Raw genomic sequence first — 141,025 nt, 5'->3', positions numbered from 1 at the left:
AGTTAGATGGTGGTTTGAGGTTGGGGGCGCCCGCTCTCGCGCCTCCGGCGTCTGAGCCCGCCGGAAAAGTTGCTCTGCCGCTCCCAGGCCCTCGGCACCGACCCCCTGATGGCAACCGCCGAGGGGCGGGCGTCTCTGGGGCGAGGCGCTGGTCAGTGCGGTCCCGGTCGGGCCAGGGTCGGAGGTCACCGCCGGGGGGCATCCAGGTGCGAGGGCCCCCGTCCGGGCTGGAAAGGAAACGTCCTGGCGGGAGCGGCGGAAGGCCCCAGACCCCCGTGCTGCTCTCGAGTGCTTTCCCCCCGCCTGTGCTTCTCAGTTAATTAGTGGGTAAGGGTCTGGACGGCGAACCAGCTGCGTGGGAGGGGTTCTCCCTTTTCCTGCCAGTCAGACAGAAAGCCCTACCTGGCAGCCTGGCATTCCTCCGGGCGTGCCTGGCGGCGGGGCTGATGTGATGACAGGTGCGGGCAACTGTGGCCAAAGCCTTCTTTCTCCCTGTCCCAGAAGATCACCAGTGAAGCAGTCAGGCCTGAAGAGGGGGGAATCTTGCGAGCCCTTGACGGAGCCACCGGCCTTTTGGCTCCTGCGGGCCACCGGGGCCCACCTGGGCGCAGAGTCCTCTGCCCCAGGAGCCTCTTCCTCAACCTTACAGCTAACAGCTGTTTTTTCCTTCTGGGCGAATTCTCACTTTATGGCTGTCTGGTCAGTCAGCGGTCGGGGTGGTGGAGTTTAGTGTTATGCTGCATAAGTTTCTGTAATCATTGCTGATGAAATTTTTTGGTGATCCACTCTTCCTGTTCCTTGTTTTCTTTTTTCTTTTTCTTTTCTTTTTGTCTTTCTTTCCTTTTTAAAAACTTGCTTTAGAGGGAAAACAGTCGGGAAAACAGGGTTTTTTGGTTTTGGTTTTGTTTTGTTTTTAGCAGGTGGTTAGAAATGAAGAAAGGTTAAACTAGAACTTGAAAGCACTTGACTAAAAATCATTCTTTCCTGTATTTTATGTTGGTTTTCATTGACTTTCTTTTCTCCTTGCCTCCCTCCTTTACTTCCTTCCTTAATTTCCATGACCTGCCTTGATTTTTAATTTTGATGAAGGAAAATTAATCTATTTTTTCTTTTGTTGCTTGTGTTTTTGGTGTCAAATCTAAGAAACCGTTGTCAAATCCAAGGTCATGAAGATTTATACCTATATTTTCTTCCAAAATTGTTATAGTCTTAGCTTTTACATTTCATTCTTTGATCCATTTTAAGTCCATTTTTGTATATGGTGTGAGGTTGGGAATCCAACTTCATCCTTTTGCATGTGGATATCCAGTTCCCCCAGCACCATTTGTTGGAAAGACTATTATTTCCCCTTTTGAATGGTCTTGGAACCACTGTTGGAAATTAATTGACCATGAATGTGAGGGCTTATTTCTGGCCTCTCAGTTCTACTCCATTGATTTGTATGTCTGTCCTCAGGCTAGTATCATGCTACCTTGATTATTAGAGCTATGTAGTTTAAAAAAATTTTTTTTTTTTTGAGTTGGAGTCTCACTCTGTCGTCCAGACTGGAGTGCAGTGGCCGCTCCCGGCCACCGCAGCCTCGACCTGCTGGGCTCCAGCGATCCTTCCACCTCAGCCTTCAGAGTAGCTGGAATTACAGGCACGCGCTACCACGCCTGGCTAATTTTTTGATTTATTGTAGAGATGAGGTCTCGCCTGCCCAGCAGGCAATCCACTCACTTCAGCCTCCCAAAGGCGCGGGATTACAGGCTGAACCACCGAGCCCGGCTTAAGGTTTTAAAATCAGCTTATGTGAGTCCTCCAACTTTGTTCTTTTCCAGGATTGCTTTGGTGATTCAGGTTCCTTGAATTTCTATGTGAAATTTAAGGTCAGCTCAATTTCTGTTGCCTATGTTCTAGAATAGATGTAAGGGTTTTATTTATTTTTTATTTTTTTGAGTTGGAGTCTCACTTTGTTGCCCAGACTGGACTGCAGTGGGTGCTCCTGGCCACTGCAGCCTCGACCTGCTGGGCTCCGGCGATCCTTCCACCTCAGCCTTCCAAGCAGCTGGAACTACAGGCGCGTGCTACCATGCCCGGCTAATTTTTTGATTTATTGTAGAGATGTGGTCCCGCCAAGTTGCCCAGGTGGGTCTCAAACCCGCGGGCTCAGGCAATCCACTCACCTCGGCCTCCCAAAGCGCATGATTACAGGCTGAGCCACCGAGCCCGGCAGATGTAAGGGTTTTAAAGTAGGCAGTAGTCTCTAGGAGCCAAACTCTTGAGTTTTCTCTGCCAAACTTGCTTTTTCCTTAGTCTTCTCCATCTCAGTGAACAATAACCTCACCCTTCCAGGTGCTCAGACTAAACACCCTGGGGTCACCTTTGATTTTCCATGTCTCATGCCCCACATCAAATCTCTCAGCAAATCTCATTTATTCTACTTTGATAATATATATAGGCCAATAACTACCTCTCACTACTTCTGCTGCTTCCACTAAATTCCTATCATCTCTGTCACCCGGGTTACTGCAAAAGCCTCTTACAGGGTTTCGGGCTCCTTCCTTCACCACTCTATTCTCAACACAACAGCCAGAGTCCGTTATGTTACTCTGCTTAAAACTCTCCAGTAGCTTTTTATCTCAATAGAAAAAACAAAGTCCTCATCATGGCCTATGAAGCCCTTGCAGGGTATGTGGCTTCATCCGCTTTCATTTTTCCCCTTTGCTTATTCTGTTCCAGCCATACCTCAGGACCTTTGCCCTTGCTGTTTCCTCTGCCTGGAATGCTCTTCCCTTCAAATGTCTGTGTGGCTTTCTCACTCATTTCATTTAGGCCAAAAGTCATTTTTCTAGAGAGGCCTTATTTGGCCACCCCCTCTAAAATACAATTCCCTACCCCTCCCATCATTTTCTGCTCCCTTACCTTGCCTTGTTTTTTATTAGAATATTTATAACACTAACTGTTATCTCACACACACATGTACATACACAATATTTGTCTCCCACTGGTAGAATACAAGCTCCTTGAAGGCCAGGAATTTGTCTTGTTCACTGTGGTATTCATAGCATATAGAATAGTTTCTGGCACGTATTAAGTACTGGGAAAAATGTGTATTTAATGAATGGAAAGGGAATGGAAAGACAATAGGGATTACTCTGCCTTTCTGTCTTTTTCTTTTTTCTTTTTTTTTTTTGAGATGGGGCTGTTACTCTGTCACCTAGGCTGGAGTGCAGGGCCAGATCCCAGCTCTTTGCAGCCTTGACCAACTGGGCTTATGCGATCCTCCCACCTCATCCTCCCCAGTAGCTGGGGCTCTAGGCATTTGCCAGCCTGCCTGGCTAATTTTTTTTTATTTTTGGTAGAAATGAGGTCTCACTGTGTTGCCCAGGCTAGTCTTGAACTCCTGGGCTCAAGTGATTCTCCTGTGTCTGGCCGCCTTCCCATTTTTTCTAAGAGAAGCAATGTCCATCTGTATAACATCTCCTAAGTCTTTCGTCTTCTATCCTTCTATTTTCCCCAAGACCACAGCCTTATCTTTCTTAAAAACGGAATGATTAAAAAAGTAGAAAGGTGAGGGCGTTTGGTCCTTTCAACGGTGATGGAAGAGCCCTGTACTCTGTAGTCTGGGCAGACTGGATAGGACCATTCCGTGCCTGTCTCCAGTGCTGTGGCCTCTTTTGCTGATCTAGGGAGAGTGAAATTTCCTGGGAATTTAAGGAAATGGAAATTCATTTCTTGATGAATATTTTGCACTGTGGGGAATTAATCTTTCTCTAGCGTGTGATAGAAATTACCAACTCTGAGACTAATTTTGGCATTTAATTACATAACTACTTTAGACTGTCAACTGTTTCTCTGTGCGTTGGACTTAGTTCCATGACTAGATTGCATTATCCTAGAGGTGGAACATGACTCCAGTTTATTTTTGAGTCTTATTTTGCAAGATGTCTTAGACAAAATAAATACTGAATAAACATTGCTGAATGTACAATTTAGTTAATGGATAAACCTGGGTTTATTTTCATAATTGCAAATGTCTAGTCCGTGCATTTAATTTTTCTAGACAATAGCTGTTAAGTATCTTGTATAATCCACTTTGTCTTAGTGCTGCTGTAGCATAGTATTGGCTACAGTCGAATGGGGTTTCCTGCTGAACGAGGAATTGTGAGAATTTTCAGTGAGAGTTGAATTAATTTGGCTTAGAGAGTATGGTCATTAAATTTCTATGTTATTTTAATATTGAATTCACCTTCCATTGTTATTTAAACTTGTCTTGGAATGTGTCCTATCTATATTTTCACTGCAAAATATGAAATAATTGTGTTTACATATATATGGGATACATACATATATTTGTCAATATATCCCTATATATTCCTGATAAATTATAGGTTTGATATCTCTTGAGAAACAAAACAGGACTTACACATTTATTTTATTTTGTTTTGTTTTATTTTATTTTATTTTATTTTTTGAGTCAGAGTCTCTGTCACCCAGGCTGGATTGCCGCAGTGGCACACTCCCGACCACCACAGCTTTGACCTGCTGGGCTAAGGTGATCCTTCTGCATCAGCATTCCAAGTAGCTGGAACTACAGGCAAGCGCCACCATGTCCAGCTAATTTTTGATTTATTGTAGAGATGAGGTCTTGCCAAGTTGCCCAGGCTGGTCTTGAAGCAGCGGGCTCAAGCAATCCTCTCACTTTAGCCTCCCAAAGTGCTGGGATTATAGGCGTGAGCCACTGCAACAGGCCAGGGCTTGCACATTTAATTTATTCTCTATGATAAATTGGGGGAAAAAATTAGCCAGGCATGGTGGTGCGTGCCTGTGGCTCTAGCTACCTGGAAGGCTGAGGCAGAAGGATCCCCTGAACCCAGCAGGTTGAGGCTGGGGTGGCCGTGAGCGTGCCATTGCACTCCAGCCTGGGCAACAGAGTGAGACTCCAACTCAAAAAATAAAGTCTGAAGCAAAATTGCCTTTCCATTTTAAAGCAAGATTGGTTCTTGAAGATAATAATTTTTCCCTTCCATAGCCTTCACTTTTTATGCCTTATGCAGATTTTGCTTGGACTGTATTTGTTCCTCTGCCTCTTGGTCAGGAAGTTGGAGTTTATGATCTGGTTTCCCTTAAGCTGATTACCTTGGGAACAGACTTGAGCACTGAGCTGGAGGCAGAGATAAAGGGTTTGTAATTAATTTTACTTATGTCCACTGGGTGATGTGTGTGGAGTAGTGAGTATTTGGTTTGTTTTGGATTCTCTGGCTGGCTGTGCAGTACTCAGAGGGCTCCCACATTCTTCTTATATGACTGAAGTCTAGTAACACTCATATTTTATTTACAGTTGAGTAAAATTAATGCCTCTTTTACTCAAGAGGAGTGCTGAAAGTTTTGTTCCTTCTTTCCTGTTTTTTGTTTTTGTTTTTTTTTGCCTCTGTATATGTTACTCATGAAAAGGCCTCCCATTTAGTGCTTTCGCCATTCACTCTTAAAACCACCTACCTGTATGAAATACGACTTTTGAATCTATTGTAGGGATGGAGGTGGAGTGCTAGATTTAGCAAATTTAAAAAAAGTTAAATTTGCATTTCAGATCAACAGTGAATAATTTTTTTTCCTGCCAGTATATCTCATGTATTATTTGGGATAGGTTTTTACTAAAAAAAACAAAACAACATATTTATTTGAAATACAAATTTAACTGGGTGTCTTGTTTTGTGCCTGGCAGCCCTGGTTGGAAGTCATGTTTATGCAAAGGGAATGTGTTGTTCATGAAAATGTCCAAAGAATGACTGACCTCTGGCTCATTTTGGTGACTGTGCATGTATCCTTTTAAATGAGGGAGAGAGTTTGTAAACTCAAGGGGTAACAAGAAAGTTAAAGAATATGTGGTTTTACCCTAGTCTTTTACATTTAAGGATGTTTGCATCCAGAGATGTTAAGTCACTTTGTCAAAGTCATGTGGAGTTAGTGGCAGAGCCAGAACGGGGACTCTGGAGTCAGTGTCCTGCATGAGCCCTCCTCTTAGGAGGTCGTGAATGAGGTGCTTATATTTTAGTGATGCCCCTTAGTCACTTGTGCTGTCACCCACTCGTAATCATCTTACTATTACACTGTCCTTCAGTCCCCAGACTCAACATGTGGCGGCCAAAACCATTCTCAGGCGACACCCTTGACTTTTCCCTGAGAGTCGCATGACTACTGAAAGCCTCTATGTGGTTGTGTTCCTGTTGCTATGACAGAAAGCCTGTAGTTCAGTGTGCTCTTATTCCTTTTAAAGTTTTGTTAATCTGTTTGTTCCTTTTGAATATTTATTATAAGATGCCTTTGATTAATGTGGCCTTCCTGAGTGTAATTCTATAACATCAAAGTGTTATCTTATTGAAAACCTGTTTGCTTAGAGTGACCTATTCCTACAAAACTCCTCATCTCTTTGTATTTTGGTAGAATAACTATGAAAGATATACAAATGACAAGGACCCAATGTAGGCAGAGAGGTATATGTGATTTGCCCGTTAGAAATATGTTCTTTTTAAACACTATTTTATTGTTATTATTTTAAAATTATTTGTACCTGTTTAAGAAAGAAGCCTTGAAAATGAACATGCTTTCTGTAACTGCCACTTGAATAACATATTTCAGAGCCACTAATCTTGTTTTTTTTCCGTGGTCTCATTGGTTAATTCATATAAAGTCTTACCAGCTGCCAGGTCAAAACAATAATCAAATTGGTTGCCAAGAGACTGAAAAATCTGTTCGTTCTTATTTGCTGCAGTTTATCTACCATGGCCTGACTCCACCACATGAGTGGCTAGTCAAGTTCTATCTGGGTATGGTTAGATGCCAATCTCCTCTGTATTTATATTATTAAAAGCAAAGACAAGGTCTCAATCAGCTAGTTAAACGTGATGATAGGGTACTTTTAGCCCCTAATAATGGGGGGAGAAGGAGGAGGTGAAATATACAGAAATAGGTCGTGACTTAAATGTTCATTTGAGATACCAAAGAATTTAAAAATATAACCCATGATTGTGGTCAGGATTTCTTTGTTTCTTGCTACGTGTGATTACTTCTCATAAGGAATCTCACCACTGCAAAGGAGGATTCCAGAATGGGTGAAGGGGTCTAGCAGCCCTTGAAAAGATAAGGTATTGTCCTTATAGTCAGATACTGGAGTCCTAATGTGGCTTCTTTAGTCCGGGCCACTCTCTGTCGCCTTCTCTCTGCTCTGGACGTGAAGTGGGTTGCATTTCCTCAGCAGTGACTCCTCTCTGTGTTCCAGAGGTCCTGCTTGAATGTGGTAGAACTCACACAGCCAGGAATCAGTGGGCTGATATTTAGTCTCCATATTGCTGATAATTAACTATGTGATATCACACCAGTGGCTCTCAATTTGGGGTCATTTCCCCCCGTATTCCTCAGGGGACATTTTTGGTGGTCACAGCTTGGGAGTTACTGCTGGTATTTAGTGGGTAGAGGCCAGGGATGCTGCCAAACAGTCTGCAAAGCACAGGACAGCCCTCACCCCCGACAACAAAGGATTATCCTGCCCAAAATGTTAGCAGCGCTGAGGCTCTGAAACCCTGCATTAGACAAATCATTGAACCTCTTTGCCTTGCAGTTTCCTGAGTTACATATTCTCTCCATTACATGGGGGAAGGGGTAAGGGTCTGTTGTTAAAATAACTCACTGCTTGCATCTGCTTTCTCAAGGTTGCATCCTCAGACTGGGTGATAAAGGGAGTCCTGTTACTGACTGTTTTGCGCCCGACTCCTGCTTTTTCAAAGAGTGCATCTCAAGGCTATATAACCGTCTCCCCCAAAACTGCTTCCTCAAGGCAGTGTGACCACTAGCCCCTCCTGTTTCTTCCAGATCTACACGTGCTACATGACCACCAAACCCCGGCTAGGGGAATAAAAAGAACCCACAAAGAACAAAGGGGACTGGTTTCTCTTTGAAGCCAGTCTCCCCATGTCTCCCCCTTAATAAATTTCTTTCTCTTTGCCTGACTGTGGGCTCACTCTCTCATCTTCTTGGCACTCACCTTATGCTAACTAAGCCTAACTCTGCCACTATAATCTTTCTATTCTCTCCCTCACATCAGTTCTAAGTCATTAAAAGTGGGGTAGGGGCCGGGCACGGTGGCTGAAGCCTATAATCCCAGCACTTTGGGAGGCTGAGGTAAGAGGATTGTCTGAACCCACAGGTTCGGGACCAGCCTGGGCAACTTGGTGAGACCTCGTCTCTACAATAAATAAAAAAATAAGCTGGATGTGGTAGTGCTCGCCTGCAGTTCCGGCTACTTGGAAGGCTGAGGCGGAAGGATCGCATGAGCCCAGCAGGTCTTGGCTGTGGTGGCCAGGAGCGTGCCACTGCACTCCGGCTTGGGCAACAGGGTGAGACTCCAACTCAAAAAAAAAAAAAAATGTGGGGTAGGGCTCAGGTATCTGTTTTTGTTGTTGTTGTTGTTTTGTTGCCTAGGCTAGAGTGCAGTGGTGTGATTTTGGCTCCCCATAGCCTGCACCTCTGGGGCTCCAGTGATCCTTCTGCCTCAGCCTCCTGAGAAACTGGGACTATAGGCACACAACCTACCACACTAGCTAGTTTTTGTTTTTTGTTTTTTTCATTTTTTGCAGAGATGAGGTTTCAGTGTATTGCCCAGGCTGGTCTCAACTCTTGGGCTCAAGCAATTCTCCTGTCTTGGCTTCCCAAAGTGCTAGGATTACAGGCATGAACCATCACATGTGGTTTATATTTTTTTTTAAGGTCTCCGCATAGGATTCTGATGGGCAGAGAACCACTGTCTTCAGGGATCATGTGAAATGAGGTTCTCGTGGAGGTGTCAGGTTGGCCATATGGGCGGAGTGGACCTTGTGGGGACAGCCTACCAGTAAGAGGAAGTAAGGGGCTGGTCTGCAGTGCCTGTCTGTTGTGTGCTTCCACATGGGCAGAAGCCAGCCAGGAGACCACAGAGAGCGTGTGCCTGAGGGGTTACACAGGGACCTGTGCTCTCAGAGCCTCTGCATAATGAGCTCTCAGCTGCCAGGAGTGTCTTCTTCCCAGCTTACCAACTGACCACCATGTCCTTGTGTCAGAGATGTCCAGGAAACAGTAAAATGGGACTGTTTCTTCATAACGCCATTTCCTGCTTAACTAGAGCTTCTCTGGGGCATTGAAAGTCAGTAACAAAAAACCCCACCCTAAGTCATCAGCCCATTGTGCCACCCAGATAAGGAAACCGCTTTGCTACATTTACAGAATTGGGTAATTTAAGAGCCCGTAGGGACTTTAGAAAAATTGTGTATTCCAGCCTCCCTTCCCAGAGGTCCAGAGTGGTATCCTAGGTCACGTGGCTAATTGATGGCAGAGAGGGTCCAGAAGACTCATCTGCTGGTTCCCTGGCATGTTCTTTTTTTGTGTCCCATGCTAATATTTCTCGATTCTAGCCAATTGTAAGATGAGCAGTCCAAGATGTGTTGTTTCGTTGTTCCAAGGAAGTGACTTCTGGCTAGAATTTTACTAACAATCAGGGTCTCTTTCTTAAACCCTTCTGTAATGTTGCAGTAAGTGAAACGAGTATATTGTGATTTTTACCTAGGTTAAAGTAATGCAGAAATATCCAAGCGCTTGCTTTGTGCCAGCTGCTGGTTAAAGGCTGCCATCATTCCTTGCCTTTACGGTTGCTTTCCTGGATCTATTCTTGCCCCTCCCCCATAGCCCATTCTTCACACGAAGCCAGTGATCTTTAAACAAGTTCAGATCATATCCTTTTTCTGCTTTGCAGTAGGTATATGACCCAGATGCATAACTGTGGTCTGCATGGGCCTCTGTGATCTGAGCACTGCTGGCCTCCCTGAACTCAGCCCATTCCTGTGCCTCTAGCCTCCAGCCTCCTCTCCTTCCTTTCTTGGAAATGCCAAACTCCAATTCAGTCCCCTGCCATTCATATGTTCTCCTGTACATTGGACATTATTTTGTTTTTTACATTAAACCAGAATGCTGGTTTATACATGAGAAATGGAAGTGCTAAGTGATGAGATTCTTTCCTTTGAAGTGTATTTGCTTCCTGTAGTAAAAAAAAAAAAAATTCAATAGGAAGCAAATATAAAAGGTGAAAGCTACTTGGTAAGCACAGACACAGGATACAAGGACTTGGAAGTCAAAAAAGATTTGAGAGCTTTCGTGCTGGAAGAGGCCTAAAAGCTCACCGTGTTAATAGTTCCTCAAAACTGGCTGCCTGTAAAAATCACACAGGGCATTTTGTTTCAGACATACCCACACAAAACAACGTATTTTCCAGTCTCTCTTTTGGAGATTGTAATTTGTTAGGTTTGGGGGCTAGAACTGGGGAGTGCATGTTTTCTTTGTCATTTTATTTAAAATGCTGCTCTCAGGCTGGATGGTGCATAGCCAGGGTTGGGAACCAGCAACCAGGTTCCCCTCTACTCCCAGGGGAATAAAGTGAAGCCCAAAGAGCTCCTGTGCTTCACTCAGGGTCACATGGCCAGTGGGCGGGAAGATGGAACTCAGATCTCCAGTCTTTTCTCTGTCCAAAAAACATGACAAGAAATTCTCAGGCACAGACACAGCCCTGACTTGGAAATTGTTGGTTTATTACTATTTTCTTTATTTACATGTAACCAACCAGTCTGGTGTTAAACAGGAAATAAACACAGCCGTTTTTCTTTTTTATTACACACTGTTAGCTCAGGATCAGCAACACCAGCACCACCTGCTAAATAGTTAGAAATGTACAGCCCCACATCAGAGTTACTGAATCTGAAACTCTGGTGGGACCTAGAGTAGTCTGTTTTAAAGCACCCAGATGATTCTGATGCACACGGAAGTTTGAGAACCACCATCTACAGGTACGATTTACAACCCAGCCATGGGTTAAAGCTGTTGACCTTGGCCTTTGTAACTGATGACTCGTTAACACTGAGACCTTCACTTAAGCTAGCCATCTGGTTTCCTCGGTGACATTTATTCAAAACATGAACTATTGTCGTATGTCTTCATTTGAATGCCATACACAAGAGAGAGAACAGGCTAGTACTTATTGAACACCTTCTGTGTGTGAGGTACTGTACTCGAGGCTATTATTTGGTATCTTACTTAATTCTGTTATCTTATTTAATTAACCATCCTGCAAGGTCAGTGTTACTATCCCTATTATTCAGATTTGGAATCTGAGACAAGAGGATTGCCTGAGCTCATGGGTTCGAGACCAGCCTGGGCAACTTGGTGAAACCGTGTCTCTACAGCAAATCAAAACAATTAGCCAGGTGTAGTGGTGCACACCTATGGTTCCAGCTACCTGGAAGGCTGAGGCGGAAGGATCATCTGAGCCCAGCAGGTCGAGGCTGCAGTGGCCATGAGCGTGCCATTGCACTCCAGCCTGGGCAACACAGACTCCAACTCAAAAAAAAAAATTTCTTAAAAAAATAATGTATATATACATCTTAGTCTCTGAAACAAATTGTATACCACAAAGATGAAAGGAAATTTACCAAATAAAACATTTTAGCTTCCTGAAACTCACTACATATAAAGCAAGTTACAGGTTATGCTCTAAGATTACTTTCTCTTGCCATCTGATCTTACAACTGATAAGAACAATATACAGCTACCACAGAGTCAAGAATTATACATTCTCTTATTTAATCCTCAACAGCCTTTCAGAGTAGATATTATCCTTCATTTTACAAATGAGGAAACAGGTTCAAAAGAAGTGAGTCATTTGTTCATTGCTGGGATGGGGTTTCCAGGGATGCGGGGTTTTTATTTTAATTTTTTTTCTTTTTTTTGAGTTGGAGTCTCACTCTGTCGCCCAGACCGGAGTGCAGTGGCCACTCCCGGCCACCGCAGCCTCCACCTGCTGGGCTCCAGTGATCCTTCCGACTCAGCCTTCCAAGTTGCAGGAACTAGAGGTGCGCGCTACCACACCCTGCTAATTTTTGATTTATTGTAGAGATGAGGTCTCGCCAAGTTGCCCAGGAGGGTCTCGAACCCACGGGCTCAGGCAATCCACTCACCTCAGTCTCCCAAAGGCGCAGGATTACAGACTGAGCCACTGAGCCCGGCTGGATGCGGGATTTTTAGTGCTGTAACTTGACAGTCCCTGGTAAACTGGGGTTGTTTGTAACCCTGAGTGTCACCCAGCTTACTGATATACATTTGATAGGAAGTAAGCCCAAAGCGTTCTGAGCAGTCAGACAGATAGTTAATACACTGAAACTTGCCAACCTGCCTCCCAGAGAGACCTTCAGAACACTTCTGGGTGTCCATTTTCCTTCATTTTACACATAGTTCTAAAAAACTTAGTTATTTGGTTTCCAGGTGCCTTGAGAATTAGAAACATTCCATTGAAAGGAGGTAGGGTTGTTTTAGGAAGACACATTGATTGCTGAAGTGGGGGGTGGGATAGCTGGTTGACTGATAGCAAAGATGGGGTAGGGAGAATGAAAAATAAACTATCAAAAGACATGAAATCAATACAGTGGTCAGGAGCCATTTATTGCAGGAGTAAATGAGATTTAATTAAAAAGGGCTATTATTGAGTGTTTCCTATGTGCCAAACATGGTTTTTGGGCCCTTTATAGGTTTTATAGAATTCAGTTTTTAGATAAAATAATACTACTATTATTCTTGTTCCACAGATGAGGCAACTGAGGCAGAGAGGTTAAGTAATTAACCTTTTACAGCCAGTAAGAGGTAAAGTTGAGATTCAAAGCCAGACGATGTCTCCAGAGCCCAAGTCCTCAACATCTACTTCCATACAGGTCTTGGCTCCTGGGGGCAAAGCATGACAAGTTAGTGATGTTTTTTGTGATGTCCTGAATCATTTGAGAAAAAAAATGAACTCATGGGCATTAAATTTTATTTTGTATTCATTAATTTAAAAAAATATATGAAGGTTATGCATGGGTTATACATAGTTCTTCAAGGCCCATTATAAAAAACCTGCAGTCTTCCCTCCCCCAACCCATTTCCTGCTCCCCGGAGTCACCCACTCAGCCCTTGCAGTTAGGGGACTTTGCCAGTAGTGACACACCTCGTCTCTAAATGACGCACCAACATTTCTAAGGTCACTTGTTTTCAGTTTTAGGCCTTATCTATTGATCCTTTATTATGGAAGAAGCTCATTCCTCCACCTACCCTGACCACACATATGTACCATGTTCATCCCCTCTTTCTCCCTAAATATGTAGTTACATTATAATTTTGGTAAGATCAGTGTGTCCTGGGCCCAACGTTTTTATCTTCAAGCTTTACCCCCTAGGCTGGGCAGAATCTCTGGAGAAGACCATGTTAGCTCCTGCCAGTGGAGTTGCCTGGGAGTCCAGTTGTATTGATATGGAGTAGGTAGTGGTGGGTGTCTCCATGTTTACTATGTAAGGTCTCACTGCCTAGCCCTGCCTCCACTGAAGTTGGTATGCCTCAGAGGCCTTCTGAGGGTTTTGCCCTCTCCAGAGGTTAAAACTTCCACTACTGCCAGAGGAGGAGTCACAAGGTGGCAAGGGTAGGGGTTGGGATTTGGGGACTCATTGCCTTTCTTCTGTCCTTCCTGCTGTAAATTAATAATTTCCTTAAAAAAAAAACAAAACTCTTTAGGTATGATTGACATATAAAAAGCTGTACATATTTACTATGTGCATCTTAATGAGTTTGGGGATAACTATTCACCTGTGAAATGTTGTGACCATTAAGGCCATAAACATATCCATCACCTCCCAAAATAGTCTCCTGCCTTCTTTATTGTCATAATTCTTTTTTTTTTTTTTTTGTGAAGAACACTTCACATAAGATCTACTTTCTTAGCAAATTTAGCTATAGGTGCTATGCTGTACAGTAGATTTTCAGAACTTATTTATTTTACATAACTGAAACTTTGCTCCCTTTAACCATCATCTTTCTATTTCTCCCTCCTCCTAGTCCCTGGCAACCACCATTCTCCTCTCTGCTTCTGTGAGTTTGACTGCTTTTTGTTATATTGTTTGTTTATTTCTTTTTAGACACTGGGTCTCCTTCTATTGCCCAGACTTGAGTGCAGTGGATTATAGTTCATTGCAACCTCAAGGCCGGGATTGGTGGTTCAGCCTGTAATCCCAGCACTTTGGGAGGACGAGGAGAGTGGATTGCCTGAGTCTGCGGGATCGAGACCAGCCCTGGCAACTTGGTGGGACCTCATCTCTACACTAAATCAAAAATTAGCTGAGCGTGGTGGCACACACCTGTAGTTCCAGCTACTTGGAGGGCTGAGGCAGAAGGATCACTAGAGCCCAGCAGGTTGACGCCAGAGTGGTTGTGAGTGTGCCACTGCACTGCAGCCTGGGCAGCAGAGTGAGACTTCACCTCAAAAAACAAAAACAAAGCAACCTCAAACTCCTGGGTTTAAGAGATCCTCCTGTCTCAGCCTCCTGGGACTACAAGTGTGCCCCATCATGCCCACCTATTTGTTTATCTTTAAGACAGGGTCTCATTATGTTGCACAGGCTGGCCTCAGGCGATCCTCCTGCTTCAGCCTCCTGTGTAGCTGGGGCTATAGGTGTGAGCCACTGTGCCTGGCGAGTTTGGTTATTTTAGAATCCACATTTAAGTGAGATCATTTAGTATTTGTCTTTTTGTGTCTGGCTTATTTCACTTAGTGTAATATCTTCTATGTCCATCCATGTTATCACAAATAGCAGGATTTATTTCTTTTTTATTGCTGAATACTTTGTCATTGTTTGTGTATGCCATGTTGTCGTTATTCTTGAATTGACAATGGACATTTAGGTAGGTTTTTTCCCAGTCTTGGCTATTTTGATGTCTCTTAGAGCCTGATTTCAATTCCTTTGAATGTATACCCAGAAGTAGGATTGCTGGATCTTATGGTATTTCTACTTTTCAACTTTCTGAGGAAACTGCATACTGTTTTGCATAGTGGTTGTACCAATTTGCATTTCCACCAACAGTATACTACAAAGTTTCCTTTTTCTCTATATCCTCACCAACACTTATCTCTCTCTTAACAAAAAACAGCCGTCTTAACAGATATGAGGTGATCAAAATCATTGTGGTTTTGATTTGCATTTCTCTGATGATTAGTGATGTGAGTACCTTTTCATATGCTTGTGGACTATTGGTATGTCTTCTTTGATAAAATGTCTGTTTAAGTCTTACACCCATTTTTAAATTGAGTTGGTTTTGTTTTGTTTTGTTCTTCAGTTGTATGGGTTTCTTGTATATTTTGGATATTAACTACTTATCACATATCTCTCGTTTGCACATATTTGTTGTTTTTCCATTTTGTTTCCTTTGCTGTGCAGAAGCTTTTTAGTCTGATATAATCCCACTTGTCAAGTTTTGCTTTTCTTGGTCATATTCAAAAATTTATTGACTAGACTAATGTCTTGGCTTTTCCCTTATATTTTCTTCTAGGAGTTTTACAGTTTCAGGTCGTAAGTCTAAGTATTTTATGCACTTTGGGTTGATTTTGTGTATAATACAGGGGTCTATTTTTACTCTTGTGCATGTGAATACAAAGTTTTGCCAAAATCATTTACTGAAGAGACTATTCTTTTCCCATTGTGCATTCTTGGCCTCATGATGAAAATAAGTTGACCATATGCATGGGTATATTTCTGGGTACTCTCATGTGTTCCATTAGTCTATATGTTTGTTTTTATGCCAATATCATACTGTTTTGATTATTATAGTTTTGTAATAATTTGAAATCAGGAAGTGTGATACCTCCAGCTTTATTATTGCTTTTTTTTTTTTTTGAGTCAGAGTCTCACTCCCACCCAGGCTGGAGTACAGTGGCACACTTACAGCTACCACAGCCTCGACCTGCTGGGCTCAAGCGATCCTTCCAGCTCAGCCTTCCAAGTAACTAAAACTACGGTATGCACCACCACACCCAGCTAATTTTTTGATTTATTGTAGAGATGAGGTCTCACCACGTTGCCTAGGCTAGTCTTGAACCTGTGGGCTCAGGCAGCTGTCTCACCTCTGTCTCCCAAAGTGCTGGGATTACAGGTGTGAGCTGCCATGCCTGATTTATTCTTGCTTAAGATTGCTTTTGGGGGCTTTTTTGGTTCACATTAATGTTAGGATTTTTAAAAAAAATTTGTGAAAAATGCCATTAGAATTTTAATAGAAATTGCATTAAACCTATAGATTGCTTTCAATAATATGGACATTTTAACAATACTGATTCTTCCAATCCACGAACATAGGATTTATTTTCATTTATTTGTATCCTCTTCTATTTCTTTCATCAGCGTTTTATTGTTTTCAGTGTACAGCTCTTTCACCTCCTTGACTAAATTTATATCTATTTTATTTTTTTGATGCTATTGTAAATGGGATTATTTTCTTAATTTCTTTTTTAGAGAGTCTGTTGCTAGTATATAGAAATGCTACTGTTTTGTATGTTTGTATCTTGCAAGTTTGCTAAATTTGTTTATTCAGTTTGAACAGTTTTTGGTGAAGTCTTCAGGGTTTTTTTTTTTTTTAATACACAAGGTCATGTCATTTACAAAGAGAGACAGTTTTACTTCTTCCTTTCCAACTTGGGTACTTTTAATTTTTCATACACAAGTGCTCTATTCCAGTACTATGTTGAATATAAGTGACAAGAGTGAATATCCTTGTCTTGTTCCTAATATTAGGTGAAAAGCTTTTCGCCATTAAGTATGATATTAGTTGTGAGTTTTTAATATATGGCTATTATTATGTTGAGGTACATTCCTTCTAAACATTATCTGTTGAGAGTTATCATAAAAGGATGTTGAATTCTATTAAATTTTTCCTGCATCTAACGAGAAGATCATACATATTTATTCCCATTCTGTTAACATGGTGTGGTGTTACATGTGTTGATTTGCATATGTTGAACCATCTTTGCATCCAGGGATAATTCTCATTTGAATATGGTATATGATCTTTTTAATGTGCTGTTGAGTTTGATTTGCTATTATTTTGTAGAGCTTTATTTTTTTTTTAGTTGAGGAGTCTCACTCTGTTGCCCAAGCTAGAGTGCAATGGCATGGTCATGGCTGACTGTAGCCTAAACCTCCTGGGCTCAGGTGATCCTTCTGCCTTAGTCTTCCAAGCAACTGGGACTACAGGTGCACACCACCATATCTGGCAGATTTTTTTGTCTTTTTTTTAAGGGACGAGGCCTCGCTATGTTGCCCAGGCTGGTCTCCAACTCCTGGACTCAAGTAATCTTCCTACTTGGTTCTCCCAAAATGCTGGGATTATAGGCATGAATCACCATACCCAACCATATTGAGGATTTCTGTATATATGTTCCTCAAGGATATTGTCCTATAATTTTCTTTTCTTGTAGTGTTATCAGGTTTTGCTGTCAGGGTAATTCTGACATTGTAAAATGTGTCTGGAAGTGTTTTTCCACTTCAATTATGAGAAGAGATTGCGAGGGATTATCATTAATTCTTCTTTAATGTTTGGTAGAACTCACCATTGAAGCCATCTTTCAGGTTTTTCTTGGGAACTTTTGATTATTGAACTCCTTAGTAGACTGTTCAGATTATCTTTTTTTTTTTTTTGCATCAGCGTCTCACTCTGTCACCCAGGCTGGAGTGCAGTGGTAAGATCCTGACTGCCACAGCCTCAACTTGCTGGGCTTAGGTGATCCTTCCATCTCAGCCTCCCAAGTAGCTGGAACTATAGGTGAGTGCTACCATGCCTGGCTAATTTTTTTATTTATTGTAGAGACAAGGTCTTGCCGAGTTCCCCAGGCTGGTCTCAAACCCCTGGGCTCAGGCAATCCTCTTGGCCTCTACCTTCCTAAGTGCTAGGATTATAGGCGTGAGTCACCATGCCTAGCACACTATTGTTATATTAGTGAGGTTTTGGAACTACAGGTACATGTTGAGTATGCCATCTTTATCCTGAAGTCTAAAAGTCATTTTAGAAAGCTTTCAATGTAAATGTATCTAAAAACAAATTTTTGTTATATTAAGGGAAAGACCAACAGCTCTATGAAAATGATATTGTCCTAATTTTAGCTGCTATTCAAAGTGTAGTTCCAGGACTAGGAATGTCAGTATTACTTGGGTACCACATGGGTGTTTGTTAGAATTACAGAATCCTGGGCCCCTCACAGGCATATGGAATCAGAATTAGCATTTTGAAAGGTCTCTAGGAGATTCCTATATATATTGAAGGTTGACAAGTGCTAATATAAAACTTGACTCAACTTCTACTGTAATTAGAATGAGATAACTAATGAATTTTAATCTAGGATTTAAAAATCTTGGTACATTTCCTTACAAATTGTTCTCCAAATTTTAGAGATTGCTGAGAAATAATAAAGAAGAATACATGAATTTTCATGAAAATGAACCATTTCCCCCTTTATAAACCATGTGTATACATTTGAGTCAGTAGCAGGTATAACCCCAAAGTTCCATTTCACTCACCATGATAGATGTCAGACTGGTTATGTTCAGGGTTTTTTAGTTGCCCACAATTCTTGAGGTTAGGGATGGAATTTTGTAGATTGGACAAATTGAGTTACACTTTGAGCTGCCAAACCAAAGAAAGTAGCTTCTCCTCGAGGCCAGGACTGATTAGTTATGTATCCATTAGTTATGTAGACTGATTAGTTATGTATCCAGTATCTTACCCGATGATTAGTAAGTGCTCAGTAACCAACTGTGGGGTGAATGAATCAAAAACAAATAAGATACAATTCCTGCCTTCAAGATATTCACAAACCAACAAGAAAGTCCAAGAAATAAATTGGGTAATTATAATACAGAGGTGACCAGTTGTAGAAATAATAAGCCCAGAGACAGAGCATCTAACTTAGTCTTGCTGGCGAAAAAAGAAGCCAAAGAAGCTAAGTCTCTTGTTGAACAAAGCTTGGTGGGCTTACAGCAGTGGCTCTTAACACTTCAGTGCTATCAGAATCACCTGGAGTGGTTGTTAAACCACAGACAGCTGTGCCCCATCCTCAGCATTTCTAATTTCGTGGAGGTGGGCCGAAGAATGTGCATTTCTAACGTTCCTGGAAGATGCTGATATGAACTGATAGTGCTGGCAGGTCTTGGAACCATATTTTGAGAACCACGGCTTTAGAGAATTACAGAGAATTTTGGTGGCTGGACTCTAACAGCTTGTAGTAGGAAGCAGGGAATGGTAAGTGATCCTGAAAGCAAAAGTCTAAGGAGTAGGGATTTTATTGTGGAGGTTATGGGAGCCATTAATAGGTTTTACAGGGGAGAGTGATTGACTCTCATTTGCCTTTTGGAAAGATCACTTTGGGTCTGGTGTGGAGGATGGATCAGAGTCAGGACCAGGTTGGGGACCAGGAAGCCATATAAATGGTTTTTTGTAGCCATCCAGACAAGAAATAATAAAGGCTTGGAATAAGGGAAGATCCTTTAGGATGTGTTGGCCAGTTGGAAGCAAGAGGAGTTCATGAGAACCGTGAGATTTCTGGCTGGGTATGTGTTGGAATTATGTTATTCAAGACACAGGAAGATAAGTGGGTTTGAAGCAGGGTCATGGAGAAGAGCAAAGGAGGTAAGTGGAGTGTAGGACATGTTGAATTTGAGGTGACTAACATATCTGGGTGGACTTGCCTGTAAACAGTTTCACTTATGCTTTGGAGGCCAGGTATAAGGTCTGGTAAGTAATCTAGTGCCATCCCTCCTACCACGTGCATTTGATTTCCCATATTGTTTGTTTGGATCAGCATTGTAATTGTAAGGCAACAATATTAATATAACCATTAAGGGCCTTGAGAACACGATAATTTTCAGATAATTTTCAAAATGTTTTCTCCAGAAAACAAATGAGGGAGGGTGGGGGAAGAAAGAGTTGAAGTACTAGTTTTCTAAGACCAGAAGAGGTTAATAAAGCCACCCTCTGTATGAGCAGCCGGTTGAGTTGGATCTAAGTAAGCTTGAAAGGGGCAAAAATCACTTGACTAGTCTGCGGGACCATATGACAAACAGCTGAGACTAATTAGCTGGATTGTGGGTTTTTACAGCAGTGCCGGAGTTTGAAAGTTGATGGAGCGAACTGCTTTTCAAAAGACTCTTTTGAAAAACTTTTGTAAGTAGGCCATTCTGACTTTAACATTTCTCCTTGTCTTAATAGTAGACATAAAGTAGCCTTCTGAAAGAGGACATGTGATTGGAAGTTGTCAATTTTTGAAGTGTTGGTGACTCCGGTTTCTAAAGTTTTAGAAAAACACAACAAGCGATTCTGTACCCTGTCAAGGTATGGTTTCTTATTTATATATTTTTTTTCTTGTAGTGGTTTTGAGCTCTTACATGCCAATTTTCATGTGCTTTAACTGTGTGCGGTTTCAGATAAAATACCATTTCAGATAAAATACCAAAGATTTCATTATGTCTGTTAAATTTCTTGAGATTACTTTGAAAAGTACATTTTCAGTGACCAGGGAGTAGGTATGAATACAAACCACAGTCTTCCTTTCTTTTCTGTACTCTTATTAGAGAGTACAACAGATTTTTGTTTTTAGATATGTTGAATAAGAGAGCTGACTAACTGAATTACTCTAAGGGTCTTGCTTATCCTCTGAGGATTTTATTGACAAAAATTCAAGCTTATTGGGATTTTATTTTTAATATTGTTAATAACTTTAATGGAGGAATGTGTGTTTTAGTATAATATATATTTCTTCTGTGAATTACATGTCTTTAAATTTTGTTAGGGGTATTGTAGTTATGTAAGAAGAGGTCCATATATTTCAGAGATTCATAGTGAAGTATGCAGGAGCGGAAAATCTGGGTGAAGAGTATGAGGGAGGTTTCATTATAAAATTCTCTGTACTTTTGGATGTTGTACTAGTTTACCAGGGCTGCCAAAGCAAAGTACCCTAAACTGGGTGACTTCAAAGCTGTATGCCTTCAACAACAGATTTATTGTCTCTCAGTCCTGGAGCCTAGAAGTCTAAGGTCAAGGTGTTGGCAGAATTGGTTCCTTTTGAGTTCTGTGAGGGAGAATTTGTTCCAAGCCTTTCTCTTTGGCTTGTAGATGGCTGTCTTCTCCCTATGTCCTCTTCATATTATCTTCTGTGTGTCCAAATTTCCTCCTCTTATTGGATTAGGGCCTGCCTTAATCCTTTCTTTTTAACTCGATTAACTCTATAAAGGTCCTATCTCTAAAAAGGTTGCATTTTGAGATATCGAGAGAGTTAGGGCTTCAATATGTGAATTATGGGGAAACAATTCAATCCATAACAGAATGTTTGAAAAGTTTCATAATACGCATGCAATAAACATTTGTTAAGTCAAGTACCTGGACTGTGCTGGATATTGAGTGCATGAAGAGGAATAAGATATCCCAGTCCACTAACACATTGTTTAAAAATATAGTATTTAACTTTGTGAGTGTGTATGTGTTTACTTATTGCTTCTATTAAGGAGTTGTAGTCACTCTCATAGTTGTGTATCCATGGAGGCACAATCAGCTTCTTGGCACGTGGACGGCCTAATAGTGTATGAGAGACACCTGGAAGGGCTCCCGGCCCTGAGCACCACCAAGTTTAAGAGAGTGGAAGGACTTAATGTTCATCTAGTCCAAACTTCTCTTTTTACATGTGAAGAAACTGAGACTTAGAAAGGCTAAGGTCATTTAGCTGATTAATGTTATTGCCAAGGCATCCTGCAGTGTGTCCTGACTTCCACACCAGGGTGCTGACCAATAAATACATCATTCTGTTTTCTTTGCCACAAGCTCATACTTTTCACCTGGGAATGAACCCAGAGCTCCGTTATCAGAAGCCACTGTGAGAAAGAGCTTTGATTAAAAGCCTACACTCTCTGTCAAGATTCTTGGATTATAAATACCAAAAAAAAAAAAAAAAGGGCAGGGGAAGAATGCTTATTCATGGGGGCATCTCATCTATAGAATGAGGTTGGATTTAATACATTCCAAAGGAGTTTATTCCCATATTGGTGGCTTTTTCTGTCGTTTACTACTTTCTCCTTGTCCCTTCTAGACATAGTGTTCAGTGGCCCTGTGACCATCAGAATACAAACAGCATTTTTTTTTCTTCCTTGCTGCTGCTGCTGTCCACAAGACAGGAACTGTGGGCAGAAGGGAAAGCACTGATGAAACCTTGCTGGCCTGAAAGTTGGTGCCATAGCAACCTTTGCTGCTGTTTCAGTTTCCGCTGTTACTGTCTCCCGACCCTCAGTACCTGAGGCTAAAAGAGCAAGTGGTTCCCTCCCCCAAGCCCCTACTTTCTGCCTTTCCTTCTTAGGATTCAAACTTCCTGAGGTGTTTGCCTTTTTTTTTTTTGCTATTACTCCCTTTGAACTTGGTCGATTTAGAGCCAGAAATCAGGGTATAGCATGCACGATAACTGATGAAAAACAAAAGCTGACTGTTACAAGAGCTATTATTTATTTGCGCTGCCTTTGCAAGAGGATGTTTCCTTCTGTGCTGCCGATGTTGCCGCAGTGCGGCTGGGCCCTGCCCTCTTCGCAGAGCAGAGGTCCTGTGGTGTGGGCCAGGGCACGTTGGGGGAAGTGGGTGATGGATGGGACTAGTGCTGCTTGAGAGGTGAGCTCGCTTTGCTACTGCTTCACTGGAGGCAGAAGCTGCTTTGCTCTAACAGGGATATAAATCATCCAAGAGCTGAGAGCATCAATTTTGTTTGTTTTTTCTTCTCTTCCCCATTTCATACTCTATCAGGCTTCCCTTCTCAATGTTGTACTTTGAACAGGGAACCTTTAGCTATATTCATGACCCAGAAAATAGTGAATGGATCCCCTGTTTTCACAAGGAGATTGCTTTAAGCTTTTGCCTCTCTGCAGTGGTGACTGACCCAGTCTGTGGACTATCACTGCTTGAAAAACCACCTTCCTAGTGTCCTGGCTTTGTCTTCGCACTATATAAATGTTCATCTCATCTCTCTCACGATCTCAGAAAATACAATTATGTTGATGACTCTGAAAATCATAGCTTTATGCTTCTTTTGAGCTCTAGTTTTGTTTTCCCAAATGTTAATTAAATATAGCTCCCTGAAGGACATGGGGGACATTTAACTGGTTATGTACTATACAGTATACTGTAGTAGTTGGGAGTGTGCTTGAATTCAAATCTTTGTTCTGCCATTTCTGGCTGGGTGACCTTGGGGAAGTTTCCTAATGTTTCTGTTCATTGGATTTTTTTTCATCCGTAAATTAGGGACTTTATAATGAGGACTATTTTAAAGGATTCAGAAAAGTGCACAGTAAGTCTTAGTTATAATCATTTTCTCAAACCATCTTTTCCTTTCTCAGTTGATGATGCCATTCACTCATTTACCAAACCAAAACTTTTGGTTATCTCTAACTTCTATACAAGTCAGTTAATAAATTATTTTGATTTCTATCTCCTTGATATATCTTGAATCAATCCCTTCCCCTACATTCCTACTGTCACTGACACAATTCAAACCTTTACCATCTCTCTCCATGTATCTCAGCCAGTTCAGATTGCTATAACAAAGTACCTGAGACTGAATGGTTTACAAACAACAGAAGTTTATTCTCACAGCTGTAAAGCCTGCAAATCTGAGATCAGGGGCTCAGCATGGTTGGATTCTGGTAAGGGCTGTCCAGATTACAGACTACTGACTTCTCATTGCATCCTCACATGGCGGAAAGATAGCTCCCTGGCCTCTCTTTATCAGGGCACTAATCCCATTCATGAGGGATCCATGTTCCTAATCTAACTACCTCCCAGAGGCCCACCTCCTCATACCATCGCCTTGAGGGCTAGATTTCAGTGTAGGAGTTTTGAGGAGATACAAACTTTCAGTCTATAACACTGTAGACTCCTGATATTTGTAAATTCCCAGTCTTCATGTAGCTGCTGTAGTGATCTTTCTAAGGCACAAATTGCCTGTTCCTTTTTTGCATGAAAAGCCTGTGGTGGCTTTCCTTTACCCAGAGAGCATAACACATAAACTTTTTGGTGCCATCTAAGAGTCCTTTCCCGCCTAGGTCCCAAACATTTCCCCAACTTTTCAGCCTGTGTTCTGGGCATACCTTCCTCTCCCTCCCTGTACCATTTTAGCCACATTCATTTGCCAAGGTCCCCTTTGATGCATCAGAAGTAAGCTTTAGCCTCTTATACATTTGCAAGTACAAACCTTTGCTCTATACCCTATCAGTCAGCCTAATAAGTGCCCCTTCCTTGATGACTTTAAACCTGGTCTATATGTTTGTGTTTTGAATACCAGCCATTCCTTAACCAAATTCCGTAAAAAATCAGTTATATATTTTGGATTGGCATCAATAATCATTTTAAGTTTGTGTTATCTTTATTACCATTATTGTTTTTTGTATCAGGGTCTCACTCTGTTGCCCAGGCTGGAGTGCAGGGGGACGATCACATCTCACCATAGCCTTAATGCCCTAGGCTCAGGTGATCCTTCAGCTTCAGCCTCCTGAGTAACTGGGACTATGGGCATGCGCTACAACACCCAGATAATGTCTTGATTTTTTTTGTAGAGACAAGGTTTTGCTATATCGCCCAAGCTGGTATTGAACTCCTGAGCTCAAGCAATCCTCCCTCCTCAGTCTCTCAAAATGCTGCGATTACAGGTGTGAGCCACCACTCCTGGTCCTATTATTATGTTTATATTACTTAATTTTTTTAGAGACAGGGTTTTGCTCTGTTGCCCAGGCTGAAGTGCAGTGGCACAATCATAGTTCACTGTAGCCTCGAAATTATTAGCCAGAGTTCAGAAATTTGGCTTTAACTTCTTTCATTAAAATTTTTCTTTTTTTCCTGGGCTCAGGCAATCCTCTCACCTCAGCCTCCAAAAGTGCTGAGAAAAAAATTTAATTTCTATTTTTTTTGAGCTGGAGTCTCACTCTGCAGCTTAGAGTGGACTGCAGTGGCACACTCACAGTCACCACAGCCTCGACCTGCTGAGCTCAGGTGATCCTTTTACCTCAGCCTTCCAAGTAGCTGGAACTACAGGCATGTGCCACCATGCCAGGCTAATTTTTTTTATTTATTGTAGAGATGAGGTCTCGCCAAGTTGCCCAGGCTGATCTCTTACCCATAGGCTCAGACAATCCTCTCACCTCAGCCTCCCAAAGTGCTGGGATTATACGTGTGAGCCACTGCTCCTGGCCTCGTTTTAAAATTAAGATGTGGTTTTGAGACATTAGACTGGCTCCTTTAACAGTGTTGAATTATAGAATGCATAAATATCATTCCTTCTCTCTCTAAGATGCTAGCCATTTAAAAAATCTGTTACCCTAATTTCTAGGGGTTATACTGTGGGATCTCAAGCCCTAGTGCTTAAAATCAAATATAGTATTATATGGAAAAGAAAATTCAAAAGATAGTGAACTTTTGATGTTTCTCTAGAGGGTGAAACACCATTTTAGTTGAAAACATGTTATAGTAATTTTGCCTTTAAGTAATTGCATCTCAAGTAATTTTTTTTTTTTTTTTTTTTGCCTAAGATGAGAGCAACTTGTGTAAATGTAATGTGGTACATTTGAAAATTAGTTTTGGGTAAGATAACCTCAAGTACCTGCAACTTATTAGTATTTCATTTTTTTAGCTATTTAAAACCCCTGAGAATGTACAAGGAGGAAATAGAATGACTTTGAAAGAGAAATCCTTAGTAGAAGGTATACATTAAGAGCAGAAGCAACCAAGCATGGTGGCTCACCCCTGTAATCCTTGCACCTTGGGAGGTAGAGGCGAGAGGATTGCCTGAGCCTAGGGGTTTGAGACCAACCTGGGCAACTTGGCCAGACCTCATCTCTACAATAAATAAAAAATTAGCTGGGCATGGTGGCACATGCCTGTAGTTTCAGTTAGAAGGCCAAGGCGGAAGGATCGCCTGAGTCCAGCAGTTTGAGGCTGTGGTGGTGAGCATGCCACTGCACTCCAGCCTGGGCAACAGAGTGAGACTATGACTCAAAAAACAAAACAAAACAAAACAAAACCGGGTTCAGTGGCTCAGCCTGTAATCCCATGCTTTGGGAGGCTGAGATGAGTGGATTGCCTGAGCCCGCGGGTTAGAGACCCACCTGGGCAACTTGGCGAGACCTCATCTCTACAATAAATCAAAAATTAGCCAGGCGTAGTAGGGCACGCCTGTAGTTCCAGCTACTTGGAAGGCTGAGGCGGAAGGATCGCTGGAGCCCAACGGGTCGAGGCTGTGGTGGCCAGGAGCGGCCACTGCACTCCAGTCTGGGTGACAGAGTGAGACTCCAACTCAAACAAAACAAAACAAAAAACCAACAAACAAACAAAAAAAGAAGCTAGGAAAGTGAGAAAAGAAACTAGAAGAATGAAAAGATAGTTATCAAAGTCAGAATACTTGTAAAAGCTGATAAATTAACAGATTGAAAGAAAAAAATGCATTGTCTTCTCAATACATGCAGAAATAAAATATGATAAATTTGATATTCATTTATAATATTCATTCTTAGCAAGCTAGGAATAGGCAAACTTCCTTAACCTGGTAAAAATATTTACCAAAAATCTACAGCAAATGTTACTCTACGCAGTGAAATGTTAGAATTGAGACAAGACGGCCTGTATCACTGTACCTATTCACTGTTTTTTGGAGATTCTAACTAGCATGGTAAAACAAGAAATATAAATAAAATGTATATGAGGATTAGAATGAAAGAAACAAAAGTTATTTTTACCTAATATGTCTAAAAAACTGTTAGAATTAATGTGTCTAACAAATAGAAGATATATATTTAAAGGCTGTCACAGTATGACAAAAATATAAAGAATCAATGAGTTGAAAGATGTAAGAGATATTTATGAAATGAATATACTTATTGAACACTTATAAAAGATTCATTTTTTAGAGTTTATTTTTTAGAGCAGTTTTAGATTCAGAGTAATATTGAGCAGAAACTACAGAGTTCCCTTCCATGCTCACCCTCTCCCCCATCCCTGGCCTTCCCCACTGTCTACTGCCTGTACTAGAGCGGTGCATTTGTTACAATACAGCCGACTGTGACGCAGGATCATCACTGAAAGTCCACAGTTTACATTTGGGTTCACTCTTGGTGTTGTGCATTCTATGGGTTTGGACAAATGTATAATGACACCTATCTACTATTATAGTGTTGTGCAGAATAGTTTCACTGCCCTCAAAATCCTCTATGCTCTGCCTGTTAATCTCTTCTATCACCCAACCCCTTATGGCCACTGATCTTTTTACCGTCTCCATAGTTTTAACTTTTCCAGAATGTCATGTAGTCGAACTTATACACACACAGTATGTAGCCTTTTCAGATTGGCTTTGTTCCTCCATGATTTTTCATGGCTTGATAGCTCATTTCTTTTTAGCTCTGAATAATATTCCATTGTCTGAATGTACCAAAGTTTATCCATTCACCTACTGAAGGACATCTTGTTGCTTCCAAGTTCTGGCAATTATGAATGAATAAGTCTGCCATATATTTTTAAATTCAATTTTATTTTTTGGGGGGCCAGGATCTTGCTTTGTTGCCCAGGCTGGTGTGCAGTGGTGCGATCATAGCTCACTGCATTCTCACACTCCCGAGCTTGAGTGATTCTCTGGTGTCAGCCTCCCTGACAGCTAGGTGCACACCACCACACCTGGCTAATAAAGCTGCTCTACAAATCTGTGTGTAGGTTTTTGTGTGGGCATAAGTTCTTCCCTCATTTGAGTTAATACCAAAGAGTACAATTGCTGTACTGTATGGTGAGTAAAATTAATTGTGTAAGCAACTGCCAAACTATTTTCCAAAGTGACTGTACCATTTTGCATTCCCACCAGTAGTGAATGAGAGTTCCTGTTGTTCCACATCCTCACAAGCATTTGATGGTGTGTTATGAATTTTGGTCATTCTAATAGGTATATCCTGAGATCTCATTGTTTTCATTTGCAATTCTCTAATGACCTATGATGTTGAGCATCTTTTCATATGCTTATTTCCCATTTGTATATGTCTACTTTTGTGAGACTTGAAAACATTTTTCAAGGCATTAGGGAACATAAATAGAGAAATATACATGTACAGAGATAGGCAGATTGAATATTATGAAATGCTAATCTTCTTAGTTTAATCTATAGATTTAATGTAATTTCATTAAAAAGCCACATATTCTTTTTGAGAAATTTAAATGGAAGTATCTTCATATGGTCAAGAATGTCCATAGTAAGGGAATCTGTCCTACAAGGTATAAAGTTGTATTATAAGGTCATAGAGATTAAGGCATTGTGGCATTGACCCAGTGATGACCAAAATGACCAGTGCAACACAATAGAAAGTCCTGAAACATATCTGTTCATCTATGGCAAGTCACTGGGGAAAGGATAATATTATTCAATAAATGGTGCAACCTACAATTGGGTAACCTTAAGGGATAAATAATTAAATTGGATCCCTACAAATGCCTTAAATACCCAATGTGTATTAAAGTGTTCAATATTAAAGGTAATATTAAAAATAAAACAGAAAAGTAATATTGGGGAAATCATATGGAAAGGAAATAATACAGAAGAATATCTTTATCACTTTAGGTAAAGAAGAATTTCTTCATCATGATTTAAAGAGTATTAAGTATTAAAAAGATTAATAAATTTGACTACTTTAAGATTAAGAGCCATTAAAAAAGTAAAAAGATAAATGCAAACAGGAGGAATATATTTGTAATTTATCTTTCCTGACATATAGTTACTATCAGGAATGTATAAAGGACTGTGTATAAGAAAATGACAGTTCAATAGAAAAATAGGGAAAGGACATGAATGTGCATTTTTATAAGAGAAAACTGAATGAACAACAAATTAAAAAAAGATGTTAGCAATAAGATAAATGCTTATTTAGAGTACAATGTGTTACCATTTTGAGAAGTCTTTCAACAGACACCAAATGTTGTTGAAGATGTGAAATTGGGAGTGTAAACAACTATATTGGATAACACTTTGGCATTATCTTGTATTACTCAACATGTGCACACCTATGGCCCAGGAATTTCACTCTTTGACATCTACCCTTTGACATCTCCCCATGGCATGCACTGAATTGGTTCATATATGTTAAGATATTGAATCCCTCTTCTCTCAAGGTGGCTGGGCTGGGCCCGGCCTTTCTGGAGTCCTCAGATCATGAACATTTGCCCTGGTAGGTCATACAGATATCACGAGCAAGGTTGGAAAGCAATTTTTTAGAGCAACTTTTACTGGTGTGTATCAGGAGACATACCCATCAGACTTATTTGTAGCAGTGCTGTTTTAAGTGATAACCCGAAAATAGCAGATGTGGTATAGTTAAGGGATTCTCCTCTCCGAAAACCCACAGACATTAAGTAGAGAGGGGTTTTAATGGATCATTTCTTAGTATCAGAGTTAAAAGTGGTAACTGCTTCAAGGAGAGTGAGAGAGGCAGAGAAGGTGTGGGAGGAAGATGATCCTTCACTCCAGTGTGTGTTTTCATTGACATGCAGTCAGATGGTGGTGAATGATGGTGGGGATGACCTGTATTTTGAACCTGAGGCGATGCTTTATTCTAGGCTCCCAAGAGGAGAGAACGCTGTGTAGGCAAAGGGACATCCCGCTGTCTTTACTCACTGCCAGATAAAGTGCTTTACAGCAAAGGAATGTGGTCTGAAAATGAAATTTCGCCAGAACAGCAAGGACTGCCCATCATGTCCTGTGTAATTTAGTTTGGCTGAGAACACCCTGCTGTGGTCCTTGGTCCTGTTCATGCTGAACTCACAGTGTGTTCCCTCTTCTGTGGTTTATATGGTCACAGCCTTCTTTTTGGACCTTTTGCTGTTGGTCACTCTGCCTCTGTTCCAAAGACAGAGATAAATGCAGATCATAGAAAATGGGAGTGATTTTCAAGCAATTCTCTGTGATGTGGCTTTGGTGATCCCTAATGCTGAACCTGTCCCAATCCAATGTCTATCTTTTCCCTCCAAAAATCTGATGCCCACCCACAAACACCTGATGCCCACTCCAACTCTTTCCTTTCCCTCTTCAAATGTCCTTTTTCTGTTGTATCACCGTTTTGGACACCTAGGCTTTAATTTTTTTGAGTTCTCTTGCCATGTTCTTTTCCACCCATCGTGGCACTTTCTGTTATTTTAAAAATAACACCTTGGCCAGGCACAGTGGCTCAAGCCTGTAATCACAGCACTTTGGGAGGCCCAGGTGAGGGCATTGCCTGAGCCCACGGGCTCGAGAATAGCCTGGGCAACTTAGTGAGACCTCATCTGTACAGTAAATCAAAAAATTAGCCAGGTGTGATGGCACACGCCTATAGTTCTGGCTACTTGGAAGGCTGAGGTAGAACAATCGCCTGAGTCTAGTAGGTCAACGCTGAGGTGGCCGTGAGCGTGCCACTGCACTCCAGCCAGGGCAACAGAGTGATACTCCAACTAAAACAAAAAAACAAAAAAAACCCAAAACATCTCTTCGATCCCCTCCTTCCCATTCCCACTGTGGCTGTCTCTTTGATGTCCCAGGATATACTTGACTTGTAAAACAACCACTCACATGTGTCCAGTAGTTTACAGTTTCATATAATGGACCCTTTAATTCTTCCCGTAATCTTGCTAGATAAGTATTCCCATATTGAGGAAACAGTCTGGGAGAGACTCTGTGACTTGTTTTGGGTCACACATGTAGGTAGTAAGTAGCAAAGTTCAAGTCTTCTGACTTTAAGCCAATTTAACTTTTGATATCCAGTACTGGCTTGTCTACATGGTGTACCAGACATTTTGCTTCCTGATAATATTGTCTTATCCGTCTTTTGTTGTAAATGAATCCATATTTCCATCATCCTGATGCCCAGCCTCTTGAGGGGCATGCTTGTATTGTATGTTTCTTTCATGCCATTCACAGTTGCTAGCTCAGTACTGGGTACATAGTAGCTGCTTTCAAGAGTTAGATGCAAATATAGTTCAGTTGCCAAAAAAGCACAGTTATCACCAGAGTCTCAAGACACTTTTTGAGTCATTCATGAATGAAATCAGCAGGGAACAAAGGGAACCAGAGGAAGGAAGAGGCTGTTGGAGGAAACCAGAGGGTAGACACAATTAGCATTGGAGTGACAGCTGGCCAGTTGTCTGCCCATCGGTGAGGGGTAGTGGGGAAGCAGTACACAGGAAGAGTGTCTTCAGGAAATATGCAGCTTTACCAGAGAGATGAGCACACTCACAGGGAGGGAGTGGGGTACTTAGACTTGTAAAAGTTAATTGGGGTAAAGCATTTATACATATCGAGGAACACTGATGAAAGGAACACACACAGTAGGATAGGTTTATGAGAACAGGCTCCAGGGTGAGAGTGCAGTAGATAGAGATGAATTTGGCTTAGTTTATGATCATTCTGTTAATTACTGGAGCCATGAGAAAGGGACATAAGCAGGTAAGGATGTTTTCATTGCAATAACTTTCCATCCCTTTCCTTTACTATGGGAAATCAGTAGGACCTCAGTCCTGAGCCCTGGTGGTCAGAAGTGAAGAAAACACAAATAATGACTGGTGTCACCTGTGCACAGAGGTGTGTTGTGATGACCAACTCGCTGGGTTCACTGGTACTTTCTCATTTCACATATGCTTGTGCATTTTGCCCACACATCAGAGAAATGCTTTAGAAATTCCAGTACTTTGACAAGTAAATTATGTTTCCAACATTGCCTTTTCCCAAAAGGATCATGAAAATTCACTGGCAGACATATGCTCCAGATTTTGGTTTGGAAAATCATGCTGCATTTTATCTTTTTGTTTGGGCTGCTCCTGAGTCCATAAACATTTTGTACCTGAATGAAACATAAACCCTCTTCCACTATAATACATGTGGAAAATGTCCAATTTCCTAACAGTAGAAGCCAACACATTTTCTTTTATGAGTTTCTGTATCTTACAGAAAACATAAGATCAAGACCTTTTAGATTAGAATAGAATTTTAATATCTGTTCTTTCCTATGTCAGAATTCTTCCATGTAGAACGATTTTTATAAGAACTAAAGGAATGTGTACCTCAGTTGCTTAAGGAAATGTTTCAAATTAAAAGTTGTAATTTCTATGAAGATAATTAATTTTCTCTATCATGTTCTATGCTGTAGATTCTAAAATGCAAAAATGGTTATTGGACATTCATATAGTCTTAGGTTGATATTTCTAGGAAAATCCATTGTTAGGTGTTTTGGTTTGTTTTCAGTTTTTGATAGCTATATAGCAATTGTCTTTTATCTGTGATGTGCAAATATGTATAAGAAAGTCCTAATTTAAAAGGAATACCTGGCTGGGTGTAGTGGCTCATGCCTGTAATCCCAGTACTTCGAGAGGCCAAGGCGAGAGGATTGCCTGAGCTCAGGAGTTTGAGACCAGCCTGGGCAACTTGGTAAGACAATAAATCAAAAATATTAGCCAGGCGTAGTGGCATGCGGCTGAAGTTCCAGCTACTTGAAAGCAGGTCAAAAAGAGGAGAGGTGGCTTATGAATTCAGGAACTACAGGGGAGAGCATCTCAAGAATTCGGGATAATACCCATCTATACAGCCTGGGGAAATGGCAAGCTTGTTAGAACCCACAGTAACAACAGCTAGAAAAGATCCATAGGAATCATTGCTATATCAAAAGCCAGAGAGTTTATCCTACCTTCTAAGTCACAGCAATTTATTAAATCCACTTGTTCTACCTTTCTCTACTATTTTGGAAGGTTCCCTAACCATTCCAGCCAGGTTCCTTCTCTATATTTTCTCTTCCTGCCCTGAGTGTAGGTTAGAACTTGGTTCTCCAGTGTCATACCTCATCTCTGTCATCAGCCAAGCCTGTGATAAGGGCATCTATGGACAAAGCACCTATTTTCTGATTGCACCTTTGAGAAAGATATTTGAAAGCAGGAGGTTAAGAATATCGGGGCTATAATGAGCCGCAAGATGGTCATTCAGAAAGAACAAGAGTCTTGTTAAAAATGGGGGAGAGGAACCACAGTACAGATTACTAATGTTGAAATAAAGACTTTGTGTTAGCAAAAAGACTATAAATCAGCAAGAGAACAAGCCAGGAAGCTTGTTTGACCTTGATATGACTTTGCCTGTCTGGAAGCTCCCTTTCTACTTAATCCCTGTGGTCTGGGGTTAATTCCATGCTGCTCTCACATGAAACAAGGTAGGAAACACAAAGGGTTTCTCTGTCTCTTCTTCCTCATGCCCTCTTCTTCCCTGGAGCTTTCTAATTGTTTTAATAGTCTTTCATGTAAGACATTCCTCATAACACAGCTGTTAACTGGGCACAATACTAACAATTTCTTCTGAGTTCATAGGAAAAAAAACAAGTTAGTGGAGACATTTTAAGTTTTATTTTGATTGTTATTTTTTTTAAAAGTGGATCTCTTTATGCCATTCTGTGTTATAAGTTAGTATAAAGTGGATTCCAATATAGTACAAAAGAATATATTCTCAGTTATTTTAAGTTTGCTATGCCAACATTTCATTGTGTTCTTCAAAACATATCTTGATTTTTGAGGGTTCTACCCAAGCATAGATGCTTGAGCCCATCAAGAATAATCTGATCATATTTTCTGGTGACCTCAAAGTGTCCATTTAGACACAGGAAAGGATCACCTATGTAGCTGGTTATGAACATCCCAACAGTTTCCTCTATTGTCTCTTTAAAGAATTGGTTTTCTTATCCCAAGGTTGGTTACCCTTTGGCCTAGATTTCTGGAACTATTTAGCCCTAGACCCAAAGCTCTTCCTTCCCCAGGAATGATTCAGTGATGGTTGTCCCCAAGATTCTTTCCTGTAGTCTCATTTCATTCCCTCAAGCTCTAGAGGCACCCAATACATTTCGTTTTCCTCCCAGAGAAAAAGAGTGTTAAGAGAGGGCATCTATAGGAAATGCTGAATAAACAAGCCTGGCAGATCTTACAAATGAGTTGTCAACTAAGGTGTTTAGGAAAGGAGGAAGTGTTTAGAGACAAAGCTGAAGGCAAATAAGATGATCCAAAACCGGGTTGAAGGTTGGCCTTTCCATAGTAGTTTTCCAGATGTGTACGGTAGAGTCCTTGTTAGGCTCTTGGTGGGTCCACAGGCCTTGGAGGTGGGGGTCTTAACATTCATTCCTTTCATTAGAATGGTTCTTTTTTTTGTTGTTCTTTCTGTTTTTTTTTTTTTATTGATTGGTTCTGCTTTTATCTATTATATGTTGGAATACCATGTAAGATTTCATTTGAAGAAAGTTTTATTGCTAAAGAAAACTTGCAGCCAGCTGGACTAGAGCAGTTTTCTGAGGCAATGAGAGGTTTGCTGCAATTATATTATGTAGATTTCCTGTGCAGGGGTATCCTGCTGGCTGTGAAGACACTGGTCTGGTATCGACAAGAAGTAGCCCAAACTTAGAATGGCTCTCAGACTTACAGAAGTCAGGCAAGAAGCTTCCCAAACATAAAATAACCTCTCTACAGCCATCTGTGATAAAATGTTATGTTGCAACATAATGTGTTCATTCTCTATTGCTCAACTGACTGTTGTAACAAGATGAAAGCAAATGTGTGCTGAAACATGTGCCTGAGGCTTGCCCGTCATTTATGGAGTATGGCTCACATGGGCTTCCTTAAATAATTTCACAAGCATGGACACATAAATCCACTCTGATTAAGAAAAAGAGAGACAAAAGTATAGTGCAAATTGCTGCTTTCTCAGTTAATAGCATGTTCATAAGAACTTCAAATAACATGTATGCACTAAAGATGGAAGTAAATAATTCAGCCAAGTAGCATAAGTAAACAAATTGCAGTGCTCTAAGTTTGGTGCATAACTCATTTAACTGTTTCCTTTTTTTTTTTTTACTTGAGGTCTCATTCTGTCACCTGGCTTGGAGTGCAATGGCATAATCGCGCCTCCCCACAGCCTTGACCTCCTGGGTTCAGGTGATCTTCTGCCTCAGCCTCCTGAATAGCTGGGACTACAACACATGCCACTATACCCAACTAATTTCTTGATTTTTTTTTTTTTGTAGAGACAAGGTCTTGCTATGTTGCCCAAGCTGGTCTTGAAATCTCAGGCTCAAGCGATCCTCCCATTCCTCCCAAAGTGCTGGGATTGTAGGTGTGAGCCACTATGCCTGCCGCCTTGGGTTTATTTTCCAAAAATGATTACGATCTAGGTTTTTAACACACCTTCTTAAAAAGAAACATGAAGTAGCAAAAATCCAAATAAGGATATGTCGGATTGAAAACCACAACTAACTAGCTTGACTAGTACTTATGTAATTTTGCCTCTAGCAAACAGGTTATATGGCTTGTTTTCACATAATCATGAAACATTTATAAAACTTAACTCATTTTAACAAATCCTCCCAAATTTGATGTTGTGCAGACCATATTTACTGATCACAATGCAACCAAATTAGAAAACAATAATAACAAAGCAAAAAGGCCAACTGTGATGTGACAGACTGATTTAGAAATTGGCTGAATGACTGTACATTGCTGTTCCTCAGTTCTTTTACATACATAAGCACAAGTAACACCCCATTCTATAAACAGCTGGAGACAGAAATGGAAACAGTCAATTCTAAGAATGCATGCTTGAATAGGTGGAATAAGGAAAGACTTCATAAGAAGCAATAAGAAGTGTAAGTGCTTAGATCTTGTCCATTAGGTGAGTGTCTTTTCTTTTACTTGACTGCTAAAGAATATGATATCTAGGGAGCAGTTAAATATCTGTTGTTGATATATCAAGGGAGAGATCAGCCCTGATGGGGATAAAAAACACCCATAGCTAGGTTACTACAGCTTATTGACACCTTGTGGCAGAGGCTAAAAATCCTCGCTTCATTGGTTTAGTGTCATTAAAACATCAACAAATGGTTTGGTTTTCTGAGCCTATTTCACTGTTATTAAAAGAACTGAGTTGGTGTATGGTGAAAATATTTATAGATACTAATATCTTAAACTTGTGACCTACTTGTATCAGTATGCTGCCTTTTCATTGACATTATGGAGAAACCACAACTGGCACAGTATGGAGAAGCTCTTGGGTTTCTAAAATGACTTATTCCCAGCCATAAGCTGGGGAAAAATTCTTTTCCTTTTTGGAAAAGTAAAAGCCCTGAAGACACAGCAGCTATGAGCTTATTGAGGAGGGTTGACTACCATGAAGGGAACATAGCAGCTCACTGTGTTACAAGGAAAACACAACAAATTTGTTAACTGACAGTGTTAGTATAACATCAGTTTTTGCACACACAAAGTGGAAGTTGACAAGAGAGGTCTGTCTCTCTCTCTCTCATTGAAGTCTCTGTCGCCCATGCTGGAGTGCAATGGCACACTCACAGCTACCTCAACCTGCTGAGCTCAGGTGATCCTTCTACTTCAGCTTTCCAGGCAACTGGAACTACAGGCATGTACCACCCCACCCGGCTAATTTTTTGATTTATTGTAGAGACGAGGTCTTGCCAAGTTGCCCAGGCTGGTCTCGAACCCTTGGCAAGACCTTGTCTCTACAATAGGCAATCTTCTTGCCTCTGCCTCCCAAAGTGCTGGAATTACAGGCATGAGCCACTACATCCAGTTCATTCTCATTTTTTGAAATGTCAGTGATAAATGAGCCACCCATCTTCCCCAGTTATTGCCAACTCAGGGATATTTGTCCAGTTGTTTTTATTATTTGGACAGTCATTCTCAACAGATCTTGCTTCTTCTATTTTATAACTATTTATTAGGATAAAAGAAGTGTCATTGCTCTGTCACAAAATGAAATGTTTCCTTCTTGATTTCGTGTTTTCCTGATAGATTAGCATCATTTCTATATTGCAGCACATGAAAAACTTGTGATAGGTAAGAGGAAGAGGAGAGCTGGGCTGTATTGCTAAAAGAACTTCTGTGCATGTTCCAGTTCAAGACGAGTCTTGACAGAATCCTTGACTCCATTTCTAAGTCAAAAATGAAAAGATGTTCTGTGTTTTGCAAGCTTGGAAATTGTCTTTCCAGTTTCAAGTCCTTAGAGTGCTACCTGACTTGTAATCCTCTCAATCTTTCAGTCCTGGCTGTGGTAGCAAAGCTGTCATTTCTAGTTGTTTTTGTTTGTTTGTTTTTGTTTTGGCCTTTGAGTCTTGGACCCAGGAGGTTGCTGACACTCTGATATAATAACTAAAGCTCTTCACTTTATCTCTTCAGAGCTTCTTAGTAGCATAATTCCTTCTAACTAGTTGGACTTACAGATATCCCACCTTCCAGGTAGCTTAAATTGATCCTCTTTTTCCATTTCTCAGGAAATATTTTCACTTCATTCTTTGAGAGTTTATAAAAGTTTCAATGTCATTCTTAAGACATAGTAGAAAAAGCACTAGGCTCAAAGCTGTAAGATCAGTGTTCAAGCCTTAATCTGCTGTAATCATAAGAACAGCTATGATTTAATGATCTTCATTTGGCATTTTGCTGCTCACTTTATGCAGGTAGGTGGTGGTGCACTGTTATTTGAATTTAGGAGAACTTGACTCCAGCATTTGTTTTTCACTGTCTTCTGTGTGTTCACAAAAAGCAACCACTAAGTGAGAGTAGACCGTACAGATTTTGCACTTTTATCAAATTCTTACCAGCTTCATGGTAGTGTTAAGAGGTACATGTAGTTATGGGTTGGGCATTCTGTTGGAGTATCATATGGGTTGTGTCCATTATGAGGCTGCCTTCCCATTATTTGAGATATTACTCAGCAAACCAAACAGCCACTCCTATTTCCACTGCATTGCCTATGTTTTACAGATAGCATATTCTATGTGTGCCTTTTTTTTTTCTGTTACCCTATATCTTTAAAGCAAGAGGTACTTGTACTGTTACACTCAGTGTTTTGGTGAATTTACCATCATAAATTCCTATAAACACTTACATTCTGATCCTGAAAGAGGCTTAGGTAGCAAATAATGTTTTGTGAATAAATGAGTCCATGATCTTCATAAATTAAAAAAAAAGCCAGTATCTCATTTGAGTCATTGACAGTGGTCTTCGAGAATCTTTTCAACTCCCAGAAATCATCCCAGTGCTCTCTTCTTTCCTAACATATAGTTGCTTGTGTTACTTGCTTACTGGGTTATGTCGGTCTCCGACTGAGGTGATGGCAATATTTCAGAAATAGTCGATGGATGCTGTGTGCGGTGGCTCCTGCCTGAAATCTCAGCACTTTGAGAGGCTGAGGTGAGAGGATTGCCTGAGTTCAGTCTGGATTTGGAGACCAGCCTGGGTAACTTGGCGGAGACCTCGTTTCTACAATAAATCAAAAAAATTAGCCAGGTGTGGTGGCACACCTGTGGTTCCATCTACTTGGAAGACTGAAGTGGAAGGATCCCCTGAGTCCAGTAGGTCGAGTCTGCAGTGGGCCGTGAGCATGCCATTCAGGGATACAATTCAGGGTTAGGTATACAAACATTGATTATGCAGGTACCCTGCAAATTCAACTTTCAATAAGGAGATAGGGAAGAGCCAGATTTCAGTTTTCTTCTACTTTTCTTTTTTCTTTCTTTCTTTCTTTCTTTTTTTTTGAGAAAGCAGGATTTATTGAAGACAGAGAAGCTCCCACAGTGGGAGGGGATCCAAAGGGGTTGCCCTTCTTCTACTTTTTAAGACTGTTAGATTTTCACTTATTTCTATCTGCCTGAAATCTTTGTACAAACAAGACAAGCTCTCTGTTTATAGTTTTATCTGTCCCACTCTTGGCCTATTAAGTGGAGTGTAAGCATATCTGCTCACATCTAGAACAGAAATCGAGATGAGTAAACTGATGTGCACAGAAGACACATCTGTCTCTTGTGGAAGTGGGGTCCCTGCTGTCAGGATCTTGCTTTTCTAGTGACAGTAGCTGTTTTACCTCATGGTACAGAAATTGCGGTTTGAGAGAGCTGTAGTTGGGCTCATTTTGTAAACACATGTTGCCTGTACTTGTATCTCGGTACATTATAAAACACCTCATCTATCCTGCCTTACACTGTGTGACTTTTCTTCCTCCTTTCTGCTGTCTCTCTTACGGGTATCCTCCCAGAATGCCAGGAATGGGTCACCACTGGGACCATAGAAAAAGAAGAATACTTACTGCTTTCTTACATTAAACATAAAAACACTGATGAACTTTATATTTCTATACCAGTCACTGGTATAAGAACTTTTTTCTTTTTTTCCAAATCAATCTCTGGATAAAGGGACATTAAATTTTATGAAAGAAAACGTAGCTACATAATTTTCACAACTGCTGATGTTCTGTGCTGTTATCTGAAAGGTAATAGTTACATTCACATGTTCTTCTTTATACATAAAAATTATTTTGGACTGGAGGAAGTGAAGTCTAAGCTACATAAGAGCATTCAAATATTTTATTTTGAAAGCTTCAAAAATATTTTCAGGTAAAAAATAATTTGCAATTGACCTTAAATTTCTTTTTATAAAAATGTCTCCCTATTCACTATTGAGCTTCACTTTTTTATTCCTTTTGTGTCTTTGCATGTTTGTTTCTTTTGCATTTTTGTTAAACTTATGACTTGTGCATGTATCTGCAGAGAAAAAAGCAATATGGGGATATGAATCTTGATGTTACGTTTATGAGAGATTCTGTTTATAAGAGAAGTTTAGAATGTTCATAAGGATTGCTTCTTTGAAACCCCGAAGGCCGGTATAGTCACTGGGAGAACTGAAGTTGGGACATGGCTAACACCGTAAGGTCTAAGGGAGTGAAAGAATAAGAAAATACATTTTCCATGTTGAGTATAACTCAATTGACTCCCCATTGTACCCTGGTACCCAGCACGTAATAGGCATTCAGTCAATATTTGTTGAATGGAGGAACGAGTGAGAGGGCTAGAAGTGTCTTTACCGAGAACTTGAGGTAGTGCCAGAGATAATAATCGTATTTGAGAGAAAAATACCAAGGATCTGAACAATTCTACAGGGAAAGAAAACACCTCATAATTTTTCTGCTTTCTTTTCATTTTGAAACCATAAAAAAGATATAAAGAGGGCCAGGCACGGTGGCTGATGCCTATAATCCTAGCACTTTGTGAGTCAGAGGCCCAGGGATTCAAGACCAGCTTGGGCAACTTGGTGAGACTTCATCTCTACAATATATAATAATAAAAAAATTATCTGAGTGTGGTAGTGTGTGCTTGTAGTTCCAGCTACTGGAAAGGCTGAGACAGAAGGATCATCCTGAGCCTGGCATGTTGAGGCTGCAGTAGCTGTGACCCTGCCACTGCACTCTAGCCTGAGTGGAAAAGTGAGACTCTAAAAACAAAAAAGACATAAAGAGGATTTATGGGAGATGATACAAGTATCGAGAAGACTTTTTTAAGTTCTTGGATTTGTTATGACCAACAAGAGGCAGACAAGCTCCCAATGTATGACTTCTCTCCTTACGGGAGCCCATCAGAAGGAAGGAAGGGTTTTTTTGGTAGTGGGGTGGCAAGGGAAGAAGTACAAATTCCTCAGCCCAACAGCTCCAAGAGCCCAAACCTCAGTCATAAAGAATTTATCACTATAGCTTTTGATTCTTAAATCAAAGCAACTATAACTGAGGTTTCTCTCTGACAAAAAGAATACAGAAAGAACAAAAATATGTTGGAGACACACACATACCTGGAATTTAGGAGGTCTGGGATCTAGCCCAGCCCCATATCTAACTAGGTGGTTGATTTCAGACTGTTCACTTGCCTTCTCTGGGTCTCAGTTTCTTCTTCTAGAAGTTAGAGCATTTAACTGATAAATACTTTTAGCTCTGAAATTGTCAAAAATCACACGGCTAAAACTAATTGATAGGTTGGAATGCCAAGGTAGTTTTGTGATGGACAAAGACTCCCAAAAGTAATTGTACTTGAATTTCTTTCTATGATTTTTCTGAAGATTCAGATACTGGTTACATTAAAAATAAGTTAAGGCCAGTTTCGGTAGCTCACACCTGTAATCTCAGTGCTTTGGGAGACTGAGGCAGGAGGACTGCTTGAACCCAGAAGTTTGAGACCAGCCTGGGTAACATAGGGACCACTTCTCTACAATTTTTAAAAATTGGCCAGGTGTGGTTGTACATGCTTGTAGTTCCAGCTTGTAGTTCCAGCTAGTCAGAAGGCTGAGGTGGGAGAATTGCTTGAACCGGGGAGTTCAAGGTTACAGTGAGTCATGATTGCACCACCACACTGTAGCCTGGATGACAGAGCAAGTCTCTCTCTCTCTCTCTCACTCTCTCTCTCACTCTCTCCCTCAGAGTCTCACTCTGTAGCACAGGCTGGAGTGCAGTGGCACGCTTATGGCCACCATAGCCTCAACTTGCTGGGCTCAGGCGATTCTTCTGCCTCACTCAGCCTTCCAAGTAGCTGGGACTACAGGCGTGTACCACCTCACCTGGCCAATTTTTTGATTTATTGTAGAGATGAGGTCTCACCAGGTTGCCCAGGTTGATCTCGAATGCGTGAGCTCAGGCAATTCTCTCACCTTGGTCTTCCAAAGTGCTAGGATAATAGGTGTGAGCCACCATACCGGCCAACCTTTTTTTTAGAAAGCAGGATTTATTGAGAGGACAGAAAAGCTCCCACAGTGGGAGGGGACTCGAGGCGGTTGCCCAACCCTCTTTAAAAAAAAAAAAAGTTCTCTTAAAGGATGATGAGCAGGTAAAATACAGTCAAGTATATTTATTACTGCTTGTGGCACATGATGGCTGTTTAGTTAATATTACTCTTCCCCTTCCTTTTACTGGGTACTAAATATGAGTGATAGAAGGAAAATTTGACTTTCACAAAATGGATAGCCTAGTAGTTTTAGAATGACTGCTTTACAGTGGGGGTCCTAAGGTTGAAACCTATGATTGACTTTAATATGATGCTTCATGGAGAATTTGGGCTATGAGGGATATGTGTATGTGTGTTTGAGAGAGAGAAATAGAAATAGATATATCCCCTTCACTCTTAACTAAAACCACTCTCTTTTATTTTAATTTCTGAAAAATAACTCGTTATTTATTTATTTACTTTTTAGAGGTAGGGTCTCACACTGTTGCTCAGGTAGGATTTCAGTTGCATGATCATAATTTACTGCAACCTTGAACTCTTGGGCTCAAGCAACCCTCCCACCTCAGCCTCCTGAGTAGCTGGGACCACAGGCACATACCACTTATACTTGGTTACTTAAAAAAAATTTTTTTTTTTTTTTTTTTTTTAGAGATGGGGTTTTGCTGAGTTGCCCAAGCTTGTATTGAACTTCTGGCCTCAAGTGATTCCCCCCACCTCATCCTAATGAGTCACTGGGATTACAGGCAAAAATATGTTTTATTTTTAAAATAAGGAAGATCGTTGACTTTCTCTCACCAGGCAGTTATCACCACATAGTGCATGTTGAGGAAGTGGGTGTTCCTTGCCTTCTATTGTTAATCTGATGACAGTGAGGGTGGAGAGTACTTTGAAAAAATATTTATGTAAGGAGGAGAGATGGAAGTGAGCTGAATAAGAAAGTCTTTTGAGTGTCCCAAATTGGGGCATTCTTGCTTTTTTAGAAGGCATTTCCTTGAGGTATTTAGACATTACTTCCTTAAGGAGATACAGTGTTTAAATATGTGACCTTAGGTTCAGGTGCCCTTAAGAGATTCTCATTTTTATTTTACTAATTGATATTGTGGGGGCCTAGTGTAGTTTCTTACAGTTCTAAGAAAGAAAGGAACATTGCCTGCATATTGACCCTTGAAAGCTAAGTTGCTAAATGCTGCTGCTGATAGTAGCTAATACTTATACAGGACTTACTGTGTTCCAGACAGAGTTCTAAACTTGATATTTGTATACTAATATATGTATACACTAGCTTAGTCTTCACAATAGCCCTCTGAGATAGCTTTACTATTGTGCATCACCAAATTTAAAATGTGTTGGTGCATTCTTGATCTCACTAGAAGATGCTAACAAAAGGCTTTCACACAACTGTATTCCTAGTGACACCTGATTTATAATAGCAATTGCAAGATGTCTTAGATTGCAAAACTGAAATGTAAGAGGCACCCCAATTTCAAAGAAGTTAAAATAAGAAAGCATATGCATGTTAGAATGAATAAAATACAACATTATTCCTATTTTTACAGATGAGGATCTCAAGACAAAAGAGATTAAATTACATTTTCCGTAGTTACATGACTGGATTCAAATGCAGTGACTTGGTTCTAGAATCCATGCTTTTACCCTCTTTTTTTTTTTTCTTTCTCTCAACATTACGTTGGAATGGAGTCCATGCTGACATATGGCCAACATCCAATTTCTTATGCCCTTGTTGTGGCACCTGTGATAGCATGGCACCAGAACTTTCTGAGGGAGGCAGTGTGTACAACTTGCCTCTAGGACTGTCATGAGGCTTGTGTTCATGCTTGTGAAGTGCTTGACACATGGCCCATTTTCAGCAAGAGCAGTGCAAGAGGGAAGACAGTTGATGACTGATAAACTGGCTTCCCCAACATCAATAGGCCAGAGTACCTGCAGGAAATGACATGCACAAAATGTTGTTTGAGTGCCCACAATGTCAAATTCTGGTACCGTGTATTCTCACTATTTTCCTTCCTGCTCTAAAATGCCAGTGTACATTATTAGATTTCCATATTTGGGGAGTATTTTCTTTCTGGAAAACAGGCCCCAGGAACACTACTCATGACTTGAGTGACAAATAAGAAAAAAATAATGTATTGTATGAAAACCTACCATGGATTGAGGCTTAACATTAAGTAGTCCTCAACAGTGATGATAAGCTGTGGTAAGAGAACCACATATGGGCCTGCAGGATGGGACTGGGAGTGTAGTCTGCTATGGTCTAGGATTATTTTCTGCTGAAAGGTGAGAGGAATCCATTAACTTCAGGCTTTGACTAATTGGACATCAAGATCAGATAAGGAGATTGTCACCATCAACACCATGCCCAAACCTTGAAAATTCTGTTATTGCTTTGAAACCCTGCCTGCCTCCTGACTTCATTTATTTCCTTTTAGCTTCCTTATTCTTCAGAATTCTGGTCTCTGTTAACTCAGACCAGCCTGGTCAGTGTGACCAACTTTAGACTATACAACCTCCGAACTTGCTAAAGGTTTTCCCCAACTAAAATCTCTATTTTGTCTGGAAATGGTGACTCATGCCTTATAAATCCCAACTCTTTGAGGGGTCAAGGCAGAAGAATTGTTTGAGACCAGCCTGGGCAACATAGCAAGACCCCATCACTACAAAAATTTTAAAAATTAGCTGGGCACAGTGGTGCGAAAGCTGTGGTCCTAGCTACTAGGGAGGCTGAGATGGGAGGATCACTCAAGCCCAGGAAGTCAGAACTATAGTAAGCCAAGATCATACTGCTGTACTCCAGCCTGGGCAGTAGAGTGAGACCCTGTCTCTAAAATAAATAAATACAGTGGGGAAATAAATTGTACTGTAATGGTTATAAATTTTTGGTACAGAATGTCTATAATTGAGAGAATTTTTAAGTAAAATTTTAAGTTTGTTGATCTGGCACAAGTTGAAAGCAACTGTTGTTTTTGGTGCTTCTGATTCATTTTGCATTTCTAATTTTGAACTATTTGAACATCTGAATCAGTTCAGACTGTTTTAAACCAGGTTATACCAGTCTAAACAAGTAAAAACCATTTTATAAATGTCTTGAACTAATTACTAGCAGTTTGATGAAATCAGAGCAAGTGTGACTCGACTGAAAATAGTTTTATCAGCACCAGCTTGATTCAATAAAATGTACTTGGAACCAAACAAAACTTATGTGACCAGGACAAGAACCTGTCTATTTGAGCTGGCTATAACCAGTCTAAAGCAATTAAAGGTATTAAAATGACTCTCAGATAATTTTGGTTAGATAGTCTGGATTTAGCCAAAGTGCTTTTAGAGCAATCTGTAATAGTTTTGTAGGTAGAACCTCTTTTATCTCAACTGTTTTAACTTACTCTATACTAATGTGAACCAGTCAGATTTTCTTCAAGTATGAGCTTGCTAAAATGGATGGGAGTGTCTTATATGAATTTGAACCTATCTTTAAGTTGATCAGAACTCTTTTGAAATAGATAAACCTATTTTAAATGAGTTGCAAATGGTTAGAACCAGTCCCCACTCCCCCCCCCCCCAAAAAAAACCAGAATTAGTTTGAAAGTAGCAAACTACTTAAGCCACTCAGCAGTCTTTTCTGCTAGGAAAAAAAACATGATTTGAGCTGGCTGGAGCAATTTCAGAATTTGTTTTGGGTCTTCAGAATCAGTCTGGATGTCTGCAATGGGGAGAATACAGTGAGTTGAGGCTTAAGTACCCAGTATATATGCCAAGCATTGTGCTGGGCACTCCACAAACAGTATCTCATTGAATCTTCAGAACAATGTTGTGAAGTACTGTGTGTAACCATCTTTTTTATAGACTGGAAACATGGAAATCTAAGGCTCAGAGATATCCAAGTAGTTGGTGTATGGGAGCCTTGGGATTCATACCCAGCTCTACTTGACTTTATGTGTCACTTCTAAGCCCAATATGCATTTGTTAAAAAAAAATGAGTAATGGATATGAAACTTGGAATAGAATAGACATGGCACTTAGAACTTGGAGATCTAGGTTCTAGATGGTACAAATAAGTTTACCTCTCTGGGTTCTGTTTTATCCTTTAGAAAAATGAAACCAGAGAGTAAAAGTTCTGAGCATTATTTTCAGATCAAAAAAGCAGATAATTATCTTTAAGGTACTGTCCGAAAAGTCCAAACTTTAATTAGTATTGATAGCAGTGTCTACACCTTCAGTTGGTGGTATCTGGCTTGTTAGTTTTTTCTTTTATGATGTCTTGGTTAGTATTGCTATCATAAGTAGAAAACAAAACTCACAAAGATCATTTGTAGACTTGCATGTGTGATTCTTCACCCATGAAAATTAAACACATTAAATTGTTGATATAACATAGTTTCATCTAAGTTTTTATTTTTCGGTTAGTAGATTTAAAATAATTTTTTTTTTTTTTTTAAGAAATAGAGTCTGACTCTGTTGCCCAGGCTGGAGTGTGGTGGTGTAATTATAGCTCACTACAGCCTTGAACATTTGGGCTCAAGCAATCCTCCTGCCAGCCTCCGAGTAGCTGGGGTTACAGGGTCATGTTACCATGCTTGGATAATTTTTTGTTTTTATTTTTTGATAGAGATGAGATCTTGCTATATTGCCCAGTCTGATCTTGAACTCCTGGGCTCGTGATCCTTCCGCCTTGACCTCTCAGTGTGCTGAGATTATAGGCGCGAGCCCTTGTGCCTGCCTTCACCTAAGTCTTTGAATTTCACGTAAGTGAGTTTAGAGAATTCTAGAATATTGATGCCTTTAGTGTTAGCATGTTCTCCTATACCTTAAGCGATATAAAAAATATAGTTGTAGAAAAGACCAACTTTTTTTCAAATAAAATATAAAGAGGAAATAAGGTAGTAACAGCACTTTCTTACATCATTCTCATTATAGACTTGGGTTGTTTTCTGCTTTCCTATTCAATTCGAGCGGAACCCTTCAAATGATTAACAGTTATCTGGTCTTACTTTTCAGTTCTTAGTTCTTATTTTTTGACTAAATGGAGCCAAGTGAGATGCTGACTTAGCATAATTTCAGCATGACATGACATGCTAGAATGTTGATACCCAAATGGTCACCCCTCTCCCCCATGTCAATAACTTCTGAAAATCAGAAAAAAATTACTAGTTATGCCCAAGCGGTCATCTTTTGGAGAGGAATTCTGTTATATATTTTTAGTACTGGTGACTGCATCTACAAATGCAGAAGCTGTTAGTATAAAAACGCCATCATCTGTGTAGTGTCACTCTTTATAATGTGCAAATAGAATTATGAATGTTTGTAGAGGCTCTGCCCTTATTGAATGGCTAGCCATATCTGAAATGTGAAGCCACAGATCAGCATTAAGGCACTCTGAGGAAGTACATTGCAGCAGCTCTTGGGGTTCAGCATTCAGGAATTTTCAGCATTAGGTGAGTCACCAAGTAGAGGATGAGGTGGGGGAGGCAACCTTGAAGATTGATATTCTTGTCTGAGTTTTTATTAATTTTAGGGATCTATAGAAATAATCCTGCAGGAAGCACTGAGTGTAACAGCAAAGCTTCTGGATATTTGGCTGGGTGAAAAGGGGACAATGCCAGGAAGTCAGTATCTAACACAGGGCATCTGGCATGTGTGTAGTCAGTTGAATATGTATGTTTGAATGACCAGGCAAAGTTGTCAGTAGTATGGAATAGCTAGTCATTTTTCTGATTTTTGGGAGAATTTATTGGAATTGGGAAGGAATTAAGTGAGATTGGTTAATGGGTACAAACATTAGATAGAAGGGATAAGTTCTAATGTTCAATAGCAGAATAGGGTGGCCACAGTTAACAACGATGTATATTTCAAAATAGCTAGAAGAGAAGACTTGAAATGTTCCCACATATCCTGACTTGATCATTACGCATTCTATGCATATAACAAAATAGCACATGTACCCCATGAAATGTACAAATATTATGTAGCAATAAAAGATTTAATAAAGAAGTAAGTGTTCCCTGGAAAGAGACTCTATTGCCAATTGGACTGATATTTTGGGGTTGAATCTGTTTAGAGTATAAAAACAAATCGTGAAAAGTGCCAATTATAAGGGATCAAAAATAACCATGGTTAGGTATTACTGATAAAAACAAATTTTTCTTCCTTAAGGTAGAATTTTGGTTTAATCAGTATTAAAGAGCTGAATTTTCAGCAGTTCTTGTTAGAATACTCAGGTAGGGGTAGGTAAATGAGACTTTATTTGTGGAACTATGCTATCTGAGCAGTGACTGCTCACATCTGGAACTCAGTTCCCACGTGAGCAGTGATATTCCAGAGAAGCCTGATTTAGTACATATGATAATATGTAAATTTTACTTGTGAATTAACAGTGTCTTTGAAGAAACTATAGTAACATATGAAAATGAATAGCATAAATGAAATTATCTAGGTGTACACATAAAAAAAGAGAAAAGTCAGGGATCCAGTACTAGGAGACCTTTAAAAAGAAGGGGAGATTGGAGCCACTTGCACACTAAGATTTGAAAATATTATTTCTTATAACATTTTCCTTCCTTTTTTTTCTTTAATTAGTTTTTGTCCTATATGGTCTGCAAATAAGACTTAGTGACTATTATTTTCTTATTGCTTATTATTCTCACTGGAATTTTTGCCTTAATAGTACTATAATATGTATGTTAAAGTAAAACCAAACTGTTATTTGTTTCAGTAGCTTCTCAGCTGGCCAGTTATCAGGTCCTCAGGAATAGTAAACAATATATAACCCTTTCTTCATATAATCCCTAGACATATAAATGTTTCATAGAAGTGCTTGTTGAACTGAATATTGCTGTCACATCATGAATGGATAACTCCAATGTTCAGATGGATTTTAATAAATACTCATTTGTTTATATGTTGCAGGTGAACCACTGAGTTCTTCATTATGTCTGATGGAGATTATGATTACCTCATCAAGTTTTTAGCTTTGGGAGACTCTGGAGTAGGGAAGACCAGTGTACTTTACCAGTACACAGATGGCAAGTTTAATTCCAAATTTATCACAACTGTGGGCATTGACTTCAGGGAAAAAAGAGTGGTAAGTTCTCTATCCTATATAAAAATGTAATCTTTTTTTTTTTTTTTTTTTTTTGAGTTGGAGTCTCACTCTGTCGTTCAGACTATAGTGCAGTGGCCGCTCCTGGCCACCGCAGCCTCGACCTGCTGGGCTCCGGAGATCCTTCTGCCTCAGCCTTCCAAGCCGCTGGAACTACAGGCGGGCGCTACCACATCCGGCTAATTTTTGATTTATTGTAGAGATGAGGTCTCGCCAAGTTGCCCAGGTGGGTCTCGAACCCGCGGGCTCAGGCAATCCACTCACCTCAGCCCCCCAAAGGCGCAGGATTATAGGCTGAGCCACCGAGCCCGGCTAAAAATGTAATCTTTGAGTCAACATTTGTCCAGCTCTTTAGTTTACTTTGCAGGAATTAGGAGGACAAAGGTTGGGATCTAAAATTAAGGGCTATATATGAAAGTGTGTTATGTTCAATGTGGGCAATGTGATTGCAAAGGCTGTGTTAAAGGCTGTGCAAAGGCAGAGTAAAAGTGAACAATTCTTTTAGATTTTCTCTTCTTACATTTTCTAAATTAAAACAAAATTTTTTTTGAGTTGTCTCACTCTGTTGCCCAGACTGGAGTGCAGTGGCATCCTTACAGGTATCACAGCCTCAACCAGCTGGGCTCAGGTGATCCTTTCACCTCAGCCTTCCAGGTAGTTGGAACCTCAGACACGTGCTACCACGCCCCGCTAATTTTTTGATTTATTGAAGAGACAAGGTTTCACCATGTTGCTCAGGCTGGTCTCGAACCCCTAGGCAATCCTCTTGCCTCCACCTCCCAAAGTGCTAGGATTACAGGCTTGAACCACTGCACCCAGCTCCTTGGTACCTTTTGTTTGTATCTTCTCTTCTGTCCTCCACAACATTATTTGTCTACTTTTGCCTTGAAGCCTGCCATTTACCTTGCCCCTCCCACCCCTGATTTTTGGGCTATAACTTCCACCTTTGGCACCTTATAATTTTTTAATGGCAGTTCTCTTAGTGAAGCCTCAGCAATTCCACATGGAATACTAAGTGGTAGAACTCATCACAGCTGCCAGGAGGGTGAGGTTGGAGTAGGAGTGGGGAATCCAGGCAGTGGATGTGATGATGCTCTGCAGATTATTGAAGGGAGAGGCTCTTTTTTTTTTTTAAAGCCCTCAAGACTGCAAGTTATTCTAGTAGTAGAGAGGAAGGCAGATGGCCATTGGAGATAAGGGAAGATGGCCTTCTCCGTGGACTACATTTCTTGCTGAAAAATTCACTGCTACTCTGAAATAGGCCAACAAGTGGTCAGGAGATTAATGACAAAGACCCTTCAATGGAGCTTACTCTGTCAGGAGAGATACAGGGTTCCTGGCTTCCAGGATAGAAGATCATTCCCTTTGCCCACTTTTTTTCTCTATTACCAGAGAGAATTATAGAGACTTAGACTCACTGAGTAAGAATGGGATCTTAATGTAATTTTTAGTATTGACACATGATTTGTAGAATCTATCCATCCGATTGTTTTTGTTAACTCTCATTTTATAACCTTGTTTTTTAAAAGATAGATTTGTTGAGATATAATTCACAAAAGATAAAATTCATCCATTTAAAGTGTACTATTCAGTGGTTTTCAGTATATTCTACAGTTATGCAACCATCAAAATGGTACCATAATATCTTGATTACTTTGTAGCTTTTGTTTATCCATTCATCTTTTGATGGACACTTTGGTTCTTTTTAGTTATTATGAATAACGATTCTATTGACGTTCATATATAATTTTTTGTGTGAATGTATGTTTTATCCTTAATTTTAGAGACCCCGTACCTGTTAGCAGTGATTCTCCATTTCTCCTCCCCTAATCATGAATCTACTGTCAATGTATTTCCCAATCCGGACACATCATAGAAATAGAATCACGCGAAATGTGGCCTTTTATGCCTGCCTTCTTACACTTAGCATAATATTTTCAAGTTCCTTCCTTGCAGGAGCATGTGTCAGGACTTCATTCCTTTTTATGACTGAATAATATTCCATCATATCGAAATACTACATTTTGTTTATCCATTCATCTTTTGGTGGACATTGGGTTTCTTTTTAGTTATTATGAATAATGACTCTGTTAACATTAATATACAATTTTTTGTGTGAATTTTTAAAATTGATCTTGGATATATGCCTAGGAGTGAAATTGCTTGATAATATGATAACGACTTAACTTTTGAGGAATTTTCATATTTTTCCAAAGATGCTCCACCATTTGACATTCTCATAGCAGTGTATAAGGGCTCCAGTTTTCCTCCATCCTTAACAACACGTGCTATTTTCTATTAGATTATAGCCAATATCTATCTACATCATATAAATACATAGCATGTATGATTATTCTGTGCTGTGCATTATAAATTTAAAAATTTTAATTATAAATAGGAAAAGAACCAAAGGCCAGTGAAGTTAGATGGTGGTTTGAGGTTGGGTTGTGTGTGTGTGTGTGTGTGTGTGTGTGTGTGTGTGTGTGTGTGTGTATGTGTGTGTTTCTAAGAAACATGATATGCAAATAGTTTTAGTTCTTATATTTAGGTTTGTGATCCATTTTGAGTTAATTATTGTGTATGGTGTGATAAGGATTCAACTTATTCTTTTGAGTGCAGATATTTAGTTGTTCCAGCATCATTTTTTTTTTAAAAAAGACTATTCTTTCCCCCTAGTAAATGATCTTGGCACTCTTCATTAAATGGCCTTGGCACTCTTGCTGAACATCAGTTGACCACAAATGCAAATGTTTATGTCTGGACTCTCAGTTCTATTCCATTCATCTATATTTCTATCCGTATGCCAGTATCATGATATCTTTTTTTTTTTTTTGAGTTGGAGTCTCACTCGGTCGCCCAGGTTGGAGTGCAGTGGCCGCTCCCGGCCACCGCAGCCTTGCCTGCTGGGCTCCGGCGATCCTTCTGCCTCAGCCTTCCCAGTATCTGGAATTACAGGCATGCGCTACCACGCCCGGCTGATTTTTTTATTTATTGTAGAGATGAGGTCTCGCTGCCCAGGCGGGTCTCAAACCTGCGGGTTCAGGCAATCCACTCACCTCAGCCTCCCAAAGGCGCGGGATTACAGGCTGAGCCACTGAGTCTGGCTCCATAATATCTTAATTACTGTAGCTTTGTAGTATATTTTGAAGTTGGGAAGTATGAGTCCTTCAAGTTTATTCTTTTTCAAGAATGTTTTGGATCCCTTTCAATTCTGTATATATTTTAGGGTTAGCTTGTCAATTTCTACAAAGAAGTTGGTTAAGACTCTGTTAGAGATTGAATTGAATCTGTAGATCAATTTGCACAGTATTTCCATCTTCATAATATGAAGTCTTCTTATTCATGAACATAGGATTTTTTTCCATTTATTTAGGTTTCTTTTTTTTTTTTCTTTTTTCTTTTTTGTTAGTGGTAGTCTCCTGCTGCTGCCCAGGCTAGAGTATAGAGTACAGTGGCACATTCACAGCCAATGCAGTCTTGACCTGCTGGGCTCAGGCAATTCTTCCACCTCAGCTTTCCACGTAACTGGAACCACAAGCATGTGCCACCAGGCCCAGCTAATTTTTTTATTGTTGAGACAGGGACATGCCAAGTTGCCCAGACTGGTCTCGAACCTCTGAGCTCAAACAATCCTCTCGCCTCTGCCTCTCGAAGTGCTGGGATTACAAGCATGAGCCACTGTGCCTGGCTCCATTTATTTAGATCTTTAAAAATGCCTTTCAACAATGTTTTGTAGCTTTCAGAGTATAAGTTTTCTATTTCTTTTGTTAAATTTGTTCTTAAGTATTTTAATCATTGTGATGCTATTATAAATTAAATTGTTCTCTTAATTTCATTTCTCATTGCTAATGTACAGAAGTACAATTTATTTAGTAAATTGGTTTTATATACTGGAATCTTGATTAACTTGTTTATTAGCTCTAATAGTTTTTGTGTGTCTTTGTGTATTTGTGCCTTCAGAATGTCTATGTACAAGATCATGTCATCTGCTATTTTACTTCTTCATTTCAAATTTGGAAACGTTTTATTTCTCTTTCTTGACTAATTGCCCTAACAACCTTCAGTAAAATATTGAATAGAAGTGATGAGAGGGGACACCTTTGTCTCGCTGTTGATCTTAGGGAAAGAGTATTTAGATGTTAACCATTAAGTATAATATAATCTGTGTTTTTTAAAAAATAAATGTTCTTTAGCAGGTTGAAGATGATCCCTTCTAGTCCTAGTTTGTTGTGTTTTTTGTTTTTAATCCTGAAAGGGTGTTGGATTTTGTCAAATGCTTTTTCTGTATCTATTGAGATGACTGTGTTTTTAGATGTTTATTCTATTAATATGGTGCATTATTATCAATTACTTTTTGTATGGCAAACTAACCTTGCTGTTCCTGTGATACATTCCATTTGGACATGATATATAATCCTTTTGATATGTTGCTGGATTCTGTTTGCTAGTATTTTGGTGAGTATATTCAGAGGGAATGTTTGTCTGTATTTTTTCCCCTACCCTCATGGTGTCTTTGGTTGATTCAGGTATGTGGGTAATAATGGCCTAATAAAATGAGTTGGGAAGTTTTACTCCTTATCTATATGTTGGAAGATTTTGGGAAGGATTGGTATTAGTTCTTCCTTTAACATTTGGTAGAATTCATAAATGAAGACATTTGGGCCTGGGAAGTTGTTTGATTCCTAATTCTTTGTGGGAAGTTGTTTGGTTTCTAATTCAATCTCCTTTGGGTTATAGGTCTGTTTAGATTTTTTATTTCTTCTTGAGTCAGTTTCAGTCCTTTGTGTCTAGGAATTTCTCTCTTTCTTCTACATTATCGCATTTTTTTTCCATGCAATTATTCATGGAGTTTCTTCAAAATCTTTTTATTTTGGTACAGTTGGTAATGTACTTTCTTTTATTCCTGAATTTTTGAGTCTCCTGTTTTTATCCTTGGTCAGTCTAGATAGAGGTTTATAAATTGAGTTGATCTTTTCAAAGAGAAGATGATTTCCACTACACTCTTATTTGTTTTCTTCTGCTTGCTTTGAGTTTCGTTTACACTCGTGTTTCTAGTTTCTTATGATGGCAAGTCAAGTTACTAATTTGAGATCTTTCTTCCTTTTCAATATAGGTGTTTGCAGCTACAGATTTTTCCCTTAGCACTGATTTAGCTTCATTCAATAGTTTTTATATACTGTGTTTTTGTTTTCATTCACCTCAAAGTATTTTATAGTGTCCTTGTGTTTCCTTTTGACACACTGGCTGTTTAAGAGTGTGCCGTTTGATTTTCACTTCTTGGTGATTTTTCCAGATTGCTTTGTGCTATTGATTTCTAATTTTACCCCGTTGTGGTTGAAGGACATACTTTGTCGATAATTTCAGTCTTTTAAATGTCTTTAGGATTTTTTTAGGGCCTAACATATGGTGTAGTCTTGAGAATGTTTCATGTGTGTCTGAGAAGATATGGATTTTGCTGTTGCTAGCTAGAGTATTCTAGTCTATAGATGTCTTATGTATAGTCGGTTTCTAGTGTTGTTCAAGTCTTCTATTTCCTTGTTGACCTGGCTACTTTTTCTATCCATTATTTAAAACGGAGTACTGAAGTCTCTAAATATTGCTGTTGAGTTGTCTGTTTTTCACTTCTTATCCCCATATCTTCTTAATGGGTTGACCCTTTTGTCACTATAAAATATCCTTTGTCTCTAATAACCATTTTTGTCTTAATGTCTATTTTGTTTGATATTAGGATACCACTCCAACTTTCTGTTGATTACTGTTTGCATGGTATATTTTCCCCCAGCCTTTTACTTGTACCTCATTGTATCTTTGACTGTAAAGTGTGTCTCTTGTAGACAGCACATAATTTGATCAAAAATTTAAATCCATTTACAATCTGTCTTTTATTTGGAACTTTTAATCTATTTATATTTATATTAATAATGTCAGATTTACGTCTGCTGTTTCTCTACTTATTTTCTGTATGTATGATATCTTTTTTGTTTCTCTGTTACTGTATTATTTTGCGTTAAATAAAATATTTTTTAGTGGCTGGGCTTGGTGGCTCAACCTGTAATCCCAACACTTTGTGGGGCAGAGACGAGTGGATTGCCTGAGCCCATGGGTTTGCGACACGCTCGGGCAGCTTGGTGAGACCTCATCTCTACAATAAACAAAAAATTAGGTGGGCATGGTAGCACACACCGGCTACTTGGAAGGCTGAGGTAGAAAGATCATTGGAGCCCAGCAGGTTGATGCTGGGGTGGCTGTGAGCATGCCCTGCACTCTGGCCTGGGTGATAGAATGAGGCTCCAACTCAAAAAAAAAAAAGTTATTTTTTAGTGTGCCATTTTAATTTCCTTTTCATTTTTTATGATATATTTTTGAGCTATTTCTTAACAGTTTCCCTGGGGATTGCAATTATTATCTTAATTTTTAACACTCTAGTTTTGGTTAATACTAACTTAATTTTAATACTCTACAAAGCCTTGCTCCTATGGCTCTGTTTTCTCCTCCTCCTTTGTGGTTTATTGTCATACAAATGACATCTTGTTTACATTGTATGTCTATTGATACAGATTTAAAGTTATTGCTTTATCCACTTGTATTTTAATCAGAAAGAGGAAAGGGTTACAAACAAAAATAGATTTGTATTGTCTTTTATATTTACTTGTGTAGTTACTTTTATTGGTACTATTTATTCTTTTGTATGGATTTGAATTACTGTCTAGTTTCCTTTCAGTTCAGCCTCAAGAGCTGTGTTTAGTGTTTTTTATATGGCAGGTCAGCTAGAGATGACTTTTCTCAGTTTTGTGAATGTGTTAATTTCTTTTTCAATTTTAGAGAATAGCTATGGATATAGAATTCTTGGTTGATAGTCTTTTTTCTTTCAGCAGTTTGAAAATTTTCAAAAATTTTTTAGTGTTTTTTATTGAATTTTACATTTCAGCTATTGTACTTTTCAACTCCAGAATTTCTATTTACTTCTCTTTTTATGACTATCTCTTGGGTGATAGTCTCCATTTAGTAAGTAATTGTTCTCATACGTTTCTTGATTTTTTTTTTAGACATGATTTTCTTTAGTTCCTTGACCATATTTATAATAGCTTATTTAAAGTCTTTGTCTAGTAAGTTCAACATCTGTAGTTCCTCAGGAACAGTTTCTGTTGGTTGCTTTTTTTCTATATATGAGTCATATTTTCTGTTTTTTTGTGTGTCTTGTAAGTTTTTTTGAAAGCCAAAAATTTAAAATAATGTAACAACTCCAGAAATCAGATCCCCACACTCTCCTGACTTCTTGATTTTGCTATTTATTTATTTTTGTTGATGCTGTCTGTTTAGTAATGTTCCTCAAACAATTCTGTAAAGTCTGTATTCATTGCTGTGTGCAGCTACTGAAATCTCTACTCAGTCTGCTTAGTGGACAACTAATGAGTGGACAGAGTTTCTGAAATTAATTAATTAATTAATTAATTAATTAATTAATTTTTTTGAGTTTGAATCTGACTTTGTTGCCCAGAGTGGAGTGCAGTGGCATAATCACAGCAACTTCAACCTGTTGGGTTCAGGCAATCCTCCCTCCTCAGCATTCCAAGTAGCTGGAACCACAGGTGAATGCCACCATGCCTGGCTAATTTTTTGATTTATTGTAGAGACAAGGTCTTACCAAGTTGCCCAGGATGGTCTCCTTCCCTGGTCTCAGGCAATCCTCTTCCCTTCCCTTGGCCTCCCAAAATGCTGGGATTACAGGCATAAGCCACTGTCCCCAGCTCTGAAGTTTCTTCAACCATTAAGTCTTTCAGCTTTTTCTGAGGGGCTCTGTGTGTGTATTAGGACATGTGTTTAATTCTGCTGAGGGCAGTTTACAACTCTACCTTAACCTTTACTTACTGCTTGAGAAGAGCTTCAAGGTCAATCAGAGGTGAGCAATAAGGGCATTTTTAGGTTGTTCCTGGGCATATGACGAAGCCTGCACATGAACATGTCCTTGTAGGTTCCGAAGAATTTGGGGGAGCATTTTGAATCTCCTTATGGACATCTCCTTTTCCATTGTTTTCCTTTTTTAAGTTTTGTTGTTGTTGTTTAGGTTTTTGTTAGCCCTTACTGGTATTGACTACCTCTGGTAGCTGTGTTGTTAAATAATTGCTGCTGATAGTTTTCCACAAATGTCTTTGGCATAGGTCTGTTCTCAAAAAGCAAGCTCAGAGTGAGATCACATAAAGGCAAGGCCTGAGAATAGAGCTTTTCAGGGAGCATCCTGGCAGCTCTCTGAAGATGAGATGTTCAGGGAGCTCCAAACTTGTTCTGCCTTCACTGTCTGCAGTGGCTACTAGGCTGATGGTTTTCACAACTATTGTAGTTATATATTTTTTAAAGCTACTGCAGAGATGGAGTGAAGGGAATGGTAGCAGGGCAAGTTAAAAACACCACAAAGTTTACTGTTTTTACTGTTATTTAGCCATTTTTCTAGAATAAACACTCCTTGAAGTGTTTCAAGTCTGTGTTAATTTCCAGAGTTCTGAAATAGTTGATTTTGACAATTTTTGCCAGTGTTTTTGTTGCTTTTATGGAAAAATTAATTTTTGGAAGTCCTTTCTCTGAAGTTCTAGGGAGTGCTTTCTTTAAAATTTTTAAAGAAAACTTTAAAAGATGGGATAGAAAAGCTGTAGAAAGTAATATTTCCTGTAGATAGTGACCCAAGGGAACTTTGAAGAAAGGAAAGCTGATTCTTATTTTTTATACAAATTATTTTATTTACATATTTTATATATTTTAAAAATATGTGTATATATAATTTACGTATTTACATATATGAAGAGGAACCCAAGAAAACCCATAATTATTTATTTAAAAAATTGTGTATTTATTCTTACATGTTTAAACTTCAGTCACCTTCAAAGTACTCTCCATTCGTTGCAGTATACCTACTGAGATGCTTTTTCCACTGCTCAAAAAATTTTTGTGGTTTTTTTTCCTTTTTAAATTTTTATTTTAAAGATGTGGAGTACAGTTCAGGGTTAGGTATACAAATGTTCATAATGCAGGTACCCTTGTTGATGAGGTGTGTTCCTCCCACCCCCAGGTAGATTTCCACTACTGCCAATCCTGCCCTCCTTCAGCTCCCCCCCACAGTTTCCTACTACTGGTAATTCTTTTCTAATAGTATTACAATAATTGTTCAAGGTCCGCTTATGAGTGAGCACATGTAATACTCAGTCCTTTGTTTCTTCAAAACTACTTCTGAACTTGTCATTTTGGATGCTTTTTAGTGCTTCTGTAATTTTTTGTTTCAAATCTTCCACATCAGCAAAACAGTTCCCTTTGAGAATTTTTTTCATCCAGGGAAACAAACAAAAAAAGTAACTTGGGGTAAGAGCGGGTGAATAGGGAGGGTAGGGCACAGGAGTCATGCTGTTTTTGGTCAAAAACTGCTGAACACTCAGTGTAGTGTGGGTAAATGTGCTTGTGAATCACCCATCATGAAATGAACAAACATGTTGAAAGTATCTCCAAAAAAAATTCACTGAAGCCGAATACAGCCTCTTACAACACTAGCTGGCACACTGATGCTGATGGGTTCCTAGAACACCTACCTAGTGGGGGAAGCCTGTACTACAAGGGGCCCTCTCTCCAAAAAATGACTTTTTTGGAGGGGGAGGCATCTCTCCTAGTATATTATTGCATTGCCCAAATACTATTACTTGACATAAAATAAAACCTGGCTATTCCAGATGGGATTCTCTATAGAAGTTTAGATGCTTTGGGGATTTGTATTGAATAGAAAGGCAAGAAGAGTTCCCGGGTGTCAGAAGTTCTCTCTTTTTTTCTCTTTCATGTTGCTGTTTTAGGTATACAGAGCCAATGGGCCAGATGGAGCCATTGGCAGAGGCCAGAGAATCCACCTGCAGTTATGGGACACAGCAGGGCAGGAGAGGTATGAGATCTTCAGTTATGTACTCCTTGTTGAAGGAAAGAGAAAAATAGTTACATTCTTCAAACAGTGACCAGAGCAGGAAAAAGCCAGCTGATTAGTTGATTTGCACCCAGATAAGATATGCTGCCAAATGAGCAGGAAATTTATCAGTCTGAGATAATAATGGTGGCTTTGTTTCTTATAAGAGCAAAGGAAAAATAAATCCTTTTCAAAATGGAGCTTTACTTGTAGACTTCTTTTTTCTTTTCTCCTTTTTTAAAAACTAACATCCTTTTCTCCATTTTCTTTTGCTGTTTTCTCAACTACGAGAAATCTGCAATTACATGCATTATTTTTACCTGATTATCAAAACCTAACGGAAAATCTGATTGGAATTAATTCATATGACCAGAGGTTACTTGACCAAAATAAGCCACATGAAATCTGGATATAAGACTGCTTTGAGTTAACTACAGCTTCTGCTTTCTCTCACAGCCACCTCGAAGGCTTTTGTTTGCTTTAAACTTTTTATTATAGAAAACTTTAAGCATATTCAAAAGTAGAAAGGATTGTATAATGACCCCATGTACCCATTACTCCATTTTAATAATTATCAAGTTGTGGCCAACTGTATTTTCATTTATGCCCCTCACTTCTTCTTACCCATTATCCCCCATATAATTAGGATGCAAATTCCAGACATATTTCATTTTTAACATTTTGGTATGTAACTCTAAAAGATAAGAACTGCTTTTATAAAAATATTGGTTAAAATATTTAAGAAAATCCTAATTTTGCTGATTAGATGACAAATTCATACCAGTATTTTCTTCTGTGGAACCTACTTGCCATCTTCAGGCTTTGCATATAGGCAAAGTTGAGGAAACTGCCTGGTGGAGGGAAGAGAGAGGAGATAGCAGGATAAAACCCTGGAAGGCAGAGTAACAAAAAAGAATGGTGTCTGAGTCAGTATACTACTCTCACCTTAAAGCCAAACAAATGATAATCAGAGATAAGATATTTCTGTTGAGACCGAAATTAAATGATCATGGAACGTACTGTAATGTCAAGTCAAGCTTTCAAAGAAGGAAAACATATACAGTAAACACAACATTGCTTTTGTCCTAATTAACTCACAATTGTACAATAAATTATTGGCTGAGTCGAAGAGATCACTAGTTCTCATGATCCCTGTCCAACAGACTGAGTTTTCAAATCACATGATCTTTTAACACTTAAACTGATTAGTGATGAATGACTACCCTATTCATGTATTTTGTTATTAATAAACTTTTGTAAGAGGGTGGAAGCATTGCTTATTATAGCTTTAGGGTTCAGGAGTGGGGCCATGGAATAAGTGACTAATCTGCTTTCATGTCTCTAGGTTTCGCAGCTTGACAACAGCTTTCTTCAGAGATGCCATGGGTTTCCTTCTGCTATTTGATCTGACAAATGAACAAAGTTTCCTCAATGTCAGGAACTGGATAAGTAAGTGTTGTTGGTTCCTTATCTTTCTCTCCCAACTCCCCAAAATAAAATGGCCTCTTATGCTCTACTTCTGCTGTAAATTTGTTTAGAGGAGCTTCTAGCATGAATGCTGTTTAAAGGAGCAATGTTTTTAGTTTACAGGCAAAGGTAACTGAAATACTCTGCCTTTTCTAGCAATACTAATTTTGACCTGTTGAGTAATTACTAGGCTCCAGGTACAAAGCAGCACTTTGCATGTTATCTCCTAATTGGTCTGTTCCGCAGAGGGGATTCTTATTCCCATTTTACAAATGAGGAAGTAGAAGCATAGAGAAGTTAAACCTCTAAGTATCTACTTGCCTATTGTGTGTTATTAATTCTTGTATCATCCCTGGGTGATAAATATATATTACAAAAATACAGATATCTTTTGAAGGCTTAATGGATTATACCTCTGGCTCCATGCCTTTTTTGTGCTTAGAGCCTCCTTCTTGATTTTCGGATTAGAGCATCTGCTAGGAGGACCCTGCCATGAAAACTTTACTTTTATCAGTACAGTATATACATCAACTTTTATTATGGTTCTTTGGAGAGATTCTAATCTACAAAATGATTGGTGAATAGCCATTTAAAATCCTGCCACTTGACCAAATAACAGCTTCAAATGTACATTTTCCTTCTTTGGTCATATTGATGTAATTCTATAGAGTATATTAGAGAAGGCTGTGATTTTAAATGCTTAACATCCAATCTTTAAAACACTTATTTGAAAATATCTACTACTGGCTGGTCACAGCAGCTCATGCCTGTAATCCCAGCACCCTGGGAGGCCAAATTGGGAAGATTGCTTGAGGACAGGAGTTAAGAGCAGCTTGGGCAAGAGTGAGACCCTGTCTCTCCAAAAAAAAAAAAAAATCTGCTACTTAAAAAATTACTTGGTGTTTTGGGATTATGAAAGGGTAATTGGCTATAGTTTTGCTAGTAGAAACACTTGTTTTAAAAGTGAATTTTAGAGTAATTTTTCTAGTGCATTGTGGTTTTCAAAGCATTTTCACATACTTTGATCCTTACAACTACTTTGTGAGAGATTTGGGTCAACATTTGTTCTTAATTCAGGATGAGGACATCCAGTCTTAAACAGTAACAGACTTATCCAAGGGCATGGAGGTTTTGACTTTTAGCTCAGTGGCATTTTATGACCTTTCTCAAGTAAGTTGGCCACTAAGAGTTGCAGAGCTATTGACATGTGTGTTTCCCAAATGCAGTTATGCGTTCTGGGCCTCACTTTGTTAGGTGCCTGTCTGAGTTGCACACCTCATTATTTCCCTTGTAACAGAATGATGGTGGCTATTTCTTTTCCTTTCCTTTCTTTCTTTCTTTTTTTTTTGAGTTGCAGTCTCACTCCATCGCCCAGGCTGGAGTGCAGTAGCATGCTAAATGGCCACCCCAGTGTCGACCTGCTGGGCTCGGGCAATCCTTCTGCCTCAGCCTTCCAAGTAGCTGGAACTACAGGTACATGCTACCATGCCTAGCTGATTTTTGATTTATTGTAGAGACAAGGTCTCCCCAAGTTGCCCAGGCTGTTCTTGAACCCATAGGCTCAGGCAATTCTCTCACCTCAGCCTCCCAAAGTGCTGGAATTACAAGCTGGAGCCAATTGTGGCTATTTCTAGTCCCTTGTCCTCAGCCCTTGCTCATCCTCCTCTCCCTTCCATCATTGGAAGAAGTTCTGGAGCTTTCTTAAACCAACATTTTATAAGGATCACTGGAGAGTGCTCATAGAATCTTAACATTGAAAGATCATCAGCCCACCTGTTTTTCATAGGTGGTCACTGAAACTCTGAGACGTTAGATAAATCTTGCCCATTTGGGCTTTATAACTAGTTAAGATAAAGAAGAAAATTATGTGAAAATATGCATATATGTCTATGTATTTTGTTTTGCTTTCCTTTGAGAATAAAAAAATCCTTATTGCCTAGTTAGGTACAAAAAATTTATACATATTGAAGATTTTATATGTTCAATAGAAAGTATCTCCCCCTCCCACATTTAAACAAAAAGGTATGGTGCTCAGTGTCAGAATATAGTGATATCAAATCTTAATTAGGAATACAAATCAGTAATTATCTAAACATTTTATTTTTCCTCTGCCTGTCAGCATTTTTAGTATTATAAGGATCATTCATTTCCTCTTCTTTTAATCAAAATAATAACTTAAAAAATATAGATAGATAGATAGATAGATAGATAGATAGATAGATAGATAGATGGTGCATGCCAGAACACAGACAGTGTTGCATTAAAGAAATAGCTGGTTCCTGGGCCCTGGTAGTCCAGGGAAGAATGAGCAGGTTTGTATCTTCCCTCTGCTCCTTGCAAACCATCCTCTCTCATGCAGAATCTCTCCATGCCCTCTTAAGGGCAGTAGGAGTCCAAATAGAGTCCCACCTAGTTTAGGACACTGAACAGAGACTAGTCCTTTGGACCTAGATTGAAATCTGAAAGGAATTGGGTAGAGCTGTATTCACACCCTCATTTTCCTGGCGTACAGAGAACTTAAACGAGTCATGCCCAGAATCCTCATCCACTGACGACATGTTTTGTAAGAAAGCTTTATGGCCTAAATTTCTAAACTATCTTCTGGAGCCTCACATAAATGGCACAAGAGCCCCACAGTGTATATTTTACATGTTTTTCCTCTCTGTGTTTTTATCCCTTATATTCCCTCTGTCTGAAAAGTCTTCTCCACATTCACCCCATTTAAAAAAAAAACAATTAGAGTTCTGCTTATTCTTTAAAACCTAGCAAAAATGGCCTCTGCAAAATTTTCTGTGATTAACATTAGTTGTATTTAAATATTTTCCCCCTCCTCTTAACCCTTGTTACATTTTGTACTGTGTATAGGGTCCTTATCACACACTTCCTCAGGCTGTAGGTGACTTTTTTCTTAGTGAAGTATTAAAAATAACAAATCAATTTACTTTTCATATAAGCAAAATCTTCATAGAAAAATTAGGAAAAAAGAGATAAAAGGAAAAATCAACATGCATGCCTCCTAGACTCCCCAAATAAACACTGTTAGCTAACATTACTGGCTCTTAGAACTTAAAGCACTTAGAACTCCTTTAGTATATGAACTCAGTAGTTTTCTTTCTTTCTTTCTTTTTTTTTTTTTTTGAGTTGGAGTCTCACTCAGTCGCCCAGACTGGAGTGCAGTGGCCACTCCCGGCCACCGCAACGTCTACCTGCTGGGCTCTGGTGATCCTTCCTCCTCAACCTTCTGAGTAGCCAGAACTACAGGCACGCGCTACCACGCCCGGCTGATTTTTTGATTTATTGTAGAGATGAGGTCTCGCCAAGTTGCCCAGGCAGGTCTTGAACCCGCGGGCTCAGGCAATCCATTCACCTCAGCCTCCCAAAGTGCGGGATTACAGGCTGAGCCACCAAGCCTGGCAAACTCAGTAGTTTTCAAATGTGAGTGTGCATCTCAATCATCTAGAGGGCTTGTTAAAGCACAGATTTCTAGCCCCACCCCCAGCATTCCTGATTTAGTAGATCTAACAAATTCTCAGGTGATACTAAGGCTGCTGGTTCACAGACCATTCCTGGAGAATCACAGGACTAATTTAATCCTCATCTTGACCCAATGAAGTAAGTAGTGTCATTATCACAATTTACAGATGAGGAAACTGAGGCAGTCAAATAAATTCCTCAGGGTCACACAGCTAAATGGCAGAGCCAGGATTCAGCCCTAGGTGCACTGGGTCCTGAGTCTATGTTCACAGCCTTCACCATGGACATATAAGGTGTTAATAGAGCACGGAGCCACTCCAGACCAGAAAGATTTCAAAATAGTGGCAACCATGAAGCAAGTTTTGGAGGAAGGTTGTGGTTGAATATTCAAACAGTGTAACAGCCTGGAGGAAAGAAATGATACATAGTCTGGTCTTGCCTGTGTAGGTCTTGTTACCCTAGTTACCCTCTAAGGTTTTGCAAAGGACTGTCCTGAAATTCCATGCAAAGTATCAGGCCTGTGTTAATGCTCAGTAAATATTTGCCAACTTGACATTTTCTTGATAAGATATAATGAACATGACTTCATAATGAGGAACTAAAATGTCAACATGTTTCTGGTTGACCATGCTAAAAAATAAATTAGGCCATAAACTTTGAGGTATGTCTTATTGTGAAGGTTTGGGCTGTTTTAATTTCTTTCTGGAGTGTGATAAATAAGAAATACAGTTTTATTTTCCTTCTTTGGGAGATTAAACTATTTAGCTTAGTTAAGTTCTTTTGTTTGAGTCAATTGCTTTTTATAATTATGCCTATTTACAGATTATCTGGTGAAATTAAAGTTGCTTTCTCTTGGTTTTAGTGACAGAGTCATTTACTATTTATTCTGGGTCTTTTCTCTTCATTGAATCGTATATCTTGTTTGTTTTAAATGAATGGATTCTGCCTTGGGATAATAGAAATATGAGAAAAATATTTTGGATAGAAATAAGTTAGTTTATAGGAAGACAGTTCTTTTAGGAATATCATTGCTATGGAGAAAAATATATGAAAAAGAAAGCTTTAAGATTAGCAATAAGCACTAGGAACTCCTCCAGATTGCTTTTCAAATGGCCTTCATTAAAAAAAAAAAAATTTTGTCTGAGTATGTGCATGTACGCCTGTGTGGGGACTTACACTTTTGAGGGTTAGCACCTTCTCTCATAACTCTCTGATGTAAATAAGCTGGGGTATGTGCTTAAGAACAGGAGTGCTCTTATATTTCTGCACTATCTATTCAGCTTTACAAGTTAGACAATTGAGGCTTTTAAAGCATTTTATCAGTTCCTTATTCTGCATATACATTCATAGTTTTCAAAGCACTTTAGCATGTTTTGTCCATTGATCATATGGTTCTATTATTATTTACCTATAATAAACTTTCCTATATGAATAGGTCAGCTACAAATGCATGCATATTGTGAAAACCCAGATATAGTGTTATGTGGAAATAAGAGTGACCTGGAAGACCAGAGAGTAGTAAAAGAAGAAGATGCCAGAGGACTTGCAGAGAAATATGGGTGAGTACTTTGGTGCAGAAGTCTAGAGAAAACATTTTCAATATAAATGTAGCATATGAAGGGGTGATTAAAAAAAAAGTGGAAAAAAAAAAAAAAAGGAAAAACTCAGCTGTAGGCCTTGGGAGGTGTTGAATAATTTCTTTTTATATTAATATTACATGTTACCTGGAACCATGGAAAAAGCATGGGGTAAGGGCCTTCTTCAGTACTTTGGTCATATTTTCTCAGTCTCTTGGCATTTACAGAAAGACAAGTTTGAGTGAAAATGCACTGATTGTGTAAGGCCTTCTTTCCAAGATGCAAAGAGAAGACCCTGGGAAAAGGAAATCCTCCATGTTCAGCAAAGACGTTTCAAAGCCAGTTCATATGCTGTTATGAGAACTCCAGCTGCCCTTCTTGGATATTGCAGACCAAGAGCTGATTTTGAAGTTTCTATGCTGGGGGACAAGTGTGAGATCCCTTTTGGTTTAGGCTGTGGTTTTGTGATGGAGGATCAGCAAAAAAATATCTTCCTCCTTGAGTACTGGGAATAGGATCATAGTAGCAGTGGCATGAATTGGACATGAAAGACGGGGTTAGCTGTTGCTTATTAACGTATTAAAGTGTCAGCGGCAGCTCTACAAAGGAATTTGTACTTTATATTCTTTTTACATTCTTTCTATCTCTCATGCAATGAGAAGCCAAATGTATTAAAAGTGGGAGGCAGCAAGCATGGGGGCTGGGGGAGGGGAGATAAAGATGGTGTGTGTTGTGATCAGTAGGGGCTATTCCCCAGCAAGTGGTGTTTAGGCAGAATCCAAGGAGGCCAGGGAAGATCGTTTTGACCATTTTCATTGTGGGATCGCTGCTTTGTTCTTCCTTGGATTGATGGAGGTTCAGAAAGCTGATAGGGTTTACAGTGGGAGGGGAGGATAAGTAGACCAGGTGGGAAGAAGCCAGACTCTGAAGAGCTTTGAATACTGGATAAGGAGATTAGATTTGATTCCTGGGGGACAGGGAGGGATGTTATGCATACTTTTCCAGATCAGTCTGGGGTGAAGTGGAGGGAGGAACAAGATTGCAATGATACGTGAGTTGGGTAGAGTTAGATTTGTGAAAGAGGAAAAAGGGATAGTAGATTTAAAAAATTTTAAAAATAGGATGAGGCAGAACAGGGTTTTGAATTTCTCAATTCTCACTCACCTGGAGGATTCCTATCAACTGTAGGTTTACTCTGACAAGGATTTGCAATTGAATGTAGAGATTTCTAACCTCAGGGTGAATGATGTTTAATCATGTTAGAAACATCTGAAGAACTTTTTTTTTTTTTTTTTTTGAGTCGGAGTCTCACTTCATCTCCCAGGCTGGAGTGCAGTAACACCCTCATGGCCACCCCAGTGTCGACCTGCTGGGCTCGGGCGATCCTTCTGCCTCAGCCTTCCAAGTAGCTGGAACTACAGGCTTGTGTAACCATGCCCAGCTAATTCTTTGATTTATTGTAGAGTCGAGGTCTCACCATGTTGCCCAGGCTGGTCTCAAATCTGTGGGCTCAGGCAATCCTCTTGCCTTGGCCTCCCAAAGTGCTGGGATTGTAGGCTTGAGCCCCTGCACCCAGCCTGGAGAACTTTTAACATATGGTTATGTCTGGGCCTCACCTCTGAGTGTCTGATATAACGGGCCTGGAGGAGTTTACCAGGCAGGGTTCAATGGAAGAAGCCTACCTACAAAGTAAGAGATCTGTTAGAGGAATTCGACCACCTGCAGTTGTGGGAGCTCACAAAGCAGTCTCTGTCAGTCTGGAAGGAAAGATAGATGTAAAGTGGGGTGTATTAGTCTGTTTTGGATTGCTATGAAGGAATACCTGAGCTGACGATTTATAAAGAAAAGAGGTTTATTTGGCTCACAGTTCTGCAGACTGTACAAGAAACATCGTGCTTGCATCTGCTTCTGGTGAGGTCTCAGGAATCTCACATTCATGGCGGAAGGGGAGCTGGTGAGTCACATGGTGAGAGAGAGGAGCAAGAGAGAGAAAGGAGGTGCCAGGCTTTTGAAAACAACCAGCTCTTGCATGAACTAACAGAGTGTGAACTCAGTCATTACTGCGAGAATGACACTGTCATTTATGAGGGATCCACCCTCAGGACCTCTCACTAGGCTCCACATCCAACATTGGGGATCACATTTGTACATGAGATTTAGAGGGGACAAATATTCAAACTCTATCATGGGGGATGAATAGAAAAAGTGAGACCCATCTGGAACACATAATGATGGACTGAAACCCATGTGTGTTCTTGTTACCTCTGACCTAGGTGATGTGGGTGTCCTAAGAAGCCAGGGACCTTTGCCGCGGAGCTTACAACACACACCTGGCCCAGGCGTAGGTCTGGTTGCTGGTTTATGCAATGTATGAGGGTTATATAATGGCTGCTGCTTCACTTCTGCCCCTTCTCCCCCACCCTAGTCTCCACCAAATCTCTTTTGTGGTCCACCCTAACCAGAAAAGGAGTTCTGGGAAATGTTGTTCAGCCTAGCTAAGTTGACATGTTATAAATCCTGAACATTGGTACTTTATAAAAGCTCCCACATGATTTTCATGTGTAGTGATCGAGAACCATTGGCTTAGGTGATTCTTGAGGTGGAGGTTAAGTAGCCCCACAGGCAGCTATGATATGTCACTCTCCTCTCTCTAGAGGCACTCATGTGATGGAGTGGAAAAGAAACACAGGAAGACGCCAAATACCGCAGAGAATACTGAAGTGTTGAAGGTGGGAGCTGTGTTGCAAGGTGTTGAGGAGGAAATAAGCTATGAAGCAATGGAAACTGTGAATTTAGACCATGCTTTTGAGAAGTGTGTCAGTAAATGCAAAGGGCCATTAGGGGAGTTAGGTCAAGCACAAATGTATTTTAAAGCATTGGAGGAGAGTCAGGATTGACCTTCCCCCTCTCGACTTCTTGCCCTTTGGCTTGTTTCCTGTGTTCTGATTCTCAGGATTCCACAGTCTCCCAGGTAACAAAGAGCCTGACAGTGTCTTCTGTCATATTGGATACCTGAGGAATGTGGGGCCTGTCTTTCACCTGTGCCCAGCTCATAATGACTGTGGAGTGTATCACAGACAGGGGATCAGTCTGTCATTTTTGAGTTGACTTAAAATGAGAAAAGAGAGATTAGCAGGTACGAATAATTGAAACTCCCGATGAAGGGGGGAATGAATGGAAGCAGAATTCCCTTTGGGTTTAGGAAGCATAAAGTGTAGTTCTGTAGACTGATTGTCAGGTGGAGCAATTGTTTCACCTGCATTTCACAAATTTGCACAGCAATTTAATGATTATTTTCACAGAAATCTTGTTTCATGCTGAATAATTATAACATTTTCATTGGTTGCACATACACTAAAGGACTCAGTTTATCTATGTGCTAACAAAGTCAGATCACAGGGTACCGAAAGGAAGTCAGCTGTTGCATGTGGATCCTGGTGAGGAAGATCATGGTGAAAACTGCCAAGGATCATGCTCCTCTCATTCAAATCTTTTTATTTTTTATTGTAAAACTTATGATTAGTCTATTTTTGGAAAGCACATTTAAAAATGGCCATTAAGTGGCCATTTACAGATTAGTAAGATTAGCAGCACAGGATTTCATCCTGCCTTTGGTAATACTGCTCCATGGTAATGCTACAGTAGCACCACCATGTGGACAGAAGGAACAATATCAATAGTTTTATGGTTAAAGTGGTGATAATTCATCCCCTTGAATTTAAGGTAAGAATACTAAATTTTTTGCTTAGTAAGTTTTAAGAAAAGCAGAATATTTTTGAGAGGAGGAAGAAAAATCCCATTTAGGTTTAATGTTTATTTAACACTTTCTGGGTGCTAGGCTGTGCTGAGCACGTTATGTTGATCTCATTTCTTCCTTGCCTTGACCCCATGAACCAATGTGACTCCCCTTTACAGATATATAGCTGGAGGTCCTAGAACTGGAAGTGGGGATGTGGGTAGTTGGCACTAGAACCCAGAATCTTAACTGCTATACTCTATTTCTTTGTTTATCCTCATGTCCCTCCCCAGCCCCAGACTTTGAGATTTTTTTTTACATACTTAAAAAATATGTAAAGCATTTAATGAAAGTGTTCAGATAAAGTAGCTTGAACTCCTTCTAAAAGTGATCATTAAGAACATATAGACAGTCGGGCTTGGTAGCTCAGCCTGTAATCCCAGCACTGCGGGAGGCCGAGGCAAGTGGATTGCCTGAGCCCACGGGTTCGAGACCAACCCGGGCAACTTGGCGAGACCTCGTCTCTACAATAAATAAAAAATTAGCTGAGCGTGGTAGTGCGCGCCTATAGTTCCAGCTACTTGGAAGGCTGAGGCAGAAGGATTGCCTGAGCCTAGCAGGTCAAGGCTGCGGTGGCCAGGAGTGTGCCACTGCACTCCAGTTTGGGCAACAGAGTGAGACTCCAGCTCAAAAAAAAAAAGGATCAAAGAACATATACACAAACCAGGCATGGTGGCGTGTGACTGTAGTCCCAGCAACTCGGGAAATTGAAGGCAAGAGGATTGCTGGAGCCCAGCAGTTTGAGACGGGCGTGGGTTATATTCTGAGACTTTGTCTTAAAAAAAAAAAAAAGAGGAAGAGTAAAGAGAAGGACGAAGGAGAAGAAGAAAAAAGACAAATGTTTATAACTCACTCCATTCACTCGACTTTCAGTGTAACAAAAGTAAGAACAAGGCACATTTCTGTCTCTGGGACATGATTTTCTTAGGGAAGGAAAGTCTTAATCCGGGGTCTTTTCTGTGGATCACATCTAATTTGCTTTTCCTTTGGCAGCTCAAAGAGCTGAGAATTGAGTGGCGTGAACTCTAGCATTTATTTTTTCTTATAGAAATGAAAACCTTGTTGCCCCAATTGTTCAGAAACTCTGATTAGTCTAAAGATTTTAAAGTTGTTAACTTGCCTGCTGGTCACCTGACTTGGAGCTTTACAAATGGCAAGAAAATATACTTTTAATTGAAAGAACTTTGTTACTTGAATTTGGGGTTACAAGTCTAAACTATGTCTTGTTAATATTGTATATCTTTCAATATGAGTGACTTAGAAATTTATGAATTAACTCCTATACTTTGAAATTCTACCAATAAAATATTTGTTTAAGTTAATAAACTTTGGACAATAGCTCATAGCTCTGCTAGAAACATCAGTCATTTATACCTCAGTAATGATCAGTAAAGTAAGATCCATTTTTCTACCAACATTTAGTGAAGAGTGAGGGGTTTGATGAGTGAGGAAGGCAAACGCTTTGAGGCATGAAGCACTTTGGCTAGGACAGGTCTGAGTGAGACATTCCTGCTCTAGGGAAGTTCAGTCACAGGTACTAGAATGAGGACCGTACTCTAGATTTTACAGATCAGCTACATTGTAGATTAAACCAACATTTGTGGAGTGGTCTGGGAATTTAATGTTTACAACGTTGTTAGTGGCATTGCTTTTTTGAGGGAGGATGTGTTCTGAGTTTTAAACAAAATTACAAATAAACTTTTATAACCTAACCCATTTCTGTGTTGAAAACAAGAAGCATTTATCAAGAGTTTACTCTGTTTTCGGTTCTGGTGTAGTGCTTTAAATAGTAACTCATTTAATCCTTATACAAAGATACTGATATTATTTGGTATTACAGATTAAGCAACTGAGGCTCAGAACTTAATAGCCAGTTACTCAGTTGGTAAGATGTATTTTCAGGATTTGAATCCAGGCAGTCCAGCTCCAGAGGTTTTGGCTCTTAACCACTGTTCCATGCTTTCATTTATGTGCAGGTTTTTTACAGTTTTCAAAGTACCTCCAACTCTGTTTTCTCATTTATGTCTCGAAAGTGACTCTTCAGGAGATTCAGAAGTAATTTTCAGGAGATGAGAGGGAAGAAACTAGAAAGTAGAAATAGCCTAATGAAGGTTCAATTGAGGAGTAAATGAAGTCTAAGACTCTAGAGTTAGAAAGATATTTATAATTGACTCTGAGACAATTTTTAAAATAAGGCATACATTCAGAGCAGTCAGGAAGGAAAGAAATTAGAGGTATCCAAACAGGAAAAGAGGAAGTTAAATTATCCTGTTCATAGATAATATGATTCTATACCTAGAAAATCCTAAGGAATCTGCCAGAAAACTCCTAGCATTGTTAAACAACTTCAATAAAATCTCAGGATACAAAATCAACATGCAAAAACCAGTTGCATTTTTATACTAACAACAAGCAGGCTGAGAACCAAATCAGAAACACAATCCCATTCACTATAGCCACAAAAAATAAAATAAGATACCTCAGTATTCATCTACCCAAAGAAGTGATAGATCTTTATAATGAGAATTACAAAACACTGCTCAAAGAAATTAAAGACAATACAAAGAAATGGAAAAACATCTCATACTCATGGATTGGAAGAATCAATATTGTCAGGATATTCATACTATCCAAAGCAATCTATAGATTCAACATAATCTCTATCAAACTACCAGCAACACTTTTCACAGGCCTAGAAAAGACAATACTTAAATTCATATGGAAGCAAAAAAGTGCCCAAATTGCTAAAGCTATCCCAGACTTCAAACTTTATTACAAGGCTACAGTAACCAAAACAGCATGGTTCTGCTACAAAAATATACCAATGGAACAGGATAGAGAATGTGGAAATAAAGTCACAGACTTTCAACCAACCCATCTTCAACAAAGCCAACAAAAACATCAGGTAAAGGAAACCATATTTAGCAACTGGTGCTGGGAAAACTGGCTAACCATATGCAGAAGAATGAAACTAGATCCCTACCTATCACCATATACAAAAATTAAATCAAAATAGATCAAAGACTTAAATGTGAAACCTCAAACTATAAATCTTAGAAGAAGATCTCAAGGACACCTTCCTGGACCTTGGCATAGGCAATGACTTTATGGCCAAGTACTCAAAAGCAAATGTGGCAAAAACTAAAATTTACAGGTGGGACCTTATCAAGCTAAAAAGTTTCTACACAGCAAAAGAAACCATCAAGGGAGTAAAGAGACAGCCCACAGAATGGGAAAAAATATTTGCAAACTATACATTTGACAAAGATCTAACATCCAAGACTTACAAGGAACTCAAATTGGCAGGGGAAAACAAAACAACTCAATTAAAAAGTAGGTGATGTACATAAACAGACACTTCTCAAAGTAAGACATTCAAACAGCCAACAAACATATGAAAAAATGCTCAGTTGCTTATCAGAGGAATGCAAATCAAAACTACAATAAGATACCACTCACACCTGTCAGGATGGCTATTATTAAAAAGTTAAAAAAGACAAAACAGGTGATGGCGAAGGAACACTCATACACTGTGAGAATGTAAACTAGCTTAATCTTTGTGGAAAGCAGTTTAGAGATTTCTTAAATAACTAAAAATAGAACTACCATTCGACCTAGCAATCCCACTTCTGGTAATATATCCAAAGGGACACACATCACTCTACCAAAAAGAGCATAGGCACTTGTATGTTTATTGCAGCACTGTTCACAATAACAAAAACAGAACCAACCCAGAAGCCCATAGAAAGTGGACTAGATAAAGAAACTGTGGTACATATACACTATGGAATACTACACAACCATAAAGAAGAATAAAATTGGCTGGGCTCGGTGGCTCTGCCTGTAATCCCAGCATTTGGGAAGCTGAGGTGAGTGGATTGCCTGAGCCTGTGGGTTCAAGACCAGCCCGGGCAACTTGGCAAGACCTCATCTCTACAATAAATCAAAAATTAGTTGGGCATGGTAGCATGTGCGCCTGTAGTTTCAGCAGCTTGGAAGGCTGAGGCAGAAGGATCGCTAGAAACCAGCAGGTTGACGCTGTGGTGGCCGTGAGTGTGCCACTGCACTCCAGCCTGGGTGGCAGAGTGAGACTCCAACTAAAAAAAAAAATAGAACAAAATCATATCCTTTGCAGCAACTTGGATGCAGTTGGAGACCATTATTCTAAGTGAATTATCACAGAAACAACTGAACATATGTTCTCACAAGTGGGCAATTAACATGGATTCAAGGACAGGAACAACAGTCACTGGGCACTGCCAGAGGAGGGGGGGATGAGGACTACAAACCCACTCATTGGGTACCCTGCCACTAATGGGGAGAGGAGGGCATGTCAGAAGCCCAAACTTCGCCTTCATGCCTATACCCCACAGTTCGAAAATTAAAAAAAAAAAAAAAAAGCATGCCTTTGACTTAGTATTTTAAAAAAGTTTATTACCCAACTACTTTTTCTTTTTGTATTTCCAATTTATTCTTTGAGGAGGATGAGCTTTTCCATGTAATAATATACTTCTGAATGGTAATAGAATGGTCAAGCTATTAAGTATAAGAACTGTTCTATGGGCATTAACTGGTTTTTCATGTCTATAATTGAGAAAGATCATAATGAAAAATGCAAGTTATTTATATTTTGAAGAAACTCGGTATAAAATTATATTCCTATAACACTGTCAGCACCACAAACTATCCCAAGGTTTAGCTCAGTAGTAAGTACTTGATAAATGTTTATTGAATCCAATCACAGAGGATTCTTCCTTCACAGTTGGTAATCAAATATTGCATATGACCAGCAGGGAAAAAGATACATTATCTTCATTTTGGGGGAAGGTGATAGGCGAAGATGGAGAAAAAAAGATGGACAGTAACTAAAGAGTCAGGAGGTTTAAAAACTGCTAAGACTTTGTAATTTTTTCAACAAACTCATCTCTGATTAAGATATTTTATATTAACACATCTTCTAAGTAAAAAAAAAAAAAAAAGATATTTTAGAGTCAGCCAATAAAGGGATAATAGAACATGGGTATGGTAGAATTAGTGGAGCAACCATATCTTGCAGAACTCAAAGATGAGTAGATAAATGCTCAGATGGGTGATAGTTCCTCAACCAATTTCTAGTAGCTATAAGTATGCTAAAACAGGACAGAATTGCAGAGATTCAGTTGCAAGTCCTGTCAGCTCCTGGAGTAAGCAACCAAATAATAAAACAGCATTACTGAGGAATCATAATGGATAAATAGCCTTATGTCCCTACATGTATCCTTTTAACATGCTTCTTAGTTACATTAGAAGTGAAACAGTCTGACAAGATATGTAAAAGCATTAAGAAACTTTAAAAAACATTAAAAGCTCTCATGTGGAAGCTGTTTCTAGCTTCTTGATGTCTTGGTTTATTCTTCTTGCCAGAGTTGGTCTAGACACTGGCATGTGGTACAATTTTGACCTGTAAGACACTGCACTCTAGTCTGGGCAAGTCTACTTGGGACTTCTGGGAAAGATTTCCTCCTGAGAGACATACACAAGGAGAGATGGTCTTTTCTTCTTTGGGACTTTGGTGTGTTGAGATGTGAGAATGTTGTAGTTTCTGTGGTCATGAAGGGAGTCAGGATAAAGCTGACAGAGGATGGTGAAACAGACAGATGGGATGAATCTAGGTCCTTTGTTTATACTGTTCAACAATTGAATTAATTAACACTGGAACCTCTCTACTTCTGGATTCATTTTACATGATAATATTTGTGATTTATGCCAACTAAATCACTAGCTAAAACCATTCCAAATTATATATTCTTAGCCCAAGAAGTTATACTTTTACTATATGGGTATGTTTTCATAACAATATATATTTATTTACATAATGTTTTATGCAATGTAATATTTACACAAATGATCTCATATCATACAACTTGTTTTTTTAATTCAATATTTGAATTTTGGGATTTTTGCCACGTTGGTACATCTTAAGTATTGTGTAAATAGTCCATTGTATTAAACTATCATTATTTATTTATCCATGCACTTGTTGATGTACATTTAGGTTAAAATTTTCACCATTACAAAAAGCACTGCAATAGATATTCCATTAGGTGATATTATGTGTTCATATATGAGAGTTTCTCTTGAGCCGTACTATCCAATATGTTAGCCACTAGACACACACATTTATTTTAAATTTTAGATTCAAGGGTACACATGTGTATTTGTTACAAGGACACACTGACACACCGTTGTTTTAATTAAAATTAATTGAAATAGGCTGGGTGTGGTGGTACATGCCTGTAATCCCAGCATTTTGGGAGGCTGAGGCAGAAGAATTGCTTGAGCCCAGGAGTTTGAGACCAGCCTAGGCAACATAGCAAGCAAGACCCGGTCTCTAAAAAAAAAAAAAAAAAAAAAAAATTAACCAGGTGTGGTGGCATGCACCTGTAGTCCCAGCTACTCAGGAAGCTCAGGTGGAAGGCTCACCTGAGCACAGAAGGTTGAGGCTGTGATGAGCCTTCATTGTATCACTGTACTCTAGCCTGGGCAACAGAGTGAGTCCCTATGTAAAAAATAAAAAAATAAAAAAAATAAAGATTTTGGTTGCATTAGCTACATTTTAAGTGCTCAGTAGCTATGTGTGCCTAGTGGTTTGCTTTTTTTGACGGCATAGATATGGAAAATTTCTGTCATCGTGGAAAGTTCTGTTGGATAGTGCTGCTACAGGACAGCGCTTCTCAATATCTTTCACAGCAAAGCACCCATAGAAAAATGATAACGTTTATACAGCTCACTGAGATAAATGGATAAGGCTGCTCAAGCTTGGAGAAGACTGGGTCAGAGACTCTGGCTGTCCTACATACACTCTTTTCAGTTGCCCAAGGGCTGGGGGGATCAATGATATCTCAGGTATGATATAAATAACTCACTTCCTGCACATCACAATGCTTTGGCTTTAGACTTATACCTGAATGTTGTGTCGCTGGGTCACAGTGCATGCACACTTTCAACTTCACTAGATATTACCACCTTATTTTCCAAAGTAGTATAACAGTTTATACTTATACCAGCAGCAAATGTGAGCTCCTCTTTTCTTGCTCCTTGGCAATACTTGGTATTGGGAGATTTCTCTATTTTTGCTAATCGGATGAGTGTGAATTAATATGCTATTGTTTTACTTTGCATTTTGCTTGTTTTTGGTGAGGTTGAACATTTTTTCATAAATGTAATTTTTTTCTGAGAATTTCCTATGCATAACCTTTGTCTATTTTTATATTGTTTACCATTTTAATTTATTTAAGGAATTATATTTCCTGAATGCTAACTCACTTGTAACGTATGAAACACCACTTATTTTGGCCTGTAGTTTATCTTTTTTTTTTTTTTTTTTTTTTTTTTGAGTTGGAGTTTCAGAATAGATTTTCTGCCCTGTGTATGGGGATTTAGTGAAAGAAGGGCGCTTCCCCCTGCTCAACCTCCTGGCTTCACTCACCAGTAATTTAGCCTCTTCAAGTCAGGATTTGAGAGAAGTAAAACTGCTGAAAGCCTGCCCCTCAGTAAAGTATCTCATAATCAGGAGTTGAGTGGAAAGGGAGCTGGGCCTTCTTGGCCACATTCACCTAAAGCAGAGCTTCTGTCAAGTTGATCTGCTAGGAAGGGGAGCGGGGGAAGGGAGTGGGGAGAGGGAGGAAGGAAGGAACTGATTATGGTTCAAATGCCAGAGAGCTTGCTGTTCTTACCATGTTTTTGTATATGTTCTTTCTTTTTTTTTCAAGCACTTTTGAATAAATGTTTCTTCATTTATTTCATGACCTTAGGACAATTTTCAGACTTTTTCCCCCCAGACTTTAAATGACTGAACTTTTTTTTTTTTTTTTTTTTTTTTTGAGTTGGAGTCTCACTCTGTCGCCCAGACTGGAGTGCAGTGGCCGCTCCCGGCCACCGCAGCCTCGATCCGCTGGGCTCCGGCGATCCTTCCGCCTCAGCCTTCCAAGTAGCCAGAATTACAGGCATGCACTACCATGCTCGGCTGATTTTTTGATTTATTGTAGAGATGAGGTCTTGCTGCCCACGTGGGTCCTAGTTTATCTTTTAAGTTTGCTTATCATGATATATATTATGGTGTCAAAGTTTTAAATTTGAATATTGTCAAAGTTATCACATATTTTCTCTGTGGTTTGAGCTTTTGTAGCTATATTAAGAAATCCTCAGGCAGCTGGGCATGGTGACTCATACCTGTAATCCCAGCACTTTGGGAGGCTGAAACAGGAGTATTGCTTGAGCCCAGGAGTTCAACACCGGTCTGGGCAGCATAGCAAGACCTTATCTCTACAAAAGAATGTAAAGGAAGGAAGAAAGAAAGGAAATCTTTCCTTATCTTGATGTCAAAAAGATAGTATCATATTTTCTTCTAAAAAGTTTTAAGTTTTACTCTTCATCTTGAGGAATTTAAACAGTTTTTTAAATGCCAAGAATCAAGTTTTAAATTCTTAAACTAAAACATTTTAGTTTAAGAATTTAAACTAAATTTAAATTAGTTCTATAAATATTATTAAAATATATATTGCATACATATGTTTCCTTTAAAAATAATGAAAACTGATGATTTGAAGAAGTCTAAAAATTCCAGTTGTGCATCTCTAATTAGGAATGCAGTGTGAATTATTTTTATTTTATTGTCTGTTTTGCTTTGTAATATACCCTGAGGTGGTAAAATTTTATTGTTATCTCACATATTTGCACTCTACATGTTATTACCCAAGCTGTCTCTTTCTTCCAGAATCCCCTACTTTGAAACGAGTGCTGCCAATGGGACAAACATAAGCCAAGCAATTGAGATGCTTCTGGACCTGATAATGAAGCGAATGGAACGGTGTGTGGACAAGTCCTGGATTCCTGAAGGAGTGGTGCGGTCCAATGGTCACACCTCTATGGATCAGCTCAGTGAAGAAAAGGAGAAGGGGGGATGTGGCTGCTGAGAAGTCAAGTAAGCGACATAGTAGTTCAGGTGGCCCATGCCTGGGATCTTCTCTATGATTGATACATGGCACAGTGAGAGATTAATAGGCATTGTGTATAGACTGCTTCTCACCATCCCCACTAGACCTACCAATAAAGCATCCAGTTTGAAACTTAATTTGCTGCAGTTTTGTAAATATTTCTTTACTATTTAGCCTGAGAGTTAGGAGAAATATTTCACAGAGTCAAAGTGCCTTATAAAACCTTAGCCTATGACTAGATCATTTAAGGATTCAGGATTTTGCAGCCACAGAAGTGGGTATTTATTATATAGAATGACTGAGGATACTGTCACCTGCCTTAATTTAGATAGGCCCAGAATCTCTCATTTAAGATATTAGATGCAGTTACAAAACTGTCACAGTCTTTACTCGAAATTTAAAAACTCATACCATAGATGACTTAAAATACCCCCTAAATGACTTGAATGTTAAGTAAGGGAATACACACACATCAGTTCAATGTCTTTTGAGTATTAATTTTATGTAAGCATTCTCTTTGACATAAGTATAGAACAAATTATGGCCATGTCTATAGACCCCGGATAACCAGGATTGACAAATTGTATGCTGACTGTGACTTTTTTGTTGGTGGGAAAGGGATTGGGGATAAGAGCAGGAGTGGCTTAACGTAGTATGAGCAACTGAAATGGGAGTTTTGGCTCCTGCTATACTCCTGTTGCTCTGAAGTGTTCATCGAAGGGTCAGGGAACTAGATTTTATGGCTTCAGTTCACTGTGATCTGTGCATTTATACTCGGCCTATGTGCTGGCCACATCTGAACATAGCTGGTGCTTGTGCTGAAGTTATTTGTGATAAATAAATATTTAGGTTTTTTTCCTTCATATTTATAACACTGATCTGGCATCCTCAGGCTGCAGTTTCAATAAGCTTGTAAACTACTTATCTCTGTCTTTGCCATCATTCTCTGTATTGCTAATATTTGCAATTTGTTTTACTTTTCCATTGGGAGGATCTAAGGAATTGGTTTTTAATTATATAAAATGTTTGTTTGCTATTTGGTGGGAGATAGATGTTTGCATTTAAGCAGTCACATTTGTATTCTAGTTCAATATAAAAAATGGAATATTCTATAGTCTGTATTTTTCATTGAGATTATGGACATTTACTGTTCTTGCTGGGTCTTGCCAAGATCATGTATTCTGCTATATTACCAAAGTGTCTTTATACCAAATTAAGGGTGGTTTTAAAATGTTTTATGGAAGTTGTTTATAAAGCTCAAAGGTATTCCATTTAGGGGAAATTCTTATTTATTAAAGTGGTTTAAGTAAAGTAGATTAAAATTTCCAGGGAGCTTAATGGCTAGTGAGGAAGAAATATTACTCATTATAATTTAAATGAAGAAGAAAATAAATGTATTTTTTGTGGCAAGTGTTTGATAGAACTGTAATTAGAAAAATACAAGCATGATGAAAAATCATTACTTATACATGTACGTGATAGTTTTCAAATGGCTTTTATTGAGCACCTATCATGTTTTTTGTCACTGCCCTTCTGCCACTTGCATAACAAACTGAGCCATGATTAGTAAGATTTTATATATTTCTATCCTTAAAATGAGGGCTTCTTTTAAATTTCAAAGAAATCATTGAGGCCTATGCATTTTAATTGTGTATTCCAATGTTTCAAGGGCAGGATTATGATTATATAGCAATGCCTCCTAAAGTTTTTATATGACTTCATTGGAGTACATCATGATTTTATAGCTACATAGCAGGGCACATTTTATATGGTCTATTTGTGTAGTTAAAAATAAGGCAATGTTTGCATGTTTCCATTTTCAAAAACCAAAATAGTAATTAGCTATAGATTCTATTGGCCTTAAACATATAATACAATTAAATGTATACATGATAGAGTGCATACACAAGAACCACCTTTAATTATTGAAATAAGCAATCTGTATTCTTTTAAAAATCATTTTTTTAAGTTTGATATTGAAGTATCATGTTTTTGTGCATCAGTGTATTTTTCTGTTTACAAGCTTGTGTAAAAGTGAAATGTATCTGCAATGAACTGTGTGCCAATTAAGCTATAATAAAAAAGTGGCCTAGACTGTCAAGTTTTTGTGCGAACATAACTTCATTTCTCATCACAAAGTTTCAAACCAGAGATTGTAATGCTAGAGGAAACAAAATTCAGGGATTTATGTTTTATTAGGTACTCATTGAGGAACTATTCAAGACAACATATTCTGATAAAAGTAATTAAATATATTATCAAACATTTATTCCATCTATATTTGGGAAGTATTGTAATAGGCAATCTCAGATAAACACAGCAAGGAAGGTTAGGGCCTGATGTAAGATCAAGGCTGAGAGTCAATGCAAGAGATACTGGGAAGTATATAGTATTGACTGGATGAAGGGGGGCATGTGGAGAGATGGCTTCTCTGACCTTATTACCTACGCCTGCCTACCTCACTTTTCTCCGGCACATGGACTTCCTTGGAGCAGCCAAGTATATCCCTGCCTCAGGTTTTTCTCATTTGTTTTTTCCTCTGTCTGAAATGCTAGTCTTCCGTATATCTGGATGATTCCCCCTCCCATCTTTTAAGACTGTGCAGATGCCACCTCATCTGAAAGGACTTTGCTGACCACCTTATATAAAATAGCGGTCACTCCTCTTCATCCTCCACCCTATTGTTACTCCCTGACCTATTATCCTGCTTTGCTTTTCTCCATATCACTCAGTGTAAATATATCACTGCTTGATGTATTTATATTTGATCTTAGCCAATATGCCGAGAAGCAATTTACTTGATATATTTATCTGTCTACATCCACTAAGATATAAACTCCATGAAGACAGAGACTCAGTAGTTTTCTTCAAAATGGTGTTACCATCATACAGAAAAGGGTACACAGAAAAGTACAAAATGGGTACTCAAATGTTTGTTGATTGAATAAAGGACTGAAGAGGCAGCAGGGTCAACACAGAGGTCACTATAAATGTTCAAAGACAGGAGTAGCATTTAAAAATAAAAACATCAAAAAAATGTTTAGAAAGTCTCAGTCCACATTGGTTTGTGATAAGAAATTAGAAAATCTGAGAAGTATAATCTTTTTTTTTTTTAACAGTCTTATTCTGTCACTCAGGCTAGAGTGCACTGGCATGATCATAGCTCACTGAAGCCTCCAACTCCTGACCTCAAGTGATCCTCCCACCTCAGCTTCCTGAGTAGTTGGGACTGCAGGCAAACACCACTATGTGTAGCTATTTAAATTTGGTTTTTTTTTTTTTTTAAGGAATGAGGTCTTGTTATGTTGCCCAGGCTGGTTTCAAATTTCTGGGCTTAAGTGATCCTCCTTCCTCAGCCTCCCAAAGTTCTGGAATTACAGGCATGAGCCACTGTGCCCAGCCTGAATTCTAATATTTTGAAGCTAATGTCAAGATGGCTAATAATCTAAGAAATGTTCAGTAAGGAATTTAGGCATTTTTTTTAAAATAAACTAGAAATCATTATAGTGGTATTTATAGGTCTTCTGCTTTTGGCAATATGGGTGACTATATAACTGGAAGTCTCTCCCATTATAAACTACTTAGAGTATACTGGATAAAATATGAACATATTTTTAAAAATCTGTTGATTTCTCAAGAAAATAAGGGAGATACCCTAAGACCACCCTCCTACCCCCTAAAACAGGCAACAACAATGTAGAGGACTTATAACAACCTGCTGGCAATCATGGTTTGCTTTTGGTTTGATTTTGCCAGTAACTGTAATCAAGACACTTGGTTTTAATGGTTACAAAACATTAGTGTGCTGAAACTGAGAGCCTTCCATCCCCAGACATATGCATAGCCAGGGCCTGGTCTATATCCTTAGTCTCCTGTGATAATTTACAACCATAAGTCTGCTCTTAAACAGGTTTGAGATTCAAGTTTACTAGTTTTTCTGGGAATGTTAAATTAAGAAATTTACATAAAAGTTAACATTAATAAAAGTGTTTTGCTCTGTATTACCCGGTAGAAGCAAAGCGAATCTTTTCAGAGGAAACATCTCTACACAGACCTTATGAGATTCCTAGAGAAAATATTTTACTATGGATAAGCTTAAAATTTAAAATTACAATTCATTTTTTCCTCACCCCCAATCATGAGCAAGGGCCGGTAGACCAAACAATAGGTTTTGGCATTTAAGAATTTCAAATAATGTATTTACCAGATGGAGATCATAAAGTCAAAATATTTAAAATAATCACAAACATTAAAGGAATGAAAAAATTTGGAAAAGGAGACAATATTAAAGACATAAGACTGGTTTGAAGTATTAAAACATTTCAACAGTGAAAAATATGGACATTGATATTCAAAACTTAATGGTTAGAGGTTAGATGGCATGTTTGACAGAGTTGAAGAGAAAATTGGTGAACTAAAAGGTAGGTAAAGGAAATTACACAGAATTCAGCAAAGAGATAAAATGTTAGAAAGTATTAGGTTAAGGGACATAAAGAAAATCTTAAAAGCTTCACTTTGTACCTAGTAGGAATTCTAGAAAGAAAAAAATGAGAGAAAATGGAGGAAGAGGCACTATTTGAAAAGATACTAGCTGAGAATTTCCCAGTAATGATAAAAACTACATACCCTCAGGTTCAAGAGTCCTAAGTCCCAAACAGAATAAGTGAAAAGAAATAGTATTTCCAAAATTTCAGTTCAACTTGTTGGATGTGGAATACATGTTTTTCTCCTCCTGTATTCCATTAAAATATTTGGAAAGAAAAGAAAAATTTCTAAGGCTGGCTACTCATCTATTCAACCTAAAGTGAAGCACTGAGTATGTTCATAGGCTGAAGAGAACAAATGAAGCCTTAAGGTGTGGAATTAAGAACATGGATGAAGGTTGTGGCCTCTGACATCTAAAGGTAAGAGGGTAAACTTAGGTACTCATGTTGATGGGAAGAGCAGAAAACGTATTGAATGAAGTAGCAGGATAAAACTGAACATTGAGAAGGAACTGTGTAAAGAAATCGCAAATATTGACAAAGGAGAGGAAAGATTAAAGAGTAAAATAATTTTCCGTCTCTTGTTTGACAAAAAATTGTTGGGCAGATGTTTATGACTAAAATATCTGGTATGTGCCTTCATTATTTAACATGATGCTGGAATTACTGGCCAAATACTAGACAATAAACATATGTATCAAATAAAAAGGAAAAAAGTGTGTATTTGCAGAATATAACTAGATAAACTGATTCTAAAATGAAAATTAAAAAATAAACCCTGAAAAATAGAGAACTAAAGAAAAAGAAGGACAAGGAAGGAAGGAAGGGAAAGGAGGTAAACCCTGCTATTTAAAAAATTACAACAATCGAAACACTTGGGAACTGCTGCATAAGTAGATGAAACAGTGGGAAAAGAGTCCAGAGACAGACTTATAAAGAAGTGAAATTTTGAGTCAGTGGGGGAAAGGACACTTTATCAACATGTAGCACTGGGGGAAAACATTGGAATTCCTTATCCTCATTTATACTTGAATTTCAGTTCAGTTGAAAATTCAAGTGTGAAAAGTGATACTACTTTTTAAGTGATACTTAAAAATCTAGAAAAACAATTTTGGAGTGGGAAATGCAGCTCAAAGGAAAATACCAAAATCAAAAACATTAAAAATTGAGTAAATCTGAATATACACAATCAAAAATTTCTTAAAATATTGACACATGGAGAAATAATTTCTAAATGCATGTCAGTAAAAAACGAACCTTAACATGTAAATTGCTGTTGAAAATCAATAGCACAATAAAAGCTGTGAGAAGGACAAACAGGCAACTCACAGAAAAAAAACAAGACTTCAAACATTGCAAAAGATTCTTAACCTCATTCACAATTAAATAAAAGCAAGTTGAAATAATGAAATAAATTTTCGCCTCAGGTTGGCAGAGACCACTTTTGACAGAAGTGCGGTGACACTGGCATCTTATTGTTTCTTGCTGAATGTTAATTGGTAAAAGCTTTTGGAAGGCAATTTAGTATTATCTACCAAATTTAAAAACTATATGTATCTTCTGATCTAGTTCTACATAAACTCTTTTAAAAAACAAAAAAGTGTATCAGTAAGGATGCTTATTATGCCAAAAGAAAGGGAAGTCTACTGATAAGTGACTAATTAGAATGATGCTCACATACAATGGCATACATGTAGACAAGGAACGTCAAAAGCTCATTCATAATAAAAAATGTATCGAATGCCTATTATGTGCCAGGGACGGTGGTACCGGGGCTAATAGCCGTAAACAACAGACTGCGATCCCTGCCCCTCGTGGAGCTCACGTTCCAAGGAAGGGAGCCAGGTAATCGCAAGATGCAGGACAGGGTAAAGGGCATGTCCATTATCGGGGTAAAGAGGGAGCTGAGACAGGAACCCACACGAGTGCACGTTTGCTAAAAGTAACTGTTTGTCACTGGGGAGGAAGACTGGAGGTCTGCGGAGGGAACTTCAGTTTCCTGTGAAAATGTTTGTTTACCACATACGTAGATGCACTTAAATGGGTGTTGGGGAAAGGCGAACACCATGTTATACTTAAAAAAAGATGCTGGTAACATTCTTGGAGCCTTAGAGACCCGAGTGTCTTCACTTTATGGTCAGAGTGAGGTTGGCCGGCAGGCTCTCGCCGCTTAAACCCCGCAAGTCCGCACAAGACCGGAATCGGGGCTGGTCTGGAACAGGCAGTGGGCAAATGAGTCTCCGAGACAGCCCGAAGTGTACGGAGCCCCCTGGGGCGAAGCACAAGCCAAGAAGACATATATAAGTTATGTGTAAACGTCCACGTTTGGAGAGAAAATACTGGGCGCCCGGAGAGCGAGTTCAGAAGGCGTCGCAGACCCACGTTTCCCTTTTCCAGAGTAAGGGCGGACAAGCCTCGCCAGCGGCTCTGCGCCTGCGCCAAACGGCCCTGTTTTTGTCCTTTTCTTAAGGAGCCACAAGAGCGAAGAACACGCGTCTCTTCCGGGTCGGGGAAGGCCGTCACTTCCGGTTATGGGACTACGTCACTTCCTCTGAAGCTTGGCGTTGGGTCCATGGTTCCTCACGCGGGTTCAACATGCGTATCGAGAAGTGTTATTTCTGCTCGGGGCCCGTCTATCCTGGCCACGGCATGATGTTTGTCCGCAATGATTGCAAGGTGAGGCGGCCGAGACCCGCCCGCGCTCCAGCGGGTCCTGGGCGTGCCCGCTCGGCACCCGAGTCTTCTGCGCCTGCTGGCTTTGGCCCGGGTTCTCCGCGCTGCTCCAAGAGGAGGGAGGGTGGCCTAGCGGGGTGTCGGGCCTCAGCTTCCAGCTTGGGAGTTTTCCCTTGTTGGTGCCCCTAGCGGAATCGGCCACCGGTAGGGTGGAGTAGGGTTGGCTGTGATGAGATTCTGGAGCGATCCCAGCCAGTGCGGATGGGATTGGGAATCTGGCTGTTTGGCACTCTTGTACATGGGCCAGATTCTGAATCCAGTAAACTTTGTAGATCGTGTGTCCAGTCACATTATGCTAAGGACCATACTAGGGTGTAGATGTTGGTGGAAATGTTCATGTTCCTCAATAGTAGAGTTGTGTTTTAAGTTACCGGAAGTGAGTTGGGGAGGGTCGTATATAGAAAGACTCAGACTGGAGGTGATGTTTATCCTGTATCTTGGGCTTTGCGGAAGAGAGGAGAGGGCGTCTAGGTGGAAGGAAAGTTCACATTTTGAACAAAGGCATAGATCGGAGCAATTACGCTGTTTGGGGATTGTATGATAGGGGCTTGGGATAGGGCTACACATACAAATAAAACAAGCCTAAACACGTACATAATAAATATTAGGCTTAGACATGATAGACTTTTTGAATGATAATGAATTTGCCCTGTCATATCAGAATGAATCCTACTCCTTACTTTCTCAGAGAAACACATTGTTTCTCAGAATTTTACTTCTCTCACTTTTGCTTCAGAATTACTGGGCATTTGCAGATTCCTGGTTTCCGTCAGAGCTATTGAGTTGGAATGTTTGGGGGAGGGGAATAGGATCTAAGAATCTGTATTTAACAAAGTGAATATTTGCTTATTAAAGAATTACAAGTCTAACTTCATCACCTTGTATCTCTGTAATAGAGCAAAGGTATTGACCTCATGAAATTGGGAGCAAAGGATCCAGCTGAGAGTGAAGAACCAACATATGTTTGAGAGCTTAAAATAGCATGTAGAAGATTTTGAATACCTATTCTCAGGAACATGATAAGAATTTTTTAAAACTTAGCCAAAAGATTCCCAGGTTGGGGTTTTATTTCTACTAGGCACTGTGATTTTGTACATGATCTAATTGTTGTGATTTTATGATTTTTGTCCAGCAATACTTGTCAGGTGGATATTGGAATTAGAACAACAGATCGTGAGAGCTATCCAGAACTGAGTATTGATTTGGCAGACACAGTGGAAGTTCAAGTTAATGAGGAAGTCTACAAGGACAGTGTTAAATTGGTTGGGAGTCAGCTTGCCTAAGGAAAGCCAGTAGATCAGAACAGGTTGGTGGGAAAAATAAGACAGAGGCCCTTAAGCACTAACAAAGAAGCAGCATCTCATCTTTTCCATATTGATTATTTTCAGATCTATATCTCATTAGCTTTAGATTTGAATCTTCCACCTGATGAGGAAATCCTGCTTGTGGGCCTATGGAAAGAGAATTCCTTATTCAAATCTGTTTGCTCTGTGGATTAATACCACTCTTATGTGCCTAAGTAGTTTTGCTGGAAACATGAGAGTCATTTTTGAATCTTTTACCTTTTGTATCCAGTTATCAAGTCCTGTCCATTCTGCCTCTGAAAAGGTAGTGGTATCTTTGCCTTTTTTCCAGTCTCCTGCCCTGGTTCAGATTAGGCACTTGCCACTTTTATAACTTCTTAACTAGTCCTTCTGCCTTTATTCTTTTAGCTTTTGGAACTGTCTTTCGTAAAAGCCACCTCTTACTCTTCTTAGGTATCCTCTTAAGGGTAGAATTAGTGCTAACGCTCTATATTTTCACATACTTTGCAAACAGGAAAAATAAATGAACCTTAATAAGGGCTTAATAAATGTTTGTTGAATTAGCAAAATAAAAAAAGTTTGAAGAACTTTGAGGCCAAGGTATGACAGATCATTTGTGTGCATGTTGAAGACTGAGAATGACAGGGGACTAGATTAAAAGGGAAACTTGAGCCTATGAAGCTTTGCCTCACACATAATGCACCCACTGCATACCCTACCATAGATTTAACCACTTCCTCATATGCGTTTACGTATTACATTGTCCATGATTATAGCTTTACCCCATTGTTTATATTTTAGTCTGATCTCTATCTTTTTTGCTTGCAAAGTGAGAATATCACATTGCTAGACTAAACTTTTCAAGGCACGGTACCATGTTTTAATTATTCTTGTATTGCAAGCACTAGTACAACATCAGATGCATAGATGCTCCTTATTTGCTGGTTGCATCCCTTTCATACCTCTGTGGTTCCAGTCTCTTCAATTACTTTATTGTGCTTTTCAGGTAATACCTCTTAGATCAGGAGTCAAATAGACTCCTCATTGGCTCTGTTTGGAATTGAGAAGAGTCAGAACAAATTCAATCCTCTCATTAGATAGATCTCAGAAATGAAGATTTGCCTAGGGACTGTCTAGTAGGTGTTAAATGCAGGAGGCTTTTACTTTAAAAGGTAGTAGTATTTTGGGCTGAAAATACGCAAATGAAATTTATTGATATCGAGTTCATAGTGGGTTATTCCAGGAAACTGCAGCAGTTTTGTATCTTCTAGTCTATTTGAAATTATGCTTTCTCTCAAGACTCTTAGAAGAAGGCTCTCCAGGAGATAGGGGTCTAGATCAGATTAAACTGATATTGGCAGTTTCTAAGAAAACTGTCCTATTGTGTATAATGACATTCTTTTGAAGTTCCCCATAGAACATTGTATATATATAAAGTGAAAATTGTATTATGATTTATGATATACACAGACTTAGTTTGAAATGTTTATACCGTTTATTTTGACCTATTTTATTATGGGTCACACCTTCTAGGTATGATAATTCAACTTAATTTTCTTTCCTAAGATCCATAAACCCCAAATAATTACTCTTTTGTTCCCTTTTCCTCTAGTAACATACACAAATTGCAACGTGTTCTAAGATATTTACAAAATAACAAAATAATACATTTAGATTTATGCAGAGTACTAATGAGCTGTTTCAGGAACATGTTAAAGCATCACTAAGTTTTAAGTTAGCGCTATCAAAGGATTAAATGTTTTGGGATGAAGGTGGAGAATTAAAGAAGTAAAGAATCTTACTAGTAGAGCTATGAATCTATACTTTAGGATACAAATCTATTGCCAGTTTTAGTGACTTTTGAAATTATTTTGAACTTTTAACCAGAAGGATGGAAAAAATCAAAGGAGATTTCAGAATGGTTGTTTGGAACTTTAATCTCTATTGAGGTACACAGAAAGTGAATTTTGAAAATTCTCCTGAATTGAGGAGGGACTTAAATAAATGTCTATACTTAAAACTATTCCCTTTATTCAAGATAATTGTAAACTTTTACTGTTATTCTATAAAAATGATTATTAGGTTTTAATCACATTTTCAGGATCCTTAGCCTCTAGTTGGAATGATATTTGACAGTAAAAGAAAAAAGTTCAATTTCTATTTAATCTGATATGTTTTACACATTTCTAAATGGTTGTGTAAGTAGAAGGAATTGTGCATGAGAACCATTGTCATTTCTCAGACTTTGCAGTATTTTTTTGTCTAGCAGGTATAGCATCCTATGGTACAAACATTTTTTTTAATGTTGACTTTCAATATTTTAATTACATTTCTTGTAGGTGTTTAGATTTTGTAAATCCAAGTGTCATAAAAACTTTAAAAAGAAGCGCAATCCTCGAAAGGTCAGGTGGACTAAAGCATTCCGGAAAGCAGCTGGTAAAGAGCTTACAGTGGTGAGTACAATTAGCTGTCAATACAGTTTTTACATTTTTCAAAATTTTAATGGGAGGGGTGTATGTGATGTAATCAGTCGTAACAAGGTTTTCTGTAACATGATTGATAAGTGCTTAATTTTTATTTGGCTTTGAGAATGAGCTGATTTTCTCATTCTTATATGACCCTGAAAAACAATTCTGTAGAAATCTGAAAGGGGAAAAAAGTTTCCAATCCAATTTTGTAGAAGTGATTTTTCTTGCTCTCTGAAACTATTTTTAGCTCTTACAAACAAAGGGAAATCATTTAGATGGATTGGGGCCAGGTTGGGTATTGCTAATCAAGGATTTTGAGAGGAAGTTAAGAGATTAAAGGATTCCTGAACAGATGAGGTTTGTAATAGACTTATTTGTCAGTTTCTAGATTTTCTTGGTAGGACTTTGTGTCTGAGAGGAGAGAAATTAGTGTTTGTGTGAGGAAGAGTAGTGGGAAGTCAAGGGCTTTCATGGGGTGAGCCAGCGTCATCATATTGCTGTTATTGAACTGATAAAGGGATCTATTGAAGCTTGTCCACATACAATCCCTAAGAAGGGAGGAGATGAAAGCTGCAGCATTGGCTGTGTTTGAGGGAGGACGATCTTTTAAACTGACTTCTTCCTTCATAGTCCCCTTTCCCCCCATACCTGCGACCTTTTTCCCATCTGTTTACTGCCTGAGGGCAGGTTCTGCTTCCTTAATGCCAGAGTTTTTCAAGAATGTAAAGAGTATTGTTTGACAAGAGGCAAGGCCAAATCACGATTACTGTCAACAAAAATAATTTTCAGTCTGGACACAAGAGGAAGCATAACACCCCAAACACAAGTGGCAACTGCAGGAGTGAAAAAAGAATGCCAGCCACAGTCATTTACCGATTACCCTGTTAACTTGTTTCCAGGTTATTATGATCTGAATAAAGATGCGTTTCATATGTCTATGTCAGGTTTGAAAACTGAGAAACATCTGTAGATTTCCCAAAATTGTTGTGCATGTTTGAAGATTAGTAGGATTATTAACTGCCAAATACCAACTACTTGAAGTGGTATTGGTGTTTGAAGGGAACCTAAAGGAATGTTAAGTGAATCTTCTGCAGAGTAGCACTACATTTAGTTGAAGATATGTATAGTTTCACATCTTTTTGCTATAACAGATGGATATTTAGGTCGAACCATATGAAATTCTTGATGTTTGACTCTTCTTGATCTGTGAAAAATGACAATTTCATATGATTCAATCTAATACAAAGCTTTCTGGCTGTGAGTCTTATCTAGGAATGGAGAACTGGGGAAGCTTTTCCAGTTTATTTGAAGTCCCAATAATTATATATGCTTCTCTGAATGATAGGGGCGATACTGTCCCTTCCTCTCCCTTTGAGAATCACTTGAATGTAGAGAGATGTTTTCAGTAGGGCTGTTGTGTTTATAGAACTGTGTAAAGGTGAAAAAGTTTGAAAACTTATATTCTCTGAGATCACCTGGGGTGGTTCTTTGCTCACTTGAAATTCTTATGAAAAGGAGGGTGTTTTAAGAAATGTTTCCTTTCTACCTTTTTGAAACCATATTTTTACTTTCTCTGTTCCCTTCACAGGATAATTCATTTGAATTTGAAAAACGTAGAAATGAACCTGTCAAGTACCAGCGAGAGCTATGGAATAAAACTAGTAAGTTTTATACCAGGAATTTTCAGGAGAGGCTGGTTGGGGAATTACTATAACTTTACATGTTAGTTATTGTTGAAATATAAAAATTTCTATTTTTATTGCTTGGCTTTTATTATTTTATTCTGATTTTAATGACTTGTATTTGTATCTTTTACCAACTCCTTTTTAGAATTGGCTGGTATTTTCATTATGAAAAATGCAATTGTTAAATTTGACACTACTTGAAGTACCCATACAGAAATGTAAAAACATGCAAAAATCTGAAAAAGATAGAAATGGTAAATACTTTTTTGAAGTGAGTGTGACACAGTTAAAATATACACAAAACCTAACACACTTTACAACTTCAGATTATTTGATTTATGGATATAAACTGTATTTTATACGATTTAGTGTTTCTTTAAAATGAAAAAGTACTGCAGCACGTAAGGCTGTCATTACAAATTTTCCAGGAGAACTTCTAAGTTCTTGACTTAGGTGAAAATGAAGTTATAGGCTACTGAAATTAAAAGCACTAATATCTAATTCTTGTCTTTTTTTTTCTGAAGTAGGCAGAGACTTTAATGAAAAAAGTCCTGTATGTAGTAAAACTTGGTCCTTTGAGCTAGCTTGACTATTCCACTGTGTTCATGTGTGTTGGAGACCCCATCCTATCTTCTCTTCTTCCCATGACTGTTTTGATGAAGCCTTTAGCCATATCTAGTACTGGGTGTGGGGAAGATGGGTTTGTTAGCCAGAAATTCCTAAGGTTTAGAATTCCCAAACTTTATCACTCGCCTACTGGGTCATAGCTGGACATCCCTTTTAACATCATTTCCATTGTTAAGGTGCTAATGTTCACAGAGGTAGTAGTAGTAGAACTTCAAAAGCAGAGATAGTAGGAAGAGTAGTTTATATTTTATCCCTCATGTCTCTTTGTATTGCAGATCAGTTTTTGATGTCTGTCAGATGCTTCTTATATTCAAAATATTTCAGTCTTCTGGAATATCAGGAAATACAATATATTTATTCTTTGGAAAAGAGATACCTGTCACTTTTGTTTATTTTCCTCTGAATAACTTTACAGTGTGGACATGCTTCTAAGTATTAGAACTTGCCCATATCATTTTGCTGCAAGGTGAAGAAGAAAAGATACAAATTCAGCATATAAATTCTAAGCTACTGCATGGATTTATAGTTGACATTTTAAACGTTACTAATGTAAACATCTATTTAATTCCAGAGGTTCCATGAATCCTACAGGGGATTTTGTTAAACATGCAGATTCAATAGGTCTGTATAGAGCCTGAGATTCTGCATATCTAACAAGCTCCCAGATGATGCCAATGTTACTATTCCCTGGACTACATTTTTAAAAAGGTTTTTATTTTGACCTAATTTTAGATTTTACAGAAAAGTTGCAGGGGTAGAGTTCTCTGATATCCTTCATCCAGATTCCCTAAATGCCAACATTTTTTTCTCTTTGTCGCTCCTCTCCTCCCCTTCCCTCCTTTAGCATATAATTCTTTCCGAACTATTAAAAAATACATATTTTTCATTCCCGAAAATAAGAACATTCACATAACCACAGTGTAATTATTAAAATCAAGAAATTAACATCGATACAATATTATTACCTAATATCAGGCCTATTCATAATTCTCTAATTGTCCAACAATAGTCTGTATTGCAAAAGTTAGTTAAGAATAGTACATGTATGTCAGTGGATGTGGTGGCTCATACTATAATCTCAGCACTTTAGGAGGCTGATGTGGGTGGATTGCTGGAGCCCAGAAGTTTGAGATCAGCCTGGGCAACATAGTGAAACCTCGTCTCTACAAAAAAAATAGAAAAAATTAGCTGAGTGTGGTAGCATGCACCTGTAGTCCCAGCTACTTGGGATGCTGAGGTTGAAGGATTGCCTGAACTCAGGTGGTTGAGGCTGCTGAGAGCTATGATCATTGTGATTATGCCACTGAGACTCCGACTCGGAGAAAAAATAAAAATAGTACATGTCTCTTTAGTCTTTTAATCTGGAACATTTCTGAGTTTGTCTTTGTATTTTATGACATTGACACTTTTGAAGAATATGGGCCAGGTGTTTGGTATGAAATCCCTTAACTGAGTTTTGTCTGATGCTTCCTCAAGATTAGGTTTGGGTAATGCACATTTGGTAAGAACATCAGAGACAGGATGCTAACTTCTTAGTGTGTCTTGTCAGAAGGCTTGTGCTGTTCATTAGTTCCATTACTTGACCATTTGGTTAAGGTGATGTCTGCCAGGTTTTCCACTGGAGAGTTAATATTTTACTCTTTGTTGTTAATAAGTATATTGTGGGGAGATACTTCCAAGACTCTGAATATCTTGTTAGTATTTAGATCTACACACTACTTAAGGAGCTAGGCCAGAAGTCTTGTCCAGTAACACCTCTAGCCATAGGGACTGCTGAGTACTTGAAATGTGGCTAGTCTGAATTGAGATGTGCTGTAAATGTGAAATATATGCTAGGTTTTGAAGACTTAGTATGAAAACAGGAAAATATTTTATTAATAATTTTTATATCGATTACAAGTTGAATGACAATATTTTGGATATTTGGGTCAAATAAAATATATTGTTAAATTTCCATCTGTTCCTTTTTAGTTTTTTAAAAACTGTGGCTACTAGAAAATTTCAAATTACATTTGTGGTTTGTCTTGTATTGCACAGTATTGGTAGAGATTTTTTAGAGCATAGCTGGACTCTGCTACCTTACAGCCAAGGCTCCTGTAGACATTTTCCAAAACCGTTGGATTTTAGTGGTTGAGAACATGGCAATGTTGATTGCTTGGTTTATTCTACCAATATTCATTCCATCATGTGCCGACCATATCCCAGGCACTTGAAGAAAAAGTGTTTTGTGACCGGCAAGGTGCTATCCTTATTCATGAAGATTATGAACCTAAGAATGGAATTAGTTTCCGATAATTCAGGTTCTCTTTATAATAAAATTTGAAAAACATTGGACTGTTTTAAAGTGGAAGGAAAATTTAATGCAATGAAGTGTTTTGTGAAAAGAAATTTGAAAAGTGATGCTTATGAAAGAGAAGTTGACAATAATGTTAGCCAAGAGTATATATTTTTGTCGGCTTTTTCAGTAGGGATTGCTTTGACGATGAATTTTTTCACTTAATTTCATTTCTAAATCAGAATAATGAGTGTTTGTTAAAATACTTGTTGATTATTGTCATAACTGCTTGAATGTGTATAAGTTTGCTAACGTTTATGAATTTTTTTGTAGTTGATGCAATGAAGAGAGTTGAAGAGATCAAACAGAAGCGCCAAGCTAAATTTATAATGAACCGGTATGAATGAATATTTGCATAGAGTTATTCTTGGAAAAATAATTACTAGTAGATATCTAGAGGCATTAGTATTTTTTAACTTTTTGTTTTGATGTAACTTTCTAACTTACAAAAAACTTGCAGCAATAGTATGAAAAACTTGTATATTGTTAGCATTTTACTACACTTACTACATTACTTTGTTCTTAGTTGCAGTGTATAACAAGTTGAAACATTTCTTAAATAAACATAGTGTGATTACATATCAAAGTGAAGAAATTAACACTGATGCAGTACTATTGTATAATCCATAAACCTTGTTTAGAGCTCATCAGTTGTTACTATAATGTCCTTTATAGCAACAGAAAATCCTGGATGATGGATTGCATTTAGTGGTCATATTCCTCATGCTTCTTTAATCTGGATAGTTTCTCATCTTTCTCTGTCTTACATGACTGTTTTGAAGAGTATAGGCTAAGTTATTTTATAGAATGTTCCTCAGCTTGGGTTTGTCTGATGTTTTCCTCGTGGTTAGATTTTGGTTAGGCACCTTCGGCAGGAGTATCACAGTGTTATCACATGTGCCTTTCTCATGCATCGTATGAAGAGGCATATGATGTCACCCTGTAGGTGATGCTAACTTTGATCACTTGGTTAAGGTGATGTCTGTCAGGTTTCTTCACTGTAATGTTACTATTTTTTCCCCTCTATAATCAATACATATCCTACCGGAGATACATTGAGATTCTACAGAAAGCCTGTTACTTCTCAGATGCTAAACTTACTGGTTTTAGCATTCATAAGAGTCTTGCCTGAATCAGTTATTATTGTGATTGTTGCCAATTGGTGGTTTTTCTAATTCCATTAATTCTTTTATATTTCTAAGTTGCCTTTCTTATGTAAGAAAGAGCTTTTCCTTTTTCCTCAATTTTATAATTTCTTCATTTATTATCATGTTGTATATTCATGGGTTGTTATGGTATTCAGTGAGTTATAATTTTTTATTGTCATTATTTATTTTGATGTTCTAAGTAGCCTGAGTTTGGCCAGTAGAAGTTCTTTCTGGTGGGCTCCCACATCATTTTGATAATTCCTCATCACTCTTTGAGTGCTTTCTTACTTTATAGATAACAAGATGTGGGGTTTTTTTTTGTTTGTTTGTTTGTTTTTTGAGTTGGAGTCTCACTCCGTTGCCCAGGCTAGAGTTCAGTGGCATGCTCATGGCCACCCCAGCATCAACCTGCTGGACTCTGGCGATCCTTCCGCCCCAGCCTTCCAAGTAGCTGGAACTATAGGTGCGCACTACCACGCCTGGCTAATTTTTTTGATTTATTGTAGAGACGAGGTCTTGCCAAGTTGCCCAGACTGGTCTCGAACCTGTGAGCTTAGGCAATTCACTCACTTTGGCCTCCTAAAGTGCTGGGATTACAGGCTGAGCCACCAAGCCCAGCCAACAAGATATTTTAAGCCTCATCTTGTGCTTCTCATTCCCTAGTCTGGAATCAGCTATTTCTTCAGAGCAGGATTATTAGCTTTTAATCTAATTGCTGTGGAATCTATCAGAGAAAAGAAGCATATATCAGCAGCTTTCTGACTTCAAAGATGTTAAAACATTACAGAAAAAGAGTCTAAATGTTTGAGAACTAGTCTGTTAGCATTTCTGTTCAATATCATATGTGTTTTACAGTCTTGTAATTACTGAATGATTTTTGAAAATTAGGCTGGTCACAGTGGTTCACACCTGTAATCCCAGCGCTTGAGGAGATTTAGGCAGGAGGATTGCTTGAGGCTAGGAGTTCAAGACCAGCGTGGGCAACAGAGCAAGACCCCATTTCAACAAAAATTTACAAATTAAGTGGGTATGGTGGCACAAGCCTTAAGTCCCAGCTACTCTGGAGGCTGAGACAGCAGGATTGCTTGAGACCAGGAACTTGAGGCTGTAGTGAGCTATGTTTGCACCACTGCACTCCAGCCTGAGTTACAGAGTGAGACCCCAACTCAAAGAAAAAACAAAAAAATTACATAACACAGACCTATCTACTTGAGAAAAGATCTAGGCACCTAAAAAGTTAGAGATTGCTTTATGTGAAAGAGCACTATATGTATATAATAAACTTTGGTCTCTGGGTTTGTTGATTCTTTTTCTCAATCTCTTCCTTCATTTACTTAGCAGATAATATTGAGTTCCAGACTAGGCACCAGGGACGTAATGAATGAACATATTGTGGTAGTATAGGAATCCTGTTTAAGCTAATTAGGAACTAAACAGTCATCTTGAGTTTACGTTATTAGGAAAGAAAATGTAAGGGCTTAACAAGTGACTTTATCTTAAAATTGGGAATAAATGGGAAGTAGAAATCTTTTAGGTTACGTTCACTTGCCATTTGGGAATTATTTGACAGAACTGACGTTCCTGTTGGGTGGGGTGTAGAGGGGAAGAAGAACAGAGTGAACAGAAGGCAACCATCAGGTTCCCATTCTTCATCTGTGTGGTTAATTTAATGGATAGATTTAGTAGCTTTATTATGAATTATTAAGAAGCAGTGGCTTCTTAAAGAAATTTTAGTATCTAAAATTTTGACTTTGATATGTTTTACCTTAGATTGAAGAAAAATAAAGAACTACAGAAAGTTCAGGACATTAAAGAAGTCAAGCAAAACATCCATCTTATTCGAGCCCCTCTTGCAGGTGAGTACTGCATTGCACAAGAGTTCTCTGCTTTAAGAAGAGAAATGAAAAATCTAGATTTTTGTCATCTGTGTAATTAGGTACCAACTAAGTTTGGGTATTTTTCCACTTAAAATGTTACCTTTCACATTACCTTTATGGTATGACTTGGTTTATAAAAAATAATTTATTCAGTGTGCTTTCCAGTTGCGGTCAATCTATGCATGTAGTATTTCTTTTCTTCTTTCATTAAATACTATCTTCCATAAGATAGCTCCCCAAGTTAAGCAAAATGATTTGAGTAGTAATTTTGTGGATGATTTTATCTCATACATGTTTTGATTATAGGACAATGTTTTATATTAGTGGTCCTCTAACTTCAGTTATTATTGGAATTACTTGGGAACCTTAGTATAAATACAAAGACCCAGGCCTTTTGAGTCTGGATCTCTGTTCTTTAGTAGCATTTCAGGTGATTTTGATACTAGAGTTTGAGGATTACTGTTTTGAATTACTGCTCCTGTTGCTTACTGATTGTCACTCATTTGGGCAGTTGTTCATATATATGCTAGAAAATCAGTGTTTTACTTAACTGGCACCAAGTACAATATGTTATATAATTTGTTCATTTATGCTGATTACTTAAAGGGAGAGAAATTTTACCTAGACTTTGGTAAAGGTCAAATTTGTAACCATATGTTGAGTAGATTTGTGTAAATCTACTTTAGTTATTTTTGTGCCAGATTTTATTAAAATAAAACAAACAAAATTCTGGAACATTTGTTTCAAACTAATACCCCAAAAGCACTGGGAATGAACCATTTTAATCTAATTTTTTTAGATAATCCTCTTTGAGGTAGATATAGTAGTATTAAGAGTAGGGACTTTGGATCCAGATGGCCAGGGTTCAAATATCAGCCTTTTACTTATTAGCTGATTGACCTTGGGCGGGTTAATCTGTCTTTGTGCCTCAGCTTTCTCATCTTTAAATGGAGGTTATTTTCAGAGCAAAATGAGCATATATATGTAGAATGCTTACTTTATGCATGGCATATCTGTTAAGTTTAGCTATTGTTATTCTTAAATTTCTTAGAAATGGCAAATATTACTTGAAAATACAGGATCCTTTATAAAGTGTTGATATAAATTCCTAAAGATCACATTGAATTAAGTTTTTTATTTTTATTTTTATTAAAGGCAAAGGAAAGCAGCTGGAAGAGAAAATGGTACAGCAGTTACAACAGGATGTGGACATGGAAGATGTTTCTTAAAAATCTCACTGCACCCATTTCTATATGTACATTTGAAACTATCCTTAGGACTTAAGCACCAGGACTTCGGAGACTTAGGACTTCTAAATTATTGACTTATTTTTTACATAAAGTCACTTAAATGAAAAGTGATTAAAAATCAATCTCTCCTACATTGCTGTGTATGAAGGATTAGATATTTTGGATGTTAGATTGTGTTTTAGTGTTAAACCTTCACTGAGGGATGTGCTTATGTAAATCATCAAAATTGTTTGGAAATACAGAAGTGAATTATAGACATAAAATGGTCATGCCATTTGGATAATGGCACTGGGCAGTTAGGCAACATTTATATAACTGATGACAAAAATTCATGGCTAGTGATTCATAAAATAAAATTTTCTTTGCAGTTAAATATTCCCTTTTTTACTGTTACAGAAGCAGGACAACAACAAGGTATTAACAATAATATATTTTGATTCAGTGTTTCCTGTTTTGGTTTTTTAGCATCTTAAAGAGCTTAATGACATCATATAATGAAGCCTAATTATGCTGGATTGTTTTGGCCTGGTTTAACTGTTCTGATAGGTAGTTGTGGGGACTGAGAAATGTCGGGACTGAGAAATGAACAATCTTTGCCTGAAATGGCACTATAATTTACACTTTGGAGAATACTCATTTCTAACTTGTGATTCCCAATAGAACATTTTTTAAGCCTAGTAATGATCTGAAAGTAGAGGCATCCCAGTGCCTTTTAAAATTTGTTGTGTAGCTTTTCAAAAAAGAGCTCTTAATTATTTTAGAAAAAAAATTTATGGGTAGAACTTTATTTTATTTGCACATAACATAAAACCTTTTTTTTTTTTTTGAGTTGGATTCTCACTCTGTCACCCAGACTGGAGTGCAGTGGCCGCTCCCAGCCACCATAGCCTCGACCTGCTGGGCTCCGGCGATCCTTCTGCCTCAGCCTTCCAAGTAGCTGGAACTACAGGCGCCTACTATTACGACCAGCTAATTTTTTTATTTATTGTAGAGATGAGGTCTCGCCAAGTTGCCTGACTGGTCTTGAACCCACTGGTTTAGGCAGTCCACTTGCCTTGGCCTCCCAAAGTGCTGGCATTACAGGCTGAGCCACCGAGCCTGGCAAATATTTCAAGGCCACCATCATAGTAAGCTAGTGTTAAAATGTTAGCTGCTAGTATTGGCTGTGTGTGATCACACAAAAGTTACCAATAGCAGTAGGCTTTGACTTGAGAGAAAGATGGAGGGTGTTATGGTTTGGGGATAGCTGTGGCTAAATTGAATCCAGTGTACTTAGTCCACAAAGATAGGGACGTGTATGGTTAAATGTCAATTTTAGCCTTTGAGTCAGCTGGGAAATTCTGTTATTAAGAACATCTTATTCCCAGCACATTTTCAGTTGTAAAGAGTGGAAATGGGAAATACATTTCTGACTCTTTCCAGTTAGTAGTTTAAAAAATGAATAGTCGCCCATAATTTTAAGGGATAATGTAAGTTATAGAAGTTATTTTTCTGGCCGGGCTCAGTAGTTTAGCCTGTAATCCCAGCACTTTGGGAGGCCAAGACGAGTGGATTGTCTGAGCCAGCAGGTTTGAGACCAGCCCGGGAAACTTGGCGAGACCTCGTCTCTACAATAAAAAAAATTAAAAACAAATAATTAGCTGGGTGTGATAGCACACGCCCATAGTTCCAGTTACTTGAAGGCTGAGGCAGAAGGATCACCGGAGCCTACCACTGCACTCCAACCTGGGCGGCAAAGTGAGACTCCAACTCAAAAAAAAAAAAAGTTATTTTTCCCCCTGTTAATTTAACTTAACATTTTAAGTAGACATCTGCAAAAAAGACATTGAACTTTAGTTCACTGATATATGAATTCTAATATTGAATGAAGACTTCCTTATAAACGTTAACATGACAGTTTGCTGAATTAAGTGTGTTGAAAAGATGAGGAAAAAGCAATTTAAAAACAATAAAATAATTTAAAGAACTCTAGAAGAATTTCCAAAGTCTATATTCCTTTATTAATATATTGCAGGATTGAACAGGTGGCACACATTTTACCTTGCATGTCTTTTTATTGAGTGTATCAGTCAGCATCATGTTGATTTGAATCATTTCTACAAAAAGAGAAATGACCTCTTATGCATGTGTTCTTGCTGGTTGTGGAGGTACACACCAGTAACCTCAGCACTCTGGGAGGCCAAAGGCAGGAGGATTTCTTGAGCCAGGAGTTTTGAGACCAGCCTGGGCAACATAGCAAAAACTTGTCTTTACAAAACATTAAAAATTATCTGGATGTGATGGTGCATGCCGGTAGTCCCAGCTACTCAGGAGGCTGAGGCAGAAGGATCACTTGAGCCCAGGAAGTTGAGACTGCAATGAGCTGTTATCAGGCACTCCAGCCTGGATGACCTAAATAAATAAATAAATAAATAAAGGATTCTTCATACTTTGAATGTAAGGCTCTACTTTCTTTTTTTTTTGAGTTGGTATCTCACTCTGTCGCCCAGACTGGAGTGCAGTAGCCGCTCCCGGCCACCGCAGCCTTGACCTGCTGGGCGCCGGCGATCCTTCTGCCTCAGTCTTCCAAGTAGCTGGAACTACAGGCACGTGCTACCACACCTGGCTCATTTTTTTGATTTATTGTAGAGATGAGGTCTTGCCAAATTGCCCAGGCGGGTCTCGAACCTGCTGGCTCAGGCAGTCCACTCACCTCAGCCTCCCAAAGGGGTGGGATTACAGGCTGAGCCACCGAGCCCGGTTAGGTTTTTAATCTTAATGAATGGAAGCTATCATGTTGGTGTTGGAAGTGATCCTTCTGCCACATAATCTTCCCTGGGGTACCAGTTACCTGATCGCTTTCCTTAGCCTCCTCTTGATTCTGGATCTCCTTATGATCCTGCTAATAAATTATTTTTTGCCAAAGTTTGCAACCAAACGTCAACTGGTAGACTTCTCCTTATGATCCTGCTAATAAATTATTTTTTGCCAAAGTTTGCAACCAAACGTCAACTGGTAGACTTCCTTGACAATCCAGGCAACCCATTTCTATCATGATCTCTGGAGTGTGGAGACTTTCTTTCCTACCCCAGACATGTATTAGGTACCAGGTGCACGGAAGGTGCTCAATTGAAAGGAAGTACCTATAGAGACCCAGAATAAACTGAGTTTAGTGTAGTTTTGCCTCAGCATAACCATTTTTTGCTTAGACTTTACCCCTGACAGGCTTTGAATCTCGCACGGTTTAGATATTGATAAATTTCCAATAGGCAGGTTTTAGGAAGCGTTCAGACGTTCTTCTGTAGACCAAGTCGGCAACTCTCCATCAGATGCAAGGCAAGGACAGAGCCATAGAAATGATCATTAGACCACCTTTTGGTCAAGGAGTTTGTGGACTGCAAAGGTCTGAAAAGTCTTTTGCAGGAAAACTCCCTCCCCTTGTCTCCTCTCATCTAACCCATCACCTGAGGGCATGAAATTCTAATGTCTGATGACCTCAAGATCTAAGACTAAAGTGGCTACAATCAACATCAAAGACCTGCAGCCCTGGGCACTCCTTGAGGCCTAAACTCCCTTACCCCAAAGGCCCTTAAGTATACCCAGTTCTTGGCCCTTTGATGCCACACTTGCCTGTGAGTATTGACCCCCTTTCCAATCTGTCAAAGGTGAATAATAAACTTCTTTCTACTTTCTTCCTTATCTCAATCTTGCATTATTCCTGTGGCATCGGCACAGACTCACCTCCCCTTAGTGGACCCTTTCATCAATAAATGTTGACTAAATGGAAAATGAGTGTGTAGCTATATGCTAGGTTTACTTCTCACCTTGGCTTCTGTCTATTTGTAAATTACCAGTAACTTGAAGGATATAAAAAATTAACAGCAGAGAGATACGCCAAGAATGGAAGCAGACTGTGACCCTGACATCAATCAGTTCTGCGCTGTTGGGAAGGCTTGCTGGAGAGCAGTGTTGGCCTTGGGTTACATTCCTGATTTTGCCGCTTAGATCATTATTTAATGGTAACAGAACAATCAAAGCTGTGTTTCTGAGTCTGGCTGGAGCAGTCGTATGTCAAGGAATCCCAGGAAAAACAGCATGAGGTATTTTTGGCAGATTTCTTAAGAACTTTTGCCCAGAACTTGTTCTGTTGCTGGAAAAGTTCCTTTGGTTGCCACAGAATAAAAATAAAAATAAGAACTAATGGAGGAGAATCTATTAAGACTTAAAGAGGACTGCGCCAAAGGAATGTTGTAACTAACCAAATAATAAAGGAGACTCCCCCCTTACTAGTATGAGAAACTTTGTTTTCAGAATGTCAACAGTTAAATACTTGCTTTGCTTAGTATCTTCTAGTAAAGTGTGTATACATTTGGTTCCACACCAAGTCATGGACTCTAAGAGGAACACCAATGAGGATGCCATCCTAATCAATGAGTTACCTCATACAGTTTTTTAGCCTATACTTAGTGATATTGTGACGTATTTCCTTTTCTGATATCAGAGAATGTAATGTAGGTAGCAAATATTAAAGACAATATACCTGATTGAAAGGATACGACATCCCAAAGCAGATAATGACACAAGGTGCTTGCTCACACTGTTAAGCTACAGGTGTCTGCAACTGGCATGTTCCCCGAGTTTTTCTTCAATGCTCCCAGATTCTTCTTGTTGCCAAAACACTAGAGCTAGTAGTTTTTGACTTTGTGGAGACAAATCGTTTCTCCATTTCTAGAAAGCACACAAGAAGAATTACCAGAAGATACGTTAGAATAATATACAGTAAACCGGGCTCAGTGGCTCAGCCTGTAATCTCGCGCTTTGGGAGGCCGAGGTGAGTGGATTGCCTGAGCCCGCGGGTTCGAGAACCGCCTGGACAACTTGCCAAGACCTCATCTCTACAATAAATCACACACACACACAAATTAGCTGGGCGTGGTAGCGCGCACCTATGGTTCCAGCTACTTGGAAGGCTGAGGCAGAAGGATCGCTGGAGCCCAGCAGGTCAAGGCTGCGGTGGCCGGGAGCGGCCACTGCACTCCAGTCTGGGCAACAGAGTGAGACTCCAACTCTTAAAAAAAAAAAAATAATAATATACAGTAAAAATAAAACTCTCGAAGGATAAACTATCCAAGTCACAAACTCTCAACGCCTCTGATGACACATTTGCCAACAGAATACAGTACCCTTTCCTAGTCCTAGAGATGTGAGAAACCAGTGATATAGTAACAATTAGGGCTGGGCACACTGCATATTTTGTTTCCCAATATTGACAGCCCTTCAAATTGATCCTCCCATTTTACAGATAAGGAACATGGTCCATGTCACTAGCTGACAACTAGCAGAGCTTAGTTTCAAGCTCCATCTTTCTGGCTCTTAATCACTAGCCTATATCCTAAACAGCATCTAGCAGGATGCCTGGCACATAGTTGGTCCTTAGTTTATGTTTATTCACTGAAGAATAAAATCTAGCAGCAAAAGAAAGTGTGTTGGAGAAAATGATAGATTTTATGGAGTAGCTTAATTTTTCTTATGGCCAGAATGGATTCTTTTTCTTACCCGTTCTTTCAGGACTGACAGGGTATCATCTGTCTAAGGTTGAGAGTAATTAAGACAGCAAATTTAATTAAACGATGAAGGTTTTTGAAATGCACTGTTCTTTAAAAAATTAGTATAGCAATGCCATTAGTTATAGTATAATTATTGGAGGAACTGCTTTACATTTACTCCTGAAATATATGCTAATCTTGTTATCCAAATAAGAATTCTAAATTTCATCCACACCTGTTTATGAACAATTTCACTATACGTTAATTAGGTTTTAAAATGTTTATTGTATGTCTGCTATGTGTGAGACATTGTTTGCCCCACTTCACAACAAAATATTTAGTTCACGTTATACTTGAAAAATCTGAATATTGGGAAGTGTATTTTTCTAGTAATAGTTCATTTCTTATAGGACTATTTAAATTTAATAGCTATTTATTGCACTTTTGCCACTTCTTAAGTTCTCCAAAATTGTTGGGATTACTGCCAACATGAATTCTGTTCTCATTCCAGGGGATGAAAGCTCCCATGCTGACAAACATCAGGGTTCATCTAAGGTGAGAGGTAGGTTTTGGAGATGCCCAGTGAAATATGAGTTGTCTTTCTAACAACTGATACGGCAAAGAATCTAAGATCACTTTCGCATAATGCACAACACACATGACATTTCCTCCCCACTGTTAGTTAAATGGGCTCTCAGAAATAACATTTGTCCTACTGAGCAAATCTTGGACTTGAGGGGAAGTCTCTATTATAGATTAGGCATCAATGAAGATTTAGGTCAAAACAGCTGAGAATGGGCTACAATAGCATAGAGAGTGGCCTCAAACCTGATTGCACATTAGCATTATGTGGGGCAGCTTTATAATTACCAATGCCTGGGCCCCAACCCAGAACAATTAAAGTGAGAATCTCTGAAATTGGGGTACTGATAGTTTTAAGAAGCTATTAGGTGATTCTAATGTGCTCCCAAGATTCAGAACTAGGTAACATCTAGCATTTGTTAGCTTCGGCAATTAACAGAAAGGCATTTTCAAACAGTGCTTTTTGAGAGACATTTTATTAAACACTCACTTTGTACCTTTATGTTATCTAGTGGCTCATTAAAATAATGGGAACATTTTTAGAATGAAACTTGGATAACTTCAGTACTGGTTATGTAATTTTCCAAGTACCTAATTACCGCCCTATCATAGTTAGCTGCATGCTTCTTGAGTTTTAAAACAAATCAGGGTACAATCATTTCTATTTTTTATTGGAGTTTGACTAATATTCTGTCTGGATCGATGTGAGGATTACATAGTCCATTTGCCAGGATCTGCATATTTTATCTTAAATTTTCCCAATTATATAGGCCTGGATAAGACTTCTGCTTAAATCCAAAGTGAGGCAGTCACCATAATCTTGCCCTTCCATTGGTGCAACTGTCATGGTGTAGTTTATCCAAAAAATAAAACTCACTAAAATTTAAAGAGGGCGAATAAGACGTTTGAGTGGAAGGAACTGGGGTTCTAGTCTAAGAAAAGTGTATTGTACTGTCAGGAGCGGATGTGACATGGGCAGCAGATAAGCACTGTCACTGTAGCAGGCCTTGAGTAAAGGCCCAAGCGAAGGCAAGGTCTCGCTGAATGGCCCCAAGCTTGCAGCGCAGGCAAGGTCTCGCTTGGAAGCCCTGCATCCTAGCCAAAGGCAGGCTGTGAGGGATGCATCCTGCTACACGAAATATCTCAGATGCCTACACATCTGGATGCACATAGTATAAATAAAGCCTTAGCCACAGCAAGATAACCGCGAAACAACTTGCCTTCACAGACCTTGAATCTCTTCTAACTTTCTTTGTGCTTAATTATAAAACAAACATGCGGAGCTAGTTCGGGGTCACTTCTCCATCAGAGGAAAGTGTCCCACCTGGCCCCAGCTTTTCTTTATGTCTTTGGGACCGTGTCTTTCTTAATCTCTCGCCATTCTCTCTCTTGGGACCCTCAGGGCAGCCACGCAGGCCGCGGCATTGTACCATCTATGGGGTAGATATAGCAGAAAGTTGGAATATTATGAAGCGTTTGATCAGAACCTCTTTGTTATGGTTTGGATGTTTGTCTCCTCCAAAAGTCATGTTGAAATTTATTTTTGAGTTGGAGTCTCACTCAGTCACCCAGGCTGGAGTGCAGTGGCATGCTCACCGCCACCCCAGTGTCGACCTGCTGGACTCCGACAATCCTTCTGCCTCAGCCTTCCAAGTAGCCGGAACTACAGGCGCGCACTACCATGCCTGGTTAATTTTTTTTTTTTGTTAGTGTAGAATGCGGTCTCACCAAGTTGCCCAGGGTTCTTGAACTCGTGGACTCAGGCAATCCCCTCACTTCAACCTTCCAAAGTATGCAGATTACAGGCTTGAGCCACCAAGCCCAGTCAAAATTTAATTGCCATTGTTGTGGTACTAAGATGTAGGGTCTTTACGGGGTGGTTAGGCCATGAGGACTCCACTCTCACAGGTGGCTTTAATGCCTTTTAAAAAATGGCCCAGCTGGGCTCGGTGGCTCAGCCTGTAATCCCAGCACTTTGGGAGGCTGAGGCGAGTGGATTGCCTGAGCCCGCAGGTTCGAGACCCACTTGGGCAACTTGGTGAGACCTTGTCTCTACAATAAAAATAAAAAATTAGCCAGGTGTGGTAGCACGCGCCTGTAGTTCTAGCTACTTGGAAGGCTGAGGCAGAAGGATCGCCGGAGCCCAGCAGGTCGAGGCTGCGGTGGCCGGGAGTGGCCACTGCACTCCAGTCTGGGCGACAGAGTGAGACTCCGACTCAAAAAGAAAAAAAACAAAATCATGAATTTCGCAGCAACCTGGACGGAATTAGAGTTTATAATACTGAGTGATCTGTCATAGAAACAAAGATCTGATATCACATGTTCTCACTCATAAGTGGATCTTGAACAACTACCGTAATACTATAAGAAAAGGATTGACAGCGGTGGGAAACCATGGGGGGGGAGGCAGGGAGGGGCAGGGAGGTGGGATTAATGGTAATCAATATCGGGGGGGCACACCTCATCAACAAGGGTACCTGCACAATGAATATTTGTATACCTAACCCTTAACTGTACCCCACAGTTTTAAAATAAAAGATATATATAATTTTTTAAAAATGGCCTCCAGGTGTATGCTTTCTCCCTACCCCTCCTTCAAGCTCATTTGCCCTTCCATCCTTATGCCATGAGATGATGCTGCAAGATGGCCCTCGCCAGGTGTGAGCTCCTCAACATTGGACTTCTCAGGTTCCAGAACTGTAAGAAAAAATATATTTTCTTTATAAAGTATCCCGTCTAATGTATTCTCTTTAGCAGCAGAAAATGGACTAGGACTCTGTCATCAGATTTGTGTTTTTCCAATGGCACTATGGGGTTCGAGGTCCAGTAATTAGATATGGACAGGTACAGAGCGTGAATGTGGATGAACTACTCATTCTCATTCTGGAGGGACTCCATTACAAAACATGAATGATTTGGTCAATGCACTATCTTCTGAATTTCTTGGTCTTGACTTAAGCATTCAAAGAAACCACTCCATATCTTTGTTGTTTTCTTCCCAGGAAGGAAGCTGTATAGTCGTGAGGGCAGTGAATTAGGTATTACCTTTTACAGAAGTTTCAGAGCTAGGAAGATTCAATAAATAGTTCATTGCTGCCCTACTTCTGCCAAACTCTCTTCTTTCCATCTCTTCTTTCTCTTCGAAACGCTCTTCTTTCTCGCAAAATCTCTTCTTTCTCTTCGAAACGCTGAAGTGTTCAGGTCTGGGATTTGAATCTGCCTCTTCTTAATATCCTTTCTTCTTTTCTGAAGGCCAGATACATTTATACCCCATTTATCACTTCAGGATCAACTTCAAATATTTCTTTTTGGATATGGCGAGTAAATTATAAAAGTAGCACCGGGTAAAGTGTTTGAAATTTTAACTGCTGTCCTTTCACTTATTCATTCACTCACTCATAAACATTATTGAGCTGCTACTATGTGCCAGGCACTTCTAGACACTGTGGGGATATTGTAGTGAAAGGAACAGATGGGAATCGCTGCTCTTATGGAGTAGTGTGGGAGACAATGTCTCAGGTAAAGGTTGACATTAATATCATGAAAAATGATACAAGGCTTTTCAAAGGTTTTAAAATAAAAATGACATTAAAAAGCACATGAAACTAGGCTGGGCATGGTGGCTCACACCTAAAATCCCAGCACTTTGGGAGGCTGAGGTGAGAGGATTGCCTGAGCCCATGGGTTCAAGACAAGCCTGGGCAACTTGGCAAGACCTCATCTCTACCATAAAAACCAAAACAAAACAAAAACCCACATAAAACATTGACTCAGAAATCCTACTTAATAAATATAGTCTATGGAAACAATTATGTGTTCAAATACACATATACAAGGATAGTGCCTACAGCATTGAAAATAAAGACTGGTTAAATAAATTATTGTACATTATATAATGGACTACTCTGAAGCCACTAAAAAGGATGCTGCAGTAATGTTTCTAATGACAGAAATATGCTTATAATATAAGTGAAAATTGTGGGTTCTAAAATTGTATGATATTATTCCTTGAAAACAGTGGTTCTCAAGTGGGAACAACTTTGCCACTGAAGGGCCATTTGTCAATGTCTGGAGACATTTGGTTGTCACAAGTAGGATGGAGGTTGGTGCCACTGGCATCTCGGGAGTAGAGGCCAAGGATGTTCTACAATGCACAGGACAGCTCCCACAGCAAATAATTATTTGTTCCAAAATGTCAATAGTACCACTGTTGAGAAATACTGCTCTTAAACAATTACAGCCTTGAAAGGATGAATACTTTTGAATAAATAGGACCAAGGATGTTTTAAGTGTCATTTTTCTTTGTGTGCTAATTTCGATTTTATTTTAAGTGAAAAGTTTTAACTTTGTAACTAGAAACAAACAAAAACTATTTTAAAATGTGGTGCTAGCTGAGTGTAGTGGCTCCCACTTATAATCCTAGCACTTTTGGAGGTGGAGGCGAGAGGATTGCCTGAGACCAGGGGTGAAACCAGCCTAGGCAACTTGACAAGACCACGTCTCTACATTTAGAAAAAAAAAAATTAGCCGGGCATGGTGGAGTGCACCTGTCCTTCCAGCTACTTGGAAGGCTGGTCAAGACTATGGTAGCTGTGATCATGCCACTGCACTCCAGCCTAGGTGACAGAGTGAGACACTGATGCAAAAACTAATAAATATTTTTAAAAATTCAGTGCTAAATTTTGGACTCATCTTGGCCTGAAAATTTTTTTCTGAAAAGTTTTGGGCATTTTTTTTCCTTTTCCCACTGCCCTCCTTACTGGTGTACACCTGAATGCCTGTCTCTGTGATGCCTTTATTTGAATAGAACCTGGGTTATACCTGGGCCTGGTTTACTTCCATAACTTGGGTTGATACATTTGCCCACTTAAATATGAGCTATATCCATCCAGGGAAACCATTGTTCCATATTTTGAATAGTATGTTCTTAGAAGTTCATGAACTCTAGTCACAGGAAGCTAGGGGGACCTCTTCCATCTTTCAACAAGGATCCCCAAAGCAGAGTGCATAGTGAATGCCTCAAATGCTGAGAACCCTGGTGGGTCCAATCCAGGCTCATCTCTAGAAAAGCTGTGGTGCAATTAACTGTCTCACTATTGGGGTTGAAATAGTGTGGTTTATAAGGGTCTTATAATGGGCTTGCTCATTTAACTACTCTTTTTAAGACCAACATGGAAATAAAGATTAGCCATAAATTACCTTAATGAACCCCCAAATTTTATCTGCAGGGAGCCCAGGGCCAGTGGCATTATGCTGGTTTGTGAAAGACTATTGTGATTTCTGCAGGAATTTTCTCTGGTGACCATCTGGAATTTCTATTACTTAGAATGCATACTTATTCTTCATCAGGGGCATTAATCATCCCCACTGTCTTTGATTAAAAGTCACATTATCTTGGAAGGACAAGGTATTGTCAAATGGGCAAAGTGGAGCATATATTTTCTTCTTTTATGGGACTCTATTTTTCGAATGAGATCCTGCATATCCTGTGCTAGAGAACTTCTTGAAATTAACTTAATCTACTGTTATTCTGTTAACATGCCCATTTGGGCTTGTGAATGTGTGTATGCTCCATGTTATTACATCTAATGTTATCCCCCAAATAAAGAGTACAATTAATTCATTAGTGGATGGTTTGTTTCCAGGGGGTAAGTGCCAGTTTATGTTGATTCCATCAACACTTGCACCACATTAATTTATTTCCCATTTAATCAGTGTTTAAATTGAACTGGGATCAGACAGAACAAAACATGCAGTTTTGCATAATTATAATGGAACAAATGGAAATAGTCTAGGACTTCAGCATTAGAAACCTGACTGCAGAAGCACAGATGGGTTAGGAAATGTTGATTAAAAAATATGGCTAGGAATAAATCCTCTATAAGCACTGTATTAAAATCCAAACGCCTGCAGGACAAGTAACTTTGCACTAATTACTGTAAAATTTCTTACTCTGTGTACAGCTCTGAGTAGAAATCCTACAGATTGAGCAAATTGTGGAGGCACTCCTTTTCATGCTCCATTGAACTTGCATCATTGTCTAGGTAGTAAGTTCAAAATTCAGCCACCACCCCTTTGCACTACTCTAACCTCTAAGCCAGTGCCATTGAAGGACAGGATTGCCTTGTGAGAAGATGGGTAGGAACTTGCCTAGAAACTCTCTAGGTTAAGAATTGCACATGCTGGCTTTACTTCCTCAAAATTAATAGGAGAGAGGCTGAACAAATAGTGTTCTTTGGGCAAGGGACTTCCTGATGTTAGTCATTTGTTAACTGCCCAAATTTTGGCCTTAGAATTTTTTTCCTTCTCCTCCTCCTTCTTTTAAATAAATCATTGCAAATACAGTTAAGGTCTCCCCTTTCACACTGTACTCTATTTTCTTGTTGGCAAAAATGTGTTTCTTTTTTGATTAATAAAGATGTGTTTAAGCCTAGTTATAATGATTTAAAATTCACAGTCCAAAACCGTAGTTACTTTTGCACCCACCTAATAAATCCTGTTTATTAATTCAAATGTTGTATAACATTCCATCATGGAAATGTACCACAACTTGTTATTCATTATCTTAGTGAGGGAAATTTAGACATATGCTTAATTTCTCATTATTACAGTTAATGAGGATTTCATTGTTTTGCTGGGATTTGAACTTGAGATTGTGACTATAAATCCTGTGCTTTCCTTCCTATATAAAATTGCCTTTCAAGTAACATACTTCTTTTGTAATTCAGTTTGATTTGGTGGAACACATTAACTAAGTATTTAAATTTGGAAGTGCCATTTACTTTCCGGATGGGAATCACTTTACTAATTTCATCAGACATGAAGAGTGGATTTCGTTTCTCAGGGTAAGTTGTCAACTACAGTCGCCACTAGTCATGTGTGATGACTGAGCACTTAAAAAGTGGCTAGGGTCAGTGGTGACTCACACCTATAATCCCAGCACTTTGAGAGGCCGAGAGGAAGACTGTATAAGCCCAGGAGTTTGAGACCACCTGGGCAACATAGTGAGACTTCATCTCTACAGAAAATACAAAAATGAGTTGGGTATGGGATGTTCTCCTGTAGTCCCAGTTACTTGGATAGTTGAAGCAGAAGGATTGCCTGAGCCCAGGAGTTTGAGACTGCAGTGAGTCGTGATTGTGCCACTGCACTCTAGCCTGGGTGACAGAATGAGACCTTGTCTTAAAAAAAAAAAAGAAAGGTGGTTAGTCCAAATTATAATGAGTTATAACTGTAAAATACGTATCAGATTTTGATGGAAAAGTATGTAAAATATTATTAATTTTTGGTATTGAAATGATAATATTTTGGATATGTAAGGGTAAAAAAATCATGAAAATTAATTTCATCTATGTCTTTTTACTTTGTTAATGTGGCTTCTAGAAATTTAAAGTTAAATATGTGGCATTGGACTGCTGGTAAAGGATTGATTAGGTTGAAATGATCACGTCTTTGCTTCTAGAACCAGGAGGGGGCAGCAGAGAGTTGCTAGAATCAGGATTCCCTACAGGGAGTCCTAAAGGCGCTGTCCTATCAAGCCTAGAGGCGTAGAACTGCAGAATGTCCAGGCAGACCTAGGGATTGGATTTCGGATCCTGGTTGAGAGGGACTAGAGCCAGAGCAGTCTAGAGAAGAGAGGGCTGCTTAACAAGTGAAAGTTCTCACCGAGCATACCTTTGAAGTCACACAATTCTGTTTGAATTCTGATTCTGTCAGCTTGAGCAAGTTATTTGACCTCTGTAACTCTCAGTTTTCATATCTGTAAATGTGTTTTTTTGTTGATGAATGTAAAGTGCTTATCACATGTATTGAATATTTGCTTGTATTTTATTGCCTTTATTTTAATGAATTATTGAGAAAGCATCTCTTTCCTTTTGCAGCAGTAGACCCAGGCTGCAGGTTTTACTATACATGAGTTTAAAGCCATCCGTATAAGGCTTATCAATTCTTCTCCTCTTTCTGTCTTCAGATAGAGATGAGAAAGTTCTCTCAGCTGAGAATTGAGACACTGGAGTTTGTTCTGTTTTATCGCTTGCCAGACAAAAGCCTCAAATCAATTTGTTTTTCTGGCTCTAAACTGGGTAATACATGCAATTGTTGATCACAGAAGCTGCTCAGTCCCGTGATAAGCAAACATTAGGGATGCAGAGATGATGAAATGTAGTTAAAATGCTTACAACCAGGCAAAAGAGCTTGATGATTGCCACAGTATGATACAGTGTGTTGAGAGCCAGAGCTGAGTTTTGAGAAAATTAATTCCATAGGGAGGGCAAAGAAGGTTCCAACAATGGTGTTGAAATGCTATTGAGCAATTTCTCAACGAACTTGTCTTTGACAAAGCCTCCATCACCAACGACTGGGGAGAGGAGAACCTATTCAGTAAATGGTGCTGGGAAAAGGGCTGACCACATGTGGAAGGTTAAAACAAGATCTCTACCTAACACCATATACAAAAATCAACTCTAAGTGGATCAAAGACCTAAACCTCAAACTATAAAAGCCTTAGAAAATGCAGGAGACACCCTATGGAAGTTGGAATTGGCAACAAATTCCTGATTAAAATCCCAAGTGCCCATGCCATAAGAGATAAGATAGATAAATGGGACCTCATGAAACTGACAAGCTTCTGCAAAGCCAAAGAAACCATGGAGAGAGTGGGGAGACAGCCCACAGACTGGGAAAAAATATTTGCCAACTGTGTGTCTGACAAAGGCCTAACATCTTGGATCTACAAGGAACTCAAACGTGCCAAAAAGAAAAAAACAAACAGCCCCGTTACACAGTGGGCAAAAGATATGAATAGACAGTTCTCAAAAGAAGACATAGGAGCAGCCACAGATACATGAAAAAAAGCTCAGCCTCACTAGTCATCAAAGAAATGCAAATTAAAATCACACTGAGATACCACCTAACTCCAGTCAGGATGGCCATCATCAGCAACTCAAAAAACAACAGATGCTGGAGGGGTTGCGGCAAAAATGGGACACTTCTGCACTGTTGGTGGGAGTGTAAACTAGAACAGCCTCTGTGGAAAACAGTGTGGCTATTCCTAAAAGATCTAAAAATTGATCTTCCATATGACCCTGCAACTCCCATATTGGGAAAATACCCAGATGAACTCAAATCACTCTATAAAAAGGGTACCTGCACACATATGTTTATTGCAGCATTGTTCACAGTAGCAAGAACATGGAACCAATCGTGCTGTCCATCAAAAGAGGACTGGATAAAAAAAATTTGGTGCATACATGATGGAATGTTATACAGACATAAAGAAGAACAAAATCATGAACTGCACAGCAACCTGGATGGACTTAGAGTCTATAATACTGAGAGATCTTCCACAGAAACAAAGAACTGAGTATCATATGTTCTCACTTATAAGCAAACCTTGAACAATTATCATAATACTTATAAGAAAAGGATTCGCAGTAGTGGGAAACTGCCAAGAGGGGGGCGGGGAAGAGGGATTGGCGGTAGTGAGAATCTGCCTGGGGAAGTGGGGACACATCTCATCAACAAGGGTACCTGCATAATAAATATTTGTATACCTAACCCTGAATTGTACCCCACATCTTTAAAATAAAAAAATTAAAAGTTAAAAAAAAAACACCAAAATGCTATTGAGCTATTCATCATCCAAGGTCAATGACTTCCATCCCTACCAATTGAGAGTGGCATAGTTAACATAGTTTAGAAGTACTGAGGCAGGTTTTCTTGGGCAGATCTAAATTAAAATAGGGTAGCATTCAGACATCTTTCTTCTCCGTACACAACCTTCACCCAACCAACCAGTCATATCAATCTTGACCACCTTGGGGGTTGGAATGTGGAAATACCAGTGCAGTAAATCACAGAAGTAACAGGAAAACACAGACACGGTGTTCTAAGAAAAGCCCAAATCTAGTTAGGCAATAGCTTTAATTATTTAGAAAGTCCTTGTGAACCTAAAGTTTGAGATAAGGTAATCAAAACTCGTGACTCACTTTACCAGTTAGGGTGCCTGATCTCAAACCAGGTGATGTGGGGACCAAAGTGAGGCCCAAACTTTACCTGTACAACGACCATTTGTATATCTAACCCTGAATTGTATCTTGCATCTTTAAAAAAAAAACAAAACTTGTGACAAGATACCTGCAGCCCTCTGCTCTTACCTCATGGTTTGCTTAATCATCATTGCAAAAGCATATAAAGCTTCTTGTCAAAGGCAATGACATGACCTCCCTAAGGGACTCATGCTCTCCCTTAAGCATGCCTCTTTCTAATAAATTCTGTTTTAAATTGCACTTTGGACTCCCTCTGAAATTCTTTTCTGTGGCAGAGTCAAAGAATTCACAGAGCAACACACTACACCCGATCTGACATCACAATGATTATTGTCATTCACCAGCAAAGCAATAACCTTGAGGGCATCACCAATAGAAACTGCTCCATTTACTAAGACCTGAGCTCTGATTTTCCTCTCAGTACTGCTCAACCTCTTCTATCCTCCTAACTCTATTCAGAAAATTTTATTGAGCACTTGATATGAGTAAAGATGGATATTTATTCATAAACATGGGCCTTGACACTCTCGCCACCAGTCTTCTTATTGTATTGATTGCCTCTAGCATAAACCTCAGGAAATTGAAAAGCATCTCTTTCTGCTTGCTTTCTAGGTAGAAGATAGTAGACATAGCTCTGTCCATAATTATTTTTTAGATAATTTTCCCTTTCCATTGAGTTCTGGATGTTGCACTTTGAAATATTTGCAATTTAAATGCATACTTCAAAACTAATAATCTGGTATCTGCTTATAACAGAAGTATTTGATTCTGAGGGCTTATGTTGGATTACAGTTAGATTATTGACAGAACATTTGAGTTTTGAAGAAAAGTCTTCCAGTATGGCTTCAGTTTGTAGACCATTAGGTCGATATTCTTCTTTAATTAAATGGTCTCTAAAGTGGATGTGACCATTCAGAGTCTTGGCAAGATAACTCAAAGACGTTCAGAGAGAAAACATTTAACTTTCATTTATATTTAGCTTTTAATCATCCTTTTATAATGCATAGGTTTTATGTATGCTTTATAATTATTTAATATGTTTACACAACAATACAAGTATATACTAAATATAAACATATTGAGGGTGATAAAAAACTTTTAGTGATAGGGCACACATCATCAAAGAAATTTGTAGACAACTTCCTTAATGTATTAGAATTTTTCGTGATTTCTAATAACAGAAACTCAACTCAAACAAGCATATGGAGAGAATGCACTTAATGGCTCAATGATGTTGGCAGGGTGCACTCTGTCCCTTGGCTTGTTTGTTTGGGCAAAGATGGCAAATGGAGCTCTGAACTCACACTCTTCCAGTTTACCACCCAGTGGCAAGAGACTCTCTTTCTTGGTTTTCCAGATGAATTGGTCTGTGGAGGTCCCATGCCTATATCTGAACCAATCACTGTGGTCAGTGGGAAGGGACTATTCTGGTTATCTGGATTCATAATGTTCTTGGGGAAGGACAGGTATATGTTAACCCCATGGGAACCATGTAGCAAATGTTTCCCCTAAAAAAGAGGAAGGGGACCCAGGAAAGTGGGCAGACTAAAAACATTTAGCAGTCTTGATAAGAGTGGTACTGATTGCCACAGGAGAGGTTGGAATGAAGTAACCCATCTGAAGATGTTACGACACTCAATAAGTAATTCTTACAAAAATTACAAGTGTGCATGAGGTATTGAAGTAAACTGCCAGGTTCATTCCTAGGCTGAAGAAAGTTGTATGCAAAATGTGTATTAAGGTGACACCGCCACATTGAGGTGGACATAGCTTCTGATACCCCAAGTTACAGAAAGGTTGAGGTGTAATTTCTCCCTTTTTAGAATTGCCAGTCTGCTTTCTCTCCATGGACCTTATGGTGCTCAACTGGCTTTGGGATCAGAATGGCCTTGCATCTTGACTTTGCCACACACTGGCTGTGTATGCTCTCCAATCAACCAGAAGTCCCTGAATCTCACTGACTTCATTTGTGCCTCCCTGGTGTTGTTGTTGGAAGGATTAAATGAGGATCCCTAGCAAAGTCCCTAGCACTTAATAAACAAGAACTTTTATATTGATGCTGCTAGTGCTGATGTTTTCCTCTTCCACCAGTTCGGTCAAATTATCCTACAGTTTGGGATCCAGGCATGACTGATTAATCTTTGGAAACCCCATGGAGTCCCTAAAGAGTCTGGCATATAGTAGGTGTTCAATACATAATTGTTGAATAGCAGCGGTCTCCAACATTTTAAGCATCAGGGACCACTTTTGCAGAAGACGATTTTTCCATGGACAGGGTTGGGGAGGAGGGATGGTTTTGGAATGATGCAAGCGCATTACATTTACTGTGCAGATCAGTGGCAGCATTAGAGTTTCATAAGGAGCATGCCACCTAGATTCCTCACATGTGCAGTTCACAATAGGATTTGCTCTCCTATGAGAATCTAATGCCACCACTGATCTGACAGGTGATGGAACTCAGGCAGTAATGCAAGTGATGAGGGGTGGCTATAACTACAGATGAAACTTCACTTGTTCACCTGCTGCTCTCCCCTGCTGTGTGGCCCTGTTCCTAACAGACCACATACTGGTCCTGGTCTGTGGCCCAGGGGCTGGGGATCCCTGGAATAATGAATGAGGGAATGAATGTAGCTTATTTTGTTTCAAATTATTTCCAAGGGGTTCCATTATGAAATGCTACTAGCCTTGCAGCTCTACCCAAGGATAAATAATTCTTTGAACAAGGAAATTATTTTTTAGTGTTTTCCCTCTAGCTTTCCAAAATGTGGACTAGCACTACTACAGGGAAACCTTTTAGTGTTCTGGGATTTCAGCAATGACTTTGTGCCGAGGTAAAAATTCATTGTGTCTTATTCTGCTACTTTATAAAATATTTTGATCTGTTTTCCCAAACTGACCACAAAAGACCTAAATGAGCTGTTCTCATTGACTTCTCCAAAGACCCTTTCTTACTACAGAAAGGCTGAGAAAGCTGTTCTGGCCTATGGTTATCCGAGATGCTTGAAATAGCAACTTTGGGAGTAAAAGTTATGGGTTTTCTTGGGCCTACTGTGACTCTCAGTGTAGAGGAAGTTGCCATGGAAAACAATAATTTTTTTTTCTCCCTCCCTCTATTTATAAAGGTATCTCACTCTGTCACCCAGGCCGAAGGGCAGTGGCACGATCATGCTTTGCATGGTCTTGACCTCCTGGACTCAGGTGATCCTTCTGTCTCAGCCTCCCTAGCAGCTGGGCCCACAGGTGTGTGCCACCATGCCCAGGTATTTTTTAAATTTATTTTTTGCAGAGAAGAGGTATCACTATGCTACCCAGGCTGGTCTTGAATGACTGGGCTTAAGCAACTTTCCAGCTTTGGTCTCCCAAAGTGCTCAGATTATAGGCGTGAGCTATTGCATTTCACTAGAAAGCAACGATTTTAAAGGACAGGCTGTTCTTTTGAAAAATAGTGACCAAGAGAAGAATGGTATGCATTTTCTCACATGCTGCTGAAGGACTTATTTTTTGATATAATGTATTTGCCTTGTAATCTGGCATACTGGAGTTTTTACTTATAGGAACACAACGTGGTAACCTTCCCAAAATGCTCTCAGAACTTCTAGCCTTGGAAAGGTATTATAGAGTCACCAGGGCTCTCAAAACCTGAACTGTATGCTTACCTGAAGACAGAGCAATGATTCTGGGAGGGCTGGCCAACTGCCAAGAGAATATTCCTGTCACCCTAATTTTGATTACAGACAAATGAAATCGGTGACTTTAGAGCTAATTACTGACTACAACCAAAGTCACTTTGGATACTCATTTAAGATCAGAAAAATTCTCCTGGGAATATTAGACATTTCTTAGGTCTGAACTGCAGGAAGAATTGTGTTTGCATGTGGCAACTTATCTTTGTTCCCCTGCTGGAGAGGAGAAAAAGAAATAATAATGTTTGTGTGTGCTAGGCAAAAAATGAGGACCTGCGAACACAGGCTGAGGAATGGTGGGCAGAGGAGGGCATGAGGTGGGCTCTTGTTGAAAGAGCTGGGGAGGCCGGGCATGGTGGCTCATGTCTGTAATTCCAGCACTTTGGGAGGTGGAGGCGAGAGGATTGTCTGAGCCCAGCGGTTGGAGACCAGCCTGGGCAAATTGGCGAGACCTGGTCTCTACAATAAATCAAGAAATTAGCCAGGCACAGTGGAGAGTGCTTGCAGTTTCAGCTACTTAGAAGGTTGAGGCAGAAGGATCACCTGAGCACAGCAGTTAGAGGCTGTGGTGGCTGCAAGCTAGCCACTGCACTCCAGCCTGGGCGATATAGTGAGACTCCAACTCAAAGAAAAGAAAGTGCAGGGGAAAGGCTGCACATCTCTCTGGCTGACCTCACTGTGGCAATTTGGATGGCTGTGACAATATAAACAGGTGAGTGAAACTGCTGAGGCCCCTGACAACACTATGATCAGTCTGCTGGTCAGGGTGATATGTCTTTAAGGCAGTGATGAAAGCTGAAACAGAGAGTATTTTCACCAATAGGAGAAGCTAATGAGGTTAGGACAGATTCTGGGCATGGCCTCTGTTGGAAAGTCAAAGGGATGGCTTCACTCTTTTCTGCTTTCTATTCTCCCATCTCCACTGTGAGCCCTGTCAACAGAAGACAGAGGGCTCACACACGTGGCTTGAATCGCTCAACTGTGGATTTGAATGGAAAAACACTGTGAAAGAAAATAATAGTGAAACAACTTGTTTATAGGATGATGTGGGACATTTTCCACCAATGAAGCACCAAGCAGCTATTTCAGATTATGCACCATGGAATGAAGCAAGTATGATTTAGGTTGTAGAAATTTTTGGAACGAAATAACTGTCTCCTCCAAATATAATGATATTTAACTCAGGTGTGATTGTAACCTGGCATTTGTACAGAGATCTAAACTTTTCAAAGTACTTTGATATACTTGTTTCTTTCTTTCTTTTTTTTTTTTTGAGTTGGAGTCTCACTCTGTAGCCCAGGCTGGAGTGCAGTGGTACACTCACGGTCACCCCTGCATTGACCCACTGGGCTCCGGCGATCCTTTCCCCTCAGCCTTCCAAGTAGCTGAAACTACAGGTGTGTGCTACCATGCCTGGCTAATTTTTCATTTATTGTAAAGACGAGACCTCACCAAGTTGTCTGGGCTGGTCTCGAGCCCGCAGACTCAGCCAATCCACTTGTCTTGGCCTTCCAAAGTGCTGGGATTACAGACTGAGCCAGCGAGTCTGGCCCATATACTTTTATTAGAGATGCATAGCAACACTGCATAGTTTGAAGGGCCCATTTTATTATCCTCTATGACAGATGATGAAACAGACTCACAAAGGCCCAACAGACTTGCTCAAGGACACACATGCAGTTACAGGCAGTGGTGGGGCTGGAACCCAGGTCTCCCTATTCCTAGCTGTTTTCATGTTTTCACACAGTGCTGTTCAGCTCTTTTGGCATGACCCACAGATGACATCTTTCGCTTTGACCTGGACCAGTTTTTAGATAACCCAAACATTCAGAGAAACATGCTGGTGCTTCCTCAGTGGACAATTCCAGTGTATTTTGGTGTTCAGAGGGACAACTAGTATAATAGTGCTAAATAATGGGAGGAGGATTATGTCTGTCTCTTTCCAAGAAGGACAAGATGGTTTGAATAGACTTGCAGGGAAAATATTTCCTCTTAAAAATCTTTGTTTTATAAAAATAGACACCATTCGGTAGCAGCCTAGTGCAGAGATAATTAGGATGGCTTGAATCAATTGAGTTCTTGGCAGGTAGCTTTATTTCTCCAAAATTATGCTTGGAAAGTTTTAAGCGGCCAAGATTTCTCAAAGTATTAGTGAGTAGAAAATGAACAAATACAGTTCCAATTACTTTTATGAATCTAGTATTGCAATAATATTTTTTAGTCAAATAAAATTACATTTACTCAGAACTTAAGTATGTAGGAGAATGAGCAAAGGCAGCTATATCATTAGAAATAGTCCGGGCAGCTGGGCTCGGTGGCTCAGCCTGTAATCCCGCACCTTTGGGAGGCTGAGGTGAGTGGATTGCCTGAGTTCACGGGTTCGAGACCTGCCTGGGCAACTTGGCGAGACCTCATTTCTACAATAAACCAAAAAATTAGCCGGGCATGGTAGCGCGTGCCTGTAGTTCCAGCTACTTGGAAGGCTGAGGCGGATGGATCGCCAGAACCCAGCAGGTCGAGGCTGCGGTGGCTGGGAGCAGCCACTGCACTCCAGTCTGGGTGATAGAGTGAGACTCCAACTCAAAAAACAAACAAACAAACAAACAGAAATAGTCCGGGCTCAGTGGCTCAGCCTGTAATCTCAGCATTTTGGGAGGCCGAGGTGAGTGGATTGCCTGAGTCCATGGGTTCGAGACCAGTCTGGCCAACTTGGCGAGACCTCGTGTCTACAATAAATCAAAAATTAGCCAGGTGTGGTAGTGCGTGCCTGTAGTTCCGACTACTTGGAAGGCTGAGGCAGAAGGATTGTCAGAGTCCAGCAGGTTGACACTGGGGTGACTGAGCATGACACAGCACTCCAGCCTGGATGAGAGTGAGATTCCAACTTAAAAAAAAAATCTGCATCTAAAATTAGCTAGGCATGGTGGTGCATGCCTGTAGTTCCAGCTACTTGTAAGACTGAGGTGGAAGGATCAGCAGAGCCCAGCAGATGGATGCTGGGGTGGCCTTGAGTGTGCCACTGCACTCCAGCCTGGGCAATAGAGTGAGACTGCAAATCAAAAAAAAGAGAATGTTTTGTCTTCCTTTCACTGATATTTATCTTTTTTGGTATCAAAGTTGTTCAATAGGTGCTATTTTCTGTGAATAATCTCCATGAAGAAAGCAGGTATTCATTTTTTGGGAGTGGGGATGGACTCTTGTGTTTTCCATTTATAAGACTATAGTAGAACCAAGAATTCCTTTCTTCAGTCATGGGCCATTTGCCATAGAGGAAACCAATGTTACAGGCCACTTACACTCAAGAAGTGGCATTTGTTTGTAGTAACCACTACTGTGGGCCTTGGGGAGCTGCTTGAGGGGAAACAGTATAATTTTTTAAAATTTATTTTTATTTATTTTAAAGACGTGGGACACAATTCAGGATTAGGTAGATAAGTGATCATCGTACAGGTAAAGTTTGGGTCTCCCTTTGGTCCTCACTTTGCCTGGCTTGAGATCAGTTACCCTTATTGATGTTATTTGCCCCACCTCTATTCCTTGGCAGTTTCCGGCTACTGCCAATCCCTTTCTTATAGTATTATGATAAATGTTCAGGGTCCGCTTATGAGTGAGAACATGTGGTACTCAACTTTTTGTTTCTGTGATAGATCACTGACTATGATAGACTCTAAATCCATCTAAGTTGCTGCAAAGCCCATATGTTTGTCCTTCTTTATGGCTGCATAATATTCCATTGTATACGTGTACCACATTTTTTTAAATCCAGTCCAGTTTTGACGGGCAGCTTGGTTAGTTCCAGGTTTTTGTTAGTGTGAATAATGCTGCAATAAACATGTGTGTGTAGGTGTCTTTTTTGTAGAATGACTTGAGTTCCTCTGGGTATATTCCCAGAAGGGGGATTGCTGGGTCATATGGAAGGTCAATTTTTAAATCTTTTAGGAATCAGCATGCTGTTTTCCACAGAGGTTGTACTAGTTTGCACTCCCACCAACAGTGTAGAGACATAAAACAATATTTACAACTTCCTCCCTTTCTTCATGACCAAGAGTGGGTTAACATCAGATATCCCACAAACCATACTTACAGGAGTCAGGAACCTCACTATCTCAGGCATTTGTTCTGAACAATTGTTCAGATTATTCCCCTCATGTGGTTTGTGGCTTTATGGAGAAGCTTTAAAAGGACTTGTAGGCCTTGGGTCCAGCTGAATTGTAAAGAGTATATACTGAGAGTAGCAGGGCTAATCAACTAGGAGTTAAGTGCCGGATCATGGTCCAGGGCTTAAACAGAGTAGCCAGAACTACAGATGCAGGCTACTGAACCCACTGATTTGTTGATTTATAGAGACTTGATCTCACCAAGTTGCCCAGGGTGGTCTCAGACCTCTGGGCTCATGCAATCCTCTCACCTTGGTCTCCCAAAATGTTGGGATTACAGGCATGAGCCACTGCACCTGGCTATAATAAAGATACTTCTTCAACATATTTATTTCAATTCCTTTGGATATATACTCAGAAGTGGGGTCACTGGAGCATATGATAGCTCTTTTTTAAATTTTTTGAGGAAAGTTCATGATGTTTTACATAATGGTTGTCCATAATGGTTTAAATTCCACCAACAGTGCACAAGGATTCCTTTTTTTCTGCATCCTCAACAATTCTCTTTCTTCGTTTTGATAAAAGCCAGTCTAACAAGTGTGAGGCGATTATCTCATTGGGGTTTTAATTTCCCTAATCATTAGTGATGCTGAATACTTTTTTATATATCTGTTAATCATTTGTATGTCTTCTTTTGAGAAGTATTTGTTCATATCCTTTACTCATTTAAAAAATTGGGTTGTGTTCTTGCTAATGACTAGTTTGAGTTCTATATATATTTTGGGTATTAACCTCTTGTCAGATGTATAATTTGAAAATATTTTCTCCCATTATGTTAATTATTTCCTTTGCTGTGCAAAAGCTTTTGTTTTGTCTTGTTTTGCATTGCTTTTTGAGTTGGAGGTCTCACTCCGTTGCCCAGACTGGAGTGCAGTGACTCAATCACAGCTCATTGCAGCTTTGACTTTCTGGGCTCAGGTGATCCTTTTGCCTCAGTCTACTGAGTAGCTGGGACTACAGGCATGCACCACCACACCTGGCTAATTTTTTGATTTTTTGAAGAGATGAGGTCTCACCCAGGGTGGTCTTGGATTTCTGGGTTCAAGCAATTCTCTCTCCTTGTCCTCTGAAAGTGCTGGGATTGCAGGTGTGAGCCACCACGGTCGGACTAGAAGCTTTTTAGTTTGATGCCATCCCCTCTGTCCCCTTTGTACTTTCAGGGTCAGATAAAAAAAACTTGCCTAGACCAGTGTTATGGAGATTGTTTTCTTCTAGTAGTTTTATAGTTTTAGGTCTTACATTTAAGTTGACTTTTGTGTATGGTGTGACACAAAGACCCAATCTCATGCTTCTGCATGTAGATATGTAATTTTTTCTACAGTATTATTGAAGAAGCTGTCCTTTTTGCATTGTGTGTTTGGAGCAACTTTGTTGAAAATCAGTTGATCATTCTGTTCCATTTTTCGATGTGTATGTTTTTATGCTGATACCATGCTGTTTTGATTACAGTCAGTTTATAATGTATTTTGAGTGTGATGCCTCTAGTTTTGTTCATTTTTCTCAAGATTGTTTTGGCTGTTTAGGATCTTTTGCAGTTCTATATGAATTTAAAAGTTGTTTTTCTATTTCTGTGAAAAATGACATAGGAATTCTGATAGAAACTGCATTAAATTTGTAGATTGCTTTGAGTAGTATGAGTGTTTTAACAATATTAAGTCTTCCAACTTATGAACATTGAATATCTTTCCATTTATTTGTTTTCTTCAGTTTCTTTCATCAATGTTTCATAATTTTCAGTATACAGGCATTTCACCTCCTTTGTTAAACTTCCACCTAAGTATTTAATTTTATTTTCATTGCTATTTTAAATGGGATCATTTTCACTGAATTTTTTCAGATAGTACATTAGCCACATACAGAAATGTTACTGACTTTTGTATGTTGATTTTGTATCCTGCAACTTTACTAAATTTATCAGTTCTAATAGTGTTTTGGTGAAGTCTTTTGGATTTTCTTTTTTTTTTTTGAGTTGGAGTCTCACTCTGTCATCCAGACTGGAGTGCAGTGGCCGCTCCCGGCCACCACAGCCTCGACCTGCTGGGCTCCGGCGATCCTTCCGCCTCAGCCTTCCGAGTGGCCGGAATTACAGGCGCGCGCTACCACGCCCGGCTAATTTTTTTTATTTTTTTTATTTATTTATTGTAGAGATGAGGTCTCGCCTGCCCAGGTGGGTCTCGAACCCGCGGGCTCAGGCAATCTACTCACCTCAGTCTCCCAAAGGCGCGGGATTACAGGCTGAGCCACCGAGCCCGGCTAGGATTTTCTATATACAACATCATGTCAGCAGCAAATATAGACAATTTAGCTTCTTCCTTTCCTATTAGGATGCTTTAGAAAAATCTTGCCTCATTGCTCTGTCTAGGACTCCAGTACTGTATTAAAAAGTAGTGGTGAGTGTGAGCATCCTTGTCTTGTTCCTGATCTTACAGAAACAGATTTCAGTTTTTCATCAATGAATATGATTTTAGCTGTGGATTTGTCACATATGGCCTTTATTGTGTGGAGGTACCTTCCTGCTATACCTAATGTATTGAGAGCCTTTATCATAAAAAGATTGTGAATTTGTCAAATTCTGTTTCTGCTTCTATTGAGATGATCATGCTGAACCATTCTTGCCTCCCTGGGATAAATTCCACTTAATCACGGCGAATAATTCTTTTAATAGGTTGCTGAGTTAGGTTTGCTAATACTTTGTTGAGGATTTTTGTATCTCTATTCATTAGGAATATTGGCCTGTAATTTTCTTTTCTTGTAGTGTTCTTGTCTGGCTTTAGTATCAGGGAATACTGGCCTGCTAGGATGAATCTGGAAGTATCCCTTCCACTTCATTTTTCCAGAAAAGTCTGAGAAGAATTGATATTAGTTCTTCTTTAAATGTTAGTAGAATTCAGCAGTGGAGTCACCAGGTTCTGGGTTTTTCTCTGATGGGATACTTTTTTTTTTTTTGAGTTGGAGTCTCACTCCGTCGCCCAAGCTGGAGTGCAGTGTCATGCTCATGGCCACCTCAGCATTGACCTGCTGGGTTCTGGCGATCCTTCCGCCTCAGCCTTCCTAGTAGCCGGAACTACAGGCTGATGGGATACTTTTTTTTTATTGATTCAATCTTACTCATTAATGGTCTGTTCAGATTTTCTATTTCTTCATGATTCAGCCTTGGTAGGTTGTATGTGTCTAGAAATATCTTTCTTCTGAATTATCCAGTTTTTGGCATATAATTGTTTATGGTGTTTCTTATGGTCCTTTGTATTTCTGTGTTATCAGTGAAAACAACATTTTCTAAGAGAATGTTAGGAAACCCCCTCCTGTCTAGGCTCAGCTCATTTAGTGGATGATGGAGACACTGTTTCTGAGTCTGTTGCCACCAGACATCTGGAGAAGGGTAGATACGAGAGGGCCAATGTGATGGCAAAACCAAGTTCTAGGTAGACACTGAAAGAAGTTAGCCTAAATGGCTTGGTTTGGTTTGTTTGCTTATTTATTTTAGATATGGGATCTCACTACGTTGCCTAGGTTGGCCTCAAACTCTTGACCTCATGTGATCCTCTTGTCTCAATTTTCCAAAGTGCTGGGATTGGCATAAGCCACCACACCCAGCCCAGTGATTCTGTTGTCCAGGCTCTGGAGTGAGATGTGAAAAACTCGCAACAGGGATTTAATTCTTTCAATTAACTAGGCTTGAGGTTTCTCTAGGCAAAAAACTCATCAGATTGGAGTTGGTGTGTAATGCATAATTGAGTGATTTCAAACTTTCAGTGAGGTTGCAGTTGCCTTTCTCTGGGTCTTTTTAATATCTCTCTACTAACTGTGCCCTAACTGTGTCCTTTCTGGACAGAGTTTCCCTCAGTCCAGAAAGAATGAATGTATACTCTTTTAGGGGGAAAAAACCCAAAGTTTTCAGTATTAATGTGTCTCTCTCCTCAACTCTTTATACTCTCTGCATTTCATTAAGTTATAGTACAAAGTTCTGAAACAAAGTACTACTTTTTTTTTTGAGTCGGGGTCTCACTCTGTTGCCTAGACTGAAGTGCAGTGGCTACTGCAGCCTGGACCTGATGGGCTCAGGCGATCCTTCCACCTCAGCCTCCTGAGTAGCTGAGACCACAGATATGTGCCACCACGCTTGGTTCATTTTTTTATTTATTATAGAGGCGAGGTCTCGCCATGTTGCCCAGGCTGGTCTCCATCTCCTGGACTCAGGCAATCCTCTCTCACCTTGGCCTCCCAAAGTGCTGGGATTACAGGTGTGAGCCACTGTGCCTGACGTCTATTTGTAAATTTTTTATGCAAGCAATTTATTATAGAATGCTAGAGTTGGAAGAAGAATTGGAAATCATTATAGACATTATTTTACATTAGAAAATTGAGATCTGTGATATTTACTCATAGTGGTGGATGGTGGAGCTGCATTTAGGACCGAGGTATTTTGACATTATCACATCACATGTAAGATGTGGGAAATAACTTATTTCAAACAAAAAATTAAAAGGAATGTATAGTGGATATGAGGATGCCATCAGAGTGTGGAGTGGTGATTATTTTACTGTTTACAGTTTGGATTACTATGGTAACTTTTTTTTTGGTAATTAACTTTTCATAGCTAGTTAAAAGGCAACAGATACAACATGAACATAAACTAAAAAGTCAGCCCTTCACTGTTTCCTTTTGAAACTGGTGAGTCTGCTGACTAGTTAAAATGACTTATAACAACAACAAAAAAGAACTGTTTCTAGGTCAAATATCAGTAAATCTGTTTGACTTTTAATACTTTAGTAAATCAAATTTCTATCTTTTATAACTATTGTTTCCTCATTCCTGTAATATTGCTCCCCCTCCAAATACCACAGACTTGAGAAGAAATCACCTTGAAACCAGTTGGACCCAACTGCTGACTCCAACTCTGTGATTGTTAACACTGATGTTCATTTCATTTCTAGTTGTTCATTTTATCTTTGCCTTTATGCTGCAACGTGTGTAACAGGAGGAGCGGAAGAAGTAAGCAGATTCAATCTGAGCTGTTACTGACAGCAGTAGGGAGAGGAGAAGCCGTGGGCAGCTGGAAAATATTTTGGAACTGTTAACCAATGATCTTTTCCCCTTTGGAAAATTTCATTTTGCTTCTCTTATTACACAGCTAGATAGCAGCTCATGCTCATTCTCTTAAGAAGAGCCGGGGACTGGAGTGAGAAGAGAACACCTGCAATTCTTTATGGATTTGTTTTCAACAGCCTGTTCCACTTCTGGTAGCTTTCTGAGAGGGAGAGTATGAGGAACAAATTGAGATTTTGTGTATCTTTACAACAAATAAGTTAAAACTTATATATAATTTTATATAAATATATAGCTGTGATCATATTATGCATGTTTTGAGGCTTTAAATGACTTTAAAAGGCCTTTATTCTACCTTCACAAGTATGATCGTGTAGCCATATAAAGAACTTTTGGGAAGGGCGGGCGTGGTAGCTTGTGCCTATAATCCCAGCTCTTTGGGAGGGGGAAGTGAGAGGATTGCCTGAGCCCACAGGTTCGAAATCAGCCTGGGCATCTTGATGAGACCTTGTCTCTACAATAAATTAAAAAATTATCTGGCATGGTGGCACATGCTTGTAGTTCCAGTTACTTGGAAGGCTGAGGCGGAAGGATCGCCTGAGCCCAGCAGGTTGGGGTTGCAGTAGTCATGAACATGCCACTGCACTCCAGCCTGGGTAATAGAGTGAGACTCTGATTAAAAAAAAAAAAGAATTTTTGGGAGAGGAGGCTGTTTACACAGAATTTAAAGCAATCGTCTTATTTTCAGTTACCTCTGTAATACCTGGTCCTTCAATTGCTGATTTTTTTCAGAAATCCAATCTTACCATATACATCTTCTGATTTTCCTCCTTCCTTGTTGCTGAGTTGTTTACCATTTCTCTATCAGCTTTCTATCTTCATGTGGGTGGTGTTTTGGAGACCCATTAGGATGGTGTGTGTATGTTTGTTTCTTGTTCTAATTACTTTTGGGGTTTTCAATTAAATCCCTCATGAAGCCTTGTTGTGCTTTGTACTTGAGGTCACTTTACTGGAGCGGACACCAGTAAGCCCCTGGGCCACTATTTCCCAAAGAGGATAAAATTATTCCCAATGGCATAGGAAATGATTTGCAGGGAGATTTTTATTTTAATTACGCACTTTTTTCATGTGTATTAGAAAAATTATAACCAGCCCATTGTGTCCTTCACAATTGCTTCTAGGTGTGTGTAAAAGAAAACTTAAAGAGCAGTGGCCAGAACACACAGGGGTGTGTGTGTGTTTTATATAACAGGGAATTCAGACAAAGGGCAATTTCCTACGAAGCTAATCAAGCATGAGCTCCAGGACCCAACACTTGCATGGGCCTCCTACAAAGGTCTAGCAAAATTGCTTTCAAAAATTTATATTCTTTTTTTTTTTAGAGGTTCCCCCAAACTGTATAAACCTTAGAACCTGTAAAACCTGACTCCACTCCTGTAGTCCAAGACTGGTGCAGCAGCTCTGTGATGCCACCAGAGTTCTAGAAATTAAATATTATTTAAACTTTCTGGGCTCAACCCAAGGAAAAAGGAAGCTTTGAAGGGCTTTGGGGTGGCAACTTCACGTGTTTGCTTCATGTATGCTTTCATAGACATAGTTGCTTAGAATGAGGCTCTGTTAAAAGAGAGTAGATTTAAATAAAAACATTAAGAAAATAATGCTATTGAGAGTTTGTAATAGTAAAAAAGTTATGAAGGTGCTATATAAATTAGCAAGAATTGGAGAACTTTAAATCATTTTAGAGAGACAAGAAAAGACTAGAGAAATTATGTATGTAGTAGAATAGCATGGTTGTTAAGAACAATGGCTTTAGAATCCATTCTTGCTTAACTTTGAATCCCAGTTCCACCTTGTACTTGGGTAATATTTAGTAAGTTATATAACCTTTCTAAGTCTCAGTTTTTTAATCTGTAAAATGAGTATGAAAATAATAATACCTATCTCAGAGGATTAAGTAATTAAAGGGTTGTTATCTGGCACATGGTAAGTGCTCAGTAAATGTTAACTGCTATAATTATTATTAGTAGTGGTGTGGTATGGAATCGTCTGGTCAACTTTTCAGGAACATAGCATCATAAAAAGAAAAAAAGGCCGGGCTCGGTGGCTCAGCCTGTAATCCCGCGCTTTGGGAGGCCGAGGTGAGTGGATTGCCTGAGCCCGCGGGCTCGAGACCTGCCTGGGCAACTTGGCGAGACCTCATCTCTACAATAAATAAAAAATCAGCTGGGCATGGTAGCATGTGCCTGTAATTCCAGCTACTCAGAAGGCTGAGGCGGAAGGATCGCCGGAGCCCAGCAGGTCGAGGCTGCCGTGGCTGGGAGTGGCCACTGCACTCCAGTCTGGGTGACAGAGTGAGACTCCAACTCAAAAACAAAAAAAAAAGAAAGAAAGAAAATAAAAGAAAAAAGGAAAAAGAAAAGCAAAGGGAACAGGCATGAAGTAAGGCCTATGGATTGTCAATGTTGAAACTGAACTGTACAGGCCAGGCTTTCTCAACCTCAGCACTATTGACATATTGACATTTTGGGCTAGATACTTCTTTGCTGTGTGGCCGTCCCATGCATTGAAAGATGTTTAGTGACATCCCTGGCCTTTACCCACTAGACACCAGTAGCACCTCTCATGGATGTGACAGCAAGACTGTCTCTAGATAATGCCAAAATTCTCCTGGAAGGCAAAATTGCTCCCTTTTGAGAACTGCTACTATAGGTTAATATGAAAAGGGAGCCTCCCCCAAAAGAATTTATTTATTAAAAAATTGTGTATTCATTCTTACATGTTTAAACTTTAGTCAACTTCAAAGTATTCTCCATTTAATACAATATACCTATCGAGATGCTTTTTCTACTGCTCAAAACAGTTTTTGAACTTGTCAGTTTTGATGCCTTTTAGTACTTCTGCTGTTTTTTATTTCACCTCTTCCACATTGGCAAAACCATTTCCCTTTGAGGACTTTTTTTTTTTTTTAAATACGGGGAAACAAAACAAAGTCACTTGGGGCAAGATTGGATGAATATGGAGGGTAGAGTATGGAGGGCATGCAGTCTTTGATCAAAATATACTGAATACTCAGTGGGATGTGGGTAGGTTGTTTGTGTAAATCACCCATCATGAAACGGGCAGATGCTTGAAAGACTCTCCAAAAAAAAAAAAAAAAAAGCAGTCTCTTGCAACAACACTAGCTGTTACACTAATGCCAATGGGTTCCTAGAACACTTATTAGCATGGGAAGCCTGTCTTACAAGGGGCCTACCCTCCAAAATATAATTCCAGTCTTTTTTGGGTCCCCCCTTATATAGTTATAATTGATAACTAATAAATTGTGATGTTTGTCCTCGTTCTTTCTCTCTCTCTTCTTTCCTTCTCAATGTGGGCTATGAAAGCAGAAGGATCAAAGGACTGAGAAAAGGGACTTTTCTGATCCAAGTTCTTATCCTTTGCCCTGTAGAGAGTTCCTGTGAGATCTGTAAACCTTTAACAGGGGAACTTTTCAGGTTAGGCCACAGGAGTACATAAAAGCAAACTTTGTAACTGGATACCTCTAAGAATAAGAATACGTATGCTGCCGGCTAGGTGGCTCAGCCTGTAATCCCGTGCTTTGGGAGGCTGAGGTGAGTGGATTGCCTGAGCCCGCGGGTTCGAGACCCACCTGGGAAACTTGGTGAGACCTCACCTCTACAATAAATCAAAAAAAGTAGCCGGGTGTGGTAGCGTGCGCCTGTAGTTCCAGCTACTTGGAAGACTGAGGCGGAAGGATCGCCGGAGCCCAGCAGGTCGAGGCTGCAGTGGCCAGGAGCGGCCACTGCACTCCAGTCTGGATGACAGAGTGAGACTCCAACTCAACAACAACAACAAAAAAGAATATGTATGCATGTATGCTTATGTATATTTACCACACACAGCTGAAGTCATAAAATACGGAAACTGCTTCCAGAGAGGCAAGGGCAAAAGGTAGCTGTCAAACCTTGTGCTGTATGCCTTTGGATCATAATTCTAATGACATCCTGAAAAACGATCCCCTTTGAAGAAACTGAGGCAATAATAGACATATCTATCCTCAGACCATTCTTCAGGTCTGTGGAGTAATTGGAGTGACAGCCACACTTTTTTGAAGGATTGACCCTGCAAATGTCTTGAAGACTCATCAATTCTGACCACTACTGCATTCGACTCCAAACCTGGACACTGTCCACCATCCTGGACATAGGGCTTTTGCTACACCATGTAGGTGGGAGGACTTGCGCAGCGGGTGACTGAGGGAAAGACAGCTTGTGAGATACTACCCAGGGAGGTGTTAGGCTGTCACTATGAAAAGTGTGAGCCGGGCTCGGTGGCTCAGTCTGTAATCCCGTGCCTTTGGGAGGCTGAAGTGAGTAGATTGCCTGAGCCCGCGAGTTCGAGACTCGCCTGGGCAACTTGGCGAGACCTCATCTCTACAATAAATCCTAAAATTAGCCGGGTGTGGTAGCGCGTGCCTGTAGTTCCAGCTACTTGGAAGGCTGAGGCGGAAGGATCGCCGGAGCCCAGTAGCTCGAGGCTGTGGTGGCCGGGAGCGGCCACTGCACTCCAGTCTGGGCTACAGAGTGAGACTCCAACTCAAAAAAAAAAAAAAAGAAAAATGGATTAACTTGGATACACTGAATAAAACATTAAAAAAAAAAAAAGAAAAGTGTGGAAAAAGGAATATCACCCACATAGTCTCAGACAAAATAGCCTTGAGGGGCTTGCTGAGAAGCTGTACAAATGGAAAGAATCATGTTGCATATGGAAACCAGAGATAGGAGCAATAGACATCAGGTGAGGAGACACTGGAATGGCTGTGAGACAAGGAGTCAGTGTTTGCCTTCTCCATTTGCCTTTTCTGCTTAATAGCAGTCTGTGAGTCACTTTATCGCCCCACACCTCAGTTTCTACCCCTATAAAACAAAACAAAAAAAACACTTAATCTTTCTACCTCTCAGAATTTCATCAAAATCAAATGAGCAGTATACATGAATGAAAAGTCGAAGCCCTGAATGTGGCAGGTGTTATCTTTCTGAGTGAGGCCTAATGTAGCATTCGAGGCCAAGAATCAAAAAGCCGAGAAGCAGCACACCGTGCGAGTGATGGCCAACAGTGATAGTGACTAATGTATTGAATGCCTACATGCTTGGAGATTTACATGCATTATTGATCATCTTGACAGCTCTGGAAACTGGTATTTTTATTCCCATTTAACCAACAAAGTTAAGTGATTTCTTCAAGGAAGGAACTAAACTCAGTCCTGCCTATTTCCAGAGATTGCGCTTATTTCACTATATCACATACCTCCCCCAAATTCTTGGTACATTCATAGGTAGTAAGTATGGGGAGTCTGAAGTATGACTCTTATTTTTAAGCTTTCTGTTCTTCATAACTTCGTCCTCAGCCCTATAATTCCCCACCTTATAAATGTATGCAAGTTTTGATCTAGTAAATCTGTTGCAAAAAACTTCAGTCTGGAGACTGGCATCCCCACTTGTCTGCTTACTGAATTCCATGCAGTATTCAGGCATCCTTGTCATGGCCCTGGGTATGACATGGAAGACCATCTGTGCACAGTCTTTCCTTCACACCCATGGAAAACCACAGAGTCTGCAACAAGGCTAAGGGGTATGTGTGTGCGTGTGGGGGAGGATGAAGTTTTTAATCCCTTTATTAGTTTTCTATTGTTGCTGTAACAAATCACCACAAATATAGTGGTTTAAAACAACAAAAATTTATTATTTTACAGTCTGTATGTCAGAAGTCTGACTGGTCTAACATCAAGGTGTCAGCAGAGCTGCTATGTTCCTTTCTGGAGCTCTAGGGAAAAGCTATTTCCTTGTGTTTTTTATGTTCTAGAGTCTGTCTGCATTCCTTGGCTCCTGGCCCTTTTGCTTCATCTTTTTTTTTTTTTTTTTGAGTTGGAGTATCAGTCTGTCGCCCAGACTGGAGTGCAGTGGCCGCTCCCAGCCACCACAGCCTCGACCTGCTGGGCTCCGGCAATCCTTCTGCCTCAGCCTTCCAAGTAGCCGGAATTCCAAGCATGCACTACCACGCTCGGCTAATTTTTTGATTTATTGTAGAGATGAGGTCTCGCTGCCCAGGCGGGTCTCGAACCTGCGGGCTCAGGTAATCCACTCACCTCAGCCTCCCAAAGGTGTGGGATTACAGGCTGAGCCACGGAGCCCGGCTTGCTTCATCTTTAAAGTCAAACTCTCTGACCCTCTCGCCTCACATTCCTTTCTGACTGGCTACAGCATGGAAAGATTCTTCACTTTAAGGATGTGGTTAGGTTGGGTCACCTGAGTAATCTGCGCTAGTCTCCCATCTCAAGGTCCTTAACCTCAGCCACATTTGCAAAGTCCCTGTTGTCATGCACAAATTCTAAGAATTAGGATATGAACATCTTTGAGGGGCATTTGTCTGCTTGCCACAATTTCCATTCAGATCACAAACAGGCACAAACAGGTTTGTGTATGAACACAACTGACACTTGGTAAACATCCTACTCACTTATTAGGGGAGGCAGAAGTGTATTGGGGTACGAGGGAGTAGCTGATGAGTTGACACACTGTGACTGTTCAGTATGTGTTGTGCATCTATCAGTTTGTTTTATAGAGAATGCACGGAGATGGTTAATCTGATAAAATGGTTAAATGGAGGCCAACTGATAATAGAATTCCTACTGCCATTTGGCAGGACGTATTTGGGAAGCTGAGTTTGACATTATTGTCAGAAATTTGACTTCTGGTGTTTTAGCTCCTAGGGACAGAACAACGTAAACCATCTCTTGATCCCATCTAACAGTGGAAAAAGAGCACTTGCTGGCCTCTTGGACTAGGCACCTTTAGATTTTTGAGGTATCAGCCTGTGGGCACCTGGATAGTTAGTGAAAATAACTGATGTGAGGCTTTTGGGGGGGGTGGGGCAGGAATCAATAATCTTAATTTTGAACTGGGTTTAATAATTTCTATTCTGTGAAGATGTCTTTTCCCCTTTTCCCAGCTAGAGACTTTTAACATCTTTCTTAGTTCCAAATGTATCACGAACATATCTTATCTGTAGCTCTCATAACATGAGGTTGTAATTATGTGATTTTATCCTCAGATTGGGAGCTCTTTGAGAGCAAGGCCTGTATCTGATTTACTGTTGTATCCTAAGGCTTGGTTCAGTGTCTGTTATAGAGGGAGGGCATGCAAAGAGTTGAAGGAATAAATGAGAATCACTCACCATTCACATCCCCTTCTTCCAGGAATTGCTATTCAGGAGAATTTACACCTATGTTTGTCAGCCAGGGTCATACACAACTCTCCTGAAGGAGCAGGGGTCCTACTTAGTGTTTCATGGGAAGCCGAAAATGGTGCACATCAATTGAAGGCTTAAATTAGAACCAGGCTTTTATTGATGATGGGGGACAGATTGGCTTCCAAGATCATTTATGCAGGGGATTGCAGGATTCTGTTGTGCTTACTGGTTCTCATTTTCTTTTTGATTGGTTTAAAAACAGTTTTAAGTTGATTGGTGCAGCAGAAACTAGAATAGCTAATTGCCCTACAGACAGCCAGCAGGATTACTGTGTAATGATGCTATTGTGTAATCCTTTCAGACATAGGTTTGCTATTTGTAGTGATTTGCAGTGATTGGATAAGCCAGTGAAACATCTAAGGCCTCTTTCTCTTCAAATATGTTTAATGAAATAGACATGGCGTCTTAGTCTGTTTGGGCTGCTATAACAAAAGTATCATAGACTGAGGAGCTTATAAACAGAAAAGCATTATTTCTCACAGTTCTAAAGGCTAGGACATCCAATATCAAGGTGTCAGCAGATTTGGTGTCTGCTGAGAGCCTGCTTCCTGGTCCATAGACAGCTGTCTTGCTGTGTTCTCAAATGACAAAGGTAAAGGGAGTTCTTTGGGGTCTCCTTCATAAGGATGCTAATTTACTCATCAGGGCCTCACCCTCATGACCTAATCACTTCCCAAAGTTCCTATTTTCATCATTTTGGGATTTAGATTTCCACATATGACTTTTGGGGACACACAAATACTCAGTTTATGGCATATGGCATCATATAACCAGAATTAAACAGTTTCTTTACAATGTGTGTATAATGGTTTTTGTCAGTTATTTCAGGTCATTGTTTCTGTCAGATTATTTTACTGATGGTACAAACCAGTCCAGACTATTATTCACAGAGCTAGGATGAAGTATGAATGTGGTACATGAATAGTGACTTTGTCAAAATTGCAGATTTGTTATTAGACTTCAACAATTCTCTTCTCACTTTTAATCTGAATTTGGAGGTGGTCTAAACTTATTTTGGAAGTCCTTCAGAAACAGTGCAAACATGTTTTGTGTGGTCATATGGGGTACTTCGCTGAATGATAAAGAAATCAATGGAAATTATCATGTGGTTTTATCACCATTTTTTGTCACATTGATGTAGCCCTGAACTTATTTGAATATTTCTAGCAGATTGGTTAATGCTATTTAACCTTGGTCTGTGGTGTTTGATATGCATGCATTCACAGAACATTTTGGCTCTATGTCAGTTCTGAGTCAAAAGTAGTGAGAAGAGAATGAAAAATAGCTTCACTTTAGCAATTTACTTTTGAAAAATCAACATTCCTGAGTAAATAAAGTGGAAGAAGCCACGACTGGCTCACTTGGAGTTGTCTGGAAAGACACAATTCTGGGTATTACCTGCAGCAGAAAAATTTTACAAAAGGTGAGGTGGTTGGTGTGTAATAAAGTGTTCTTGCAAAAATTCCCTTGTTCTGTAAGAATATGGTTCAACAATGATTAAGAGACTCAGGTAACATAGATTATTTCTACAGACTGAAAAATTAGCATAGATCTGTACTTACCCACTTGTCAATTTGAACTGGATAATAGCAGGTAACTGATGATCAGACATTCATTCAAGAAAAATAGAGGCGACAAGTAAAGATGTAACTACAGCAAATTTAAGTGTACTTTTTAGAATAAGAAGGCAGCTATCAGTTGCTACTTCTAGGATAGCAGTGTGAGGAGTTCCATGAACCCACTCCTCAGGGAAACAAGCATAAATTCTGAAAGTTATTTTAAAACTTTAAAACGATTTTAAAAGTTCAGTCATTTAAAGTCTGGGGAAAAAAAGTCTGAAAATTGTCCTAAGTTCATGAAACAAATGAAGATACATTTATTCAAAAGTACTTGAAAAAAAAGAAAGAACATATACAAAAACATGGTAAGAACAGCAAGCTCTCTGGCATTTGAACCATAATCAGTTCCTTCCTTCCCCCCCTACCCCTCCCCCAGCAGATCAGCTTGACAGAAACTCTGCTTTAGGTGAATGTGGCCAAGAAGGCCCAGCTCCCTTTCCGCTCAACTCCTGATCGTGAGATGCTTTACTGAGGGGCAGGCTTTCAGCAGTTTTACTTCTCTCAAATCCTGACTTGAAGAGGCTAAATTACTGGTGAGTGAAGCCAGGAGGTTGAGCAGGGGGAAGCGCCCTTCTTTCACTAAATCCCCATACACAGGGCAGAGAATCTATTCTGAAACTCTCCCCAAAGGGATTGACTTTTTTAAAAATAGGATATAAAGAAGTTCAGGCCTAAGGGTGCTGTCATAAACAATGGAAATTTTAGTGGTAAGCAAGTAAGAGGAGGCTGGTAGCTCCTCTAAATTAAAAATAACAAGTTAATCCAGGCTAGTTTACCAGTGAGAACGGGAGAGAGGCCAGAAGAAAGAACTCTCCTCAGGTGGGAAAACACCTCCAAGACTGGTCTCAAAAACTATCACCGTCCAAATTTAAATTTTTTGAGAGCAATCTTGGAGACATCCTGTAGATATCACGAATCAATCACAAACCTTCTTCCCTTTGAATCCCGTCTCTGCCTCATAATATCATAAACATCCAGGAAGCTACTGCCAACCAACAAGAGCAAGTATAAGAGATGAAATACCATCTAGCCCATTTTAGACGTCACATCAAGTTGTAGGCTGACACAGAAGTAGCACGCGAGTCTCCTGACAACTGGTCCAGGGACCACCATGCATTTGTTCAGATCCAGCCAGCATTACAGTTTCTTTTACATTTCTACCTCAGGTGCTTTTTGAATTTTAATAACCAATGAACTTTCCTTGTCCTATTCCATATAAATAAAGAGCTGTAGGACTGAAGCATTCATGCTTGAAAAGGAATGATTAATTAGCCCTGAAAGAGGTTATATTTTAAAAAATTCTTTCTTATATTTCAGGTGTCCTTGAGATTTCCCTGGGGTCGAGGCTGTGGCCTGGACATTTCTCAATCTTCCTGCAAGATGAGGACTTGGCTGAGGTGAGGAAATGGCTTCTTGCCATTGTCCCCACAGACACAGGGACCTTCTGCTGGTGAGACACATTACTAGTCCCTCAGTGGAAGTTCTAAACTTCCATGGGTAAAATCTGTCATCTCTCTCAAATTTAGAAAGGGGAACTAGCCAGACCAATAGATGCCTCAGGTTAGTGAACTATAGGAAATGTGTCTTTGTTTCATTCTTATGACACCTGACACCTAGAGGTTGACAAATGAGCGTCCCTCATGACTCGGGGCTTTCATTTATGTATTTAGTTAGGAGTCCTCCTTCACCATCTCTTAGATCGAAGAATCAGCTCTGAGAGCTTAGGTAACTTGGGAAATCAGTTATATAACCAAGAGTCTCTTGCCCCTGCCCAAATCTCCTGGGAGATGTCAGTGGTTGAGTTATTAGGAATCACAGCTTCCATGGAGAATTCAGCAGAGCCTCTTTCTATGGTTTCCACTTACCCTCTTCCCATGTAGTTGTCTGTCCCTTGCAAGTTCATCCCTGTTTTCTGGAAGGTTTTCTCCTTCCATAGGTCTATCAGCTAGGCGGAATTGGTGTTGGCTTTCCAGAAGGCTTAGACTGCAGTTGTTCCTTTTTTTAAAATAATGTTTATTTTTTATTTTTATTTATTTCAATTTATTATTATTATTTTAAAATTTTATTTTAAAGATGTGGGGTACAGTTCAGGATTAGGTATACAAGTAGTCCAGTTGTTTTCTCTAGTTTGTTGACGCCTGATATCTGGTCCTGCCACCACTGCCTTCTGTTCTCTAACCCATCTTTCTGATTTTGTTGAGAGACCAACTTTGGTGAGAAGAGCTAGGGTAATGTCTGTCTCCAAGGACTGCCTGAAAGTGCTTTGTAAATAGTAAAGGATGGATGAACTAAATCTACTCAGATTGTTTTGTTTTTACAAACACATCTGTTTGAAGTTTTATAGAAATGCAAAAGTCTGTCTCATCTGCTTGGCTTCTTTTAGATACCATTCCTGCTTCTCTTCAGACCACAGCCCAGGAATGTAGGGGCAGGCACCACCGGCTTCAGATATAATCCAGGCCTCTTTGTATTGAGATCTGGTTGCCTCTTCTTGCATTGAGATCTGGTTCAAAACTTGACTGTATTTGAGGCTGTGTTGGATGCTATATTATGCTCTCCCAGCTCCTGTTCCCTTCAGAGGTGTAGCCATTTGATATTTGCCTTTTGAACAACTTTGCTATGGTGTAACTGCCACATCATTGTTTCATTCAGTGTATCACCTTGGGCTGCCTTTACCTTTTATTTTACTTATAAATGAAAACATATATTATTTATTACAATTCAGGGGATCATTCTTTGTTGACTTTGTGTTTGAGAGGTTGTGGAAATGTAACAGAAGAGCAATTGTTTGCTTTGTAAGAAATCTCCCAGAGTGTTTTCAGAGTTAAGATAATTCCTGGGCCAATAGAGTCTCTTCCGAAATGAGGGAGGAGTTCATTAGAGAGGCCTTTGTGAATGCTGAAGAATATTAACTTTACCCAGATGTTCCCTCAAGCCCAGTTCCGGCGTTTCTGTGATCAGTCTGGGCCGACCTAGATGCCAAACTCAGAATCTCTTTAGGGTCAGTAGGAAGAAACCAACAAAAATCTTTCCGATCATATAAAATAATTAGCAATTGAGGTAGAAAACTTTGTAGGAAAGATGGAAGAGGGCATCTGTGTCATGTACCTCAACCCAGACTACTTTTAAAAAGTTCCCCTTTAGACACATTTGCTCTCCTCCAAAGTCCTTTCTCAGTTGCTTTGACCTGTGGATTTCTCACTCCTTTCCTTTTGCTAAGCAACATTGGGCTTTCTCTCTTGCACAACTCATTCTGATGTTCAGTAAAACAAAATATTCCCCAGTAAACAGGAACCATGGTTCCTAGTAAGAGATTAGTCATTGTTTTTCGTTATTTATTAAAAAGTTAAAAAAAAAAATTCTATGCCTTTATTTTTATTTTTTTAAATTTGCCTTATTGTACTGATTAGAATGCCCAGTTCAGTTTTTTTTAAAGAAAATTTCAATAGCTTTAGGGGATACAAATAGCTTTGCAGATCCTTAGTTTACCTCCTATCTTAAAAGTGAGACATGTGGTGTTTGGTTTCTCGTTCCTGCATTACTTCACTTAGGATGGTGGGTTTCTGGTTATTTAAACTTGCTGCTTGAGGTCTTGTTTTCATCCCTGATGATCAAAATATTTTCTTCAAACACATAGTGTATTCGTTCCAAGAGATTTTCTGAGGAACAAAAAATTTTCCATTTTGTGACATTAATAAGTAAAGACTGCAGAGGAAAGATGCTATCAAGACTTGAGACTAATAATAAGACAGGGATTCTCAGCCTCAATGCTGTTGACATTTTGGGCTGGGTAATTTTTTGGTGTCTTGTGCTTATAGGATGTTTAGCATCACCTCTGGCATCAGCCCACTAGATGCCAGTAGCACCCCCAATCTTAGTTGTGACAACCAAAATTATATCCAGACATTGCCAAGATGTCCCCCGGAGAACAAAATTGCCCCTGATTGAAAACCAATGAGAACAAAGAATTTTAGTAATTCAGACAGACATTTTTGAACTGCTGGGGATCAGTGGTGGTATGCCTGACTTCTCTGATAATATCCTCAAGGTAGATTACTATGAGTAACGGCCTATTGGCATAATACATTTTTTATAGCTCTTATTTAGTCTCAGATACTTGATTAGGTTATTTCTGTTATCACACAAATCTTTCTGATAGGAATCAGTGCTGCTGATATTATAAAGGGAACTTGGGATTGTCAAAACCCAGTGTTGAATTTATTGATTTGCTGCCATGTTGTCCTACTCCTTTTGCTGTGTTGAAGGGAGGGAATAGCTACTTGGATGAGAATGAAGACAATTTTAGCATCCAGGCCTGTACAATATCTGTAAAAGTTACCCTCTTGGGCCCGGGTATGCAGGAATATCGTTAGACTCTCAAAATACGCAGACACCATGAGACGTTAGGTGAGAGGGTCTGGTAGCCACAGCCCTGAGGCTGTGCAGTGTCTGCTTGGGTGAAGCATATGGTTCAGTGTGGAGGTGGAGAGAGAATTGTAAAGGGAGGGATGAAGATTCTGTTTTGTGAGGTTGTTCACGTGCTTGTCCTAAGAACTTTCTTCTCGGTGCTGGTCTTGGGAGATGTTTGGTTTTGCCTTCTCTGCTGTCCTAAAAGTGGCATTGGAAGATGTGAGTCCTGCTGTGTTCTTCAGAGCAGCCCCAGAAGTGATTTTACTAGCAGAAGGAGAGGCTTTGGGTTTCAAGTGATCCTAATTTGGGTCTAGTTTTGGTTTGTTTGTTTGTTACCTTAAAGTTAATATACTGCATGTCAGCCAGGCTCGGTAGATCAGCCTGTAATCCCAGTGCTTTGGGAGACTGAGGTGAGTGGATTGCCTGAGCCCACGGATTCGAGATCCGCCTGGGCAACTTGGTGAGACCTCATCTCTACAATAAATCAAAAAATTAGCTGGGCATGGTAGCGCATGCCTGTAGTTACAGCTACTTGGAAGGCTGAGATGGAAGGATCGCCAGAGCCCAGCAGGTCGAGGCTGTGGTGGCTGGGAGCGTGCCACTGTACTCCAGTCTGGGCGACAGAGTGAGAATCCAATTCAAAAAAAAAAAAAAAAATATGCTGCATGTCTTATTATAAACCAGATCAAGCCTCCTGGTCTTTTCCTTGTTCTGGCACATAGAGGTAATATTTGTTTGGCACACTGGGGTAGCAAGACCACTAGGGTGCCAAGGCACTTGTGACCAAAGGTAGACAGGGTGACTGGTCCTAGTTTGCCTGAGATATTTCTGATTTTAAAATGGGAGGTCTGGGGCAAACTAGGACAGTTATTCACTCTTTCTGGAGGTGACTGGTCTAAGGGCTCTGCCCAGACACTGAGAGATTCA

General features: G+C 39.4%; 2 protein-coding genes across 4 annotated transcripts; both read left to right on the top strand.

The window, feature by feature from the left end:
* Positions 1–19,473: 19,473 nt before the first annotated feature.
* RAB27A (RAB27A, member RAS oncogene family) lies at positions 19,474–77,948 on the top strand. Of its 2 annotated transcripts, none has more exons than XM_008064519.1 (7): positions 19,474–19,524; positions 20,107–20,226; positions 48,399–48,573; positions 58,419–58,504; positions 59,868–59,971; positions 64,899–65,022; positions 77,592–77,948. In XM_008064519.1, the coding sequence occupies exons 3-7, from the start codon at positions 48,421–48,423 to the stop codon at positions 77,788–77,790; spliced, it is 666 nt and encodes a 221-aa protein (XP_008062710.1). In that variant the 5' UTR covers positions 19,474–19,524; positions 20,107–20,226; positions 48,399–48,420; the 3' UTR covers positions 77,791–77,948. The 2 variants fall into 2 exon arrangements, with proteins under 2 accessions (XP_008062710.1, XP_021571448.1); XM_021715773.1 differs by having other exon boundaries at positions 19,509–19,629.
* Positions 77,949–84,771: 6,823 nt separating this feature from the next.
* On the top strand, positions 84,772–101,864 carry RSL24D1 (ribosomal L24 domain containing 1). 2 transcript variants are annotated; one of them, XR_002482340.1, is made up of 7 exons: positions 84,772–84,971; positions 88,672–88,785; positions 90,389–90,461; positions 93,721–93,784; positions 96,366–96,451; positions 97,628–97,843; positions 101,380–101,864. XR_002482340.1 is itself a non-coding variant. In XM_008064518.1 (6 exons), the coding sequence occupies exons 1-6, from the start codon at positions 84,891–84,893 to the stop codon at positions 97,699–97,701; spliced, it is 492 nt and encodes a 163-aa protein (XP_008062709.1). In that variant the 5' UTR covers positions 84,772–84,890; the 3' UTR covers positions 97,702–98,095. The 2 variants fall into 2 exon arrangements, 1 of the variants encoding a protein (XP_008062709.1); XM_008064518.1 differs by lacking the exon at positions 101,380–101,864 and having other exon boundaries at positions 97,628–98,095.
* Positions 101,865–141,025: the final 39,161 nt, after the last annotated feature.

Source organism: Carlito syrichta, unplaced genomic scaffold (assembly GCF_000164805.1).
Source record: "Carlito syrichta isolate Samal-C Ts95f unplaced genomic scaffold, Tarsius_syrichta-2.0.1 Scaffold307639, whole genome shotgun sequence".
Taxonomy (NCBI): Eukaryota; Metazoa; Chordata; class Mammalia; order Primates; family Tarsiidae; genus Carlito; species Carlito syrichta.
This window is presented reverse-complemented; position numbering and strand designations above follow the sequence as displayed.

Bases quoted from the DNA above. Each gene is read 5' to 3' on its own strand.
- RSL24D1 (XM_008064518.1), top strand. From the start codon at position 84,891: ATGCGTATCGAGAAGTGTTATTTCTGCTCGGGGCCCGTCTATCCTGGC. The intron at 90,462-93,720 runs GTAAGTTTTATA...ATTTTTTTGTAG, and splicing joins AGAGCTATGGAATAAAACTA to TTGATGCAATGAAGAGAGTT. The intron at 93,785-96,365 runs GTATGAATGAAT...GTTTTACCTTAG, and splicing joins GCTAAATTTATAATGAACCG to ATTGAAGAAAAATAAAGAAC.
- RAB27A (XM_008064519.1), top strand. From the start codon at position 48,421: ATGTCTGATGGAGATTATGATTACCTCATCAAGTTTTTAGCTTTGGGA. The intron at 48,574-58,418 runs GTAAGTTCTCTA...TTGCTGTTTTAG, and splicing joins ACTTCAGGGAAAAAAGAGTG to GTATACAGAGCCAATGGGCC. The intron at 59,972-64,898 runs GTAAGTGTTGTT...CTATATGAATAG, and splicing joins CAATGTCAGGAACTGGATAA to GTCAGCTACAAATGCATGCA.